The sequence below is a fragment of the Vidua macroura genome (assembly GCF_024509145.1).
Source record: "Vidua macroura isolate BioBank_ID:100142 chromosome W unlocalized genomic scaffold, ASM2450914v1 whyW_random_scaffold_67, whole genome shotgun sequence".
Taxonomy (NCBI): domain Eukaryota; kingdom Metazoa; phylum Chordata; class Aves; order Passeriformes; family Viduidae; genus Vidua; species Vidua macroura.
In genome coordinates, this window is record NW_026530537.1 from 749,210 (window position 1) to 888,898 (window position 139,689).

A 139,689-nucleotide genomic window follows, 5' to 3' on the forward strand; every position below is an offset into this window, starting at 1 on the left:
GGGCAGCACAGGTTGGAGGTGGGGGCAGCTTGGGTCTGCGACACATCCTCCATCGTTTGGATTTTTGGAGGTCTCCGGACACTGAGGGTCACCGGCCCCTGGAGACAAAGATCAACCTTTTTCCTTGGGAAAGAAAAGTGGCCAGCCCAGGTTCCTGATGTCAGTTTGTAGGGTTCCCCTGGGACAGTCAGGACAGCACAGGCTTGAGGTGGGGGCAGCTTTGATCGGTGGCACATCCTCGATAGCTTGGATTTTTGGAGGTCTACGGACACTCAGGGTCACAGGTCCGTGAAGGCAAAGATCAGCCTTTTTCCCTGGGAAAGAAAAGTGGCCAGCCCAGGTTCCTGAAGTCAGTTTTTCGGATTCCCTTGGGACTGTAAGGGCAGAACAGGTTTGAGGTGGGGGCAGCTTGGATCTGCGGCACATCCTCGATCGTTTGGATTTTTGAAGGTGTCCGGCCAATCAGGGGCACAGGCCCCTGGAGACAAAGATCAGCCATTTTCCCTGGGAAAGAAAAGTGGCCAGCCCAGGTTCCTGATGTCAGTTTGTAGGGTTCCCTTGGGACTGTCAGGGCAGCACAGGTTGGAGGTGGGTCAGCTTGGGTCTGCGACACATCCTCAATCGTTTGGATTTTTGGAGGTCTCCGGACACTGAGGGACACAGGCCCCTGGAGACAAAGATCAGCCTTTTTCCCTGGGAAAGAAAAGTGGCCAGCCCCGGTTCCTGATGTCAGTTTGTACGGTTCCCTTGGGACTGTCAGGGCAGCACAGGTTTGAGGTGGGGGCAGCTTGGGTCTGGGATACATCCTCGATCGTTTGGATTTTTGGAGGTGTCCGGCCTCTCAGGGCCACCGCCCCCTGGAGACAAAGATCAGCCGTTTTCCCTGGGAAAGAAAAGTGGCCAGCCCAGGTTCCTGATGTCAGTTTGTAGGGTTCCCTTGGGAGAGTCAAGGCAGCACAGGTTTGTGGTGGGGGCAGCTTGGATCTGCGGCACATCCTCGATCGTTTCGATTTTTGGAGGTGTCCGGCCACTCAGGGTCACAGGTCCCTGAAGGCAAAGATCAGCCTTTTGCCCTGGGAAAGAAAAGTTGGCAGCCCAGGTTCCTGAAGTCACTTTGTAGGGTTCCCATGGGACAGTGAGGGCAGCACAGGTTGGAGGTGGGGGCAGCTTGGATCTGCGGCACATACTTGATCGTTTCGATTTCTGGAGGTCTACGGACACACTGCGTCACAGGTCCCTGGAGGCAAAGATCAGCCTTTTTCCTTGGGAAAGAAAAGTTGGCAGCCCAGGTTCCTGGTGTCAGTTTGTAGGGTTCCCTTGGGACAGTCAGGGCAGCACAGGTTTGCGGTGGGGGCAGCTTGGATCTGCGGCACATCCTCGATCGTTTCGATTTTTGGACGCGTCCAGCCACTGTGTGCCACAGGTAACTGGAGAGAAAGATCAGCCTTTGTCCTTGGGAAAGAAAAGTGGACAGGCCAGGTTCCTGATGTCAGTTTGTAGGGTTCCCTTGGGACTGTCAGGGCAGCACTGTTTTGAGGTTGGGGTAGCTTGGGTCTGCGACACATCCTCGATCGTTTGGATTGTTGAAGGTGTCCGGCCAATCAGGGGCACAGGCCCCTGGAGACAAAAATCAGCTGTTTTCCCTGGGAAAGAAAAGTGGCCAGCCCAGGTTCCTGATAACAGTTTGTAGGGTTCCCTTGGGAGTGTCAGGGCAACACAGGTTTGAGATGGGGGCAGCTTGGATCTGCGGCACATCCTCGATCGTTTCGATTTTTGGAGGTGTCTGGCCACTCAGGGTCACAGGTCCCTGAAGGCAAAGATCAGCCTTTTTCCCTGGGAAAGAAAAGTGGCCAGCCCAGGTTCCTGAAGTCAGTTTTTCGGATTCCCTTGGGACTGTAAGGGCAGAACAGGTTTGAGGTGGGGGCAGCTTGGATCTGCGGCACATCCTCGATCGTTTGGATTTTTGAAGGTGTCGGGCCAATCAGGGGCACCGGCCCCTGGAGACAAAGATCAGCCATTTTCCCTGGGAAAGAAGAGTGGCCAGCCCAGGTTCCTGATGTCAGTTTGTAGGGTTCCCTTGGGACTGTCAGGGCAGCACAGGTTGGAGGTGGGTCAGCTTGGGTCTGCGACACATCCTCGATCGTTTGGATTTTTGGAGGTCTCCGGACACTGAGGGACACAGGCCCCTGGAGACAAAGATCAGCCTTTTTCCCTGGGAAAGGAAAGTGACAAGCCCCAGTTCCTGATGTCAGTTTGTACGGTTCCCTTGGGACTGTCAGGGCAGCACAGGTTTGAGGTGGGGGCAGCTTGGGTCTGGGATACATCCTCGATCGTTTGGATTTTTGGAGGTGTCCGGCCGCTCAGGGCCACCGCCCCCTGGAGACAAAGATCAGCCGTTTTCCCTGGGAAAGAAAAGTGGCCAGCCCAGGTTCCTGATGTCAGTTTGTAGGGTTCCCTTGGGAGAGTCAAGGCAGCACAGGTTTGTGGTGGGGGCAGCTTGGATCTGCGGCACATCCTCGATCGTTTCGATTTTTGGAGGTGTCCGGCCACTCAGGGTCACAGGTCCCTGAAGGCAAAGATCAGCCTTTTGCCCTGGGAAAGAAAAGTTGGCAGCCCAGGTTCCTGAAGTCACTTTGTAGGGTTCCCATGGGACAGTGAGGGCAGCACAGGTTTGTGGTGGGGGCAGCTTGGATCTGCGGCACATACTTGATCGTTTCGATTTCTGGAGGTCTACGGACACTCTGCGTCACAGGTCCCTGGAGGCAAAGATCAGCCTTTTTCCTTGGGAAAGAAAAGTTGGCAGCCCAGGTTCCTGGTGTCAGTTTGTAGGGTTCCCTTGGGACAGTCAGGGCAGCACAGGTTTGCGGTGGGGGCAGCTTGGATCTGCGGCACATCCTCGATCGTTTCGATTTTTGGACGCGTCCAGCCACTGTGTGCCACAGGTAACTGGAGAGAAAGATCAGCCTTTGTCCTTGGGAAAGAAAAGTGGACAGGCCAGGTTCCTGATGTCAGTTTGTAGGGTTCCCTTGGGACTGTCAGGGCAGCACTGTTTTGAGGTTGGGGTAGCTTGGGTCTGCGACACATCCTCGATCGTTTGGATTGTTGAAGGTGTCCGGCCAATCAGGGGCACAGGCCCCTGGAGACAAAAATCAGCTGTTTTCCCTGGGAAAGAAAAGTGGCCAGCCCAGGTTCCTGATAACAGTTTGTAGGGTTCCCTTGGGAGTGTCAGGGCAACACAGGTTTGAGATGGGGGCAGCTTGGATCTGCGGCACATCCTCGATCGTTTCGATTTTTGGAGGTGTCTGGCCACCCAGGGTCACAGGTCCCTGAAGGCAAAGATCAGCCTTTTGCCCTGGGAAAGAAAAGTTGGCAGCCCAGGTTCCTGAAGTCAGTTTGTAGGGTTCCCATGGGACTGTCAGGGCAGCACAGGTTTGTGGTGGGGGCAGCTTGGATCTGCGGCACATACTTGATCGTTTCGATTTCTGGAGGTCTACGGACACACTGCGTCACAGGTCCCTGGAGGCAAAGATCAGCCTTTTTCCTTGGGAAAGAAAAGTTGGCAGCCCAGGTTCCTGGTGTCAGTTTGTAGGGTTCCCTTGGGACAGTCAGGGCAGCACAGGTTTGCGGTGGGGGCAGCTTGGATCTGCGGCACATCCTCGATCGTTTCGATTTTTGGACGCGTCCAGCCACTGTGTGCCACAGGTAACTGGAGAGAAAGATCAGCCTTTGTCCTTGGGAAAGAAAAGTGGACAGGCCAGGTTCCTGATGTCAGTTTGTAGGGTTCCCTTGGGACTGTCAGGGCAGCACAGTTTTGAGGTTGGGGTAGCTTGGGTCTGCGACACATCCTCGATCGTTTGGATTTTTGAAGGTGACCGGCCAATCAGGGTCACAGGCCCCTGGAGACAAAGATCAGCCGTTTTCCCTGGGAAAGAAAAGTGGCCAGCCCAGGTTCCTGATGTCAGTTTGTAGGGTTCCCTTGGGAGAGTCAGGGCAGCACATGTTTGAGGTGGGGGCAGCTTGGATCTGCGGCACATCCTCGATCGTTTCGATTTTTGGAGGTGTCCGGCCACTCAGGGTCACAGGCCCCTGAAGGCAAAGATCAGCCTTTTGCCCTGGGAAAGAAAAGTTGGCAGCCCAGGTTCCTGAAGTCAGTTTGTAGGATTCTCTTGGGACTGTCAGGGCAGCACAGGTTTGAGGTGGGGGCAGCTTGGGTCTGCGACACATCCTCCATCGTTTGGATTTTTGGAGGTCTCCGGACACTGAGGGGCACCGGCCCCTGGAGACAAAGATCAACCTTTTTCCTTTGGAAAGAAAAGTGGCCAGCCCAGGTTCCTGACGTCAGTTTGTAGGGTTCCCTTGGGAGAGTCAGGGCAGCACAGGTTTGAGGTGGGGGCAGCTTGGATCTGCGGCACATCCTCGATCGTTTCGATTTTTGGAGGTGTCCGGCCACTCAGGGTCACAGGTCCCTGAAGGCAAAGATCAGCCTTTTGCCCTGGGAAAGAAAAGTTGGCAGCCCAGGTTCCTGATGTCAGTTTGTAGGGTTCCCTTGGGACTGTCAGGGCAGCACTGTTTTGAGGTTGGGGTAGCTTGGGTCTGCGACACATCCTCAATCGTTTGGATTTTTGCAGGTCTCCGGACACTGAGGGGCACCGGCCCCTGGAGACAAAGATCAACCTTTTTCCTTGGGAAAGAAAAGTGGCCAGCCCAGGTTCCTGACGTCAGTTTGTAGGGTTCCCTTGGGAGAGTCAGGGCAGCACAGGTTTGAGGTGGGGGCAGCTTGGATCTGCGGCACATCCTCGATCGTTTCGATTTTTGGAGGTGTCCGGCCACTCAGGGTCACAGGTCCCTGAAGGCAAAGATCAGCCTTTTGCCCTGGGAAAGAAAAGTTGGCAGCCCAGGTTCCTGAAGCCAGTTTGTAGGGTTCCCATGGGACAGTAAGGGCAGCACAGGTTTGTGGTGGGGGCAGCTTGGATCTGCGGCACATACTTGATCGTTTCAATTTCTGGAGGTCTACGGACACTCTGCGTCACAGGTCCCTGGAGGTAAAGATCAGCCTTTTTCCTTGGGAAAGAAACGTTGGCAGCCCAGGTTCCTGGTGTCAGTTTGTAGGGTTCCCTTGGGACAGTCAGGGCAGCACAGGTTTGCAGTGGGGGCAGCTTGGATCTGCGGCACATCCTCGATCGTTTCGATTTTTGGACGCGTCCAGCCACTGTGTGCCACAGGTAACTGGAGAGAAAGATCAGCCTTTGTCCTTGGGAAAGAAAAGTGGACAGGCCAGGTTCCTGATGTCAGTTTGTAGGGTTCCCTTGGGACTGTCAGGGCAGCACTGTTTTGAGGTTGGGGTAGCTTGGGTCTGCGACACATCCTCGATCGTTTGGATTGTTGAAGGTGTCCGGCCAATCAGGGGCACAGGCCCCTGGAGACAAAAATCAGCTGTTTTCCCTGGGAAAGAAAAGTGGCCAGCCCAGGTTCCTGATAACAGTTTGTAGGGTTCCCTTGGGAGTGTCAGGGCAACACAGGTTTGAGATGGGGGCAGCTTGGATCTGCGGCACATCCTCGATCGTTTCGATTTTTGGAGGTGTCTGGCCACTCAGGGTCACAGGTCCCTGAAGGCAAAGATCAGCCTTTTGCCCTGGGAAAGAAAAGTTGGCAGCCCAGGTTCCTGAAGTCAGTTTGTAGGGTTCCCATGGGACTGTCAGGGCAGCACAGGTTTGTGGTGGGGGCAGCTTGGATCTGCGGCACATACTTGATCGTTTCGATTTCTGGAGGTCTACGGACACACTGCGTCGCAGGTACCTGGAGGCGAAGATCAGCCTTTTTCCTTGGGAAAGAAAATTTGGCAGCCCAGGTTCCTGATGTCAGTTTGTAGGGTTCCCTTGGGACAGTCAGGGCAGCACAGGTTTGCGGTGGGGGCAATTTGGATCTGCGACACATCCTCGATCGTTTGGATTTTTGGAGGTGTCTAGCCACTGTGTGCCACAGGTAACTGGAGAGAAAGATCAGCCTTTGTCCTTGGGAAAGAAAAGTGGACAGGCCAGGTTCCTGATGTCAGTTTGTACGGTTCCCTTGGGACTGTCAGGGCAGCACAGTTTTGAGGTTGGGGTAGCTTGGGTCTGCGACACATCCTCGATCGTTTGGATTTTTGAAGGTGACCGGCCAATCAGGGTCACAGGCCCCTGGAGAAAAAGATCAGCCGTTTTCCCTGGGAAAGAAAAGTGGCCAGCCCAGGTTCCTGATGTCAGTTTGTAGGGTTCCCTTGGGAGAGTCAGGGCAGCACATGTTTGAGGTGGGGGCAGCTTGGATCTGCGGCACATCCTCGATCGTTTCGATTTTTGGAGGTGTCCGGCCACTCAGGGTCACAGGCCCCTGAAGGCAAAGATCAGCCTTTTGCCCTGGGAAAGAAAAGTTGGCAGCCCAGGTTCCTGAAGTCAGTTTGTAGGATTCTCTTGGGACAGTCAGGGCAGCACAGGTTTGAGGTGGGGGCAGCTTGGGTCTGCGACACATCCTCAATCGTTTGGATTTTTGGAGGTCTCCGGACACTGAGGGGCACCGGCCCCTGGAGACAAAGATCAACCTTTTTCCTTGGGAAAGAAAAGTTGGCAGCCCAGGTTCCTGACGTCAGTTTGCAGGGTTCCCTTGGGAGAGTCAGGGCAGCACAGGTTTGAGGTGGGGGCAGCTTGGATCTGCGACACATCCTCGATCGTTTGGATTTTTGGAGGTGTCCGGACACTAAGGGGCACCGGCCCCTGGAGACAAAGGTCAACCTTTTTCCTTGGGAAAGAAAAGTGGCCAGCCCCGGTTCCTGATGTCAGTTTGTAGGGTTCCCTTGGGACTGTCAGGGCAGCACAGGTTTGAGGTGGGGGCAGCTTGGGTCTGGGATACATTCTCGATCGTTTGGATTTTTGCAGGTGTCCGGCCACTCAGGGGCACAGGCCCCTGGAGACAAAAATCAGCCTTTTGCCCTGGGAAAGAAAAGTTGGCAGCCCAGGTTCCTGAAGTCAGTTTGTAGGGTTCCCATGGGACTGTCAGGGCAGCACATGTTTGTGGTGGGGGCAGCTTGGATCTGCGGCACATACTTGATCGTTTCGATTTCTGGAGGTCTACGGACACACTGCGTCACAGGTCCCTGGAGGCAAATATCAGCCTTTTTCCTTGGGAAAGAAAATTTGGCAGCCCAGGTTCCTGATGTCAGTTTGTAGGGTTCCCTTGGGACAGTCAGGGCAGCACAGGTTTGCGGTGGGGGCAATTTGGATCTGCGGCACATCCTCGATCGTTTCGATTTTTGGACGCGTCCAGCCACTGTGTGCCACAGGTAACTGGAGAGAAAGATCAGCCTTTGTCCTTGGGAAAGAAAAGTGGCCAGCCCAGGTTCCTGAAGTCAGTTTGTAGGGTTCCGTTGGGACTGTCAGGGCAGAACAGGTTTGAGGTTGGGGCAGCTTGGATCTGCGACACATCCTCAATCGTTTGGATTTTTGGAAGTCTCCGGACACTGTGGGCCAGTGGTCCCTGGAGGCAAAGATCAGCCTTTTTCCCTGGGAAAGAAAAGTAGTCAGACCCGGTTCCTGATGTCAGTTTGTAGGGTTCCCTTGGGACTGTCAGGGCAGCACAGGTTTGAGGTGGGGGCAGCTTGGGTCTGGGATACATCCTCGATCGTTTGGATTGTTGAAGGTGTCCGGCCAATCAGGGGCACAGGCCCCTGGAGACAAAAATCAGCTGTTTTCCCTGGGAAAGAAAAGTGGCCAGCCCAGGTTCCTGATAAGAGTTTGTAGGGTTCCCTTGGGAGTGTCAGGGCAACACAGGTTTGAGATGGGGGCAGCTTGGATCTGCGGCACATCCTCGATCGTTTCGATTTTTGGAGGTCTCTGGCCACTCAGGGTCACAGGTCCCTGAAGGCAAAGATCAGCCTTTTGCCCTGGGAAAGAAAAGTTGGCAGCCCAGGTTCCTGAAGTCAGTTTGTAGGGTTCCCATGGGACTGTCAGGGCAGCACAGGTTTGTGGTGGGGGCAGCTTGGATCTGCGGCACATACTTGATCGTTTCGATTTCTGGAGGTCTACGGACACACTGCGTCACAGGTACATGGAGGCGAAGATCAGCCTTTTTCCTTGGGAAGGAAAATTTGGCAGCCCAGGTTCCTGATGTCAGTTTGTAGGGTTCCCTTGGGAGTGTCAGGGCAGCACAGGTTTGAGGTGGAGGCAGCTTGGGTCTGCGACACAACCTCGATCGTTTCTATTTTTGGAGGTGCCCGGACACCAACGGGCACAGGCCGCTGGAGACAAAGATCAGCCTTTTTCCCTGGGAAAGGAAAGTTGGCAGCCCAGGTTCCTGAAGTCAGTTTGTAGGATTCTCTTGGGACTGTCAGGGCAGCACAGGTTTGAGGTGGGGGCAGCTTGGATCTGCGACTCATCCTCGATCCTTTGGATTTTTGGAGGTGTCCGGACACTAAGGGGCACCGGCCCCTGGAGACAAAGATCAACCTTTTTCCTTGGGAAAGAAAAGTGGCCAGCCCCGGTTCCTGATGTCAGTTTGTAGGGTTCCCTTGGGACTGTCAGGGCAGCACAGGTTTGAGGTGGGGGCAGCTTGGGTCTGGGATACATTCTCGATCGTTTGGATTTTTGGAGGTGTCCGGCCACTCAGGGCCACCGCCCCCTGGAGACAAAGATCAGCATTTTCCTTGGGAAAGAAAAGAGGCCAGGCCAGGTTCCTGATGTCAGTTTGTAGGGTTCCCTTGGGAGAGTTAGGGCAGCACATGTTTGTGGTGGGGGCAGCTTGGATCTGCGGCACATCCTCGATCGTTTCGATTTTGGAGGTGTCCGGCCACTCAGGCTGACAGGTCCCTGGAGGCAAAGATCAGCCTTTTATCCTGGGAAAGAAAAGTTTCCAGGCCAGGTTCCTGAAGTCAGTTTGTAGGGTTCCCTTGGGACTGTCAGGGCAGCACAGGCTTGAGGTGGGGGCAGCTTTGATCGGTGGCACATCCTCGATAGCTTGGATTTTTGGAGGTCTACGGACACTCAGGGTCACAGGTCCGTGAAGGCAAAGATCAGCCTTTTTCCCTGGGAAAGAAAAGTGGCCAGCCCAGGTTCCTGAAGTCCGTTTTTCGGATTCCCTTGGGACTGTAAGGGCAGAACAGGTTTGAGGTGGGGGCAGCTTGGGTCTGCGACACATCCTCGATCGTTTGGATTGTTGAAGGTGTCCGGCCAATCAGGGGCACAGGCCCCTGGAGACAAAAATCAGCTGTTTTCCCTGGGAAAGAAAAGTGGCCAGCCCAGGTTCCTGATAACAGTTTGTAGGGTTCCCTTGGGAGTGTCAGGGCAACACAGGTTTGAGATGGGGGCAGCTTGGATCTGCGGCACATCCTCGATCGTTTCGATTTTTGGAGGTGTCTGGCCACTCAGGGTCACAGGTCCCTGAAGGCAAAGATCAGCCTTTTTCCCTGGGAAAGAAAAGTGGCCAGCCCAGGTTCCTGAAGTCAGTTTTTCGGATTCCCTTGGGACTGTAAGGGCAGAACAGGTTTGAGGTGGGGGCAGCTTGGATCTGCGGCACATCCTCGATCGTTTGGATTTTTGAAGGTGTCGGGCCAATCAGGGGCACCGGCCCCTGGAGACAAAGATCAGCCATTTTCCCTGGGAAAGAAAAGTGGCCAGCCCAGGTTCCTGATGTCAGTTTGTAGGGTTCCCTTGGGACTGTCAGGGCAGCACAGGTTGGAGGTGGGTCAGCTTGGGTCTGCGACACATCCTCAATCGTTTGGATTTTTGGAGGTCTCCGGACACTGAGGGACACAGGCCCCTGGAGACAAAGATCAGCCTTTTTCCCTGGGAAAGAAAAGTGACAAGCCCCGGTTCCTGATGTCAGTTTGTACGGTTCCCTTGGGACTGTCAGGGCAGCACAGGTTTGAGGTGGGGGCAGCTTGGGTCTGGGATACATCCTCGATCGTTTGGATTTTTGGAGGTGTCCGGCCGCTCAGGGCCACCGCCCCCTGGAGACAAAGATCAGCCGTTTTCCCTGGGAAAGAAAAGTGGCCAGCCCAGGTTCCTGATGTCAGTTTGTAGGGTTCCCTTGGGAGAGTCAAGGCAGCACAGGTTTGTGGTGGGGGCAGCTTGGATCTGCGGCACATCCTCGATCGTTTCGATTTTTGGAGGTGTCCGGCCACTCAGGGTCACAGGTCCCTGAAGGCAAAGATCAGCCTTTTGCCCTGGGAAAGAAAAGTTGGCAGCCCAGGTTCCTGAAGTCACTTTGTAGGGTTCCCATGGGACAGTGAGGGCAGCACAGGTTTGTGGTGGGGGCAGCTTGGATCTGCGGCACATACTTGATCGTTTCGATTTCTGGAGGTCTACGGACACTCTGCGTCACAGGTCCCTGGAGGCAAAGATCAGCCTTTTTCCTTGGGAAAGAAAAGTTGGCAGCCCAGGTTCCTGGTGTCAGTTTGTAGGGTTCCCTTGGGACAGTCAGGGCAGCACAGGTTTGCGGTGGGGGCAGCTTGGATCTGCGGCACATCCTCGATCGTTTCGATTTTTGGACGCGTCCAGCCACTGTGTGCCACAGGTAACTGGAGAGAAAGATCAGCCTTTGTCCTTGGGAAAGAAAAGTGGACAGGCCAGGTTCCTGATGTCAGTTTGTAGGGTTCCCTTGGGACTGTCAGGGCAGCACTGTTTTGAGGTTGGGGTAGCTTGGGTCTGCGACACATCCTCGATCGTTTGGATTGTTGAAGGTGTCCGGCCAATCAGGGGCACAGGCCCCTGGAGACAAAAATCAGCTGTTTTCCCTGGGAAAGAAAAGTGGCCAGCCCAGGTTCCTGATAACAGTTTGTAGGGTTCCCTTGGGAGTGTCAGGGCAACACAGGTTTGAGATGGGGGCAGCTTGGATCTGCGGCACATCCTCGATCGTTTCGATTTTTGGAGGTGTCTGGCCACCCAGGGTCACAGGTCCCTGAAGGCAAAGATCAGCCTTTTGCCCTGGGAAAGAAAAGTTGGCAGCCCAGGTTCCTGAAGTCAGTTTGTAGGGTTCCCATGGGACTGTCAGGGCAGCACAGGTTTGTGGTGGGGGCAGCTTGGATCTGCGGCACATACTTGATCGTTTCGATTTCTGGAGGTCTACGGACACACTGCGTCACAGGTCCCTGGAGGCAAAGATCAGCCTTTTTCCTTGGGAAAGAAAAGTTGGCAGCCCAGGTTCCTGGTGTCAGTTTGTAGGGTTCCCTTGGGACAGTCAGGGCAGCACAGGTTTGCGGTGGGGGCAGCTTGGATCTGCGGCACATCCTCGATCGTTTCGATTTTTGGACGCGTCCAGCCACTGTGTGCCACAGGTAACTGGAGAGAAAGATCAGCCTTTGTCCTTGGGAAAGAAAAGTGGACAGGCCAGGTTCCTGATGTCAGTTTGTAGGGTTCCCTTGGGACTGTCAGGGCAGCACAGTTTTGAGGTTGGGGTAGCTTGGGTCTGCGACACATCCTCGATCGTTTGGATTTTTGAAGGTGACCGGCCAATCAGGGTCACAGGCCCCTGGAGACAAAGATCAGCCGTTTTCCCTGGGAAAGAAAAGTGGCCAGCCCAGGTTCCTGATGTCAGTTTGTAGGGTTCCCTTGGGAGAGTCAGGGCAGCACATGTTTGAGGTGGGGGCAGCTTGGATCTGCGGCACATCCTCGATCGTTTCGATTTTTGGAGGTGTCCGGCCACTCAGGGTCACAGGCCCCTGAAGGCAAAGATCAGCCTTTTGCCCTGGGAAAGAAAAGTTGGCAGCCCAGGTTCCTGAAGTCAGTTTGTAGGATTCTCTTGGGACTGTCAGGGCAGCACAGGTTTGAGGTGGGGGCAGCTTGGGTCTGCGACACATCCTCCATCGTTTGGATTTTTGGAGGTCTCCGGACACTGAGGGGCACCGGCCCCTGGAGACAAAGATCAACCTTTTTCCTTGGGAAAGAAAAGTGGCCAGCCCAGGTTCCTGACGTCAGTTTGTAGGGTTCCCTTGGGAGAGTCAGGGCAGCACAGGTTTGAGGTGGGGGCAGCTTGGATCTGCGGCACATCCTCGATCGTTTCGATTTTTGGAGGTGTCCGGCCACTCAGGGTCACAGGTCCCTGAAGGCAAAGATCAGCCTTTTGCCCTGGGAAAGAAAAGTTGGCAGCCCAGGTTCCTGATGTCAGTTTGTAGGGTTCCCTTGGGACTGTCAGGGCAGCACTGTTTTGAGGTTGGGGTAGCTTGGGTCTGCGACACATCCTCAATCGTTTGGATTTTTGGAGGTCTCCGGACACTGAGGGGCACCGGCCCCTGGAGACAAAGATCAACCTTTTTCCTTGGGAAAGAAAAGTGGCCAGCCCAGGTTCCTGACGTCAGTTTGTAGGGTTCCCTTGGGAGAGTCAGGGCAGCACAGGTTTGAGGTGGGGGCAGCTTGGATCTGCGGCACATCCTCGATCGTTTCGATTTTTGGAGGTGTCCGGCCACTCAGGGTCACAGGTCCCTGAAGGCAAAGATCAGCCTTTTGCCCTGGGAAAGAAAAGTTGGCAGCCCAGGTTCCTGAAGCCAGTTTGTAGGGTTCCCATGGGACAGTAAGGGCAGCACAGGTTTGTGGTGGGGGCAGCTTGGATCTGCGGCACATACTTGATCGTTTCAATTTCTGGAGGTCTACGGACACTCTGCGTCACAGGTCCCTGGAGGTAAAGATCAGCCTTTTTCCTTGGGAAAGAAAAGTTGGCAGCCCAGGTTCCTGGTGTCAGTTTGTAGGGTTCCCTTGGGACAGTCAGGGCAGCACAGGTTTGCAGTGGGGGCAGCTTGGATCTGCGGCACATCCTCGATCGTTTCGATTTTTGGACGCGTCCAGCCACTGTGTGCCACAGGTAACTGGAGAGAAAGATCAGCCTTTGTCCTTGGGAAAGAAAAGTGGACAGGCCAGGTTCCTGATGTCAGTTTGTAGGGTTCCCTTGGGACTGTCAGGGCAGCACTGTTTTGAGGTTGGGGTAGCTTGGGTCTGCGACACATCCTCGATCGTTTGGATTGTTGAAGGTGTCCGGCCAATCAGGGGCACAGGCCCCTGGAGACAAAAATCAGCTGTTTTCCCTGGGAAAGAAAAGTGGCCAGCCCAGGTTCCTGATAACAGTTTGTAGGGTTCCCTTGGGAGTGTCAGGGCAACACAGGTTTGAGATGGGGGCAGCTTGGATCTGCGGCACATCCTCGATCGTTTCGATTTTTGGAGGTGTCTGGCCACTCAGGGTCACAGGTCCCTGAAGGCAAAGATCAGCCTTTTGCCCTGGGAAAGAAAAGTTGGCAGCCCAGGTTCCTGAAGTCAGTTTGTAGGGTTCCCATGGGACTGTCAGGGCAGCACAGGTTTGTGGTGGGGGCAGCTTGGATCTGCGGCACATACTTGATCGTTTCGATTTCTGGAGGTCTACGGACACACTGCGTCGCAGGTACCTGGAGGCGAAGATCAGCCTTTTTCCTTGGGAAAGAAAATTTGGCAGCCCAGGTTCCTGATGTCAGTTTGTAGGGTTCCCTTGGGACAGTCAGGGCAGCACAGGTTTGCGGTGGGGGCAATTTGGATCTGCGACACATCCTCGATCGTTTGGATTTTTGGAGGTGTCCAGCCACTGTGTGCCACAGGTAACTGGAGAGAAAGATCAGCCTTTGTCCTTGGGAAAGAAAAGTGGACAGGCCAGGTTCCTGATGTCAGTTTGTACGGTTCCCTTGGGACTGTCAGGGCAGCACAGTTTTGAGGTTGGGGTAGCTTGGGTCTGCGACACATCCTCGATCGTTTGGATTTTTGAAGGTGACCGGCCAATCAGGGTCACAGGCCCCTGGAGAAAAAGATCAGCCGTTTTCCCTGGGAAAGAAAAGTGGCCAGCCCAGGTTCCTGATGTCAGTTTGTAGGGTTCCCTTGGGAGAGTCAGGGCAGCACATGTTTGAGGTGGGGGCAGCTTGGATCTGCGGCACATCCTCGATCGTTTCGATTTTTGGAGGTGTCCGGCCACTCAGGGTCACAGGCCCCTGAAGGCAAAGATCAGCCTTTTGCCCTGGGAAAGAAAAGTTGGCAGCCCAGGTTCCTGAAGTCAGTTTGTAGGATTCTCTTGGGACAGTCAGGGCAGCACAGGTTTGAGGTGGGGGCAGCTTGGGTCTGCGACACATCCTCAATCGTTTGGATTTTTGGAGGTCTCCGGACACTGAGGGGCACCGGCCCCTGGAGACAAAGATCAACCTTTTTCCTTGGGAAAGAAAAGTTGGCAGCCCAGGTTCCTGACGTCAGTTTGCAGGGTTCCCTTGGGAGAGTCAGGGCAGCACAGGTTTGAGGTGGGGGCAGCTTGGATCTGCGGCACATCCTCGATCGTTTCGATTTTTGGAGGTGTCCGGCCACTCAGGGTCACAGGTCCCTGAAGGCAAAGATCAGCCTTTTGCCCTGGGAAAGAAAAGTTGGCAGCCCAGGTTCCTGAAGCCAGTTTGTAGGGTTCCCATGGGACAGTAAGGGCAGCACAGGTTTGTGGTGGGGGCAGCTGGGATCTGCGGCACATACTTGATCGTTTCAATTTCTGGAGGTCTACGGACACTCTGCGTCACAGGTCCCTGGACGTAAAGATCAGCCTTTTTCCTTGGGAAAGAAAAGTTGGCAGCCCAGGTTCCTGATGTCAGTTTGTAGGGTTCCCTTGGGACAGTCAGGGCAGCACAGGTTTGCGGTGGGGGCAGCTTGGATCTGCGGCACATCCTCGATCGTTTCGATTTTTGGACGCTTCCAGCCACTGTGTGCCACAGGTAACTGGAGAGAAAGATCAGCCTTTGTCCTTGGGAAAGAAAAGTGGACAGGCCAGGTTCCTGATGTCAGTTTGTAGGGTTCCCTTGGGACTGTCAGGGCAGCACAGTTTTGAGGTTGGGGTAGCTTGGGTCTGCGACACATCCTCGATCGTTTGGATTGTTGAAGGTGTCCGGCCAATCAGGAGCACAGGCCCCTGGAGACAAAAATCAGCTGTTTTCCCTGGGAAAGAAAAGTGGCCAGCCCAGGTTCCTGATAACAGTTTGTAGGGTTCCCTTGGGAGTGTCAGGGCAACACAGGTTTTAGGTGGGGGCAGCTTGGATCTGCGGCACATCCTCGATCGTTTCGATTTTTGGAGGTGCCCGGACACTCAGGGGCACCGGCCGCTGGAGACAAAGATCAGCCTTTTTCCCTGGGAAAGGAAAGTTGGCAGCCCAGGTTCCTGAAGTCAGTTTGTAGGATTCTCTTGGGACTGTCAGGGCAGCACAGGTTTGAGGTGGGGGCAGCTTGGATCTGCGACACATCCTCGATCGTTTGGATTTTTGGAGGTGTCCGGACACTAAGGGGCACCGGCCCCTGGAGACAAAGATCAACCTTTTTCCTTGGGAAAGAAAAGTGGCCAGCCCAGGTTCCTGATGTCAGTTTGTAGGGTTCCCTTGGGACTGTCAGGGCAGCACAGGTTTGAGGTGGGGGCAGCTTGGGTCTGGGATACATCCTCGATCGTTTGGATTTTTGGAGGTGTCCGGCCTCTCAGGGCCACCGCCCCCTGGAGACAAAGATCAGCCGTTTTCCCTGGGAAAGAAAAGTGGCCAGCCCAGGTTCCTGATGTCAGTTTGTAGGGTTCCCTTGGGAGAGTCAAGGCAGCACAGGTTTGTGGTGGGGGCAGCTTGGATCTGCGGCACATCCTCGATCGTTTCGATTTTTGGAGGTGTCCGGCCACTCAGGGTCACAGGTCCCTGAAGGCAAAGATCAGCCTTTTGCCCTGGGAAAGAAAAGTTGTCAGCCCAGGTTCCTGAAGTCACTTTGTAGGGTTCCCATGGGACAGTGAGGGCAGCACAGGTTGGAGGTGGGGGCAGCTTGGATCTGCGGCACATACTTGATCGTTTCGATTTCTGGAGGTCTACGGACACACTGCGTCACAGGTCCCTGGAGGCAAAGATCAGCCTTTTTCCTTGGGAAAGAAAAGTTGGCAGCCCAGGTTCCTGGTGTCAGTTTGTAGGGTTCCCTTGGGACAGTCAGGGCAGCACAGGTTTGCGGTGGGGGCAGCTTGGATCTGCGGCACATCCTCGATCGTTTCGATTTTTGGACGCGTCCAGCCACTGTGTGCCACAGGTAACTGGAGAGAAAGATCAGCCTTTGTCCTTGGGAAAGAAAAGTGGACAGGCCAGGTTCCTGATGTCAGTTTGTAGGGTTCCCTTGGGACTGTCAGGGCAGCACTGTTTTGAGGTTGGGGTAGCTTGGGTCTGCGACACATCCTCGATCGTTTGGATTGTTGAAGGTGTCCGGCCAATCAGGGGCACAGGCCCCTGGAGACAAAAATCAGCTGTTTTCCCTGGGAAAGAAAAGTGGCCAGCCCAGGTTCCTGATAACAGTTTGTAGGGTTCCCTTGGGAGTGTCAGGGCAACACAGGTTTGAGATGGGGGCAGCTTGGATCTGCGGCACATCCTCGATCGTTTCGATTTTTGGAGGTGTCTGGCCACTCAGGGTCACAGGTCCCTGAAGGCAAAGATCAGCCTTTTTCCCTGGGAAAGAAAAGTGGCCAGCCCAGGTTCCTGAAGTCAGTTTTTCGGATTCCCTTGGGGCTGTAAGGGCAGAACAGGTTTGAGGTGGGGGCAGCTTGGATCTGCGGCACATCCTCGATCGTTTGGATTTTTGAAGGTGTCGGGCCAATCAGGGGCACCGGCCCCTGGAGACAAAGATCAGCCATTTTCCCTGGGAAAGAAAAGTGGCCAGCCCAGGTTCCTGATGTCAGTTTGTAGGGTTCCCTTGGGACTGTCAGGGCAGCACAGGTTGGAGGTGGGTCAGCTTGGGTCTGCGACACATCCTCAATCGTTTGGATTTTTGGAGGTCTCTGGACACTGAGGGACACAGGCCCCTGGAGACAAAGATCAGCCTTTTTCCCTGGGAAAGGAAAGTGACAAGCCCCGGTTGCTGATGTCAGTTTGTACGGTTCCCTTGGGACTGTCAGGGCAGCACAGGTTTGAGATGGGGGCAGCTTGGATCTGCGGCACATCCTCGATCGTTTCGATTTTTGGAGGTGTCTGGCCACCCAGGGTCACAGGTCCCTGAAGGCAAAGATCAGCCTTTTGCCCTGGGAAAGAAAAGTTGGCAGCCCAGGTTCCTGAAGTCAGTTTGTAGGGTTCCCATGGGACTGTCAGGGCAGCACAGGTTTGTGGTGGGGGCAGCTTGGATCTGCGGCACATACTTGATCGTTTCGATTTCTGGAGGTCTACGGACACACTGCGTCACAGGTCCCTGGAGGCAAAGATCAGCCTTTTTCCTTGGGAAAGAAAAGTTGGCAGCCCAGGTTCCTGGTGTCAGTTTGTAGGGTTCCCTTGGGACAGTCAGGGCAGCACAGGTTTGCGGTGGGGGCAGCTTGGATCTGCGGCACATCCTCGATCGTTTCGATTTTTGGACGCGTCCAGCCACTGTGTGCCACAGGTAACTGGAGAGAAAGATCAGCCTTTGTCCTTGGGAAAGAAAAGTGGACAGGCCAGGTTCCTGATGTCAGTTTGTAGGGTTCCCTTGGGACTGTCAGGGCAGCACAGTTTTGAGGTTGGGGTAGCTTGGGTCTGCGACACATCCTCGATCGTTTGGATTTTTGAAGGTGACCGGCCAATCAGGGTCACAGGCCCCTGGAGACAAAGATCAGCCGTTTTCCCTGGGAAAGAAAAGTGGCCAGCCCAGGTTCCTGATGTCAGTTTGTAGGGTTCCCTTGGGAGAGTCAGGGCAGCACATGTTTGAGGTGGGGGCAGCTTGGATCTGCGGCACATCCTCGATCGTTTCGATTTTTGGAGGTGTCCGGCCACTCAGGGTCACAGGCCCCTGAAGGCAAAGATCAGCCTTTTGCCCTGGGAAAGAAAAGTTGGCAGCCCAGGTTCCTGAAGTCAGTTTGTAGGATTCTCTTGGGACTGTCAGGGCAGCACAGGTATGAGGTGGGGGCAGCTTGGGTCTGCGACACATCCTCCATCGTTTGGATTTTTGGAGGTCTCCGGACACTGAGGGGCACCGGCCCCTGGAGACAAAGATCAACCTTTTTCCTTGGGAAAGAAAAGTGGCCAGCCCAGGTTCCTGACGTCAGTTTGTAGGGTTCCCTTGGGAGAGTCAGGGCAGCACAGGTTTGAGGTGGGGGCAGCTTGGATCTGCGGCACATCCTCGATCGTTTCGATTTTTGGAGGTGTCCGGCCACTCAGGGTCACAGGTCCCTGAAGGCAAAGATCAGCCTTTTGCCCTGGGAAAGAAAAGTTGGCAGCCCAGGTTCCTGATGTCAGTTTGTAGGGTTCCCTTGGGACTGTCAGGGCAGCACTGTTTTGAGGTTGGGGTAGCTTGGGTCTGCGACACATCCTCAATCGTTTGGATTTTTGGAGGTCTCCGGACACTGAGGGGCACCGGCCCCTGGAGACAAAGATCAACCTTTTTCCTTGGGAAAGAAAAGTGGCCAGCCCAGGTTCCTGACGTCAGTTTGTAGGGTTCCCTTGGGAGAGTCAGGGCAGCACAGGTTTGAGGTGGGGGCAGCTTGGATCTGCGGCACATCCTCGATCGTTTCGATTTTTGGAGGTGTCCGGCCACTCAGGGTCACAGGTCCCTGAAGGCAAAGATCAGCCTTTTGCCCTGGGAAAGAAAAGTTGGCAGCCCAGGTTCCTGAAGCCAGTTTGTAGGGTTCCCATGGGACAGTAAGGGCAGCACAGGTTTGTGGTGGGGGCAGCTTGGATCTGCGGCACATACTTGATCGTTTCAATTTCTGGAGGTCTACGGACACTCTGCGTCACAGGTCCCTGGAGGTAAAGATCAGCCTTTTTCCTTGGGAAAGAAAAGTTGGCAGCCCAGGTTCCTGGTGTCAGTTTGTAGGGTTCCCTTGGGACAGTCAGGGCAGCACAGGTTTGCAGTGGGGGCAGCTTGGATCTGCGGCACATCCTCGATCGTTTCGATTTTTGGACGCGTCCAGCCACTGTGTGCCACAGGTAACTGGAGAGAAAGATCAGCCTTTGTCCTTGGGAAAGAAAAGTGGACAGGCCAGGTTCCTGATGTCAGTTTGTAGGGTTCCCTTGGGACTGTCAGGGCAGCACTGTTTTGAGGTTGGGGTAGCTTGGGTCTGCGACACATCCTCGATCGTTTGGATTGTTGAAGGTGTCCGGCCAATCAGGGGCACAGGCCCCTGGAGACAAAAATCAGCTGTTTTCCCTGGGAAAGAAAAGTGGCCAGCCCAGGTTCCTGATAACAGTTTGTAGGGTTCCCTTGGGAGTGTCAGGGCAACACAGGTTTGAGATGGGGGCAGCTTGGATCTGCGGCACATCCTCGATCGTTTCGATTTTTGGAGGTGTCTGGCCACTCAGGGTCACAGGTCCCTGAAGGCAAAGATCAGCCTTTTGCCCTGGGAAAGAAAAGTTGGCAGCCCAGGTTCCTGAAGTCAGTTTGTAGGGTTCCCATGGGACTGTCAGGGCAGCACAGGTTTGTGGTGGGGGCAGCTTGGATCTGCGGCACATACTTGATCGTTTCGATTTCTGGAGGTCTACGGACACACTGCGTCGCAGGTACCTGGAGGCGAAGATCAGCCTTTTTCCTTGGGAAAGAAAATTTGGCAGCCCAGGTTCCTGATGTCAGTTTGTAGGGTTCCCTTGGGACAGTCAGGGCAGCACAGGTTTGCGGTGGGGGCAATTTGGATCTGCGACACATCCTCGATCGTTTGGATTTTTGGAGGTGTCCAGCCACTGTGTGCCACAGGTAACTGGAGAGAAAGATCAGCCTTTGTCCTTGGGAAAGAAAAGTGGACAGGCCAGGTTCCTGATGTCAGTTTGTACGGTTCCCTTGGGACTGTCAGGGCAGCACAGTTTTGAGGTTGGGGTAGCTTGGGTCTGCGACACATCCTCGATCGTTTGGATTTTTGAAGGTGACCGGCCAATCAGGGTCACAGGCCCCTGGAGAAAAAGATCAGCCGTTTTCCCTGGGAAAGAAAAGTGGCCAGCCCAGGTTCCTGATGTCAGTTTGTAGGGTTCCCTTGGGAGAGTCAGGGCAGCACATGTTTGAGGTGGGGGCAGCTTGGATCTGCGGCACATCCTCGATCGTTTCGATTTTTGGAGGTGTCCGGCCACTCAGGGTCACAGGCCCCTGAAGGCAAAGATCAGCCTTTTGCCCTGGGAAAGAAAAGTTGGCAGCCCAGGTTCCTGAAGTCAGTTTGTAGGATTCTCTTGGGACAGTCAGGGCAGCACAGGTTTGAGGTGGGGGCAGCTTGGGTCTGCGACACATCCTCAATCGTTTGGATTTTTGGAGGTCTCCGGACACTGAGGGGCACCGGCCCCTGGAGACAAAGATCAACCTTTTTCCTTGGGAAAGAAAAGTTGGCAGCCCAGGTTCCTGACGTCAGTTTGCAGGGTTCCCTTGGGAGAGTCAGGGCAGCACAGGTTTGAGGTGGGGGCAGCTTGGATCTGCGGCACATCCTCGATCGTTTCGATTTTTGGAGGTGTCCGGCCACTCAGGGTCACAGGTCCCTGAAGGCAAAGATCAGCCTTTTGCCCTGGGAAAGAAAAGTTGGCAGCCCAGGTTCCTGAAGCCAGTTTGTAGGGTTCCCATGGGACAGTAAGGGCAGCACAGGTTTGTGGTGGGGGCAGCTGGGATCTGCGGCACATACTTGATCGTTTCAATTTCTGGAGGTCTACGGACACTCTGCGTCACAGGTCCCTGGACGTAAAGATCAGCCTTTTTCCTTGGGAAAGAAAAGTTGGCAGCCCAGGTTCCTGATGTCAGTTTGTAGGGTTCCCTTGGGACAGTCAGGGCAGCACAGGTTTGCGGTGGGGGCAATTTGGATCTGCGGCACATCCTCGATCGTTTCGATTTTTGGACGCTTCCAGCCACTGTGTGCCACAGGTAACTGGAGAGAAAGATCAGCCTTTGTCCTTGGGAAAGAAAAGTGGACAGGCCAGGTTCCTGATGTCAGTTTGTAGGGTTCCCTTGGGACTGTCAGGGCAGCACAGTTTTGAGGTTGGGGTAGCTTGGGTCTGCGACACATCCTCGATCGTTTGGATTGTTGAAGGTGTCCGGCCAATCAGGAGCACAGGCCCCTGGAGACAAAAATCAGCTGTTTTCCCTGGGAAAGAAAAGTGGCCAGCCCAGGTTCCTGATAACAGTTTGTAGGGTTCCCTTGGGAGTGTCAGGGCAACACAGGTTTTAGGTGGGGGCAGCTTGGATCTGCGGCACATCCTCGATCGTTTCGATTTTTGGAGGTGCCCGGACACTCAGGGGCACCGGCCGCTGGAGACAAAGATCAGCCTTTTTCCCTGGGAAAGGAAAGTTGGCAGCCCAGGTTCCTGAAGTCAGTTTGTAGGATTCTCTTGGGACAGTCAGGGCAGCACAGGTTTGAGGTGGGGGCAGCTTGGATCTGCGACACATCCTCGATCGTTTGGATTTTTGGAGGTGTCCGGACACTAAGGGGCACCGGCCCCTGGAGACAAAGATCAACCTTTTTCCTTGGGAAAGAAAAGTGGCCAGCCCAGGTTCCTGATGTCAGTTTGTAGGGTTCCCTTGGGACTGTCAGGGCAGCACAGGTTTGAGGTGGGGGCAGCTTGGGTCTGGGATACATTCTCGATCGTTTCGATTTCTGGAGGTCTACGGACACACTGCGTCACAGGTACCTGGAGGCAAAGATCAGCCTTTTTCCTTGGGAAAGAAAATTTGGCAGCCCAGGTTCCTGATGTCAGTTTGTAGGGTTCCCTTGGGAGTGTCAGGGCAACACAGGTTTGAGGTGGAGGCAGCTTGGGTCTGCGACACAACCTCGATCGTTTCTATTTTTGGAGGTGCCCGGACACCAAAGGGGCACAGGCCGCTGGAGACAAAGATCAGCCTTTTTCCCTGGGAAAGGAAAATTGGCAGCCCAGGTTCCTGAAGTCAGTTTGTAGGATTCTCTTGGGACTGTCAGGGCAGCACAGGTTTGAGGTGGGGGCAGCTTGGATCTGCGACACATCCTCGATCGTTTGGATTTTTGGAGGTGTCCGGACACTAAGGGGCACCGGCCCCTGGAGACAAAGATCAACCTTTTTCCTTGGGAAAGAAAAGTGGCCAGCCCAGGTTCCTGATGTCAGTTTGTAGGGTTCCCTTGGGACTGTCAGGGCAGCACAGGTTTGAGGTGGGGGCAGCTTGGGTCTGGGATACATTCTCGATCGTTTGGATTTTTGGAGGTGTCTGGCCACTCAGGGTCACAGGTCCCTGAAGGCAAAGATCAGCCTTTTGCCCTGGGCAAGAAAAGTTGGCAGCCCAGGTTCCTGAAGTCACTTTGTAGGGTTCCCATGGGACTGTCAGGGCAGCACAGGTTTGTGGTGGGGGCAGCTTGGATCTGCGGCACATACTTGATCGTTTCGATTTCTGGAGGTCTACGGACACACTGCGTCACAGGTACCTGGAGGCGAAGATCAGCCTTTTTCCTTGGGAAAGAAAATTTGGCAGCCCAGGTTCCTGATGTCAGTTTGTAGGGTTCCCTTTGGACAGTCAAGGCAGCACAGGTTTGAGGTGGGGGCAGCTTGGATCTGCGGCACATCCTCGATCGTTTCGATTTTTGGAGGTGTCCGGCCACTCAGGCTGACAGGTCCCTGGAGGCAAAGATCAGCCTTTTATCCTGGGAAAGAAAAGTTTCCAGGCCAGGTTCCTGAAGTCAGTTTGTAGGGTTCCCTTGGGACTGTCAGGGCAGCACAGGTTGGAGGTTGGGGCAGCTTGGGTCTGCGACACATCCTCGATCGTTTCGATTTTTGGAGGTGCCCGGACACAAAGGGGCACAGGCCGCTGGAGACAAAGATCAGCCTTTTTCGCTGGGAAAGGTAAGCTGGCAGCGCAGGTTCCTGAAGTCAGTTTGTAGGATTCTCTTGGGACAGTCAGGGCAGCACAGGTTTGAGGTGGGGGCAGCTTGGGTCTGCGACACATCCTCAATCGTTTGGATTTTTGGAGGTCTCCGGACACTGAGGGGCACCGGCCCCTGGAGACAAAGATCAACCTTTTTCCTTGGGAAAGAAAAGTGGCCAGCCCAGGTTCCTGACGTCAGTTTGCAGGGTTCCCTTGGGAGAGTCAGGGCAGCACAGGTTTGAGGTGGGGGCAGCTTGGATCTGCGGCACATCCTCGATCGTTTCGATTTTTGGAGGTGTCCGGCCACTCAGGGTCACAGGTCCCTGAAGGCAAAGATCAGCCTTTTGCCCTGGGAAAGAAAAGTTGGCAGCCCAGGTTCCTGAAGCCAGTTTGTAGGGTTCCCTTGGGAGAGTCAAGGCAGCACAGGTTTGTGGTGGGGGCAGCTTGGATCTGCGGCACATCCTCGATCGTTTCGATTTTTGGAGGTGTCCGGCCACTCAGGGTCACAGGTCCCTGAAGGCAAAGATCAGCCTTTTGCCCTGGGAAAGAAAAGTTGGCAGCCCAGGTTCCTGAAGTCACTTTGTAGGGTTCCCATGGGACAGTGAGGGCAGCACAGGTTTGTGGTGGGGGCAGCTTGGATCTGCGGCACATACTTGATCGTTTCGATTTCTGGAGGTCTACGGACACACTGCGTCACAGGTCCCTGGAGGCAAAGATCAGCCTTTTTCCTTGGGAAAGAAAAGTTGGCAGCCCAGGTTCCTGGTGTCAGTTTGTAGGGTTCCCTTGGGACAGTCAGGGCAGCACAGGTTTGCGGTGGGGGCAGCTTGGATCTGCGGCACATCCTCGATCGTTTCGATTTTTGGACGCGTCCAGCCACTGTGTGCCACAGGTAACTGGAGAGAAAGATCAGCCTTTGTCCTTGGGAAAGAAAAGTGGACAGGCCAGGTTCCTGATGTCAGTTTGTAGGGTTCCCTTGGGACTGTCAGGGCAGCACTGTTTTGAGGTTGGGGTAGCTTGGGTCTGCGACACATCCTCGATCGTTTGGATTGTTGAAGGTGTCCGGCCAATCAGGGGCACAGGCCCCTGGAGACAAAAATCAGCTGTTTTCCCTGGGAAAGAAAAGTGGCCAGCCCAGGTTCCTGATAACAGTTTGTAGGGTTCCCTTGGGAGTGTCAGGGCAACACAGGTTTGAGATGGGGGCAGCTTGGATCTGCGGCACATCCTCGATCGTTTCGATTTTTGGAGGTGTCTGGCCACTCAGGGTCACAGGTCCCTGAAGGCAAAGATCAGCCTTTTGCCCTGGGAAAGAAAAGTTGGCAGCCCAGGTTCCTGAAGTCAGTTTGTAGGGTTCCCATGGGACTGTCAGGGCAGCACAGGTTTGTGGTGGGGGCAGCTTGGATCTGCGGCACATACTTGATCGTTTCGATTTCTGGAGGTCTACGGACACACTGCGTCGCAGGTACCTGGAGGCGAAGATCAGCCTTTTTCCTTGGGAAAGAAAATTTGGCAGCCCAGGTTCCTGATGTCAGTTTGTAGGGTTCCCTTGGGACAGTCAGGGCAGCACAGGTTTGCGGTGGGGGCAATTTGGATCTGCGACACATCCTCGATCGTTTGGATTTTTGGAGGTGTCCAGCCACTGTGTGCCACAGGTAACTGGAGAGAAAGATCAGCCTTTGTCCTTGGGAAAGAAAAGTGGACAGGCCAGGTTCCTGATGTCAGTTTGTACGGTTCCCTTGGGACTGTCAGGGCAGCACAGTTTTGAGGTTGGGGTAGCTTGGGTCTGCGACACATCCTCGATCGTTTGGATTTTTGAAGGTGACCGGCCAATCAGGGTCACAGGCCCCTGGAGAAAAAGATCAGCCGTTTTCCCTGGGAAAGAAAAGTGGCCAGCCCAGGTTCCTGATGTCAGTTTGTAGGGTTCCCTTGGGAGAGTCAGGGCAGCACATGTTTGAGGTGGGGGCAGCTTGGATCTGCGGCACATCCTCGATCGTTTCGATTTTTGGAGGTGTCCGGCCACTCAGGGTCACAGGCCCCTGAAGGCAAAGATCAGCCTTTTGCCCTGGGAAAGAAAAGTTGGCAGCCCAGGTTCCTGAAGTCAGTTTGTAGGATTCTCTTGGGACAGTCAGGGCAGCACAGGTTTGAGGTGGGGGCAGCTTGGGTCTGCGACACATCCTCAATCGTTTGGATTTTTGGAGGTCTCCGGACACTGAGGGGCACCGGCCCCTGGAGACAAAGATCAACCTTTTTCCTTGGGAAAGAAAAGTTGGCAGCCCAGGTTCCTGACGTCAGTTTGCAGGGTTCCCTTGGGAGAGTCAGGGCAGCACAGGTTTGAGGTGGGGGCAGCTTGGATCTGCGGCACATCCTCGATCGTTTCGATTTTTGGAGGTGTCCGGCCACTCAGGGTCACAGGTCCCTGAAGGCAAAGATCAGCCTTTTGCCCTGGGAAAGAAAAGTTGGCAGCCCAGGTTCCTGAAGCCAGTTTGTAGGGTTCCCATGGGACAGTAAGGGCAGCACAGGTTTGTGGTGGGGGCAGCTGGGATCTGCGGCACATACTTGATCGTTTCAATTTCTGGAGGTCTACGGACACTCTGCGTCACAGGTCCCTGGACGTAAAGATCAGCCTTTTTCCTTGGGAAAGAAAAGTTGGCAGCCCAGGTTCCTGATGTCAGTTTGTAGGGTTCCCTTGGGACAGTCAGGGCAGCACAGGTTTGCGGTGGGGGCAATTTGGATCTGCGGCACATCCTCGATCGTTTCGATTTTTGGACGCTTCCAGCCACTGTGTGCCACAGGTAACTGGAGAGAAAGATCAGCCTTTGTCCTTGGGAAAGAAAAGTGGACAGGCCAGGTTCCTGATGTCAGTTTGTAGGGTTCCCTTGGGACTGTCAGGGCAGCACAGTTTTGAGGTTGGGGTAGCTTGGGTCTGCGACACATCCTCGATCGTTTGGATTGTTGAAGGTGTCCGGCCAATCAGGAGCACAGGCCCCTGGAGACAAAAATCAGCTGTTTTCCCTGGGAAAGAAAAGTGGCCAGCCCAGGTTCCTGATAACAGTTTGTAGGGTTCCCTTGGGAGTGTCAGGGCAACACAGGTTTTAGGTGGGGGCAGCTTGGATCTGCGGCACATCCTCGATCGTTTCGATTTTTGGAGGTGCCCGGACACTCAGGGGCACCGGCCGCTGGAGACAAAGATCAGCCTTTTTCCCTGGGAAAGGAAAGTTGGCAGCCCAGGTTCCTGAAGTCAGTTTGTAGGATTCTCTTGGGACAGTCAGGGCAGCACAGGTTTGAGGTGGGGGCAGCTTGGATCTGCGACACATCCTCGATCGTTTGGATTTTTGGAGGTGTCCGGACACTAAGGGGCACCGGCCCCTGGAGACAAAGATCAACCTTTTTCCTTGGGAAAGAAAAGTGGCCAGCCCAGGTTCCTGATGTCAGTTTGTAGGGTTCCCTTGGGACTGTCAGGGCAGCACAGGTTTGAGGTGGGGGCAGCTTGGGTCTGGGATACATTCTCGATCGTTTCGATTTCTGGAGGTCTACGGACACACTGCGTCACAGGTACCTGGAGGCAAAGATCAGCCTTTTTCCTTGGGAAAGAAAATTTGGCAGCCCAGGTTCCTGATGTCAGTTTGTAGGGTTCCCTTGGGAGTGTCAGGGCAACACAGGTTTGAGGTGGAGGCAGCTTGGGTCTGCGACACAACCTCGATCGTTTCTATTTTTGGAGGTGCCCGGACACCAAAGGGGCACAGGCCGCTGGAGACAAAGATCAGCCTTTTTCCCTGGGAAAGGAAAATTGGCAGCCCAGGTTCCTGAAGTCAGTTTGTAGGATTCTCTTGGGACTGTCAGGGCAGCACAGGTTTGAGGTGGGGGCAGCTTGGATCTGCGACACATCCTCGATCGTTTGGATTTTTGGAGGTGTCCGGACACTAAGGGGCACCGGCCCCTGGAGACAAAGATCAACCTTTTTCCTTGGGAAAGAAAAGTGGCCAGCCCAGGTTCCTGATGTCAGTTTGTAGGGTTCCCTTGGGACTGTCAGGGCAGCACAGGTTTGAGGTGGGGGCAGCTTGGGTCTGGGATACATTCTCGATCGTTTGGATTTTTGGAGGTGTCTGGCCACTCAGGGTCACAGGTCCCTGAAGGCGAAGATCAGCCTTTTGCCCTGGGCAAGAAAAGTTGGCAGCCCAGGTTCCTGAAGTCACTTTGTAGGGTTCCCATGGGACTGTCAGGGCAGCACAGGTTTGTGGTGGGGGCAGCTTGGATCTGCGGCACATACTTGATCGTTTCGATTTCTGGAGGTCTACGGACACACTGCGTCACAGGTACCTGGAGGCGAAGATCAGCCTTTTTCCTTGGGAAAGAAAATTTGGCAGCCCAGGTTCCTGATGTCAGTTTGTAGGGTTCCCTTTGGACAGTCAAGGCAGCACAGGTTTGAGGTGGGGGCAGCTTGGATCTGCGGCACATCCTCGATCGTTTCGATTTTTGGAGGTGTCCGGCCACTCAGGCTGACAGGTCCCTGGAGGCAAAGATCAGCCTTTTATCCTGGGAAAGAAAAGTTTCCAGGCCAGGTTCCTGAAGTCAGTTTGTAGGGTTCCCTTGGGACTGTCAGGGCAGCACAGGTTGGAGGTTGGGGCAGCTTGGGTCTGCGACACATCCTCGATCGTTTCGATTTTTGGAGGTGCCCGGACACAAAGGGGCACAGGCCGCTGGAGACAAAGATCAGCCTTTTTCGCTGGGAAAGGTAAGCTGGCAGCGCAGGTTCCTGAAGTCAGTTTGTAGGATTCTCTTGGGACAGTCAGGGCAGCACAGGTTTGAGGTGGGGGCAGCTTGGGTCTGCGACACATCCTCAATCGTTTGGATTTTTGGAGGTCTCCGGACACTGAGGGGCACCGGTCCCTGGAGACAAAGATCAACCTTTTTCCTTGGGAAAGAAAAGTGGCCAGCCCAGGTTCCTGACGTCAGTTTGCAGGGTTCCCTTGGGAGAGTCAGGGCAGCACAGGTTTGAGGTGGGGGCAGCTTGGATCTGCGGCACATCCTCGATCGTTTCGATTTTTGGAGGTGTCCGGCCACTCAGGGTCACAGGTCCCTGAAGGCAAAGATCAGCCTTTTGCCCTGGGAAAGAAAAGTTGGCAGCCCAGGTTCCTGAAGCCAGTTTGTAGGGTTCCCTTGGGAGAGTCAAGGCAGCACAGGTTTGTGGTGGGGGCAGCTTGGATCTGCGGCACATCCTCGATCGTTTCGATTTTTGGAGGTGTCCGGCCACTCAGGGTCACAGGTCCCTGAAGGCAAAGATCAGCCTTTTGCCCTGGGAAAGAAAAGTTGGCAGCCCAGGTTCCTGAAGTCACTTTGTAGGGTTCCCATGGGACAGTGAGGGCAGCACAGGTTTGTGGTGGGGGCAGCTTGGATCTGCGGCACATACTTGATCGTTTCGATTTCTGGAGGTCTACGGACACACTGCGTCACAGGTCCCTGGAGGCAAAGATCAGCCTTTTTCCTTGGGAAAGAAAAGTTGGCAGCCCAGGTTCCTGGTGTCAGTTTGTAGGGTTCCCTTGGGACAGTCAGGGCAGCACAGGTTTGCGGTGGGGGCAGCTTGGATCTGCGGCACATCCTCGATCGTTTCGATTTTTGGACGCGTCCAGCCACTGTGTGCCACAGGTAACTGGAGAGAAAGATCAGCCTTTGTCCTTGGGAAAGAAAAGTGGACAGGCCAGGTTCCTGATGTCAGTTTGTAGGGTTCCCTTGGGACTGTCAGGGCAGCACAGTTTTGAGGTTGGGGTAGCTTGGGTCTGCGACACATCCTCGATCGTTTGGATTTTTGAAGGTGACCGGCCAATCAGGGTCACAGGCCCCTGGAGACAAAGATCAGCCGTTTTCCCTGGGAAAGAAAAGTGGCCAGCCCAGGTTCCTGATGTCAGTTTGTAGGGTTCCCTTGGGAGAGTCAGGGCAGCACATGTTTGAGGTGGGGGCAGCTTGGATCTGCGGCACATCCTCGATCGTTTCGATTTTTGGAGGTGTCCGGCCACTCAGGGTCACAGGCCCCTGAAGGCAAAGATCAGCCTTTTTCCCTGGGAAAGGAAAGTTGGCAGCCCAGGTTCCTGAAGTCAGTTTGTAGGATTCTCTTGGGACTGTCAGGGCAGCACAGGTTTGAGGTGGGGGCAGCTTGGGTCTGCGACACATCCTCCATCGTTTGGATTTTTGGAGGTCTCCGGACACTGAGGGGCACCGGCCCCTGGAGACAAAGATCAACCTTTTTCCTTGGGAAAGAAAAGTGGCCAGCCCAGGTTCCTGACGTCAGTTTGTAGGGTTCCCTTGGGAGAGTCAGGGCAGCACAGGTTTGAGGTGGGGGCAGCTTGGATCTGCGGCACATCCTCGATCGTTTCGATTTTTGGAGGTGTCCGGCCACTCAGGGTCACAGGTCCCTGAAGGCAAAGATCAGCCTTTTGCCCTGGGAAAGAAAAGTTGGCAGCCCAGGTTCCTGAAGTCAGTTTGTAGGGTTCCCATGGGACTGTCAGGGCAGCACAGGTTTGTGGTGGGGGCAGCTTGGATCTGCGGCACATACTTGATCGTTTCGATTTCTGGAGGTCTACGGACACACTGCGTCACAGGTACCTGGAGGCGAAGATCAGCCTTTTTCCTTGGGAAAGAAAATTTGGCAGCCCAGGTTCCTGATGTCAGTTTGTAGGGTTCCCTTGGGACAGTCAGGGCAGCACAGGTTTTTCGGTGGGGGCAGCTTGGATCTGCGGCACATCCTCGATCGTTTCGATTTTTGGAGGTGTCCAGCCACTGTGTGCCACAGGTAACTGGAGAGAAAGATCAGCCTTTGTCCTTGGGAAAGAAAAGTGGACAGGCCAGGTTCCTGATGTCAGTTTGTAGGGTTCCCTTGGGACTGTCAGGGCAGCACAGTTTTGAGGTTGGGGTAGCTTGGGTCTGCGACACATCCTCGATCGTTTGGATTTTTGAAGGTGACCGGCCAATCAGGGTCACAGGCCCCTGGAGACAAAGATCAGCCGTTTTCCCTGGGAAAGAAAAGTGGCCAGCCCAGGTTCCTGATGTCAGTTTGTAGGGTTCCCTTGGGAGAGTCAGGGCAGCACATGTTTGAGGTGGGGGCAGCTTGGATCTGCGGCACATCCTCGATCGTTTCGATTTTTGGAGGTGTCCGGCCACTCAGGGTCACAGGCCCCTGAAGGCAAAGATCAGCCTTTTGCCCTGGGAAAGAAAAGTTGGCAGCCCAGGTTCCTGAAGTCAGTTTGTAGGATTCTCTTGGGACAGTCAGGGCAGCACAGGTTTGAGGTGGGGGCAGCTTGGGTCTGCGACACATCCTCAATCGTTTGGATTTTTGGAGGTCTCCGGACACTGAGGGGCACCGGCCCCTGGAGACAAAGATCAACCTTTTTCCTTGGGAAAGAAAAGTGGCCAGCCCAGGTTCCTGACGTCAGTTTGCAGGGTTCCCTTGGGAGAGTCAGGGCAGCACAGGTTTGAGGTGGGGGCAGCTTGGATCTGCGGCACATCCTCGATCGTTTCGATTTTTGGAGGTGTCCGGCCACTCAGGGTCACAGGTCCCTGAAGGCAAAGATCAGCCTTTTGCCCTGGGAAAGAAAAGTTGGCAGCCCAGGTTCCTGAAGCCAGTTTGTAGGGTTCCCTTGGGAGAGTCAAGGCAGCACAGGTTTGTGGTGGGGGCAGCTTGGATCTGCGGCACATCCTCGATCGTTTCGATTTTTGGAGGTGTCCGGCCACTCAGGGTCACAGGTCCCTGAAGGCAAAGATCAGCCTTTTTCCCTGGGAAAGAAAAGTTGGCAGCCCAGGTTCCTGAAGTCACTTTGTAGGGTTCCCATGGGACAGTGAGGGCAGCACAGGTTTGTGGTGGGGGCAGCTTGGATCTGCGGCACATACTTGATCGTTTCGATTTCTGGAGGTCTACGGACACACTGCGTCACAGGCCCCTGGAGGCAAAGATCAGCCTTTTTCCTTGGGAAAGAAAAGTTGGCAGCCCAGGTTCCTGGTGTCAGTTTGTAGGGTTCCCTTGGGACAGTCAGGGCAGCACAGGTTTGCGGTGGGGGCAGCTTGGATCTGCGGCACATCCTCGATCGTTTCGATTTTTGGACGCGTCCAGCCACTGTGTGCCACAGGTAACTGGAGAGAAAGATCAGCCTTTGTCCTTGGGAAAGAAAAGTGGACAGGCCAGGTTCCTGATGTCAGTTTGTAGGGTGCCCTTGGGACTGTCAGGGCAGCACAGTTTTGAGGTTGGGGTAGCTTGGGTCTGCGACACATCCTCGATCGTTTGGATTTTTGAAGGTGACCGGCCAATCAGGGTCACAGGCCCCTGGAGACAAAGATCAGCCGTTTTCCCTGGGAAAGAAAAGTGGCCAGCCCAGGTTCCTGATGTCAGTTTGTAGGGTTCCCTTGGGAGAGTCAGGGCAGCACATGTTTGAGGTGGGGGCAGCTTGGATCTGCGGCACATCCTCGATCGTTTCGATTTTTGGAGGTGTCCGGCCACTCAGGGTCACAGGCCCCTGAAGGCAAAGATCAGCCTTTTTCCCTGGGAAAGGAAAGTTGGCAGCCCAGGTTCCTGAAGTCAGTTTGTAGGATTCTCTTGGGACTGTCAGGGCAGCACAGGTTTGAGGTGGGGGCAGCTTGGGTCTGCGACACATCCTCCATCGTTTGGATTTTTGGAGGTCTCCGGACACTGAGGGGCACCGGCCCCTGGAGACAAAGATCAACCTTTTTCCTTGGGAAAGAAAAGTGGCCAGCCCAGGTTCCTGACGTCAGTTTGTAGGGTTCCCTTGGGAGAGTCAGGGCAGCACAGGTTTGAGGTGGGGGCAGCTTGGATCTGCGGCACATCCTCGATTGTTTCGATTTTTGGAGGTGTCCGGCCACTCAGGGTCACAGGTCCCTGAAGGCAAAGATCAGCCTTTTGCCCTGGGAAAGAAAAGTTGGCAGCCCAGGTTCCTGATGTCAGTTTGTAGGGTTCCCTTGGGACTGTCAGGGCAGCACTGTTTTGAGGTTGGGGTAGCTTGGGTCTGCGACACATCCTCGATCGTTTGGATTGTTGAAGGTGTCCGGCCAATCAGGGGCACAGGCCCCTGGAGACAAAAATCAGCTGTTTTCCCTGGGAAAGAAAAGTGGCCAGCCCAGGTTCCTGATAACAGTTTGTAGGGTTCCCTTGGGAGTGTCAGGGCAACACAGGTTTGAGATGGGGGCAGCTTGGATCTGCGGCACATCCTCGATCGTTTCGATTTTTGGAGATGTCTGGCCACTCAGGGTCACAGGTCCCTGAAGGCAAAGATCAGCCTTTTGCCCTGGGAAAGAAAAGTTGGCAGCCCAGGTTCCTGAAGTCAGTTTGTAGGGCTCCCATGGGACTGTCAGGGCAGCACAGGTTTGTGGTGGGGGCAGCTTGGATCTGCGGCACATACTTGATCGTTTCGATTTCTGGAGGTCTACGGACACACTGCGTCGCAGGTACCTGGAGGCGAAGATCAGCCTTTTTCCTTGGGAAAGAAAATTTGGCAGCCCAGGTTCCTGATGTCAGTTTGTAGGGTTCCCTTGGGACAGTCAGGGCAGCACAGGTTTGCGGTGGGGGCAGCTTGGATCTGCGGCACATCCTCGATCGTTTCGATTTTTGGACGCTTCCAGCCACTGTGTGCCACAGGTAACTGGAGAGAAAGATCAGCCTTTGTCCTTGGGAAAGAAAAGTGGACAGGCCAGGTTCCTGATGTCAGTTTGTAGGGTTCCCTTGGGACTGTCAGGGCAGCACAGTTTTGAGGTTGGGGTAGCTTGGGTCTGCGACACATCCTCGATCGTTTGGATTGTTGAAGGTGTCCGGCCAATCAGGAGCACAGGCCCCTGGAGACAAAAATCAGCTGTTTTCCCTGGGAAAGAAAAGTGGCCAGCCCAGGTTCCTGATAACAGTTTGTAGGGTTCCCTTGGGAGTGTCAGGGCAACACAGGTTTTAGGTGGGGGCAGCTTGGATCTGCGGCACATCCTCGATCGTTTCGATTTTTGGAGGTGCCCGGACACTCAGGGGCACCGGCCGCTGGAGACAAAGATCAGCCTTTTTCCCTGGGAAAGGAAAGTTGGCAGCCCAGGTTCCTGAAGTCAGTTTGTAGGATTCTCTTGGGACTGTCAGGGCAGCACAGGTTTGAGGTGGGGGCAGCTTGGATCTGCGACACATCCTCGATCGTTTGGATTTTTGGAGGTGTCCGGACACTAAGGGGCACCGGCCCCTGGAGACAAAGATCAACCTTTTTCCTTGGGAAAGAAAAGTGGCCAGCCCAGGTTCCTGATGTCAGTTTGTAGGGTTCCCTTGGGACTGTCAGGGCAGCACAGGTTTGAGTTGGGGGCAGCTTGGGTCTGGGATACATTCTCGATCGTTTGGATTTTTGGAGGTGTCTGGCCACTCAGGGTCACAGGTCCCTGAAGGCAAAGATCAGCCTTTTGCCCTGGGCAAGAAAAATTGGCAGCCCAGGTTCCTGAAGTCACTTTGTAGGGTTCCCATGGGACTGTCAGGGCAGCACAGGTTTGTGGTGGGGGCAGCTTGGATCTGCGGCACATACTTGATCGTTTCGATTTCTGGAGGTCTACGGACACACTGCGTCGCAGGTACCTGGAGGCGAAGATCAGCCTTTTTCCTTGGGAAAGAAAATTTGGCAGCCCAGGTTCCTGATGTCAGTTTGTAGGGTTCCCTTGGGAGTGTCAGGGCAACACAGGTTTGAGGTGGAGGCAGCTTGGGTCTGCGACACAACCTCGATCGTTTCTATTTTTGGAGGTGCCCGGACACCAAGGGGCACAGGCCGCTGGAGACAAAGATCAGCCTTTTTCCCTGGGAAAGGAAAATTGGCAGCCCAGGTTCCTGAAGTCAGTTTGTAGGATTCTCTTGGGACTGTCAGGGCAGCACAGGTTTGAGGTGGGGGCAGCTTGGATCTGCGACACATCCTCGATCCTTTGGATTTTTGGAGGTGTCCGGACACTAAGGGGCACCGGCCCCTGGAGACAAAGATCAACCTTTTTCCTTGGGAAAGAAAAGTGGCCAGCCCAGGTTCCTGATGTCAGTTTGTAGGGTTCCCTTGGGACTGTCAGGGCAGCACAGGTTTGAGGTGGGGGCAGCTTGGGTCTGGGATACATTCTCGATCGTTTGGATTTTTGGAGGTGTCTGGCCACTCAGGGTCACAGGTCCCTGAAGGCAAAGATCAGCCTTTTGCCCTGGGCAAGAAAAGTTGTCAGCCCAGGTTCCTGAAGTCACTTTGTAGGGTTCCCATGGGACTGTCAGGGCAGCACAGGTTTGTGGTGGGGGCAGCTTGGATCTGCGGCACATACTTGATCGTTTCGATTTCTGGAGGTCTACGGACACACTGCGTCACAGGTACCTGGAGGCGAAGATCAGCCTTTTTCCTTGGGAAAGAAAATTTGGCAGCCCAGGTTCCTGATGTCAGTTTGTAGGGTTCCCTTTGGACAGTCAAGGCAGCACAGGTTTGAGGTGGGGGCAGCTTGGATCTGGGGCACATCCTCGATAGCTTGGATTTTTGCAGATCTACGGACACTCAGGCTGACAGGTCCCTGGAGGCAAAGATCAGCCTTTTATCCTGGGAAAGAAAAGTTTCCAGGCCAGGTTCCTGAAGTCAGTTTGTAGGGTTCCCTTGGGACTGTCAGGGCAGCACAGGTTGGAGGTTGGGGCAGCTTGGGTCTGCGACACATCCTCGATCGTTTCGATTTTTGGAGGTGCCCGGACACAAAGGGGCACAGGCCGCTGGAGACAAAGATCAGCCTTTTTCCCTGGGAAAGGAAACTTGGCAGCCCAGGTTCCTGAAGTCAGTTTGTAGGATTCTTTTGGGACAGTCAGGGCAGCACAGGTTTGATGTGGGGGCAGCTTGGATCTGCGACACATCCTCGATCGTTTGGATTTTTGGAGGTGTCCGGACACTAAGGGGCACCGGCCCCTGGAGACAAAGATCAACCTTTTTCCTTGGGAAAGAAAAGTTGGCAGCCCAGGTTCCTGATGTCAGTTTGTAGGGTTCTCTTGGGACTGTCAGGGCAGCACAGGTTTGAGGTTGGGGCAGCTTGGGTCTGCGACACATCCTCAATCGTTTGGATTTTTGGAGGTCTCCGGACACTGTGGGCCAGTGGCCCCTGGAGGCAAAGATCAGCCTTTTTCCTAGGGAAAGAAAAGTGGCCAGCCCCGGTTCCTGATGTCAGTTTGTAGGGTTCCCTTGGGACTGTCAGGGCAGCACAGGTTGGAGGTGGGGGCAGCTTGGGTCTGTGACACATTTTCGATCGTTTGGATTTTTGGAGGTGTCCGGACATACAGGGGCACAGGCCCCTGGAGACAAAGATCAGCCTTTTTCGCTGGGAAAGGTAAGTTGGCAGCGCAGGTTCCTGAAGTCAGTTTGTAGGATTCCCTTGGGACAGTCAGGGCAGCACAGGTTGGAGGTGGGGGCAGCTTGGATCTGCGGCACATCCTCGATCGTTTCGATTTTTGGAGGTGTCCGGACACTAAGGGGCACCCGCCCCTGGAGACAAAGATCAACCTTTTTCCTTGGGAAAGAAAAGTGGCCAGCCCAGGTTCCTGATGTCAGTTTGTAGGGTTCCCTTGGGACTGTCAGGGCAGCACAGGTTTGAGGTGGGGGCAGCTTGGGTCTGGGATACATCCTCGATCGTTTGGATTTTTGGAGGTGTCTGGCCACTCAGGATCACAGGTCCCTGAAGGCAAAGATCAGCCTTTTGCCCTGGGCAAGAAAAGTTGGCAGCCCAGGTTCCTGAAGTCACTTTGTAGGGTTCCCATGGGACTGTCAGGGCAGCACAGGTTTGTGGTGGGGGCAGCTTGGATCTGTGGCACATACTTGATCGTTTCGATTTCTGGAGGTCTACGGACACACTGCGTCACAGGTACCTGGAGGCGAAGATCAGCCTTTTTCCTTGGGAAAGAAAATTTGGCAGCCCAGGTTCCTGATGTCAGTTTGTAGGGTTCCCTTGGGAGTGTCAGGGCAACACAGGTTTGAGGTGGAGGCAGCTTGGGTCTGCGACACAACCTCGATCGTTTCTATTTTTGGAGGTGCCCGGACACCAAGGGGCACAGGCCGCTGGAGACAAAGATCAGCCTTTTTCCCTGGGAAAGGAAAATTGGCAGCCCAGGTTCCTGAAGTCAGTTTGTAGGATTCTCTTGGGACTGTCAGGGCAGCACAGGTTTGAGGTGGGGGCAGCTTGGATCTGCGACACATCCTCGATCCTTTGGATTTTTGGAGGTGTCCGGACACTAAGGGGCACCGGCCCCTGGAGACAAAGATCAACCTTTTTCCTTGGGAAAGAAAAGTGGCCAGCCCAGGTTCCTGATGTCAGTTTGTAGGGTTCCCTTGGGACTGTCAGGGCAGCACAGGTTTGAGGTGGGGGCAGCTTGGGTCTGGGATACATTCTCGATCGTTTGGATTTTTGGAGGTGTCTGGCCACTCAGGGTCACAGGTCCCTGAAGGCAAAGATCAGCCTTTTGCCCTGGGCAAGAAAAGTTGGCAGCCCAGGTTCCTGAAGTCACTTTGTAGGGTTCCCATGGGACTGTCAGGGCAGCACAGGTTTGTGGTGGGGGCAGCTTGGATCTGCGGCACATACTTGATCGTTTCGATTTCTGGAGGTCTACGGACACACTGCGTCACAGGTACCTGGAGGCGAAGATCAGCCTTTTTCCTTGGGAAAGAAAATTTGGCAGCCCAGGTTCCTGATGTCAGTTTGTAGGGTTCCCTTTGGACAGTCAAGGCAGCACAGGTTTGAGGTGGGGGCAGCTTGGATCTGGGGCACATCCTCGATAGCTTGGATTTTTGCAGATCTACGGACACTCAGGCTGACAGGTCCCTGGAGGCAAAGATCAGCCTTTTATCCTGGGAAAGAAAAGTTTCCAGGCCAGGTTCCTGATGTCAGTTTGTAGGGTTCCCTTGGGACTGTCAGGGCAGCACAGGTTGGAGGTTGGGGCAGCTTGGGTCTGCGACACATCCTCGATCGTTTCGATTTTTGGAGGTGCCCGGACACAAAGGGGCACAGGCCGCTGGAGACAAAGATCAGCCTTTTTCCCTGGGAAAGGAAACTTGGCAGCCCAGGTTCCTGAAGTCAGTTTGTAGGATTCTTTTGGGACAGTCAGGGCAGCACAGGTTTGATGTGGGGGCAGCTTGGATCTGCGACACATCCTCGATCGTTTGGATTTTTGGAGGTGTCCGGACACTAAGGGGCACCGGCCCCTGGAGACAAAGATCAACCTTTTTCCTTGGGAAAGAAAAGTTGGCAGCCCAGGTTCCTGATGTCAGTTTGTAGGGTTCTCTTGGGACTGTCAGGGCAGCACAGGTTTGAGGTTGGGGCAGCTTGGGTCTGCGACACATCCTCAATCGTTTGGATTTTTGGAGGTCTCCGGACACTGTGGGCCAGTGGCCCCTGGAGGCAAAGATCAGCCTTTTTCCTAGGGAAAGAAAAGTGGCCAGCCCCGGTTCCTGATGTCAGTTTGTAGGGTTCCCTTGGGACTGTCAGGGCAGCACAGGTTGGAGGTGGGGGCAGCTTGGGTCTGTGACACATTTTCGATCGTTTGGATTTTTGGAGGTGTCCGGACATACAGGGGCACAGGCCCCTGGAGACAAAGATCAGCCTTTTTCGCTGGGAAAGGTAAGTTGGCAGCGCAGGTTCCTGAAGTCAGTTTGTAGGATTCCCTTGGGACAGTCAGGGCAGCACAGGTTGGAGGTGGGGGCAGCTTGGATCTGCGGCACATCCTCGATCGTTTCGATTTTTGGAGGTGTCCGGCCACTCAGGGTCACAGGCCCCTGAAGGCAAAGATCAGCCTTTTGCCCTGGGAAAGAAAAGTTGGCAGCCCAGGTTCCTGAAGTCAGTTTGTAGGGTTCTCTTGGGACAGTCAGGGCAGCACAGGTTTGAGGTGGGGGCAGCTTGGGTCTGCGACACATCCTCAATCGTTTGGATTTTTGGAGGTCTCCGGACACTGAGGGGCACCGGCCCCTGGAGACAAAGATCAACCTTTTTCCTTGGGAAAGAAAAGTGGCCAGCCCAGGTTCCTGACGTCAGTTTGTAGGGTTCCCTTGGGAGAGTCAGGGCAGCACAGGTTTGAGGTGGGGGCAGCTTGGATCTGCGGCACATCCTCGATCGTTTCGATTTTTGGAGGTGTCCGGCCACTCAGGGTCACAGGCCCCTGAAGGCAAAGATCAGCCTTTTGCCCTGGGAAAGAAAAGTTGGCAGCCCAGGTTCCTGAAGCCAGTTTGTAGGGTTCCCATGGGACAGTAAGGGCAGCACAGGTTTGTGGTGGGGGCAGCGTGGATCTGCGGCACATACTTGATCGTTTCAATTTCTGGAGGTCTACGGACACTCTGCGTCACAGGTCCCTGGAGGTAAAGATCAGCCTTTTTCCTTGGGAAAGAAAAGTTGGCAGCCCAGGTTCCTGGTGTCAGTTTGTAGGGTTCCCTTGGGACTGTCAGGGCAGCACAGGTTTGCGGTGGGGGCAGCTTGGATCTGCGGCACATCCTCGATCGTTTCGATTTTTGGACGCGTCCAGCCACTGTGTGCCACAGGTAACTGGAGAGAAAGATCAGCCTTTGTCCTTGGGAAAGAAAAGTGGACAGGCCAGGTTCCTGATGTCAGTTTGTAGGGTTCCCTTGGGACTGTCAGGGCAGCACAGTTTTGAGGTTGGGGTAGCTTGGGTCTGCGACACATCCTCGATCGTTTGGATTGTTGAAGGTGTCCGGCCAATCAGGGGCACAGGCCCCTGGAGACAAAAATCAGCTGTTTTCCCTGGGAAAGAAAAGTGGCCAGCCCAGGTTCCTGATAACAGTTTGTAGGGTTCCCTTGGGAGTGTCAGGGCAACACAGGTTTGAGATGGGGGCAGCTTGGATCTGCGGCACATCCTCGATCGTTTCGATTTTTGGAGGTGTCTGGCCACTCAGGGTCACAGGTCCCTGAAGGCAAAGATCAGCCTTTTGCCCTGGGAAAGAAAAGTTGGCAGCCCAGGTTCCTGAAGTCAGTTTGTAGGGTTCCCATGGGACTGTCAGGGCAGCACAGGTTTGTGGTGGGGGCAGCTTGGATCTGCGGCACATACTTGATCGTTTCGATTTCTGGAGGTCTACGGACACACTGCGTCACAGGTACCTGGAGGCGAAGATCAGCCTTTTTCCTTGGGAAAGAAAATTTGGCAGCCCAGGTTCCTGATGTCAGTTTGTAGGGTTCCCTTGGGACAGTCAGGGCAGCACAGGTTTGCGGTGGGGGCAGCTTGGATCTGCGACACATCCTCGATCGTTTGGATTTTTGGAGGTGTCCAGCCACTGTGTGCCACAGGTAACTGGAGAGAAAGATCAGCCTTTGTCCTTGGGAAAGAAAAGTGGACAGGCCAGGTTCCTGATGTCAGTTTGTAGGGTTCCCTTGGGACTGTCAGGGCAGCACAGTTTTGAGGTTGGGGTAGCTTGGGTCTGCGACACATCCTCGATCGTTTGGATTTTTGAAGGTGACCGGCCAATCAGGGTCACAGGCCCCTGGAGACAAAGATCAGCCGTTTTCCCTGGGAAAGAAAAGTGGCCAACCCAGGTTCCTGATGTCAGTTTGTAGGGTTCCCTTGGGAGAGTCAGGGCAGCACATGTTTGAGGTGGGGGCAGCTTGGATCTGCGGCACATCCTCGATCGTTTCGATTTTTGGAGGTGTCCGGCCACTCAGGGTCACAGGCCCCTGAAGGCAAAGATCAGCCTTTTGCCCTGGGAAAGAAAAGTTGGCAGCCCAGGTTCCTGAAGTCAGTTTGTAGGATTCTCTTGGGACAGTCAGGGCAGCACAGGCTTGAGGTGGGGGCAGCTTGGGTCTGCGACACATCCTCAATCGTTTGGATTTTTGGAGGTCTCCGGACGCTGAGGGGCACCGGCCCCTGGAGACAAAGATCAACCTTTTTCCTTGGGAAAGAAAAGTGGCCAGCCCAGGTTCCTGACGTCAGTTTGCAGGGTTCCCTTGGGAGAGTCAGGGCAGCACAGGTTTGCGGTGGGGGCAGCTTGGATCTGCGGCACATCCTCGATCGTTTCGATTTTTGGAGGTGTCCGGCCACCCAGGGTCACAGGTCCCTGAAGGCAAAGATCAGCCTTTTGCCCTGGGAAAGAAAAGTTGGCAGCCCAGGTTCCTGAAGCCAGTTTGTAGGGTTCCCATGGGACAGTAAGGGCAGCACAGGTTTGTGGTGGGGGCAGCTTGGATCTGCGGCACATACTTGATCGTTTCAATTTCTGGAGGTCTACGGACACTCTGCGTCACAGGTCCCTGGACGTAAAGATCAGCCTTTTTCCTTGGGAAAGAAAAGTTGGCAGCCCAGGTTCCTGACGTCAGTTTGTAGGGTTCCCTTGGGACAGTCAGGGCAGCACAGGTTTGCGGTGGGGGCAGCTTGGATCTGCGGCACATCCTCGATCGTTTCGATTTTTGGACGCTTCCAGCCACTGTGTGCCACAGGTAACTGGAGAGAAAGATCAGCCTTTGTCCTTGGGAAAGAAAAGTGGACAGGCCAGGTTCCTGATGTCAGTTTGTAGGGTTCCCTTGGGACTGTCAGGGCATCACAGTTTTGAGGTTGGGGTAGCTTGGGTCTGCGACACATCCTCGATCGTTTGGATTGTTGAAGGTGTCCGGCTAATCAGGGGCACAGGCCCCTGGAGACAAAAATCAGCTGTTTTCCCTGGGAAAGAAAAGTGGCCAGCCCAGGTTCCTGATGTCAGTTTGTAGGGTTCCCTTGGGAGTGTCAGGGCAACACAGGTTTGAGGTGGGGGCAGCTTGGATCTGCGGCACATCCTCGATCGTTTCGATTTTTGGAGGTGCCCGGACACCAAGGGGCACCGGCCGCTGGAGACAAAGATCAGCCTTTTTCCCTGGGAAAGGAAAGTTGGCAGCCCAGGTTCCTGAAGTCAGTTTGTAGGATTCTCTTGGGACTGTCAGGGCAGCACAGGTTTGAGGTGGGGGCAGCTTGGATCTGCGACACATCCTCGATCGTTTGGATTTTTGGAGGTGTCCGGACACTAAGGGGCACCGGCCCCTGGAGACAAAGATCAACCTTTTTCCTTGGGAAAGAAAAGTGGCCAGCCCAGGTTCCTGATGTCAGTTTGTAGGGTTCCCTTTGGACAGTCAAGGCAGCACAGGTTTGAGGTGGGGGCAGCTTGGATCTGGGGCACATCCTCGATAGCTTGGATTTTTGCAGATCTACGGACACTCAGGCTGACAGGTCCCTGGAGGCAAAGATCAGCCTTTTATCCTGGGAAAGAAAAGTTTCCAGGCCAGGTTCCTGAAGTCAGTTTGTAGGGTTCCCTTGGGACTGTCAGGGCAGCACAGGTTGGAGGTTGGGGCAGCTTGGGTCTGCGACACATCCTCGATCGTTTCGATTTTTGGAGGTGCCCGGACACAAAGGGGCACAGGCCGCTGGAGACAAAGATCAGCCTTTTTCCCTGGGAAAGGAAACTTGGCAGCCCAGGTTCCTGAAGTCAGTTTGTAGGATTCTCTTGGGACAGTCAGGGCAGCACAGGTTTGATGTGGGGGCAGCTTGGATCTGCGACACATCCTCGATCGTTTGGATTTTTGGAGGTGTCCGGACACTGTGGGCCAGTGGCCCCTGGAGGCAAAGATCAGCCTTTTTCCTAGGGAAAGAAAAGTGGCCAGCCCCGGTTCCTGATGTCAGTTTGTAGGGTTCCCTTGGGACTGTCAGGGCAGCACAGGTTGGAGGTGGGGGCAGCTTGGGTCTGTGACACATTTTCGATCGTTTGGATTTTTGGAGGTGTCCGGACATACAGGGGCACAGGCCCCTGGAGACAAAGATCAGCCTTTTTCGCTGGGAAAGGTAAGTTGGCAGCGCAGGTTCCTGAAGTCAATTTGTAGGATTCCCTTGGGACAGTCAGGGCAGCACAGGTTGGAGGTGGGGGCAGCTTGGGTCTGCGACACATCCTCACTCGTTTGGATTTTTGGAGGTCTCCGGACACTGAGGGGCACCGGCCCCTGGAGACAAAGATCAACCTTTTTCCTTGGGAAAGAAAAGTGGCCAGCCCCGGTTCCTGATGTCAGTTTGTAGGGTTCCCTTGGGACTGTCAGGGCAGCACAGGTTTGAGGTGGGGGCAGCTTGGGTCTGGGATACATTCTCGATCGTTTGGATTTTTGGAGGTGTCCGGCCACTCAGGGCCACGGCCCCCTGGAGACAAAGATCAGCATTTTCCTTGGGAAAGAAAAGAGGCCAGCCCAGGTTCCTGATGTCAGTTTGTAGGGTTCCCTTGGGAGAGTCAGGGCAGCACAGGGTTGAGGTGGGCTCAGCTTGGATCTGCGGCACATCCTCGATCGTTTCGATCTTTGGAGGTGTCCGGCCACTCAGGGTCACAGGTCCCTGAAGGCAAAGATCAGCCTTTTGCCCTGGGAAAGAAAAGTGGACAGCCCAGGTTCCTGAAGTCAGTTTGTAGGGTTCCCATGAGACTGTCAGGGCGGCACAGGTTTGTGGTGGGGGCAGCTTGGATCTGCGGCACATACTTGATCGTTTCGATTTCGGGTGGTCTACGGACACACTGCGCCACAGGTCCCTGGAGGCAAAGATCAGCCTTTTTCCTTGGGAAAGAAAATTTGGCAGCCCAGGTTCCTGATGTCAGTTTGTAGGGTTCCCTTGGGACAGTCAGGGCAGCACAGGTTTGCGGTGGGGGCAGCTTGGATCTGCGGCACATCCTCGATCGTTTCGATTTTTGGACGCATCCAGCCACTGTGTGCCACAGGTAACTGGAGAGAAAGATCAGCCTTTGTCCTTGGGAAAGAAAAGTGGACAGGCCAGGTTCCTGATGTCAGTTTGTAGGATTCTCTTGGGACTGTCAGGGCAGCACAGTTTTGAGGTTGGGGTAGCTTGGGTCTGCGATACATCCTCGATCGTTTGGATTTTTGAAGGTGACCGGCCAATCAGGGGCACAGGCCCCTGGAGACAAAGATCAGCCGTTTTCCCTGGGAAAGAAAAGTGGCCAGCCCAGGTTCCTGATGTCAGTTTGTAGGGTTCCCTTGGGAGTGTCAGGGCAGCGCAGGTTTGAGGTGGGGGCAGCTTGGGTCTGCGACACATCCTCGATCGTTTGGATTTTTCGAGGTGACCGGACACTAAGGGGCACCGGCCCCTGGAGACAAAGATCCACCTTTTTCCTTGGGAAAGAAAAGTGGGCAGCCCCGGTTCCTGATGTCAGTTTGTAGGGTTCCCTTGGGAGTGTCAGGGCAGCACAGTTTTGAGGTTGGGGCAGCTTGGGTCTGGGATACATTCTCGATCGTTTGGATTTTTGGAGGTGTCCGGCCACTCAGGGCCACCGCCCCCTGGAGACAAAGATCAGCATTTTCCTGGGGAAAGAAAAGAGGCCAGCCCAGGTTCTTGATGTCAGTTTGTAGGGTTCCCTTGGGAGAGTCAGGGCAGCAAATGTTTGAGGTGGGGGCAGCTTGGATCTGCGGCACATACTTGATCGTTTCGATTTCTGGAGGTCTACGGACACTCTGCGTCACAGGCCCCTGGAGACAAAGATCAGCCTTCTCCCTTGGGAAATAAAAGTGGCCAGCCCAGGTTCCTGACGTCAGTTTGTAGGGTTCCCTTGGGACTGTCAGGGCAGCACAGGTTTGAGGTGGGGGCAGCGTGGATCTGCGACACATCCTCGATCGTTTGGATTTTTGGAGGTGTCCGGACACTAAGGGGCACCGGCCCCTGGAGACAAAAATCAACCTTTTTCCTTGGGAAAGAAAAGCGGCCAGCCCAGGTTCCTGATGTCAGTTTGTAGGGTTCCCTTGGGACAGTCAGGGCAGCACAGGTTTGAGGTCGGGGCAGGTTGGATCTGCGGCACATCCTCGATAGCTTGGATTTTTGGAGATCGACGGACACTCAGGGTCACAGGTCCCTGGAGGCCAAAGATCAGCCTTTTTCCCTGGGAAAGAAAAGTTGCCAGGCCAAGTTCCTGAAGTCAGTTTGTAGGGTTCCCTTGGGACTGTCAGGGCAGCACAGGTTTGTGGTTGGGGCAGATTGGATCTGCGACACATCCTCGATCGTTTGGACTTTTGGAGTTGTCCAGCCACTGCGGGCCAGTGGTCCCTGGAGGCAAAGATCAGCCTTTTTCCCTGCGAAAGAAAAGTGGACAGCCCAGGTTCCTGAAGTCAGTTTGTAGGGTTCCCTTGGGACTGTCAGGGCAGCACAGGTTGGAGGTGGGGGCAGCTTGGGTCTGCGGCACATCCTCGATAGCTTGGATTTTTGGAGATCTACAGACACTCAGGGTCACAGGTCCCTGGAGGCAAAGATCAGCCTTTTTCCCTGGGAAAGAATAGTTGCCAACCCAGCTTCCTGAAGTCAGTTTGTAGGGTTCCCTTGGGACAGTCAGGGCAGCACAGTTTTGAGGTTGGGGCAGCTTGGGTCTGCGACACATCCTCAATCGTTTGGATTTTTGGAGGTCTCCGGACACAAAGGGACACAGGCCCCTGGAGACAAAGATCAGCCTTTTTCCTTGGGAAAGAAAAGTTGGCAGCCCAGGTTCCTGATGTCAGTTTGTAGGGTTCCCTTGGGACAGTCAGGGCAGCACAGGTTTGAGGTGATGGAAGCTTGGGTCTCCGGCACATGCTCAATCGTTTGGATTTTTGGAGGCGTCCAGCCACTGTGGGCCGCAGGTCACTGGAGACAAAGATTAGCCTTTTTCCCTGGGAAAGAAAAGTGGCCAGCCCAGGTTCCTGATGTCAGTTTGTAGGGTTCCCTTGGGACTGTCATGGCAGCACAGGTTTGAGGTGGGGGCAGCTTGGATCTGCGGCACATCCTTGATAGTTTGGATTTTTGGAGGTCTACGGACACTCAGGGTCACAGGTCACTGAAGGCAAAGATCGGCCTTTTTCCCTGGGAAAGAAAAGAGGGCAGCCCAGGTTCCTGATGTCAGTTTGTAGGGTTCCCTTGGGACTGTCAGGGCAGCACAGGTTTGAGGTGGGCGCAGCTTGGATCTGCGGTACATCCTCGATCGTTTTGATTTTTGGAGGTGTCCGGCCACTCATGGTCACAGGTCCCTGGAGGCAAAGATCAGCCTTTTTCCCTGGGAAAGAAAAGTTGCCAACCCAGGTTCCTGATGTCAGTTTGTAGGGGTCCCTTGGGACTGTCAGGGCAGCACAGGTTTGAGGTGGGGGCAGCTTGGGTCTGTGACACATCTTCGATCTCTTGGATTTTTGGAGGTGTCCGGACACCCAGGGGCACAGGCCGCTGAAGACAAAGATCAGCCTTTTTCGCTGGGAAAGGAAAGTTGGCAGCCCAGGTCCCTGATAACAGTTTGTAGGATTCCTTTGGGACAGTCAGGGCAGCACAGGTTTGAGGTGGGGGCAGCTTGGATCTGCGACACATCCTCAATCGTTTGGATTTTTGGAGGTCTCCGGACACTGAGGGACACAGGCCCCTGGAGGCAAAGATCAACCTTTTTCCTTGGGAAAGAATAGTGGCCAGCCCAGGTTCCTGATGTCAGTTTGTAGGATTCTCTTGGGACTGTCAGGGCCACACAGGTTTGAGGTGGGGGCAGCTTGGATCTGCGACACATCCTCGATCGTTTGGATTTTTGCAGGTGTCCGACCAGTCAGGGGCACCGGCCCCTGGAGACAATGATCAGCCTTTTTCCTTGGGAAAGAAAAGTGGCCAGCCCAGGTTCCTCATGTCAGTTAGTAGGGTTCCCTTGGGAGAGTCAGGGCAGCACAGGGTTGAGGTGGGGGCAGGTTGGATCTGCGGCACATCCTCGATAGCTTGGATTTTTGAAGATCTACGGACACTCAGGGTCACAGGTTCCTGGAGGCAAAGATCAGCCTCTTTCCTTGGGAAAGAAAAGTTGGCAGCCCAGGTTCCTGAAGTCAGTTTGTAGGGTTCCCTTGGGACAATCAGGGCAGCACAGGTTTGAGGTGGGGGCAGCTTGGATCTGCGGCACATCGTCAATCGTTTCGATTTTTGGACGCGTCCAGCCACTGTGTGCCACAGGTAACTGGAGACAAAGATCAGCCTTTGTCCTTGGGAAAGAAAAGCGGACAGACCAGGTTCCTGATGTCAGTTTGTAGTGTTCCCTTGGGACTGTCATGGCAGCACAGTTTTGAGGTTGGGGTAGCTTGGGTCTGCGACACATCCTCGATCGTTTGGATTTTTGGAGCTGTCCAGACACCCAGGGGCCACAGGCCCCTGGAGACAAAGATCAGCCTTTTTCCCTGGGAAAGAAAAGTTGGCAGCGCAGGTTCCTGATGTCAGTTTGTAGGGTTCCCTTGGGACTGTCAGGGCAGCACAGTTTGGATGTTGGGGCAGCTTGGGTCTGCGGCACATCCTCGATCGCTTGGATTTTTGGAGGTTTCCGGCCACTCAGGGTCACAGGTCCCTGGAGGCAAAGATCAGCCTTGTTCCCTTGGAAAGAAAGGTGGCCAGCCCAGGTTCCTTTTGTCAATTTCTAGGGTTCCCTTGGGACTGTCAGGGCAGCACAGGTTTGAGGTGGGGGCAGCTTCGATCTGCGGCACATCCTTGATAGTTTGGATTTTTGGAGGTCTACGGACACTCAGGGTCACAGGTCCCTGGAGGCAAAGATCAGCTTTTTCCCTTGGGGAAAAAAAGTTGGCAGCCCAGGTTCCTGATGTCAGTTTGTAGGGTTCCCTTGGGACAGTCAGGGCAGCACAGGTTTGCGGTGGGGGCAGCTTGGATCTGCGGCACATCCTCGATCGTTTCGATTTTTGGACGCGTCTAGCCACTGTGTGCCACAGGTAACTGGAGACAAAGATCAGCCTTTTTCCCTGGGAAAGAAAAGTGGCCAGCCCCGGTTCCTGATAACAGTTTGTAGGGTTCCCTTGGGACTGTCAGGGCAGCACAGGTTTGAGGTGGGGGCATGTCGTGGTTTGACATAGAAGTAAATTTTTTCCAAGAAGTTGGTTCAAACCAATCAGTAGTCAGGTTTAAATATTAGCACCTAGAGTGACCACTGAAAGTATAGACACGCCTCTGAGAACACAGGGGGTTAAAAGCAAGAACGCCCAGGAGAACTCTCTCTTTTAGTTCCAGTCGTCAGAGAGTGCAGACTCTCCCCCTACCCAGCCTTAGGCTGGGTAGGGGAGGGGAAGCCACGCAGCCTTGTCCAGGTAGGCCGAAGAGGGCTGAGGGTCTAGAACCGAGCCAGCTCCTGTAGACAGAAAAGTAGAGAGAAGCAGAGATGCCTTTGCCCCCCCACCCAAGAGGGAAAGAGACAGAGAGCCTGGCGGCACCTGGAAATTTACCGGCAGAAGAGAAAGAGAGGTGGGGGGGATGCCCACGGTAAGAAGCAGAATGCTAGACTAAGATATCAGCCGTCCAGAAAGTCTGAACTTTTAACCCTTTCCAGGAAATGAGGGCTTTTTAAAAGTATTACTCCTCCTTGATTTGTAAGGGAAGAGAGATAGTCCGGGAACTGAGATGTTAGAAAAAAAAATATTTAATTGGGAAGAGATAATGAAGTAGCTTTAGCTAAACTTTTCTTGTTAACCATGGACTGAACCAAACTCTCCTGCAATAGAGACTGCATTTTAAGGAGATGCAGTAGTGACCCAAAGAGACCTGTTTCAGCTTCGAGCAGCACAAGAATAGCGAGAAACGAAGAAAGCTGAAAAAAGAATAGTAATACCCTCTGTCTTCGAGAAGAAGATGAGTCCTATTTTTAGACCCCTCAGCCCCAAGGGAAAATGGGGGGGACTGTAGTCCCAAGATAAGAAACTAAACTGTTATATCTTTAAGTCCGTAGCAAAGCATCCTTAAAAGAGCCCTATGAGCAGTCTGTCCATACACAGTAGTAAGAGCACTGTGACATAAAATAGAGAGTGTCACACTAGCAGATTTTTTCCAGGCAGTTGGATGTGTGACAGGGAAACACAGAGGAGCAGCTGTGTTTCCTAGGAGTCTGTGGTACAAGAGAGACTTCTCTCTCCCTTAATAGTTTGAGTATAAATTACCTGAAAAGTAGTAATTTAATCAAGAATCCCGAGTAATGTTTCATAGCTAAGTGTTTTTAGAATTAAGAAGAAGAAGAGTAGTTTAAAAAGTCTTCATCCTAGATTTAGTTTATGTGTTTTCTGTATTAGTAGTAGTTTAATAAAGTTTTTTTCCTTTGTTATTAAGCTTAAGCCTGCTCTACTCTGTTCCTGATAACATCTCACAGCATTTATTTAAAAAAAGTACATTTTCATAAAGACGCTGGCATTGCGCCAGTGTCCAACCATGACAGGGCAGCTTGGGTCTGGGATACATCCTCGATCGTTTGGATTTTTGGAGGTGTCCGGCCACTCAGGGTCACAGGTCCCTGGAGGCAAAGATCAGCCTTGTTCCCTTGGAAAGAAAGTTGGCAGCCCAGGTTCCTTATGTCAATTTGTAGGGTTCCCTTGGGAGTGTCAGGGCAGCACAGGTTTGAGGTGGGGGCAGCTTGGGTCTGCGACACATGCTCAGTCGTTTGGATATTTGGAGGCGTCCCGCCACTGTGTGCCGCAGGTCACTGGAGACAAATATCAGCCTTTTTCCTTGGGAAAGAAAAGTTGGCAGCCCCGGCTCCTGATGTCAGTTTGTAGGGTTCCCTTGGGACTGTCAGGGCAGCACAGGTTTGAGGTGGGGGCGGCTTGGATCTGCGGCACATCCTCGATCGTTTGGATTTTTGGAGGTGTCCGGCCACTCAGGGTCACAGGTCCCTGGAGGCAAAGATCAGCCTTTTTCCCTGGGAAAGAAAAGTTGCCAGCCCAGCTTCCTGAAGTCAATTTGTAGGGTTCCTTTGGGACTGTCAGGGCAGCACAGGTTGGAGGTTGGGGCAGCTTGGGTCTGCGACACATCCTCAATCGTTCGGATTTTTGGAGGTTGCCGGACACTGTGGGCCACAGGTCACTGGAGACAAAGATTAGCCTTTTTCCCTGGGAAAGAAAAGTGGCCAGCCCAGGTTCCTGATGTCAGTTTGTATGGTTCCCTTAGGACTGTCAGGGCAGCACAGGTTGGAGGTGGGGGCAGCTTGGGTCTGTGAAACAACCTCGATCGTTTGGATTTTTGGAGGTGTCCGGCCACTCAGGGTCACAGGCCCCTGGAGGCTAATATCAACCTTTTTCCCTGGGAAAGAAAAGTTGGCAGCCCAGGTTCCTGAAGTCAGTTTGTAGGGTTCCCATGGGACTGTCAGGGCAGCACAGGTTTGAGGTGGGGGCAGCTTGGATCTGCGGCACATCCTTGATCGTTTGGATTTTTGCAGGTCTACGGACACTCTGGGTCACAGGTGCCTGGAGGCAAAGATCAGCTTTTTTCCTTGGGGAAGAAAAGTGGCCAGCCCAGATTCCTGATGTCAGTTTGTAGGGTTCCCTTGGGAGTGTCAGGGAAGCACAGGTTTGAGGTGGGGGCAGCTTGGGTCTGCGACACATCCTCGATTGTTTCGATTTTTGGAGGTGCCCGGACACCAAGGGGCGCGGGCCGCTGTAGACAAAGATTACTCTTTTTCCCTGGGAAAGAAAAGTGGCCAGCCCAGGTTCCTGATTTCAGTTTGTAGGGTTCCCTAGGGACTGTCAGGGCAGCACAGGTTGGAGGTGGGGGCAGCTTTGGTCTGCGACACATCCTCAATCGTTTGGATATTTGGAAGTGTCCGGCCAGTCGGGGGCACAGGCCCCTGGAGACAAAGCTCAGCCTTTTTCCTTGGGAAAGAAAGGTTGGCAGCCCAGGTTCCTGATGTCAGTTTGTAGGGTTCCCTTGGGACAGACAGGGCAGCACAGGTTTGAGGTGGGGGCAGCTTGGATCTGCAGCACATCCTCGATCGTTTGGATTTTTGGAGGTCTCCGGACACTGAGGGACACAGGCCCCTGGAGACAAAGAACAGCCTTTTTCTTTGGGAAAGAAAAGTTGACAGCCCAGGTTCATGATGTCAGTTTGTAGGGTTCCCTTGGGACTATCAGGGCAGCACACGTTGGAGGTGGGGGCAGCTTGGATCTGCGGCACATCCTCGATCGTTTGGATTTTTGGAGGTGTCCGGCCACCCAGGGTCACAGGTCCCTGGAGGCAAAGATCAGCCTTTTTCCCTGGGAAAGAAAAGTGGACAGCCCAGGTTCCTGAAGTCAGTTTCTAGGGTTCCCTTGGGACAGTCAGGGCAGCACAGGTTTGAGGTGGGGGCAGCTTGGATATGCATCACATCCTCTATCATTTGGATTTTTGCATGCGTCCGGCCATTGAGGAGCACCGGCCCCTGGAGGCAAAGATCAGCCTTTTTCCTTGGGAAAGAAAAGTTGGCAGCCCAGGTTCCTGATGTCAGTTTGCAGGGTTCCCTTGGGACAGTCAGGGCAGCACAGGTTTGAGGTGGGGGCAGCTTGGGTCTGCGACACATCCTCAATCGTTTGGATTTTTGCAGGTGTCCGGCCAGTCAGGGACACAGGCCCCTGGAGACAAATATCAGCCTTTTTCCCTGTGAAAAGAAAAGTGGCCAGCCCAGGCTCCTGATGTCAGTTTGTAGGGTTCCCTTGGGACTGTCAGGGCAGCACAGTTTTGAGGTTGGGGTAGCTTGGGTCTGCGACATATCCTCTATCGTTTGGATTTTTGGAGGTGTCCGGCCATTCAGGGGCACCGGCCGCTGGAGAAAAAGATTACTCTTTTTCCCTGGGAAAGAAAAGTGGACCGCCCAGGTTCCTGATGTCAGTTTGTAGGGTTCCCTTGGGACTGTCAGGGCAGCACAGTTTTGAGGTTGGGGTAGCTTGGGTCTGGGATACATCCTCGATCATTTGGATTTTTGGAGGTGTCCAGCCACTATGGGCCACAGGTCACTGGAGACAAAGATCAGACTTTTTCCTTGGGAATGAAAAGTGGCCAGCCCAGGTTCCTGATGTCAGTTTGTAGGGTTACCTCGGGACTGTCAGGGCAGCACAGGTTTGAGGTGGGGCAGCTTGGATCTGCGGCACATCCTCGATCGTTTCGATTTTTGGAGGTGTCCGGCCATTTAGGAGCACCGGCCCCTGGAGACAAAGATTACTCTTTTTCCCTGGGAAAGAAAAGTGGTCAGCCCAGGTTCCTGATGTCAGTTTGTAGGGTTCCCTTGGGACTGTCAGGGCAGCACAGGTTGGAGGTGGGGGAAGCATCTTCAATCGTTTGGATTTTTGGAGGTCTCCGGACACTGAGGGACACAGGCCCCTGGAGACAAAGATCAGCCTTTTTCCTTGGGAAAGAAAGGTTGGCAGCCCAGGTTCCTGATGTCAGTTTGTAGGGTTCCCTTGGGACAGTCAGGGCAGCACAGGTTTGAGGTGGGACGGCTTGGATCTGCGGCACATCCTCGATCGTTTGGATTTCTGCAGGTGTCCGGCCAGTCAGGGGCACTGGCCCCTGGAGACAAAGATCAGCCTTTATCCTTGGGAAAGAAAAGTTGGCAGCCCAGGTTCCTGATGTCAGTTTGCAGGGTTCCCTTGGGACAGTCAGGGCAGCACAGGTTTGAGGTGGGGGCTGGTTGGGTCTGCGACACATCCTCAATCGTTTGGATTTTTGCAGGTGTCATGCAAGCCAGGGCCGCAGGTCACTGGAGACAAAGATCAGCCTTTATCCTTGGGAAAGAAAAGTTGGCAGCCCAGGTTCCTGATGTCAGTTGGCAGGGTTCCCTTGGGACAGTCAGGGCAGCACAGGTTTCAGGTGGGGGCAGCTTGGGTCTGCGACACATCCTCAATCGTTTGGATTTTTGCAGGTGTCATGCAAGCCAGGGACATAGGCCACTGGAGACAAAGATCATACGTTTTCCCTGAGAAAGAAAAGTGGCCAGCCCAGGTTCCTGATGTCAGTTTGTAGGGTTCCCTTGGGAAAGTCAGGGCAGCACAGGTTTGAGGTGGGGGCAGCTTGGATATGCGGCACATCCTCAATCGTTTGGGTTTTGCATGTGTCCGGCCATTGAGGAGCACCGGCCCCTGGAGGCAAAGATCAGCCTTTATCCTTGGGAAAGAAAAGTTGGCAGCCCAGGTTCCTGATGTCAGTTTGCAGGGTTCCCTTGGGACAGTCAGGGCAGCACAGGTTTGAGGTGGGGGCAGCTTGGGTCTGCGACACATCCTCAATCGTTTGGATTTTTGCAGGTGTCTGGCCCGCCAGGGACACAGGCCGCTGGAGACAAAGATCCGCCGTTTTCCCTGGGAAAGAAAAGTGGCCAGCCCAGGTTCCTGATGTCAGTTTGTAGGGTTCCCTTGGGACTGTCAGGGCAGCACAGGTTTGAGGTGGGGGCAACTTGGATCTGCGGCACATCCTCGATCGTTTCGATTTTTGGAGGTGTCCAGCCACTGTGGGGCGCAGGTCACTGGAGACAAAGATTAGCCTTTTTCCCTGGGAAAGAAAAGTTGGCAGCCCAGGTTCCTGATGTCAGTTTGTAGGGTTCCCTTGGGACAGTCAGGGCAGCACAGGTTGGAGGTGGGGGCAGCTTGGGTCTGCGACACATCCTCAATCGTTTCGATTTTTGGAGGTCTCCGGACACTGAGGGACACAGGCCCCTGGAGACAAAGATCAGCCTTTTCCCCTGGGAAAGAAAAGTTGGCAGCCCAGGTTCCTGATGTCAGTTTGTAGGGTTCCCTTGGGAATGTCAGGGCAGCACAGGTTTGAGGTGGGGGCAGCTTGGGTCTGTGAAACATCCTCGATCGTTTGGCTTTTTGCAGGTGTCTGGCCACTCAGGGTCACAGGCCCCTGGAGACAGAGATCAGCCTTTTTCCCTGGGAAAGAAAAGTTGGCAGTCAGGTTCCTGAAGTCAGTTTCTAGGGTTCCCTTGGGACTGTCATGGCAGCACAGGTTTGAGGTGGGGGCAGCTTGGATCTGCGACACATCCTCGATCGTTTGGATTTTTGGAGGTGTCCAGCCACTCAGCGGCACCGGCCCCTGGAGACAAAGATCAACCTTTTTCCTGGGGAAAGAAAAGTTGGCAGCCCAGGTTCCTGAAGTCAGTTTGTAAGGTTCCCTTGGGACAGTCAGGGCAGCACAGGTTTGAGGTGGGGGCAGCTTGGGTCTGCGACACATCCTCAATCGTTTGGATTTTTGGAGGCGTCCAGCCACTGTGGGCCGCAGGTCACTCGAGAAAAAGATTAGCCTTTTTCCCTGGGAAAGAAAAGTGGCCAGGCCAGGTTCCTGATGTCAGTTTGTAGGGTTCCCTTGGGACCGTCATGGCAGCAGAGGTTTGAGGTGGGGGCAGCTTGGGTCTGCGACACATCCACGATCGTTTGGATTTTTGGAGGTGTCCGGCCACTCAGGGGCACCGGCCCCTGGAGACAAAGATCAACCTTTTTCCTTGGGGAAGAAAAGTGGCCAGCCCAGGTTCTTGATGTCAGTTTGTAGGGTTCCCTTGGGACCGTCAGGGCAGCACAGGTTTGAGGTGGGGGCAGCTTGGGTCTGCGGCACATCCTCGATAGCTTGGATTTTTGGAGATCTACGGGCACTCTGGGTCACAGGTCCCTGGAGACAAAGATCAGCCTTTTTCCCTTGGGAAGAAAAGTTTCCAGGCCAGGTTCCTGAAGTCAGTTTGTAGGGTTCCGATGGGACTGTCAGGGCAGCACAGGTTTGAGGTGGGGGCAACTTGGATCTGCGGCACATCCTCGATCGTTTCGATTTTTGGAGGTGTCCAGCCACTGTGGGGCGCAGGTCACTGGAGACAAAGATTAGCCTTTTTCCCTGGGAAAGAAAAGTTGGCAGCCCAGGTTCCTGAAGTCAGTTTGTAGGGTTCCCTTGGGACTGTCATGGCAGCACAGGTTTGAGGTGGGGGCAGCTTGGATCTGCGACACATCCTCGATCGTTTGGATTTTTGGAGGTGCCCAGCCACTCAGCGGCACTGGCCCCTGGAGACAAAGATCAGCCTTTTTCCTTGTGAAAGAAAAGTTGGGAGGCCAGGTTCCTGAAGTCAGTTTGTAGGGTTCCCTTGGGACTGTCAGGGCAGCACAGGTTTGAGGTGGGACAGCTTGGATCTGCGGCACATCCTCGATCGTTTGGATTTTTGCAGGTGTCCGGCCACTCAGGGGCACTGTCCCCTGGAGACAAAGATCAGCCTTTATCCTTGGGAAAGAAAAGTTGGCAGCCCCGGTTCCTGATGTCAGTTTGTAGGGTTCCCTTGGGACAGTCAGGGCAGCACAGGTTCGAGGTGGGGGCAACTTGGGTCTGCGACACATCCTCAATCGTTTGGATTTTTGCAGTTTTCATGCCAGCCAGAGACACAGGCCACTGGAGACAAAGATCAGCCGTTTTCCCCGGGAAAGAAAAGCGGCCAGCCCAGGTTCCTGATGTCAGTTTGTAGGATACCCGTGGGACAGTCAGGGCAGCACAGGTTTGAGGTGGGACAGCTTGGACCTGCGGCACATCCTGAATCGTTTGGATTTTTGGAGGTGTCTGGCCACTGAGGGGCACTGGCCCCTGGAGACAAAGATCAGCCTTTTTCCTTGTGAAAGAAAAGTTGGGAGGCCAGGTTCCTGAAGTCAGTTTGTAGGGTTCCCTTGGGACTGTCAGGGCAGCACAGGTTTGAGGTGGGGGCAGCTTGGATATGCGGCACATCCTCAATCGTTTGGATTTTGCATGTGTCCGGCCATTGAGGAGCACCGGCCCCTGGAGGCCAAGTTCAGCCTTTATCCTTGGGAAAGAAAAGTTGGCAGCCCAGGTTCCTGATGTCAGTTTGCAGGGTTCCCTTGGGACAGTTAGGGCAGCACAGGTTTGAGGTGGGGACAGCATGGGTCTGCGAGACAGCCTCGATCGTTTGGATTTTTGCAGGTGTCGACCAGTCAGGGGCACAGGCCCCTGGCGAAAAGATGAGCATTTTCCTTGGGAAAGAAAAGTTGCCAGCCCAGGTTCCTGATGTCAGTTTGTAGGGTTCCCTTGGGACAGTCAGGGCAGCACAGGTTTGAGGTGGGGGCGGTTTGGGTCTGCGGCACATCCTCGATCGTTTGGATTTTTGGAGGTGTCCGGCCACTCAGGGTCACATGTCCCTGGAGGCAAAGATCAGCCTTTTACCCTGGGAAAGAAAAGTTCACAGCCCAAGTTCCTGAAGTCAGTTTGTAGAGTTCCGATGGGACTGTCAGTGCAGCACAGGTTTGAGGTGGGGCAGCTTGGATCTGCAGCATATCCTCGATAGCTTGCATTTTTGGAGGTCTACGGACACTCCAGGTCACAGGTCCCTGGAGGCAAAGATCAGCCTTGTTCCTCGGGAAAGAAAAGTTGGCAGCCAAGGTTCCTGATGTCAGTTTGTAGGGTTCCCTTGGGACAGTCAGGGCAGCACAGGTTTGAGGTGGGGGCAGCTTGGGTCTGTGAAACATCCTCGATCGTTTGGCTTTTTGCAGGTGTCCGGCCACTCAGGGTCACAGGCCCCTGGAGACAGAGATCAGCCTTTTTCCCTGGGAAAGAAAAGTTGGCAGTCAGGTTCCTGATGTCACTTTGTAGGGTTCCCTTGGGACTGTCAGGGCAGCACAGGTTTGAGGTGGGGGCAGCTTGGATCTGCGGCACATCCTCGATCGTTTCGATTTTTGGAGGTGTCCGGCCATTCAGGGTCACAGTTCCCTGGAGGCAAAGAACAACCTCTTTCCCTGGGAAAGAAAAGTTGGCAGCCCAGGTTCCTGAAGTCAGTTTGTAGGGTTCCCATGGGACAGTCAGGGCAGCACAGGTTTGAGGTGGGGGCAGCTTGGATCTGCAGCATATCCTCGATAGCTTGCATTTTTGGAGGTCTACGGACACTCTGGGTGACAGGTCCCTGGAGGCAAAGATCAGCCTTTTTCCTTGGGAAAGAAAAGTTCGCAGCCCAAGTTCCTGATGTCAGTTTGTAGGGTTCCCTTGGGACTGTCAGGGCAGCACAGGTTTGAGGTGGGGGCAGCTTGGGTCTGCGGCACATCCTCGATCGCTTGGATTTTTGGACACTTCCAGCCACTGTGGGCCACAGGCAACTGGAGACAAAGATCAGCCTTTGTCCTTGGGAAAGAAAAGTGGACAGCCCAGGTTCCTGAAGTCAGTTTGTAGGGTTCCCTTGGGACTGTCAGGGCAGCACAGCTTGGAGGTTGGGGCAGTTTGGGTCTGCGACACATCCTCAATCGTTTGGATTTTTGGAGGTGTCCAGCCACTGTGGGCCACAGGTAACTGAAGACAAAGATCAGCCTTTGTCCTTGGGAAAGAAATGTTGGCAGCCCAGGTTCCTGATGTCAGTTTGTCGGGTTCCCTTGGGACTGTCAGGGCAGCACAGCTTTGAGGTGGGGGCAGCATGGGTCTGGGATACATCCTCGATCATTTGGATTTTTGGAGGTCTCCAGACACAAAGGGACACAGGCCCCTGGAGACAAAGATCAGCATTTTTCCTTGGGAAAGAAATGTTGGCAGCCCAGGTTTCTGATGTCAGTTTGTAGGGTTCCCTTGGGACTGTCAGGGCAGCACAGGTTGGAGGTGGGGGCAGCTTGGATCTGCGGCACATCCTCGATCGTTTGGATTTTTGGAGGTGTCCAGCCACTCAGGGGCACCGGCCCCTGGAGACAAAGATCAACCTTTTTCCTGGGGAAAGAAAAGTTGGCAGCCCAGGTTCCTGAAGTCAGTTTGTAGGGTTCCCTTGGGACAGTCAGGGCAGCACAGGTTTGAGGTGGGGGCAGCTTGGGTCTGCGACACATCCTCAATCGTTTGGATTTTTGGAGGCGTCCAGCCACTGTGGGCTGCAGGTCACTCGAGACAAAGATTAGCCTTTTTCCCTGGGAAAGAAAAGTGGCCAGGTCAGGTTCCTGATGTCAGTTTGTAGGGTTCCCTTGGGACCGTGATGGCAGCACAGGTTTGAGGTGGGGGCAGCTTGGGTCTGCGACACATCCTCCATCGTTTGGATTTTTGGAAGTGTCCGGACACAAAGGGACACAGGTCCCTGGAGGCAAAGATCAACCTTTTTTTCTTGGGAAAGAAAAGTTGGCAGCCCAGGTTCCTGAAGTCAGTTTGTAGGGTTCCCTTGGGACAGTCAGGGCAGCACAGGTTTGAGGTGGGGGCAGCTTGGGTCTGCAGCACATCCTCGATAGCTTGGATTTTTGGAGGTCTACGGACACTCTGGGTCACAGGTCCCTGGAGGCAATGATCAGCCTTGTTCCTTGGGAAAGAAAAGTTGGCAGCCGAGGTTCCTGATGTCAGTTTGTAGGGTTCCCTTGGGACAGTCAGGGCAGCACAGGTTTGAGGTGGGGGCAGCTTGGATCTGCGGCACATCCTCGATCGCTTGGATTTTTGGAGGTGTCCAGCCACTGTGGGCCACAGGTAACTGACGACAAAGATCAGCCTTTGTCCTTGGGAAAGAAAAGTGGCCAGCCCAGGTTCCTGATGTCAGTTTGTAGGGTTCCCTTGGGACCGCCATGGCAGCACAGGTTTGAGGTGGGGGCAGTTTGGGTCTGTGACACATCCACGATCGTTTGGATTTTTGGAGGTGTCCGGACACTAAGGGACAAAGGCCCCTGGAGACAAAGATCAGCCTTTTTCCCTGGGAAAGAAAAGCGGCCAGCCCAGGTTCCTGATGTCAGTCTGTAGGGTTCCCATGGGACAGTCAGGGCAGCACAGGTTTGAGGTGGGGGCAGCATGGGTGTTCGACTCATCCTCAATCGTTTGGATTTTTGCAGGTGTCCGGCCAATCAGGGACACAGGCCCCTGGAGACGAAGATTAGCCTTTTTCCCTGGGAAAGAAATGTGGCCAACCCAGGTTCCTGAAGTCAGTTTGTAGGATTCCCATGGGACTGTCAGGGCAGCACAGGTTTGAGGTGGGGGCAGCTTGGGACTGCGACACATCCTCAATCGTTTGGATTTTTGGAGGCGTCCAGCCACTGTGGGGCGCAGGTCAATGGAGACAAAGATTAGCCTTTTTCCCTGGGAAATAAAAGTGGCCAGCCCAGGTTCCTGATGTCAGTTTGTAGGGTTCCCTTGGGACCGTCATGGCAGCACAGGTTTGAGGTGGGGGCAGCTTGGGTCTGTGACACATCCACGATCGTTTGGATTTTTGGAGGTGTCCGGCCACTCAGGGGCACCGGCCCCTGGAGACAAAGATCAACCTTTTTCATTGGGAAAGAAAAGCTGGCAGCCCAGGTTCCTGATGTCAGTTTGTATGGTTCCCTTGGGACAGTCAGGGCAGCACAGGTTTGAGGTGGGGGCAGCTTGGGTCTGCGGCAACTCCTCGATAGCTTGGATTTTTGGAGATCTACGGACACTCTGGGTCACAGGTCCCTGGAGGCAAAGATCAGCCTTTTTCCCTGGGAAAGAAAAGTTTCCAGGCCAGGTTCCTGATGTCAGTTTGTAGGGTTCCCTTGGGACTGTCAGGGCAGCACAGGTTTGAGGTGGGGGCAGCTTGGATCTGCGGCACATCTTCGATCGTTTCGATTTTTGGAGGTGTCCAGCCATTCAGGGTCACAGTTCCCTGGAGGCAAAGATCAACCTTTTTCTCTGGGAAAGAAAAGTGGACAGACCACGTTCCTGATGTCAGTTTGTAGGGTTCCCTTGGGACTGTCAGGGCAGCACAGGTTGGAGGTGGGGGCAGCTTGGGTCTGCGGCACATCCTCAATCGTTTGGATTTTGGAGGTCTCCGGACACTAAGGGACACAGGCCACTGGAGACAAAGATCAGCCTTTTTCCTTGGGAAAGAAAAGTTGCCAGCCCAGGTACCTGAAGTCAGTTTGTAGGGTTCCCTTGGGACTGTCAGAGCAGCACAGTTTGGAGGTTGGGGCAGCTTGGGTCTGCGACACATCCTCCATCGTTTGGATTTTTGGAGGTCTCCGGCCACTGTGGGCCGCAGGTCACTGGAGACAAAGATCAGCCTTTTTCCCTGGGAAAGAAAAGTGGCCAGCCCAGGTTCCTGATGTCAGTTTGTAGGGTTCCCTTGGGACTGTCAGGCAGCACAGGTTTGAGGTGGGGGCAGCATGGGTGTTCGACTCATCCTCAATCGTTTGGATTTTTGCAGGTGTCCGGACAGTCAGGGACACAGGCCCCTGGTGAAAAGATGAGCATTTTCCTTGGGAAAGAAAAGTTGCCAGCCCAGGTTCCTGATGTCAGTTTGTAGGGTTCCCTTGGGACAGTCAGGGCAGCACAGGTTTGAGGTGGGGGCGGTTTGGGTCTGCGGCACATCCTCGATCGTTTGGATTTTTGGAGGTGTCCGGCCACTCAGGGTCACATGTCCCTGGAGGCAAAGATCAGCCTTTTACCCTGGGAAAGAAAAGTTCACAGCCCAAGTTCCTGAAGTCAGTTTGTAGAGTTCCGATGGGATTGTCAGTGCAGCACAGGTTTGAGGTGGGGCAGCTTGGATCTGCAGCATATCCTCGATAGCTTGCATTTTTGGAGGTCTACGGACACTCCAGGTCACAGGTCCCTGGAGGCAAAGATCAGCCTTGTTCCTCGGGAAAGAAAAGTTGGCAGCCAAGGTTCCTGATGTCAGTTTGTAGGGTTCCCTTGGGACTGTCAGGGCAGCACAGGTTTGAGGTGGAGGCAGCTTGGATCTGCAGCACATTCTGGATAGCTTGGATTTTTGGAGGTGTCCAGCGACTGTGGGCCACAGGTAACTGGAGACAAAGATCAGCCTTTGTCCTTGGGAAAGAAATGTTACCAGCCCAGGTTCCTGATGTCAGTTTGCAGGGTTCCCTTGGGAATGTCAGGGCAGCACAGGTTTGAGGTGGGGGCAGCTTGGGTCTGTGAAACATCCTCGATCGTTTGGCTTTTTGCAGGTGTCCGGCCACTCAGGGTCACAGGCCCCTGGAGACAGAGATCAGCCTTTTTCCCTGGGAAAGAAAAGTTGGCAGTCAGGTTCCTGATGTCACTTTGTAGGGTTCCCTTGGGACTGTCAGGGCAGCACAGGTTTGAGGTGGGGGCAGCTTGGATCTGCGGCACATCCTCGATCGTTTCGATTTTTGGAGGTGTCCGGCCATTCAGGGTCACAGTTCCCTGGAGGCAAAGATCAACCTTTTTCCCTGGGAAAGAAAAGTTGGCAGCCCAGGTTCCTGAAGTCAGTTTGTAGGGTTCCCATGGGACAGTCAGGGCAGCACAGGTTTGAGGTGGGGGCAGCTTGGATCTGCAGCATATCCTCGATAGCTTGCATTTTTGGAGGTCTACGGACACTCTGGGTGACAGGTCCCTGGAGGCAAAGATCAGCCTTTTTCCTTGGGAAAGAAAAGTTCGCAGCCCAAGTTCCTGATGTCAGTTTGTAGGGTTCCCTTGGGACTGTCAGGGCAGCACAGGTTTGAGGTGGGGGCAGCTTGGGTCTGCGGCACATCCTCGATCGCTTGGATTTTTGGACACTTCCAGCCACTGTGGGCCACAGGCAACTGGAGACAAAGATCAGCCTTTGTCCTTGGGAAAGAAAAGTGGACAGCCCAGGTTCCTGAAGTCAGTTTGTAGGGTTCCCTTGGGACTGTCAGGGCAGCACAGCTTGGAGGTTGGGGCAGTTTGGGTCTGCGACACATCCTCAATCGTTTGGATTTTTGGAGGTGTCCAGCCACTGTGGGCCACAGGTAACTGAAGACAAAGATCAGCCTTTGTCCTTGGGAAAGAAATGTTGGCAGCCCAGGTTCCTGATGTCAGTTTGTCGGGTTCCCTTGGGACTGTCAGGGCAGCACAGGTTTGAGGTGGGGGCAGCATGGGTCTGGGATACATCCTCGATCATTTGGATTTTTGGAGGTCTCCAGACACAAAGGGACACAGGCCCCTGGAGACAAAGATCAGCATTTTTCCTTGGGAAAGAAATGTTGGCAGCCCAGGTTCCTGATGTCAGTTTGTAGGGTTCCCTTGGGACTGTCAGGGCAGCACAGGTTGGAGGTGGGGGCAGCTTGGATCTGCGGCACATCCTCGATCGTTTGGATTTTTGGAGGTGTCCAGCCACTCAGGGGCACCGGCCCCTGGAGACAAAGATCAACCTTTTTCCTGGGGAAAGAAAAGTTGGCAGCCCAGGTTCCTGAAGTCAGTTTGTAGGGTTCCCTTGGGACAGTCAGGGCAGCACAGGTTTGAGGTGGGGGCAGCTTGGGTCTGCGACACATCCTCAATCGTTTGGATTTTTGGAGGCGTCCAGCCACTGTGGGCTGCAGGTCACTCGAGACAAAGATTAGCCTTTTTCCCTGGGAAAGAAAAGTGGCCAGGTCAGGTTCCTGATGTCAGTTTGTAGGGTTCCCTTGGGACCGTGATGGCAGCACAGGTTTGAGGTGGGGGCAGCTTGGGTCTGCGACACATCCTCCATCGTTTGGATTTTTGGAAGTGTCCGGACACAAAGGGACACAGGTCCCTGGAGGCAAAGATCAACCTTTTTTTCTTGGGAAAGAAAAGTTGGCAGCCCAGGTTCCTGAAGTCAGTTTGTAGGGTTCCCTTGGGACAGTCAGGGCAGCACAGGTTTGAGGTGGGGGCAGCTTGGGTCTGCAGCACATCCTCGATAGCTTGGATTTTTGGAGGTCTACGGACACTCTGGGTCACAGGTCCCTGGAGGCAATGATCAGCCTTGTTCCTTGGGAAAGAAAAGTTGGCAGCCGAGGTTCCTGATGTCAGTTTGTAGGGTTCCCTTGGGACAGTCAGGGCAGCACAGGTTTGAGGTGGGGGCAGCTTGGATCTGCGGCACATCCTCGATCGCTTGGATTTTTGGAGGTGTCCAACCACTGTGGGCCACAGGTAACTGAAGACAAAGATCAGCCTTTGTCCTTGGGAAAGAAAAGTGGCCAGCCCAGGTTCCTGATGTCAGTTTGTAGGGTTCCCTTGGGACCGCCATGGCAGCACAGGTTTGAGGTGGGGGCAGTTTGGGTCTGTGACACATCCACGATCGTTTGGATTTTTGGAGGTGTCCGGACACTAAGGGACAAAGGCCCCTGGAGACAAAGATCAGCCTTTTTCCCTGGGAAAGAAAAGCGGCCAGCCCAGGTTCCTGATGTCAGTCTGTAGGGTTCCCATGGGACAGTCAGGGCAGCACAGGTTTGAGGTGGGGGCAGCATGGGTGTTCGACTCATCCTCAATCGTTTGGATTTTTGCAGGTGTCCGGCCAATCAGGGACACAGGCCCCTGGAGACGAAGATTAGCCTTTTTCCCTGGGAAAGAAATGTGGCCAACCCAGGTTCCTGAAGTCAGTTTGTAGGATTCCCATGGGACTGTCAGGGCAGCACAGGTTTGAGGTGGGGGCAGCTTGGGACTGCGACACATCCTCAATCGTTTGGATTTTTGGAGGCGTCCAGCCACTGTGGGGCGCAGGTCAATGGAGACAAAGATTAGCCTTTTTCCCTGGGAAATAAAAGTGGCCAGCCCAGGTTCCTGATGTCAGTTTGTATGGTTCCCTTGGGACAGTCAGGGCAGCACAGGTTTGAGGTGGGGGCAGCTTGGGTCTGCGGCAACTCCTCGATAGCTTGGATTTTTGGAGATCTACGGACACTCTGGGTCACAGGTCCCTGGAGGCAAAGATCAGCCTTTTTCCCTGGGAAAGAAAAGTTTCCAGGCCAGGTTCCTGATGTCAGTTTGTAGGGTTCCCTTGGGACTGTCAGGGCAGCACAGGTTTGAGGTGGGGGCAGCTTGGATCTGCGGCACATCTTCGATCGTTTCGATTTTTGGAGGTGTCCAGCCATTCAGGGTCACAGTTCCCTGGAGGCAAAGATCAACCTTTTTCTCTGGGAAAGAAAAGTGGACAGACCACGTTCCTGATGTCAGTTTGTAGGGTTCCCTTGGGACTGTCAGGGCAGCACAGGTTGGAGGTGGGGGCAGCTTGGGTCTGCGGCACATCCTCAATCGTTTGGATTTTGGAGGTCTCCGGACACTAAGGGACACAGGCCACTGGAGACAAAGATCAGCCTTTTTCCTTGGGAAAGAAAAGTTGCCAGCCCAGGTACCTGAAGTCAGTTTGTAGGGTTCCCTTGGGACTGTCAGAGCAGCACAGTTTGGAGGTTGGGGCAGCTTGGGACTGCGACACATCCTCAATCGTTTGGATTTTTGGAGGCGTCCAGCCACTGTGGGGCGCAGGTCACTGGAGACAAAGATTAGCCTTTTTCCCTGGGAAATAAAAGTGGCCAGCCCAGGTTCCTGATGTCAATTTGTAGGGTTCCCTTGGGACAGTCAGGGCAGCACAGGTTTGAGGTGGGGGCAGCTTGGGTCTGCGACACATCCTCCATCGTTTGGATTTTTGCAGGTGTCAGGCCAGCCAGGGACACAGGCCCCTGGAGACAAAGATCCGCCGTTTTCCCTGGGAAAGAAAAGTGGCCGGCCCAGGTTCCTGATGTCAGTTTGTAGGGTTCCCTTGGGACTGTCAGGGCAGCACAGGTTTGAGGTGGGGGCAGCTTGGATCTGTGGCACATCCTCGATCGTTTTGGATTTTTGGAGGTGTCCAGACACCCAGGGGCACAGGCCCCTGGAGACAAAGATCAGCCGTTTTCCCTGGGAAAGAAACGTGGCCAACCCAGGTTCCTGAAGTCAGTTTGTGGGATTCCCTTGGGACAGTCAGGGCAGCACAGGTTTGAGGTGGGGGCAGCTTGGGTCTGCGACACATCCTCAATCGTTTGGATTTTTGGAGGCGTCCAGCCACTGTGGGGCGCAGGTCACTGGAGACAAAGATTAGCCTTTTTCCCTGGGAAAGAAAAGTGGCCAGCCCAGGTTCCTGATGTCAGTTTGTAGGGTTACCTTGGGACAGTCAGGGCAGCACAGGTTTGAGGTGGGGGCAACTTGGATCTGCGGCACATCCTCGATAGCTTGGATTTTTGGAGGTGTCCGGCCACTCAGAGTCACAGGTCCCTGGAGGCAAAGATCAGCCTTTTTCCCTGGGAAAGAAAAGTGGCCAGCCCAGGTTCCTGATGTCAGTTTGTAGGGTTCCCTTGGGACTGTCAGGCAGCACAGGTTTGAGGTGGGGGCAGCATGGGTGTTCGACTCATCCTCAATCGTTTGGATTTTTGCAGGTGTCCGGACAGTCAGGGACACAGGCCCCTGGAGACGAAGATTAGCCTTTTTCCCTGGGAAAGAAATGTGGCCAACCCAGGTTCCTGAAGTCAGTTTGTAGGATTCCCATGGGACTGTCAGGGCAGCACAGGTTTGAGGTGGGGGCAGCTTGGGACTGCGACACATCCTCAATCGTTTGGATTTTTGGAGGCGTCAAGCCACTGTGGGGCGCAGGTCACTGGAGACAAAGATTAGCCTTTTTCCCTGGGAAATAAAAGTGGCCAGCCCAGGTTCCTGATGTCAGTTTGTAGGGTTCCCTTGGGACAGTCAGGGCAGCACAGGTTTGAGGTGGGGGCAGCTTGGGTCTGCGACACATCCTCCATCGTTTGGATTTTTGCAGGTGTCAGGCCAGCCAGGGACACAGGCCCCTGGAGACAAAGATCCGCCGTTTTCCCTGGGAAAGAAAAGTGGCCGGCCCAGGTTCCTGATGTCAGTTTGTAGGGTTCCCTTGGGACTGTCAGGGCAGCACAGGTTTGAGGTGGGGGCAGCTTGGATCTGTGGCACATCCTCGATCGTTTTGGATTTTTGGAGGTGTCCAGACACCCAGGGGCACAGGCCCCTGGAGACAAAGATCAGCCGTTTTCCCTGGGAAAGAAACGTGGCCAACCCAGGTTCCTGAAGTCAGTTTGTGGGATTCCCTTGGGACAGTCAGGGCAGCACAGGTTTGAGGTGGGGGCAGCTTGGGTCTGCGACACATCCTCAATCGTTTGGATTTTTGGAGGCGTCCAGCCACTGTGGGGCGCAGGTCACTGGAGACAAAGATTAGCCTTTTTCCCTGGGAAAGAAAAGTGGCCAGCCCAGGTTCCTGATGTCAGTTTGTAGGGTTACCTTGGGACAGTCAGGGCAGCACAGGTTTGAGGTGGGGGCAACTTGGATCTGCGGCACATCCTCGATAGCTTGGATTTTTGGAGGTGTCCGGCCACTCAGAGTCACAGGTCCCTGGAGGCAAAGATCAGCCTTTTTCCCTGGGAAAGAAAAGTGGCCAGCCCAGGTTCCTGATGTCAGTTTGTAGGGTTCCCTTGGGACTGTCAGGCAGCACAGGTTTGAGGTGGGGGCAGCATGGGTGTTCGACTCATCCTCAATCGTTTGGATTTTTGCAGGTGTCCGGACAGTCAGGGACACAGGCCCCTGGAGACGAAGATTAGCCTTTTTCCCTGGGAAAGAAATGTGGCCAACCCAGGTTCCTGAAGTCAGTTTGTAGGATTCCCATGGGACTGTCAGGGCAGCACAGGTTTGAGGTGGGGGCAGCTTGGGACTGCGACACATCCTCAATCGTTTGGATTTTTGGAGGCGTCAAGCCACTGTGGGGCGCAGGTCACTGGAGACAAAGATTAGCCTTTTTCCCTGGGAAATAAAAGTGGCCAGCCCAGGTTCCTGATGTCAGTTTGTAGGGTTCCCTTGGGACAGTCAGGGCAGCACAGGTTTGAGGTGGGGGCAGCTTGGGTCTGCGACACATCCTCCATCGTTTGGATTTTTGCAGGTGTCAGGCCAGCCAGGGACACAGGCCCCTGGAGACAAAGATCCGCCGTTTTCCCTGGGAAAGAAAAGTGGCCGGCCCAGGTTCCTGATGTCAGTTTGTAGGGTTCCCTTGGGACTGTCAGGGCAGCACAGGTTTGAGGTGGGGGCAGCTTGGATCTGTGGCACATCCTCGATCGTTTTGGATTTTTGGAGGTGTCCAGACACCCAGGGGCACAGGCCCCTGGAGACAAAGATCAGCCGTTTTCCCTGGGAAAGAAACGTGGCCAACCCAGGTTCCTGAAGTCAGTTTGTGGGATTCCCTTGGGACAGTCAGGGCAGCACAGGTTTGAGGTGGGGGCAGCTTGGGTCTGCGACACATCCTCAATCGTTTGGATTTTTGGAGGCGTCCAGCCACTGTGGGGCGCAGGTCACTGGAGACAAAGATTAGCCTTTTTCCCTGGGAAAGAAAAGTGGCCAGCCCAGGTTCCTGATGTCAGTTTGTAGGGTTACCTTGGGACAGTCAGGGCAGCACAGGTTTGAGGTGGGGGCAGCTAGGATCTGCGGCACATCCTCGATAGCTTGCATTTTTGGAGGTCTACGGACACTCCGGGTCACAGGTCCCTGGAGGCAAAGATCAGCCTTTTTCCTCGGGAAAGAAAAGTTGGCAGCCCAGGTTCCTGATGTCAGTTTGTAGGGTTCCCTTGGGACAGTCAGGGCAGCACAGGTTTGAGGTGGGGGCAGCTTGGGTCTGCGGCACATCCTCGATCGCTTGGATTTTTGGACACTTCCAGCCACGGTGGGCCACAGGTAACTGGCGACAAAGATCAGCCTTTGCCCTTGGGAAAGAAAAGTGGACAGCCCAGGTTCCTGATGTCAGTTTGTAGGATTCCCTTGGGACAGTCAGGGCAGCACAGGTTTGAGGTGGGGGCAGCTTGGGTCTGCGACACATCCTCAATCGTTTGGATTTTTGGAGGCGTCAAGCCACTGTGGGGCGCAGGTCACTGGAGACAAAGATCAGCCTTTATCCTTGGGAAAGAAAAGTTGGCAGCCCAGGTTCCTGATGTCAGTTTGCAGGGTTCCCTTGGGACAGTCAGGGCAGCACATGTTTGAGGTGGGGGCAGCTTGGATCTGCGGCACATCCTCGATCGTTTTGGATTTTTGGAGGTGTCCGGACACCCAGGGGCACGGGGCCCTGGAGACAAAGATCAGCCTTTTTCCCTGGGAAAGAAAAGTGGCCAACCCAGGTTCCTGATGTCAGTTGTTAGGGTTCCCATGGGACTGTCAGGGCAGCACAGGTTTGAGTTGGGGGCAGCTTGGGTCTGCGACACATCCTCAATCGTTTGGATTTTTGGAGGCGTCCAGCCACTGTGGGGCGCAGGTCACTGGAGACAAAGATTAGCCTTCTTCCCTGGGACATAAAAGTGGCCAGCCCAGGTTCCTGATGTCAGTTTGTAGGGTTCCCTTGGGACAGTCAGGGCAGCACAGGTTTGAGGTGGGGGCAGCTTGGGTCTGCGGCACATCCTCGATCGCTTGGATTTTTGGACACTTCCAGCCACTGTGGGCCACAGGTAACTGGAGACAAAGATCAGCCTTTGTCCTTGGGAAAGAAAAGTGGACAGCCCAGGTTCCGGAAGTCAGTTTGTAGGGTTCCCTTGGGACTGTCAGGGCAGCACAGGTTTGAGGTTGGGGCAGTTTGGGTCTGCGACACATCCCCAATCGTTTGGATTTTTGGAGGTGTCTGGCCACTCAGGGTCACAGGTCACTGGAGGGAAAGTTCAGACTTTTTCCTTGGGAAAGAAAAGTGGCCAGCCCAGATTCCTGATGTCAGTTTGTAGGGTTCCCTTGGGACTGTCAGGGCAGCACAGGTTGGAGGTGGGGGCAGCTTGGCTCTGCGACACATCCTCAATCGTTTGGATTTTTGGAGGTCTCCGGACACAAAGGGACACAGGCTCCTGGAGACAAAGATCAGCCTTTTTCCTTGGGAAAGAAAAGTTGGCAACCTAGGTTCCTGATGTCAGTTTGTAGGGTTCCCTTGGGACAGTCAGGGCAGCACAGGTTTGAGGTGGGGGCAGCATGGGTGTTCGACTCATCCTCAATCGTTTGGATTTTTGCAGGTGTCCGGACAGTCAGGGACACAGGCCCCAGGAGACAAAGATTAGCCTTTTTCCCTGGGAAAGAAATGTGGCCAACCCAGGTTCCTGAAGTCAGTTTGTAGGATTCCCATGGGACTGTCAGGGCAGCACAGGTTTGAGGTGGGGGCAGCTTGGGACTGCGACACATCCTCAATCGTTTGGATTTTTGGAGGCGTCCAGCCACTGTGGGGTGCAGGTCACTGGAGACAAAGATTAGCCTTTTTCCCTGGGAAATAAAAGTGGCCAGCCCAGGTTCCTGATGTCAGTTTGTAGGGTTCCCTTGGGACAGTCAGGGCAGCACAGGTTTGAGGTGGGGGCAGCTTGGGTCTGCGGCACATCCTCCATCGTTTGGATTTTTGCAGGTGTCAGGCCAGCCAGGGACACAGGCCCCTGGAGACAAAGATCCGCCGTTTTCCCTGGGAAAGAAAAGTGGCCGGCCCAGGTTCCTGATGTCAGTTTGTAGGGTTCCCTTGGGACTGTCAGGGCAGCACAGCTTGGAGGTTGGGGCAGTTTGGGTCTGCGACACATCCTCAATCGTTTCGATTTTTGGAGGTGTCCAGCCACTGTGGGCCACAGGTCACTGGAGGGAAAGTTCAGACTTTTTCCTTGGGAAAGAAAGTTGGCAGCCCAGGTTCCTGATGTCAGTTTGTAGGGTTCCCTTGGGACAGTTAGGGCAGCACAGGTTTGAGGTGGGGGCAGCATGGGTCTGTGACACATCCTCGATCGTTTGGATTTTTGCAGGTGTCCGACCAGTCAGGGGCACAGGCCCCTGGAGAAAAGATCAGCATTTTCCTTGGGAAAGAAAAGTTGGCAGCCCAGGTTCCTGATGTCAGTTTGTAGGGTTCCCTTGGGACAGTCAGGGCAGCACAGGTTTGAGGTGGGGGCGGCTTGGATCTGCGGCACATCCTCGATCGTTTGGATTTTTGGAGGTGTCCGGCCATTCAGGGTCACAGGTCCCTGGAGGCAAAGATCAGCCTTTTACCCTGGGAAAGAAAAGTTGACAGCCCAGGTTCCTGATGTCAGTTTGTAGGGTTCCCTTGGGACTGTCAGGGCAGCACAGGTTTGAGGTGGGGGCAGCTTGGATCTGCGACACATCCTCGATCGTTTGGATTTTTGGAGGTGTCCAGCCACTCAGGGGCACCGGCCCCTGGAGACAAAGATCAACATTTTTCCTGGGGAAAGAAAAGTTGGCAGCCCAGGTTCCTGAAGTCAGTTTGTAGGGTTCCCTTGGGACAGTCAGGGCAGCACAGGTTTGAGGTGGGGGCAGCTTGCGTCTGCGACACATCCTCAATCGTTTGGATTTTTGGAGGCGTCCAGCCACTGTGGGCCGCAGGTCACTCGAGACAAAGATTAGCCTTTTTCCCTGGGAAAGAAAAGTTGGCAGCCCAGGTTCCTGATGTCAGTTTGTAGGGTTCCCTTGGGACCGTCATGGCAGCACAGGTTTGAGGTGGGGGCAGCTTGGATCTGCGGCACATCCTCGATCGTTTCGATTTTTGGAGGTGTCCGGCCATTCAGAGTCACAGTTCCCTGGAGGCAAAGATCAACCTTTTTCCCTGGGAAAGAAAAGTGGACAGACCACGTTCCTGATGTCAGTTTGTAGGGTTCCCTTGGGACAGTCAGGGCAGCACAGGTTTGAGGTGGGGGCAGCTTGGGTCTGCGACACATCCTCCATCGTTTGGATTTTTGCAGGTGTCCGGACACCCAGGGGCACGGGGCCCTGGAGACAAATATCCGCAGTTTTCCCTGGGAAAGAAAAGTGGCCGGCCCAGGTTCCTGATGTCAGTTTGTAGGGTTCCCTTGGGACTGTCAGGGCAGCACGGCTTGGAGGTTGGGGCAGTTTGGGTCTGCGACACATCCTCAATCGTTTCGATTTTTGGAGGTGTCCAGCCACTGTGGGCCACAGGTCACTGGAGGGAAAGTTCAGACTTTTTCCTTGGGAAAGAAAGTTGGCAGCCCAGGTTCCTGATGTCAGTTTGTAGGGTTCCCTTGGGACAGTCAGGGCAGCACAGGTTTGAGGTGGGGGCAGCATGGGTCTGTGACACATCCTCGATCGTTTGGATTTTTGCAGGTGTCCGACCAGTCAGGGGCACAGGCCCCTGGAGAAAAGATCAGCATTTTCCTTGGGAAAGAAAGTTGGCAGCCCAGGTTCCTGATGTCAGTTTGTAGGGTTCCCTTGGGACTGTCAGGGCAGCACAGGTTTGAGGTGGGGGCAGCTTGGATCCGCGGCACATCCTCGATAGCTTGGATTTTCGGAGATCTACGGACACTCAGGGTCACAGGTCCCTGGAGGCAAAGATCAGCCTTTTTCCCTGGGAAAAAAAAGTGGCCAGCCCAGGTTCCTGATGTCAGTTTGTAGGGTTCCCTTGGGACTGTCAGGGCAGCACAGGTTTGAGGTGGGGGCGGCTTGGATCTGCGGCACATCCTCGATCGTTTGGATTTTTGGAGGTGTCCGGCCACTCAGGGTCACAGGTCCCTGGAGGCAAAGATCAGCCTTTTACCCTGGGAAAGAAAAGTTGACAGCCCAGGTTCCTTATGTCAGTTTGTAGGGTTCCCTTGGGACAGTCAGGGCAGCACAGGTTTGAGGTGGGGGCAGCTTGGATCTGCGACACATCCTCGATCATTTGGATTTTTGGAGGTCTCCAGACACAAAGGGACACAGGCCCCGGGAGACAAAGATCAGCCTTTTTCCTTGGGAAGGAAATGTTACCAGCCCAGGTTCCTGATGTCAGTTTGTAGGGTTCCCTTGGGACTGTCAGGGCAGCACAGGTTTGTGGTGGGGGCAGCTTGGGTCTGTGAAACATCTTCGATCGTTTGGATTTTTGCAGGTGTCCGGCCACTCAGGGTCACAGGCCCCTGGAGACAGAGATCAGCCTTTTTCCCTGGGAAAGAAAAGTTGGCAGCCCAGGTTCCTGATGTCAGTTTGTAGGGTTCCCTTGGGACTGTCAGGGCAGCACAGGTTTGAGGTGGGGGCAGCTTGGATCTGCGACACATCCTCGATCGTTTGGATTTTTGGAGGTGTCCAGCCACTCAGGGGCACCGGCCCCTGGAGACAAAGATCAACATTTTTCCTGGGGAAAGAAAAGTTGGCAGCCCAGGTTCCTGATGTCAGTTTGTAGGGTTCCCTTGGGACTGTCAGGGCAGCACAGGTTTGAGGTGGGGGCAGCTTGCGTCTGCGACACATCCTCAATCGTTTGGATTTTTGGAGGCGTCCAGCCACTGTGGGCCGCAGGTCACTCGAGACAAAGATTAGCCTTTTTCCCTGGGAAAGAAAAGTTGGCAGCCCAGGTTCCTGATGTCAGTTTGTAGGGTTCCCTTGGGACCGTCATGGCAGCACAGGTTTGAGGTGGGGGCAGCTTGGATCTGCGGCACATCCTCGATTGTTTCGATTTTTGGAGGTGTCCGGCCATTCAGGGTCACAGTTCCCTGGAGGCAAAGATCAACCTTTTTCCCTGGGAAAGAAAAGTGGACAGACCACGTTCCTGATGTCAGTTTGTAGGGTTCCCTTGGGACTGTCAGGGCAGCACAGGTTTGAGGTGGGGGCAGCTTGGGTCTGGGACACATCCTCGATCATTTGGATTTTTGGAGGTCTCCGGACACTGTGGGTCACAGGCCCATGGAGACAAAGATCAGCCTTTTTCCTTGGGAAAGAAATGTTGGCAGCCCAGGTTCCTGATGTCAGTTTGTAGGGTTCCCTTGGGACTGTCAGGGCAGCACAGGTTTGAGGTGGGGGCAGCTTGGATCTGCGGCACATCCTCGATAGCTTGGATTTTTGGAGATCTACGGACACTCAGGGTCACAGTTCCCTGGAGGCAAAGATCAGCCTTTTTCCCTGGGAAAAAAAAGTGGCCAGCCCAGGTTCCTGATGTCAGTTTGTAGGGTTCCCTTGGGACTGTCAGGGCAGCACAGGTTTGAGGTGGAGGCAGCTTGGGTCTGGGACACATCCTCGATAGTTTGGATTTTTGGAGGTGTCCGGCCACTCAGGGTCACAGGCCCCTGGAGGCAAAGATCAGCCTTTTTCCCTGGGAAAGAAAAGTTGGCAGCCCAGGTTCCTGATGTCAGTTTGTAGGGTTCCCATGGGACTGTCAGGGCAGGACAGGTTTGAGGTGGGGGCAGCTTGGATCTGCGGCACATCCACGATCGTTTGGATTTTTGGAGGTCTACGGACAGTCAGGGTCACAGGTCCCTGGAGGCAAAGATCAGCCTTTTTCCTTGGGAAAGAAAAGTTGGCAGCCCAGGTTCCTGAAGTCAGTTTGTAGGGTTCCCTCGGGACAGTCAGGGCAGCACAGGTTTGAGGTGGGGGCGGCTTGGGTCTGCGGCACATCCTCGATAGCTTGGATTTTTGGAGATCTATGGCGAGTCAGGGTCACAGGTCCCTGGAGGCAAAGATCAGCCTTTTACCCTGGGAAAGAAAAGTTGGCAGCCCAGGTTCCTGAAGTCAGTTTGTAGGGTTCCCTTGGGAGTGTCAGGGCAGCACCTGTTGGAGGTGGGGGCAGCTTGGGTCTGCGACACATCCTCGATCGTTTGGATTTTTGGAGGTGTCCAGCCACTCAGGGGCACCGGCCCCTGGAGACAAAGATCAACATTTTTCCTGGGGAAAGAAAAGTTGGCAGCCCAGGTTCCTGATGTCAGTTTGTAGGGTTCCCTTGGGACCGTCATGGCAGCACAGGTTTGAGGAGGGGGCAGCTTGGGTCTGCGACACATCCACGATCGTTTGGATTTTTGGAGGTGTCCGGCCACTCAGGGGCACCGGCCCCTGGAGACAAAGATCAGCCTTTTTCCCTGGGAAAGAAAAGTTTCCAGGCCAGGTTCCTGAAGTCAGTTTGTAGGGTTCCCTTGGGACTGTCAGGGCAGCGCAGGTTTGAGGTGGGGGCAGCTTGGATCTGCGGCACATCCTCGATCGTTTCGATTTTTGGAGGTGTCCGGCCATTCAGGGTCACAGTTCCCTGGAGGCAAAGATCAGCCTTTTTCCCTGGGAAAAAAAAGTGGCCAGCCCAGGTTCCTGATGTCAGTTTGTAGGGTTCCCTTGGGACTGTCAGGGCAGCACAGGTTTGAGGTGGGGGCAGCTTGGGTCTGGGACACATCCTCGGTAGTTTGGATTTTTGGAGGTGTCCGGCCACTCAGGGTCACAGGCCCCTGGAGGCAAAGATCAGCCTTTTTCCCTGGGAAAGAAAAGTTGGCAGCCCAGGTTCCTGATGTCAGTTTGTAGGGTTCCCATGGGACTGTCAGGGCAGCACAGGTTTGAGGTGGGGGCAGCTTGGATCTGCGGCACATCCACGATCGTTTGGATTTTTGGAGGTCTACGGACAGTCAGGGTCACAGGTCCCTGGAGGCAAAGATCAGCCTTTTTCCTTGGGAAAGAAAAGTTGGCAGCCCAGGTTCCTGAAGTCAGTTTGTAGGGTTCCCTTGGGACAGTCAGGGCAGCACAGGTTTGAGGTGGGGGCGGCTTGGGTCTGCGGCACATCCTCGATAGCTTGGATTTTTGGAGATCTACGGCCACTCAGGGTCACAGGTCCCTGGAGGCAAAGATCAGCCTTTTACCCTGGGAAAGAAAAGTTGGCAGCCCAGGTTCCTGAAGTCAGTTTGTAGGGTTCCCTTGGGACTGTCAGGGCAGCACCTGTTGGAGGTGGGGGCAGCTTGGGTCTGCGACACATCCTCGATCATTTGGATTTTTGGAGGTGTCCAGCCACTCAGGGGCACCGGCCCCTGGAGACAAAGATCAACATTTTTCCTGGGGAAAGAAAAGTTGGCAGCCCAGATTCCTGAAGTCAGTTTGTAGGGTTCCCTTGGGACAGTCAGGGCAGCACAGGTTTGAGGTGGGGGCAGCTTGGGTCTGCGACACATCCTCAATCGTTTGGATTTTTGGAGGCGTCCAGCCACTGTGGGCCGCAGGTCACTCGAGACAAAGATTAGCCTTTTTCCCTGGGAAAGAAAAGTTGGCAGCCCAGGTTCCTGATGTCAGTTTGTAGGGTTCCCTTGGGACCGTCATGGCAGCACAGGTTTGAGGTGGGGGCAGCTTGGGTCTGCGACACATCCACGATCGTTTGGATTTTTGGAGGTGTCCGGCCACTCTGGGTCACAGGTCCCTGGAGACACAGATCAACCTTTTTCCCTGGGAAAGAAAAGTGGACAGACCCTGTTCCTGATGTCAGTTTGTAGGGTTCCCTTGGGACTGTCAGAGCAGCACAGGTTCGAGGTGGGGGCAGCTTGGGTCTGCGGCACATCCTCAATCGTTTGGATTTTTGGAGGTGTCCGGCCACTCAGGGGCACCGGCCCCTGGAGACAAAGATAAGACATTTTCCCTGGGAAAGAAAAGTTTCCAGGCCAGGTTCCTGAAGTCAGTTTGTAGGGTTCCCTTGGGACTGTCAGGGCAGCGCAGGTTTGAGGTGGGGGCAGCTTGGATCTGCGGCACATCCTCGATCGTTTCGATTTTTGGAGGTGTCCGGCCATTCAGGATCACAGTTCCCTGGAGGCAAAGATCAGCCTTTTTCCCTGGGAAAAAAAAGTGGCCAGCCCAAGTTCCTGATGTCAGTTTGTAGGGTTCCCTTGGGACTGTCAGGACAGCACAGGTTTGAGGTGGGGGCAGCTTGGGTCTGCGACACATCCTTGGTAGTTTGGATTTTTGGAGGTGTCCGGCCACTCAGGGTCACAGGCCCCTGGAGGCAAAGATCAGCCTTTTTCCCTGGGAAAGAAAAGTTGGCAGCCCAGGTTCCTGATGTCAGTTTGTAGGGTTCCCATGGGACTGTCAGGGCAGCACAGGTTTGAGGTGGGGGCAGCTTGGATCTGCGGCACATCCACGATCGTTTGGATTTTTGGAGGTCTACGGACAGTCAGGGTCACAGGTCCCTGGAGGCAAAGATCAGCCTTTTTCCTTGGGAAAGAAAAGTGGCCAGCCCAGGTTCCTGAAGTCAGTTTGTAGGGTTCCCTTGGGACAGTCAGGGCAGCACAGGTTTGAGGTGGGGGCGGCTTGGGTCTGCGGCACATCCTCGATTGCTCGGATTTTTGGAGATCAACGGCCACTCAGGGTCACAGGTCCCTGGAGGCAAAGATCAGCCTTTTACCCTGGGAAAGAAAAGTTGGCAGCCCAGGTTCCTGAAGTCAGTTTGTAGGGTTCCCTTGGGAGTGTCAGGGCAGCACCTGTTGGAGGTGGGGGCAGCTTGGGTCTGCGACACATCCTCGATCATTTGGATTTTTGGAGGTGTCCAGCCACTCAGGGGCACCGGCCCCTGGAGACAAAGATCAACATTTTTCCTGGGGAAAGAAAAGTTGGCAGCCCAGGTTCCTGAAGTCAGTTTGTAGGGTTCCCTTGGGACAGTCAGGGCAGCACAGGTTTGAGGTGGGGGCAGCTTGGGTCTGCGACACATCCTCAATCGTTTGGATTTTTGGAGGCGTCCAGCCACTGTGGGCCGCAGGTCACCCGAGACAAAGATTAGCCTTTTTCCCTGGGAAAGAAAAGTTGGCAGCCCAGGTTCCTGATGTCAGTTTGTAGGGTTCCCTTGGGACCGTCATGGCAGCACAGGTTTGAGGTGGGGGCAGCTTGGGTCTGCGGCACATCCTCAATCGTTTGGATTTTTGGAGGTGTCCGGCCACTCTGGGTCACAGGTCCCTGGAGACAAAGATCAACCTTTTTCCCTGGGAAAGAAAAGTGGACAGACCCCGTTCCTGATGTCAGTTTGTAGGGTTCCCTTGGGACTGTCAGAGCAGCACAGGTTCGAGGTGGGGGCAGCTTGGGTCTGCGGCACATCCTCAATCGTTTGGATTTTTGGAGGTGTACGGCCACTCAGGGGCACCGGCCCCTGGAGACAAAGATCAGACATTTTCCCTGGGAAAGAAAAGTTTCCAGGCCAGGTTCCTGAAGTCAGTTTGTAGGGTTCCCTTGGGACTGTCAGGGCAGCGCAGGTTTGAGGTGGGGGCAGCTTGGATCTGCGGCACATCCTCGATCGTTTCGATTTTTGGAGGTGTCTGGCCATTCAGGGTCACAGTTCCCTGGAGGCAAAGATCAGCCTTTTTCCCTGGGAAAAAAAAGTGGCCAGCCCAGGTTCCGGATGTCAGTTTGTAGGGTTCCCTTGGGACTGTCAGGGCAGCACAGGTTTGAGGTGGGGGCAGCTTGGGTCTGCGACACATCCTCCATCGTTTGGATTTTTGGAGGTGTCCGGCCACTCAGGGTCACAGGCCCCTGGAGGCAAAGATCAGCCTTTTTCCCTGGGAAAGAAAAGTTGGCAGGCCAGGTTCCTGATGTCAGTTTGTAGGGTTCCCATGGGACTGTCAGGGCAGCACAGGTTTGAGGTGGGGGCAGCTTGGATCTGCGGCACATCCACGATCGTTTGGATTTTTGGAGGTCTACGGACAGTCAGGGTCACAGGTCCCTGGAGGCAAAGATCAGCCGTTTTCCTTGGGAAAGAAAAGTTGGCAGCCCAGGTTCCTGAAGTCAGTTTGTAGGGTTCCCTTGGGACAGTCAGGGCAGCACAGGTTTGAGGTGGGGGCGGCTTGGGTCTGCGGCACATCCTCGATAGCTTGGATTTTTGGAGATCTACGGCCACTCAGGGTCACAGGTCCCTGGAGGCAAAGATCAGCCTTTTACCCTGGGAAAGAAAAGTTGACAGCCCGGGTTCCTGAAGTCAGTTTGTAGGGTTCCCTTGGGACCGTCATGGCAGCACAGGTTTGAGGTGGGGGTAGCTTGGGTCTGCGACACATCCACGATCGTTTGGATTTTTGGAGGTGTCCGGCCACTCTGGGTCACAGGCCCCTGGAGATCAACCTTTTTCCCTGGGAAAGAAAAGTGGACAGACCCCGTTCCTGATGTCAGGTTGTAGGGTTCCCTTGGGACTGTCAGAGCAGCACAGGTTGGAGGTGGGGGCAGCTAGGGTCTACGGCACATCCTCAATCGTTTGGATTTTTGGAGGTGTCCGGCCATTCAGGGTCACAGTTCCCTGGAGGCAAAGATCAGCCTTTTTCCCTGGGAAAAAAAAGTGGCCAGCCCAGGTTCCTGATGTCAGTTTGTAGGGTTCCCTTGGGACTGTCAGGGCAGCACAGGTTTGAGGTGGGGGCAGCTTGCGTCTGGGACACATCCTCGATAGTTTTAATTTTTGGAGGTGTCCGGACACTAAGGGACACAGGCCACTGGAGACAAAGATCAGCCTTTTTCCTTGGGAAAGAAAAGTTGCCAGGCCAGGAACCTGAAGTCAGTTTGTAGGGTTCCCTTGGGACTGTCAGAGCAGCACAGTTTGGAGGTTGGGGCAGCTTGGGTCTGCGACACATCCTCCATCGTTTGGATTTTTGGAGGTCTCCGGGCCCTGTGGGCCACAGGCCCATGGAGACAAAGATCAGCCATTTTCCTTTGGAAAGAAATGTTGGCAGCCCAGTTTCCTGATGTCAGTTTGTAGGGTTCCCTTGGGACTGTCAGGGCAGCACAGGTTTGAGGTGGGGGCAGCTTGGATCTGCGGCACATCCTCGATAGCTTGGATTTTTGGAGATCTACGGACACTCAGGGTCACAGGTCCCTGGAGGCAAAGATCAGCCTTTTTCCCTGGGAAAAAAAAGTGGCCAGCCCAGGTTCCTGATGTCAGTTTGTAGGATTCCCTTGGGACAGTCAGGGCAGCACAGGTTTGAGGTGGGGGCAGCTTGGGTCTGCGGCACATCCTCAATTGTTTGGATTTTTGGAGGTGTCTGGCCACTCAGGGGCACCGGCCCCTGGAGACAAAGATCAACCTTTTTCCCTGGGAAAGAAAAGTTTCCAGGCCAGGTTCCTGAAGTCAGTTTGTAGGGTTCCCTTGGGACTGTCAGGGCAGCACAGGTTTGAGGTGGGGGCAGCTTGGGTCTGCGACACATCCTCAATCGTTTGGATTTTTGGAGGTCTCCGGACACTAAGGGACACAGGCCCCTGGAGACAAAGATCAGGCTTTTTCCCTGGGAAAGAAAAGCGGCCAGCCCAGGTTCCTGATGTCAGTCTGTAGTGTTCCCTTGGGACAGTCAGGGCAGCACAGGTTTCAGGTGGGGGCAGCATGGGTCTGCGACACATCCTCTATCGTTTGGATTTTTGGAGATCTACGGACACTCAGGGTCACAGTTCCCTGGAGGCAAATATCAGCCTTTTTCCTTGGGAATGAAAAGCGGCCAGCCCAGGTTCCTGATGTCAGTCTGTAGGGTTCCCTTGGGTCAGTCAGGGCAGCACAGGTTTGAAGTGGCGGCAGCATGGGTCTGGGACACATCCTCGATCGTTTGGATTTTTGGAGGTGTCCGGGCAGTCGGGGGCACAGGCCCCTGGAGGCAAAGATCAGCCTTTTTCCTTGTGAAAGAAAAGTTGGCAGCCCAGTTTCCTGATGTCAGTTTGTAGGGTTCCCTTGGGACTGTCAGGGCAGCACAGGTTTGAGGTGGGGGCAGCTTGGGTCTGGGACACATCCTCGATCGTTTGGATTTTTGGAGGTCTCCGGACACTGTGGGTCACAGGCCCATGGAGACAAAGATCAGCCTTTTTCCTTGGGAAAGAAATGTTGGCAGGCCAGGTTCCTGATGTCAGTTTGTAGGGTTCCCTTGGGACTGTCAGGGCAGCACAGGTTGGAGGTGGGGGCAGCATGGGTGTTCGACTCATCCTCAATCGTTTGGATTTTTGCAGGTGTCCGGACAGTCAGGGACACAGGCCCCTGGAGGCAAAGATCAGCCTTTTTCCCTGGGAAATAAAAGTTGGCAGGCCAGGTTCCTGAAGTCAGTTTGTAGGGTTCCCTTGGGACTGTCAGGGCAGCACAGGTTTGAGGTGGGGGCAGCTTGGATCTGCGGCACATCCTCGATAGCTTGGATTTTTGGAGATCTACGGACACTGAGGGTCACAGGTCCCTGGAGGCAAAGATCAGCCTTTTTCCCTGGGAAAGAAAAGTGGCCAGCCCAGGGTCCTGATGTCAGTTTGTAGGGTTCCCTTGGGACTGTCAGGGCAGCACAGGTTTGAGGTTGGGGCAGCTTGGGTCTGCGACACATCCTCGATCGTTTGGATTTTTGGAGGTGTCCGGCCACTCAGGGTCACAGGACCCTGGAGGCAAAGATCAGCCTGTTTCCCTGGGAAAGAAAAGTTGGCAGCCCAGGTTCCTGATGTCAGTTTGTAGGGTTCCCATGGGACTGTCAGGGCAGCACAGGTTTGAGGTGGGGGCAGCTTGGACCTGCAGCACATCCACGATCGTTTGGAATTTTGGAGGTCTCCGGACACTGTGGGTCACAGGCCCATGGAGACAAAGATCAGCCTTTTTCCTTGGGAAAGAAATGTTGGCAGCCCAGTTTCCTGATGTCAGTTTGTAGGGTTCCCTTGGGACTGTCAGGGCAGCACAGGTTTGAGGTGGGGGCAGGTTGGGTCTGGGACACATCCTCGATCGTTTGGATTTTTGGAGGTCTCCGGACACTGTGGGTCACAGGCCCATGGAGACAAAGATCAGCCTTTTTCCTTGGGAAAGAAATGTTGGCAGCCCAGGTTCCTGATGTCAGTTTGTAGGGTTCCCTTGGGACTGTCAGGGCAGCACAGGTTGGAGGTGGGGGCAGCATGGGTGTTCGACTCATCCTCAATCGTTTGGATTTTTGCAGGTGTCCGGACAGTCAGGGACACAGGCCCCTGGAGGCAAAGATCAGCCTTTTTCCCTGGGAAAGAAAAGTTGGCAGGCCAGGTTCCTGAAGTCAGTTTGTAGGGTTCCCTTGGGACTGTCAGGGCAGCACAGGTTTGAGGTGGGGGCAGCTTGGATCTGCGGCACATCCTCGATAGCTTGGATTTTTGGAGATCTACGGACACTCAGGGTCACAGGTCCCTGGAGGCAAAGATCAGCCTTTTTCCCTGGGAAAAAACAGTGGCCAGCCCAGGTTCCTGATGTCAGTTTGTAGGGTTCCCTTGGGACTGTCAGGGCAGCACAGGTTTGAGGTGGGGGCAGCTTGGGTCGGGGACACATCCTCGATCGTTTGGATTTTTGGAGGTGTCCGGCCATTCAGGGTCACAGGCCCCTGGAGAAAAAGATCAGCCTTTTTCCCTGGGAAAGAAAAGTGGACAGACCACGTTCCTGATGTCAGTTTGTAGGGTTCCCTTGGGACTGTCAGGGCAGCAGAGGTTGGAGGTGGGGGCAGCTTGGGTCTGCGGCACATCCTCAATCGTTTGGATTTTGGAGGTCTCCGGACACTAAGGGACACAGGCCACTGGAGACAAAGATCAGCCTTTTTCCTTGGAAAAGAAAAGTTGCCAGGCCAGGTACCTGAAGTCAGTTTGTAGGGTTCCCTTGGGACTGTCATAGCAGCACAGTTTGGAGTTCGGGGCAGCTTGGGTCTGCGACACATCCTCCATCTTTTGGATTTTTGGAGGTCTCCGGGCACTGTGGACCACAGGTCACCGGAGACAAAAATCAGACTTTTTCCCTGGGAAAGAAAAGTGGCCAGCCCAGGTTCCTGATGTCAGTTTGTAGGGTTCCCTTGGGACTGTCAGGGCAGCACAGGTTTGAGGTGGGGGCAGCTTGGGTCTGGGACACATCCACGATCGTTTGGATTTTTGGAGGTCTCCGGACACTGTGGGTCACAGGCCCATGGAGACAAAGATCAGCCTTTTTCCTTGGGAAAGAAATGTTGGCAGGCCAGGTTCCTGATGTCAGTTTGTAGGGTTCCCTTGGGACTGTCAGGGCAGCACAGCTTGGAGGTTGGGGCAGTTTGGGTGTTCGACTCATCCTCAATCGTTTGGATTTTTGCAGGTGTCCGGACAGTCAGGGACACAGGCCCCTGGAGGCAAAGATCAGCCTTTTTCCCTGGGAAATAAAAGTTGGCAGGCCAGGTTCCTGAAGTCAGTTTGTAGGGTTCCCTTGGGACTGTCAGGGCAGCACAGGTTTGAGGTGGGGGCAGCTTGGATCTGCGGCACATCCTCGATAGCTTGGATTTTTGGAGATCTACGGACACTGAGGGTCACAGGTCCCTGGAGGCAAAGATCAGCCTTTTTCCCTGGGAAAGAAAAGTTTCCAGGCCAGGTTCCTGAAGTCAGTTTGTAGGGTTCCCTTGGGACTGTCAGGGCAGCACAGGTTTGAGGTGGGGGCAGCTTGGGTCTGCGACACATCCTCGATCGTTTGGATTTTTGGAGGTGTCCGGCCACTCAGGGTCACAGGCCCCTGGAGGCAAAGATCAGCCTGTTTCCCTGGGAAAGAAAAGTTGGCAGCCCAGGTTCCTGATGTCAGTTTGTAGGGTTCCCATGGGACTGTCAGGGCAGCACAGGTTTGAGGTGGGGGCAGCTTGGACCTGCGGCACATCCACGATCGTTTGGAATTTTGGAGGTCTACGGACAGTCAGGGTCACAGGTCCCTGGAGGCAAAGATCAGCCTTTTTCCCTGGGAAAGAAAAGTGTCCAGGCCAGGTTCCTGATGTCAGTTTGTAGGGTTCCCTTGGGACTGTCAGGGCAGCACAGGTTTGAGGTGGGGGCAGCTTGGGTCTGGGACACATCCTCGATCATTTGGATTTTTGGAGGTCTCCGGACACTGTGGGTCACAGGCCCATGGAGACAAAGATCAGCCTTTTTCCTTGGGAAAGAAATGTTGGCAGCCCAGTTTCCTGATGTCAGTTTGTAGGGTTCCCTTGGGACTGTCAGGGCAGCACAGGTTTGAGGGGGGGGCAGGTTGGGTCTGGGACACATCCTCGATCGTTTGGATTTTTGGAGGTCTCCGGACACTGTGGGTCACAGGCCCATGGAGACAAAGATCAGCCTTTTTCCTTGGGAAAGAAATGTTGGCAGCCCAGGTTCCTGATGTCAGTTTGTAAGGTTCCCTTGGGACTGTCAGGGCAGCACAGGTTGGAGGTGGGGGCAGCATGGGTGTTCGACTCATCCTCAATCGTTTGGATTTTTGCAGGTGTCCGGACAGTCAGGGACACAGGCCCCTGGAGGCAAAGATCAGCCTTTTTCCCTGGGAAAGAAAAGTTGGCAGGCCAGGTTCCTGATGTCAGTTTGTAGGGTTCCCATGGGACTGTCAGGGCAGCACAGGTTTGAGGTGGGGGCAGCTTGGATCTGCGGCACATCCTCGATAGCTTGGATTTTTGGAGATCTACGGACACTCAGGGTCACAGGTCCCTGGAGGCAAAGATCAGCCTTTTTCCCTGGGAAAAAACAGTGGCCAGCCCAGGTTCCTGATGTCAGTTTGTAGGGTTCCCTTGGGACTGTCAGGGCAGCACAGGTTTGAGGTGGGGGCAGCTTGGGTCGGGGACACATCCTCGATCGTTTGGATTTTTGGAGGTGTCCGGCCACTCAGGGTCACAGGCCCCTGGAGAAAAAGATCAGCCTTTTTCCCTGGGAAAGAAAAGTGGACAGACCACGTTCCTGATGTCAGTTTGTAGGGTTCCCTTGGGACTGTCAGGGCAGCACAGGTTGGAGGTGGGGGCAGCTTGGGTCTGCGGCACATCCTCAATCGTTTGGATTTTGGAGGTCTCCGGACACTAAGGGACACAGGCCACTGGAGACAAAGATCAGCCTTTTTCCTTGGGAAAGAAAAGTTGCCAGGCCAGGTACCTGAAGTCAGTTTGTAGGGTTCCCTTGGGACTGTCATAGCAGCACAGTTTGGAGTTCGGGGCAGCTTGGGTCTGCGACACATCCTCCATCTTTTGGATTTTTGGAGGTCTCCGGGCACTGTGGACCACAGGTCACCGGAGACAAAAATCAGACTTTTTCCCTGGGAAAGAAAAGTGGCCAGCCCAGGTTCCTGATGTCAGTTTGTAGGGTTCCCTTGGGACTGTCAGGGCAGCACAGGTTTGAGGTGGGGGCAGCTTGGGTCTGCGACACATCCTCGATCGTTTGGATTTTTGGAGGTGTCCGGCCACTCAGGGTCACAGGCCCCTGGAGGCAAAGATCAGCCTGTTTCCCTGGGAAAGAAAAGTTGGCAGCCCAGGTTCCTGATGTCAGTTTGTAGGGTTCCCATGGGACTGTCAGGGCAGCACAGGTTTGAGGTGGGGGCAGCTTGGACCTGCGGCACATCCACGATCGTTTGGAATTTTGGAGGTCTACGGACAGTCAGGGTCACAGGTCCCTGGAGGCAAAGATCAGCCTTTTTCCCTGGGAAAGAAAAGTGTCCAGGCCAGGTTCCTGATGTCAGTTTGTAGGGTTCCCTTGGGACTGTCAGGGCAGCACAGGTTGGAGGTGGGGGCAGCTTGGGTCTGGGACACATCCTCGATCGTTTGGATTTTTGGAGGTCTCCGGACACTGTGGGTCACAGGCCCATGGAGACAAAGATCAGCCTTTTTCCTTGGGAAAGAAATGTTGGCAGCCCAGTTTCCTGATGTCAGTTTGTAGGGTTCCCTTGGGACTGTCAGGGCAGTACAGGTTTGAGATGGGGGCAGGTTGGGTCTGGGACACATCCTCGATCGTTTGGATTTTTGGAGGTCTCCGGACACTGTGGGTCGCAGGCCCATGGAGACAAAGATCAGCCTTTTTCCTTGGGAAAGAAATGTTGGCAGCCCAGGTTCCTGATGTCAGTTTGTAGGGTTCCCTTGGGACTGTCAGGGCAGCACAGGTTGGAGGTGGGGGCAGCATGGGTGTTCGACTCATCCTCAATCGTTTGGATTTTTGCAGGTGTCCGGACAGTCAGGGACACAGGCCCCTGGAGGCAAAGATCAGCCTTTTTCCCTGGGAAAGAAAAGTTGGCAGGCCAGGTTCCTGAAGTCAGTTTGTAGGGTTCCCTTGGGACTGTCAGGGCAGCACAGATTTGAGGTGGGGGCAGCTTGGATCTGCGGCACATCCTCGATAGCTTGGATTTTTGGAGATCTACGGACACTCAGGGTCACAGGTCCCTGGAGGCAAAGATCAGCCTTTTTCCCTGGGAAAAAACAGTGGCCAGCCCAGGTTCCTGATGTCAGTTTGTAGGGTTCCCTTGGGACTGTCAGGGCAGCACAGGTTTGAGGTGGGGGCAGCTTGGGTCGGGGACACATCCTCGATCGTTTGGATTTTTGGAGGTGTCCGGCCACTCAGGGTCACAGGCCCCTGGAGAAAAAGATCAGCCTTTTTCCCTGGGAAAGAAAAGTGGACAGACCATGTTCCTGATGTCAGTTTGTAGGGTTCCCTTGGGACTGTCAGGGCAGCACAGGTTGGAGGTGGGGGCAGCTTGGGTCTGCGGCACATCCTCAATCGTTTGGATTTTGGAGGTCTCCGGACACTAAGGGACACAGGCCACTGGAGACAAAGATCAGCCTTTTTCCTTGGGAAAGAAAAGTTGCCAGGCCAGGTACCTGAAGTCAGTTTGTAGGGTTCCCTTGGGACTGTCATAGCAGCACAGTTTGGAGTTCGGGGCAGCTTGGGTCTGCGACACATCCTCCATCTTTTGGATTTTTGGAGGTCTCCCGGCACTGTGGACCACAGGTCACCGGAGACAAAAATCAGACTTTTTCCCTGGGAAAGAAAAGTGGCCAGCCCAGGTTCCTGATGTCAGTTTGTAGGGTTCCCTTGGGACTGTCAGGGCAGCACAGGTTTGAGGTGGGGGCAGCTTGGGTCTGGGACACATCCTCGATCATTTGGATTTTTGGAGGTCTCCGGACACTGTGGGTCACAGGCCCATGGAGACAAAGATCAGCCTTTTTCCTTGGGAAAGAAATGTTGGCAGCCCAGTTTCCTGATGTCAGTTTGTAGGGTTCCCTTGGGACTGTCAGGGCAGCACAGGTTTGAGGTGGGGGCAGCTTGGGTCTGGGACACATCCTCGATCGTTTGGATTTTTGGAGGTCTCCGGACACTGTGGGTCACAGGCCCATGGAGACAAAGATCAGCCTTTTTCCTTGGGAAAGAAATGTTGGCAGCCCAGGTTCCTGATGTCAGTTTGTAGGGTTCCCTTGGGACTGTCAGGGCAGCACATGTTGGAGGTGGGGGCAGCTTGGGTCTGTGAAACATCCTCGATCGTTTGGATTTTTGCAGGTCTCTGGCCACTCAGGGTCACAGGCCCCTGGAGGCAAAGATCAGCCTTTTTCCCTGGGAAAGAAAAGTTGCCAGCCCAGGTTCCTGATGTCAGTTTGTAGGGTTCCCTTGGGACTGTCAGGGCAGCACAGGTTTGAGGTGGGGGCAGCTTGGGTCTGCGGCACATCCTCAATCGTTTGGATTTTGGAGGTCTCCGGACACTAAGGGACACAGGCCACTGGAGACAAAGATCAGCCTTTTTCCTTGGAAAAGAAAAGTTGCCAGGCCAGGTGCCTGAAGTCAGTTTGTAGGGTTCCCTTGGGACTGTCATAGCAGCACAGTTTGGAGTTCGGGGCAGCTTGGGTCTGCGACACATCCTCCATCTTTTGGATTTTTGGAGGTCTCCGGGCACTGTGGACCACAGGTCACCGGAGACAAAAATCAGACTTTTTCCCTGGGAAAGAAAAGTGGCAAGCCCAGGTTCCTGATGTCAGTTTGTAGGGTTCCCTTGGGACTGTCAGGGCAGCACAGGTTTGAGGTGGGGGCAGCTTGGGTCTGGGACACATCCTCGATCGTTTGGATTTTTGGAGGTCTCCGGACACTGTGGGTCACAGGCCCATGGAGACAAAGATCAGCCTTTTTCCTTGGGAAAGAAATGTTGGCAGGCCAGGTTCCTGATGTCAGTTTGTAGGGTTCCCTTGGGACTGTCAGGGCAGCACAGGTTGGAGGTGGGGGCAGCATGGGTGTTCGACTCATCCTCAATCGTTTGGATTTTTGCAGGTGTCCGGACAGTCAGGGACACAGGCCCCTGGAGGCAAAGATCAGCCTTTTTCCCTGGGAAATAAAAGTTGGCAGGCCAGGTTCCTGAAGTCAGTTTGTAGGGTTCCCTTGGGACTGTCAGGGCAGCACAGGTTTGAGGTGGGGGCAGCTTGGATCTGCGGCACATCCTCGATAGCTTGGATTTTTGGAGATCTACGGACACTGAGGGTCACAGGTCCCTGGAGGCAAAGATCAGCCTTTTTCCCTGGGAAAGAAAAGTGGCCAGCCCAGGTTCCTGATGTCAGTTTGTAGGGTTCCCTTGGGACTGTCAGGGCAGCACAGGTTTGAGGTGGGGGCAGCTTGGGTCTGCGACACATCCTCGATCGTTTGGATTTTTGGAGGTCTACGGACAGTCAGGGTCACAGGTCCCTGGAGGCAAAGATCAGCCTTTTTCCCTGGGAAAGAAAAGTGTCCAGGCCAGGTTCCTGATGTCAGTTTGTAGGGTTCCCTTGGGACTGTCAGGGCAGCACAGGTTGGAGGTGGGGGCAGCTTGGGTCTGGGACACATCCTCGATCGTTTGGATTTTTGGAGGTCTCCGGACACTGTGGGTCACAGGCCCATGGAGACAAAGATCAGCCTTTTTCCTTGGGAAAGAAATGTTGGCAGCCCAGTTTCCTGATGTCAGTTTGTAGGGTTCCCTTGGGACTGTCAGGGCAGTACAGGTTTGAGATGGGGGCAGGTTGGGTCTGGGACACATCCTCGATCGTTTGGATTTTTGGAGGTCTCCGGACACTGTGGGTCACAGGCCCATGGAGACAAAGATCAGCCTTTTTCCTTGGGAAAGAAATGTTGGCAGCCCAGGTTCCTGATGTCAGTTTGTAGGGTTCCCTTGGGACTGTCAGGGCAGCACAGGTTGGAGGTGGGGGCAGCATGGGTGTTCGACTCATCCTCAATCGTTTGGATTTTTGCAGGTGTCCGGACAGTCAGGGACACAGGCCCCTGGAGGCAAAGATCAGCCTTTTTCCCTGGGAAAGAAAAGTTGGCAGGCCAGGTTCCTGAAGTCAGTTTGTAGGGTTCCCTTGGGACTGTCAGGGCAGCACAGGTTTGAGGTGGGGGCAGCTTGGATCTGCGGCACATCCTCGATAGCTTGGATTTTTGGAGGTCTACGGACAGTCAGGGTCACAGGTCCCTGGAGGCAAAGATCAGCCTTTTTCCCTGGGAAAAAACAGTGGCCAGCCCAGGTTCCTGATGTCAGTTTGTAGGGTTCCCTTGGGACTGTCAGGGCAGCACAGGTTTGAGGTGGGGGCAGCTTGGGTCGGGGACACATCCTCCATCGTTTGGATTTTTGGAGGTGTCCGGCCACTCAGGGTCACAGGTCCCTGGAGAAAAAGATCAGCCTTTTTCCCTGGGAAAGAAAAGTGGACAGACCATGTTCCTGATGTCAGTTTGTAGGGTTCCCTTGGGACTGTCAGGGCAGCACAGGTTGGAGGTGGGGGCAGCTTGGGTCTGCGGCACATCCTCAATCGTTTGGATTTTGGAGGTCTCCGGACACTAAGGGACACAGGCCACTGGAGACAAAGATCAGCCTTTTTCCTTGGGAAAGAAAAGTTGCCAGGCCAGGTACCTGAAGTCAGTTTGTAGGGTTCCCTTGGGACTGTCATAGCAGCACAGTTTGGAGTTCGGGGCAGCTTGGGTCTGCGACACATCCTCCATCTTTTGGATTTTTGGAGGTCTCCCGGCACTGTGGACCACAGGTCACCGGAGACAAAAATCAGACTTTTTCCCTGGGAAAGAAAAGTGGCCAGCCCAGGTTCCTGATGTCAGTTTGTAGGGTTCCCTTGGGACTGTCAGGGCAGCACAGGTTTGAGGTGGGGGCAGCTTGGGTCTGGGACACATCCTCGATCATTTGGATTTTCGGAGGTCTCCGGACACTGTGGGTCACAGGCCCATGGAGACAAAGATCAGCCTTTTTCCTTGGGAAAGAAATGTTGGCAGCCCAGTTTCCTGATGTCAGTTTGTAGGGTTCCCTTGGGACTGTCAGGGCAGCACAGGTTTGAGGTGGGGGCAGCTTGGGTCTGGGACACATCCTCGATCGTTTGGATTTTTGGAGGTCTCCGGACACTGTGGGTCACAGGCCCATGGAGACAAAGATCAGCCTTTTTCCTTGGGAAAGAAATGTTGGCAGCCCAGGTTCCTGATGTCAGTTTGTAGGGTTCCCTTGGGACTGTCAGGGCAGCACAGGTTGGAGGTGGGGGCAGCTTGGGTCTGTGAAACATCCTCGATCGTTTGGATTTTTGCAGGTCTCCGGCCACTCAGGGTCACAGGCCCCTGGAGGCAAAGATCAGCCTTTTTCCCTGGGAAAGAAAAGTTGCCAGCCCAGGTTCCTGATGTCAGTTTGTAGGGTTCCCTTGGGACTGTCAGGGCAGCACAGGTTTGAGGTGGGGGCAGCTTGGGTCTGCGACACATCCTCAATCGTTTGGATTTTTGGAGGTCTCCGGACACTGTGGGCCACAGGTCACTGGAGACAAAGATTAGCCTTTTTCCCTGGGAAAGAAAAGTGGCCAGCCCAGGTTCCTGATGTCAGTTTGTAGGGTTCGCTTGGGACTGTCAGGACAGCACAGGTTTGAGGTGGGGGCAGCTTGGGTCTGCGACACATCCTCGATCGTTTGGATTTTTGGAGGTGTCCGGCCACTCAGGGTCACAGGCCCCTGGAGGCAAAGATCAGCCTTTTTCCCTGGGAAAGAAAAGTTGGCAGCCCAGGTTCCTGATGTCAGTTTGTAGGGTTCCCATGGGACAGTCAGGGCAGCACAGGTTTGAGGTGGGGGCAGCTTGGATCTGCGGCACATCCACGATCGTTTGGATTTTTGGAGGTCTACAGACAGTCAGGGTCACAGGTCCATGGAGGCAAAGATCAGCCTTGTTCCCTGGGAAAGAAAAGTGGACAGACCACGTTCCTGATGTCAGTTTGTAGGGTTCCCTTGGGACTGTCAGGGCAGCACAGGTTGGAGGTGGGGGCAGCTTGGGTCTGCGGCACATCCTCAATCGTTTGGATTTTTGGAGGTGTCCGGCCACTCAGGGTCACCGGCCCCTGGAGAAAAAGATCAGCCTTTTTCCCTGGGAAAGAAAAGTGGACAGACCACGTTCCTGATGTCAGTTTGTAGGGTTCCCTTGGGACTGTCAGGGCAGCACAGGTTGGAGGTGGGGGCAGCTTGGGTCTGCGGCACATCCTCAATCGTTTGGATTTTGGAGGTCTCCGGACACTAAGGGACACAGGCCACTGGAGACAAAGATCAGCCTTTTTCCTTGGGAAAGAAAAGTTGCCAGGCCAGGTACCTGAAGTCAGTTTGTAGGGTTCCCTTGGGACTGTCAGAGCAGCGCAGTTTGGAGGTTGGGGTAGCTTGGGCCTGCGACACATCCTCGATCGTTTGGATTTTTTGGAGGTGTCCAGCCACTGTTGGCCTCAGGTCAGTGGAGACAAAGATCAGACTTTTTCCTTGGGAAAGAAAAGTGGCCAGCCCAGGTTCCTGAAGTCAGTTTGTAGGGTTCCCTTAGGACAGTCAGGGCAGCACAGGTTTGAGGTGGGGGCAGCTTGGGTCTGCGACACATCCACGATTGTTTGGATTTTTGGAAGTGTCCGGCCATTAAGGGTCACAGTTCCCTGGAGGCAAAGATCAGCCTTTTTCCCTGGGAAAGAAAAGTTGGCAGCCCAGGTTCCTGAAGTCAGTTTGTAGGGTTCCCTTGGGAGTGTCAGGGCAGCACCTGTTGGAGGTGGGGGCAGCTTGGGTCTGCGGCACATCTTCGATAGCTTGGATTTTTGGAGATCTACGGACACTCTGGGTCACAGGTCCCTGGAGGCAAAGATCAAACTTTTTCCCTGGGAAAGAAAAGTGGACAGACCACGTTCCTGATGTCAGTTTGTAGGGTTCCCTTGGGACTGTCAGGGCAGCACAGGTTGGAGGTGGGGGCAGCTTGGGTCTGCGGCACATCCTCAATCGTTTGGATTTTTGGAGGTGTCCGGCCACTCAGGGCCACCGCCCCCTGGAGACAAAGATCAGCCTTTTTCCCTGGGAAAGAAAAGTGGACAGACCACGTTCCTGATGTCAGTTTGTAGGGTTCCCTTGGGACTGTCAGGGCAGCACAGGTTTGAGGTGGGGGCAGCTTGGGTCTGGGACACATCCTCGATCATTTGGATTTTTGGAGGTCTCCGGACACTGTGGGTCACAGGCCCATGGAGACAAAGATCAGCCTTTTTCCTTGGGAAAGAAATGTTGGCAGCCCAGTTTCCTGATGTCAGTTTGTAGGGTTCCCTTGGGACTGTCAGGGCAGCACAGGTTTGAGGTGGGGGCAGCTTGGGTCTGGGACACATCCTCGATCGTTTGGATTTTTGGAGGTCTCCGGACACTGTGGGTCACAGGCCCATGGAGACAAAGATCAGCCTTTTTCCTTGGGAAAGAAATGTTGGCAGCCCAGTTTCCTGATGTCAGTTTGTAGGGTTCCCTTGGGATTGTCAGGGCAGCACAGGTTGGAGGTGGGGGCAGCTTGGGTCTGTGAAACATCCTCGATCGTTTGGATTTTTGCAGGTCTCTGCCCACTCAGGGTCACAGGCCCCTGGAGGCAAAGATCAGCCTTTTTCCCTGGGAAAGAAAAGTGGCCAGCCCAGGTTCCTGATGTCAGTTTGTAGGGTTCGCTTGGGACTGTCAGGACAGCACAGGTTTGAGGTGGGGGCAGCTTGGGTCTGCGACACATCCTCGATCGTTTGGATTTTTGGAGGTGTCCGGCCACTCAGGGTCACAGGCCCCTGGAGGCAAAGATCAGCCTTTTTCCCTGGGAAAGAAAAGTTGGCAGCCCAGGTTCCTGATGTCAGTTTGTAGGGTTCCCATGGGACTGTCAGGGCAGCACAGTTTTGAGGTGGGGGCAGCTTGGATCTGCGGCACATCCACGATCGTTTGGATTTTTGGAGGTCTACGGACAGTCAGGGTCACAGGCCCCTGGAGGCAAAGATCAGCCTTTTTCCCTGGGAAAGAAAAGTTGGCAGCCAGGGTTCCTGATGTCAGTTTGTAGGGTTCCCTTGGGATCGTCAGGGCAGCACAGTTTTGAGATGGGGGTAGCTTGGGTCTGCGACACATCCTCGTGCGTTTCGATTTTTGGAGGTGTCCAGCCACTGTTGGCCTCAGGTCACTGGAGACAAAGATCAGCCTTTTTCCCTGGGAAAGAAAAGTTGGCAGCCCAGGTTCCTGATGTCAGTTTGTAGGGTTCCCATGGGACTGTCAGGGCAGCACAGGTTTGAGGTGGGGGCAGCTTGGATCTGCGGCACATCCACGATCGTTTGGATTTTTGGAGGTCTACGGACAGTCAGGGTCACAGGTCCCTGGAGGCAAAGATCAGCCTTGTTCCCTGGGAAAGAAAAGTGGCCAGCCCAGGTTCCTGATGTCAGTTTGTAGGGTTCCCTTGGGAGTGTCAGGGCAGCACCTGTTGGAGGTGGGGGCAGCTTGGGTCTGCGGCACATCCTCGATAGCTTGGATTTTTGGAGATCTACGGACACTCTGGGTCACAGGTCCCTGGAGGCAAAGATCAACCTTTTTCCCTGGTAAAGAAAAGTGGACAGACCACGTTCCTGATGTCAGTTTGTAGGGTTCCCTTGGGAGTGTCAGGGCAGCACCTGTTGGAGGTGGGGGCAGCTTGGGTCTGCGGCACATCCTCTATAGCTTGGATTTTTGGAGATCTACGGACACTCTGGGTCACAGGTCCCTGGAGGCAAAGATCAACCTTTTTCCCAGGGAAAGAAAAGTGGACAGACCACGTTCCTGATGTCAGTTTGTAGGGTTCCCTTGGGACTGTCAGGGCAGCACAGGTTTGAGGTGGGGGCAGCTTGGGTCTGCGACACATCCTCCATCTTTTGGATTTTTGGAGGTCTCCGGGCACTGTGGGCCACAGGACACTGGAGACAAAGATCAGCCTTTTTCCTTGGGAAAGAAATGTTGACAGCCCAGTTTCCTGATGTCAGTTTGTAGGGTTCCCTTGGGACTGTCAGGGCAGCAGAGGTTGGAGGTGGGGGCAGCTTGGGTCTGCGGCACATGCTCAATCGTTTGGATTTTGGAGGTCTCCGGACTCTAAGGGACACAGGCCCCTGGAGAAAAAGATCAGCCTTTTTCCTTGGGAAAGAAAAGTTGCCAGGCCAGGTACCTGAAGTCAGTTTGTCGGGTTCCCTTGGGACTGTCATAGCAGCACAGTTTGGAGTTCGGGGCAGCTTGGGTCTGCGACACATCCTCCATCTTTTGGATTTTTGGAGGTCTCCGGGCACTGTGGGCCACAGGTCACTGGAGACAAAGATCAGCCTTTTTCCTTGGGAAAGAAATGTTGGCAGCCCAGTTTCCTGATGTCAGTTTGTAGGGTTCCCTTGGGACTATCAGGGCAGCACAGGTTTGAGGTGGGGGCTGCTTGGGTCTGGGACACATCCTCGATCGTTTGGATTTTTGGAGGTCTCCGGACACTGTGGGTCACAGGCCCATGGAGACAAAGATCAGCCTTTTTCCTTGGGAAGGAAATGTTGGCAGCCCAGGTTCCTGATGTCAGTTTGTAGGGTTCCCTTGGGACTGTCAGGGCAGCACAGGTTGGAGGTGGGGGCAGCTTGGGTCTGGGACACACCCTCCATCGTTTGGATTTTTGGAGGTCTCCGGACACTGTGGGTCACAGGCCCATGGAGACAAAGATCAGCCTTTTTCCTTGGGAAAGAAATGTTGGCAGCCCAGGTTCCTGATGTCAGTTTGTAGGGTTCCCTTGAGACTGTCAGGGCAGCACAGGTTGGAGGTGGGGGCAGCTTGGGTCTGTGAAACATCCTCGATCGTTTGGATTTTTGCAGGTCTCTGGCCACTCAGGGTCACAGGCCCCTGGAGGCAAAGATCAGCCTTTTTCCCTGGGAAAGAAAAGTTGCCAGCCCAGGTTCCTGATGTCAGTTTGTAGGGTTCCCTTGGGACTGTCAGGGCAGCACAGGTTTGAGGTGGGGGCAGCTTGGGTCGGCGGCACATCCTCAATCGTTTGGATTTTGGAGGTCTCCGGACTCTAAGGGACACAGGCCCCTGGAGACAAAGATCAGCCTTTTTCCTTGGGAAAGAAAAGTTGCCAGGACAGGTACCTGAAGTCAGTTTGTAGGGTTCCCTTGGGACTGTCAGGGCAGCACAGGTTGGAGGTGGGGGCAGCTTGGGTCTGCGACACATCCTCAATCGTTTGGATTTTTGGAGGCGTCCAGCCACTGTGGGCCGCAGGTCACTCGAGACAAAGATTAGCCTTTTTCCCTGGGAAAGAAAAGTTGGCAGCCCAGGTTCCTGATGTCAGTTTGTAGGGTTCCCTTGGGACCGTCTTGGCAGCACAGGTTTGAGGTGGGGGCAGCTTGGGTCTGCGACACATCCACGATCGTTTGGATTTTTGGAGGTGTCCGGCCACTCTGGGTCACAGGTCCCTGGAGACAAAGATCAACCTTTTTCGCTGGGAAAGAAAAGTGGACAGACCCCGTTCCTTATGTCAGTTTGTAGGGTTCCCTTGGGACTGTCAGAGCAGCACAGGTTGGAGGTTGGGGTAGCTTGGGTCTGCGACACATCCTCGATCGTTTGGATTTTTGGAGGTGTCCAGCCACTGTTGGCCTCAGGTCACTGGAGACAAAGATCAGCCTTTTTCCCTGGGAAAGAAAAGTTGGTAGCCCGGGTTCCTGATGTCAGTTTGTAGGGTTCCCTTGCGACAGTCAGGGCAGCACAGGTTTGAGGTGGGGGCAGCTTGGGTCTGCGACACATCCACGATCGTTTGGATCTTTGGAGGTGTCCGGCCACTCTGGGTCACAGGTCCCTGGAGACAAAGATCAACCTTTTTCGCTGGGAAAGAAAAGTGGACAGACCCCGTTCCTTATGTCAGTTTGTAGGGTTCCCTTGGGACTGTCAGAGCAGCACAGGTTGGAGGTGGGGGCAGCTTGGGTCTGCGGCACATCCTCAATCGTTTGGATTTTTGGAGGTGTCCGGCCACTCAGGGGCACCGGCCCATGGAGACAAAGATCAGCCTTTTTCCTTGGGAAAGAAATGTTGGCAGCCCAGGTTCCTGATGTCAGTTGGTAGGGTTCCCTTGGGACTGTCAGGGCAGCACAGGTTTGAGGTGGGGGCAGCTTGGATCTGCGGCACATCCTCGATCATTTGAATTTTTGGAGATCTACGGACACTCAGGGTCACAGGTCGCTGGAGGCAAAGGTCAGCCTTTTTCCCTGGGAAAAAAAAGTGGCCAGCCCAGGTTCCTGATGTCAGTTTGTAGGGTTCCCTTGGGACTGTCAGGGCAGCACAGGTTTGAGGTGGGGGCAGCTTGGGTCTGGGACACATCCTCGATAGTTTGGATTTTTGGAGGTGTCCGGCCACTCAGGGTCACAGGCCCCTGGAGGCAAAGATCAGCCTTTTTCCCTGGGAAAGAAAAGTTGGCAGCCCAGGTTCCTGATGTCAGTTTGTAGGGTTCCCATGGGACTGTCAGGGCAGCACAGGTTTGAGGTGGGGGCAGCTTGGATGTGCGGCACATCCACGATCGTTTGGATTTTTGGAGGTCTACGGACAGTCAGGGTCACAGGTCCCTGGAGGCAAAGATCAGCCTTTTTCCTTGGGAAAGAAAAGTTGGCAGCCCAGGTTCCTGAAGTCCGTTTGTAGGGTTCCCTTGGGACAGTCAGGGCAGCACAGGTTTGAGGTGGGGGCGGCTTGGGTCTGCGGCACATCCTCGATAGCTTGGATTTTTGGAGGCGTCCAGCCACTCAGGGGCACCAGCCCCTGGAGACAAAGATCAACATTTTTCCTGGGGAAAGGAAAGTTGGCAGCCCAGGTTCCTGAAGTCAGTTTGTAGGGTTCCCATGGGACTGTCAGGGCAGCACAGGTTTGAGGTGGGGGCAGCTTGGATCTGCGGCACATCCACGATCGTTTGGATTTTTGGAGGTCTACGGACAGTCAGGGTCACAGGTCCCTGGAGGCAAAGATCAGCCTTGTTCCCTGGGAAAGAAAAGTGGCCAGCCCAGGTTCCTGATGTCAGTTTGTAGGGTTCCCTTGGGAGTGTCAGGGCAGCACAGGTTGGAGGTGGGGGCAGCTTGGGTCTGCGGCACATCCTCGATAGCTTGGATTTTTGGAGATCTACGGACACTCTGGGTCACAGGTCCCTGGAGACAAAGATCAGCCTTTTTCCCTGGGAAAGAAAAGTTGCCAGCCCAGGTTCCTGATGTCAGTTTGTAGGGTTCCCTTGGGACTGTCAGGGCAGCACAGGTTTGAGGTGGGGGCAGCTTGGGTCTGCGACACATCCTCAATCGTTTGGATTTTTGGAGGTGTCCGGCCACTCTGGGTCACCGGCCCCTGGAGAAAAAGATCAGCCTTTTTCCCTGGGAAAGAAAAGTGGACAGACCACGTTCCTGATGTCAGTTTGTAGGGTTCCCTTGGGACTGTCAGGGCAGCACAGGTTGGAGGTGGGGGCAGCTTGGGTCTGCGGCACATCCTCAATCGTTTGGATTTTGGAGGTCTCCGGACACTAAGGGACACAGGCCACTGGAGAAAAAGATCAGCCTTTTTCCTTGGGAAAGAAAAGTTGCCAGGCCAGGTACCTGAAGTCAGTTTGTAGGGTTCCCTTGGGACTGTCATAGCAGCACAGTTTTGAGGGTGGGGTAGCTTGGGTCTGCGACACATCCTCGATCGTTTGGATTTTTGGAGGTGTCCAGCCACTGTTGGCCTCAGGTCACTGGAGACAAAGATCACCCTTTTTCCCTGGGAAAGAAAAGTTGGCAACCCGGGTTCCTGATGTCAGTTTGTAGGGTTCCCATGGGACTGTCAGGGCAGCACAGGTTTGAGGTGGGGGCAGCTTGGATCTGTGGCACATCCACGATCGTTTGGATTTTTGGAGGTCTACGGACAGTCAGGGTCACAGGTCCCTGGAGGCAAAGATCAGCCTTGTTCCCTGGGAAAGAAAAGTGGCCAGCCCAGGTTCCTGATGTCAGTTTGTAGGGTTCCCTTGGGAGTGTCAGGGCAGCACCTGTTCGAGGTGGGGGCAGCTTGGGTCTGCGGCACATCCTCGATAGCTTGGATTTTTGGAGATCTACGGACACTCTGGGTCACAGGTCCCTGGAGGCAAAGATCAGCCTTTTTCCCTGGGAAAGAAAAGTTGCCAGCCCAGGTTCCTGATGTCAGTTTGTAGGGCTCCCTTGGGACTGTCAGGGCAGCACAGGTTTGAGGTGGGGGCAGCTTGGGTCTGCGGCACATCCTCAATCGTTTGGATTTTTGGAGGTGTCCGGCCACTCTGGGTCACCGGCCCCTGGAGAAAAAGAACAGCCTTTTTCCCTGGGAAAGAAAAGTGGACAGACCACGTTCCTGATGTCAGTTTGTAGGGTTCCCTTGGGACTGTCAGGGCAGCACAGGTTGGAGGTGGGGGCAGCTTGGGTCTGCGGCACATCCTCAATCGTTTGGATTTTGGAGGTCTCCGGACACTAAGGGTCACAGGCCACTGGAGACAAAGATCAGCCTTTTTCCTTGGGAAAGAAAAGTTGCCACGGCAGGTACCTGAAGTCAGTTTGTAGGGTTCCCTTGGGACTGTCATAGCAGCACAGTTTGGAGTTCGGGGCAGCTTGGGTCTGGGACACATCCTCGATCATTTGGATTTTTGGAGGTCTCCGGACACTGTGGGTCACAGGCCCATGGAGACAAAGATCAGCCTTTTTCCTTGGGAAAGAAATGTTGGCAGCCCAGGTTCCTGATGTCAGTTGGTAGGGTTCCCTTGGGACTGTCAGGGCAGCACAGGTTTGAGGTGGGGGCAGCTTGGATCTGCGGCACATCCTCGATCGTTTGGATTTTTGGAGATCTACGGACACTCAGGGTCACAGGTCCCTGGAGGCAAAGATCAGCCTTTTTCCCTGGGAAAAAAAAGTGGCCAGCCCAGGTTCCTGATGTCAGTTTGTAGGGTTCCCTTGGGACTGTCAGGGCAGCACAGGTTGGAGGTGGGGGCAGCTTGGGTCTGGGACACATCCTCGATAGTTTGGATTTTTGGAGGTGTCCGGCCAGTCAGGGTCACAGGCCCCTGGAGGCAAAGATCAGCCTTTTTCCCTGGGAAAGAAAAGTTGGCAGCCCAGGTTCCTGATGTCAGTTTGTAGGGTTCCCATGGGACTGTCAGGGCAGCACAAGTTTGAGGTGGGGGCAGCTTGGATGTGCGGCACATCCACGATCGTTTGGATTTTTGGAGGTCTACGGACAGTCAGGGTCACAGGTCCCTGGAGGCAAAGATCAGCCTTTTTCCTTGGGAAAGAAAAGTTGGCAGCCCAGGTTCCTGAAGTCAGTTTGTAGGGTTCCCTTGGGACTGTCAGGGCAGCACAGGTTTGAGGTGGGGGCGGCTTGGGTCTGCGGCACATCCTCGATAGCTTGGATTTTTGGAGATCTACGGCCACTCAGGGTCACAGGTCCCTGGAGGCAAAGATCAGCCTTTTACCCTGGGAAAGAAAAGTTGACAGCCCAGGTTCCTGAAGTCTGTTTGTAGGGTTCCCTTGGGACTGTCAGGGCAGCACAGGTTTGAGGTGGGGGCAGCTTGGATCTGCGACACATCCTCGATCGTTTGGATTTTTGGAGGTGTCCAGCCACGCAGGGGCACCGGCCCCTGGAGACAAAGATCAACATTTTCCCTGGGAAAGAAAAGTGGCCAGCCCAGGTTCCTGATGTCAGATTGTAGGGTTCCCATGGGACTGTCAGGGCAGCACAGTTTTGAGGTGGGGGTATCTTGGGTCTGGGACACATCCTCGTTCGTTTGGATTTTTGGAGGTGTCCGGCCACTCAGCGACACAGGTCCCTGGAGGCAAAGATCAGCCTGTTTCCCTGGTAAAGAAAAGTTGCCAGCCCAGGTTCCTGATGTCAGTTTGTAGGGTTCCCTTGGGAGTGTCAGGGCAGCACATGTTGGAGGTGGGGGCAGCTTGGGTCTGCGACACATCCTCAATCGTTTGGATTTTTGGAGGCGTCCAGCCACTGTGGGCCACAGGTCACTGGAGACAAAGATTAACCTTTTTCCCTGGGAAAGAAAAGTGGCCAGCCCAGGTTCCTGAAGTCAGTTTGGAGTGTTCCCTTGGGACCGTCAGGGCAGCACAGTTTTGAGGTGGGGGCAGCTTGGGTCTGCGACACATCCTCAATCGTTTGGATTTTTGGAGGTGTCCAGCCACTCAGGGGCACCGCCCCCTGGAGACAAAGATTACTCTTTTTCCCTGGGAAAGAAAAGTGGACAGCCCAGTTTCCTGATGTCAGTATGTAGGGTTCCCTTGGGACTGTCAGGGCAGCACAGTTTTGAGGTTGGGGTAGCTTGGGTCTGCGACACATCCACGATTGTTTGGATTTTTGGAAGTGTCCGGCCATTAAGGGTCACAGTTCCCTGGGGGCAAAGATCAGCCTTTTTCCCTGGGAAAGAAAAGTTGGCAGCCCAGGTTCCTGAAGTCAGTTGATAGGGTTCCCTTGGGACTGTCAGGGCAGCACAGGTTTGAGGTGGGGGCAGCTTGGATCTGCGGCACATCCTCGATAGCTTGGATTTTTGGAGATCTACGGACACTCAGGGTCACAGGTCCCTGGAGGCAAATATCAGCCTTTTTCCCTGGGAAAGAAAAGTGGCCAGCCCAGGTTCCTGATGTCAGTTTGTAGGGTTCCCTTGGGACTGTCAGGGCAGCACAGATTGGAGGTGGGGGCAGCTTGGGTCTGTGAAACATCCTCGATCGTTGGGATTTTTGGAGGTGTCCGGCCATTAAGGGGCACAGGCCCCTGGAGACAAAGATCAGCCTTTTTCCTTCGGAAAGAAAAGTTGGCAATTGAGATTTTTGAATTCAGTTTGTAGGGTTCCCTTGGGACAGTCAGGCTAGCACAGGTTTGAGGTGGGGGCAGCTTGGGTCTGCGACACATCCTCCAAGATTTGGATTTTTGGATGTGTCCGGCCACTAGGGGGCACAGTCCCCTGGAGACAAAGATCAGCCTTTTTCCTTGGGAAAGAAATGCGGCCAGCCCAGGTTCCTGATGTCAGTTTGTAAGGTTCCCTTGGGACTGTCAGGGCAGAACAGGTTTGAGGCGGGGACATCTTGGGTCTGCGACACATCCTCGATCATTTGGATTTTTGGAGGTGTCCGGCCACTAAGGGGCACAGGCCACTGGAGAAAAAGATTAGCCTTTTTTCCTTGGGAAAGAAATGTGGCCAGCCCAGGTTCCTGATGTCAGTATGTAGGGTTCCCTTGGGACTGCCAGGGCAGCACAGGTTTGAGGTGGGGGCAGCTTGGGTCTGGGACACATCCTCCTTCGTTTGGATTTTTGGAGGTGTCCGGCCACTCAGGGGCACAGGTCCTTGGAGGCAAAGATCAGCCTTTTTCCTAGGGAAAGAAAAGTTGGCAATTGAGATTCCTGAATTCAGTTTGTAGGGTTCCCTTGGGACAGTCCGGCTAGCACAGGTTTGAGGTGGGGGCAGCTTGGGTCTGCGGCACATCCTCTATTATTTGGATTTTTGGAGGTGTCCGGCCACTAAGGGACACAGGTCCCTGGAGACAACGACCGTACCTTTTCCGTGGGAAAGAACAGTGGCCAGCCCAGGTTCCTGATGTCAGTTTGTAGGGTTCCCTTGGGACAGTCAGGGCAGCACAGGTTTGAGGTGGGGGCAGCTTGGGTCTGCGACACACCCTCGATTATTTGGATTTTTGGAGGTGTCCGGCCACTAAGGGACACAGTCCCCTGGAGACAAAGATTAGCCTTTTTTCCTTGGGAAAGAAATGTGGCCAGCCCAGTTTCCTGATGTCAGTTTGTAGGGTTCCCTCGGGACTGTCAGGGCAGAACAGGTTTGAGGTGGGGGCAGCTTGGGTCTGCGACACATCCTCGATCATTTGGATTTTTGGAGGTGTCCGGACACTAAACGACACAGGCCTCTGGAGACGAAGATCAGTCTTTTTCCTTTGGAAAAAAAGTGGCCATCCCAGGTTCCTGATGCGAATTTGTCGGGTTCCCTTGGGAGAGTCAGGGCAGCACAGGTTTGAGGTGCGGGCAGCTTGGGTCTGCGACACACCCTCCATCGTTTGGATTTTTGGAGGTGTCCAGCCACTCAGGGGCACAGGTCCTTGGAGGCAAAGATCAGCCTTTTTCCTTGGGAAAGAAAAGTTGGCAATTGGGATTTCTGAATTCAGTTTGTACGGTTACCTTGGGACAGTCAGGCTAGCACACGTTTGAGGTGGGGGCAGCTTGGGTCGGCGACACATCCTCGATCATTTGGATTTTTGGAGGTGTCCGTCAACTAAGGGGCACAGGCCCCTGGAGACAATGATCAGCCTTTTTCCCTGGGAAAGGAAAGTGGGCAGCCCAGGTTCCTGATGTCAGTTTGTAGGGTTCCCTTGGGACTGTCAGGGCAGCACAGGTCTGAGGTGGGGGCAGCTTGGGTCTGCGACACATTCTCAATCGTTTGGATTTTTGCAGGTGTCCGGCAACTCAGGGCCGCAGGCCGCAGGAGAAAACGACCAGCCCTTTTCCTTGGGAAAGAAAAGTTAGCGACCCAGATTCCTGATGTCAGTTTGTAGGGTTCCCTTGGGAATTTCAGGGCAGCACAAGTTTGAGGTGGGGGCAGCTTGGGTCTGCGACACACCCTCCATCGTTTGGATTTTTGGAGGCGTCCGGACACTAAGGGGCAAAGGCCCCTGGAGACAAAGATCAGCCTTTTTCCTTGGTAAAGAAATGTGGCCAGCCCAGGTTCCTGAAGTCATTTTGTAGGGTTCCCATGGGACTGTCAGGGCAGCGCAGGTTTGAGGTGGGGGCGACTTGTGTCTGCGAAACATCCTCGATCCTTTGGATTTTTGGAGGTGTCCGGCCACTAAGGGACACAGGACCCTTGAGACAAAGACCGGCCCTTTTCCTTGGGTAAGAAAAGTGGGCAGCCCAGGTACCTGATGTCAGTTTGTAGGGTTCCCTTGGGACTGTCAGGGCAGCACAGGTTGGAGGTGGGGGCAGCTTGGGTCTGGGCCACATGCTTGATCATTCCGATTTTTTGGAGGCAGCCGGCCACTCAGGGCCACAGGCCCCTGGAGTCAAAGACCGGCCCTTGTGGCTGGGAAAGAAAAGTCGCCAGCCCAGGTTCCTGATGTCAGTTTGTAGGGTTCCCTTGGGACTGTGAGGGCAGCACAAGTTTCATCTGGGGGCAGCGTGGGTCTGGCACACATCCTTGATCATTCTGATTTTTTGGAGGCGGCCAGCCACTCAGGGCCACAGGCCCCTGGAGACAAAGAGCGACCCTTTTCCCTGGGATAGAAAAGTGGCCAGCCCATGTTCCTGACATCAATTTTTAGGCTTCCCTTGGGATTGTGAGGGCAGCACAGGTTTGAGGTGGGGGCAGCTTGGGTCTGGGCCACATCCTTGATCGTTCGGATTTTTTGGAGTCGGCCAGCCACTCAGGGCCACAGGCCCTTGTAGACAATGACCGGCCCTTGACGCTGGGTACGAAAAGTGGCCAGCCCAGGTTCCTGATGTCAGTTTGTAGGGTTCCCTTGGGACTGTCAGGGCAGCACAGGTTTGAGGTGGGGCAGCTTGGGTCTTGGCCACATCCTTCACCGTTCTGATTTTTTGGAGGAGGCCAGCCACTCAGGGCCACAAGCCCCTGGAGAAAATGGCCAGGCCTTTTCCCTGGGAAGGAAAAGTGGCCAGCCCAGATTCCTGATGTCAATTTGTAGGGTTCCCGTGGGACAGTCAGGCAAGCATAGGTTTGAGCGGGGGGCAGCTTGGGTCTGGGCCACATCCTTGATCATTCCGATTTTTTGGAGGCAGCCGGCCACTCAAAGCCACAGGCCCCTGTAGTCAAAGACCGGCCCTTGTGGCTGGGAAAGAAAAGTCGCCAACCCAGGTTCCTGATGTCAGTTTCTAGGGTTCCCTTGGGACTGTCAGGGCAGCACAGGTTTGAGGTGGGGGCAGCTTGGGTCTGGGCCACATCCTTGATCGTTTGGATTTTTTGGAGGCGACCAGCCACTCAGGGCCACAGGCCCCGGGAGAAATATGTTGGCCTTTTTCCCTGGGAAGGAAAAGTAGCCAGCCCTAGTTCCTGATGTCAGTTTGTAGGATTCCCTTGGGACTGTCAGGGCAGCGCAGGCTTGAGCAAGCGGCAACTTGAGTGTGGGCCCCACCCTTGATCGTTCGGATTTTTTGGAGGCGGCCTGCCACTAAGGGCCTCAGTCCCATGGAGACAAAGACGGGTCTTTTTCCCTGGGAAGAAAAAGTGGCCAGCCCAGGTTCCTGATGTCAGTTTGTAGGGTTCCCTTGGGAGTGTCATGCAAGCACAGGTCTGAGGTGGGGCAGCTTGGGTCTGCGACACATCCTCGATCGCTTGGAGTTTTGGAGGTGTCCGGCCACTGAGGGCCTCAGGTGCCTGGAGGAAAAAATCGGCATTTTTCCCTGGGAGGGAAAAGGGGGCAGCCCAGGTTCCTGATGCCAGTTTGTAGGGTTCCCTTGGGACTGTGAGGGCAGCAAAAATTCATCTGGGGGCAGCTTGGGTCCGGCACGCATCCTTGACCATTCTGATTTTTTGGCGGCGGCCAGCCACTCAGGGCCACAGGCCCCTGGAGACAAAGAGCGTCCCTTTTCCCTGGGATAGAAAAGTGGCCATCCCAGGCTCCTGATGTGAATTTTTTGGGTTCCCTTGGGACTGTCAGGGCAGCACAGGTTTGAGGTGGCGGCAGCTTGGATTTGGGCCACATCCTTGATAGTTCGGATTTTTCGGAGGCGACCAGCCACTCAGGGCCTCATGCCCCTTGTGAAAAAGACCGGCCCTTTTCCCTGGGAAGGAAAAGTGGCCAGCTCAGGTTCCTGATGTCAGTTTGTACGGTTCCGTTGGGACTGTCGGGGCAGCACAAGTTTCATGTGGGGGCAGTTTGGGTCTGGGCCACATCCTTGATCCCTTATCCCTTGGACAGAAAAGTGGCGAGCTAAGGTTCCTGATGTCAGTTTGTACGGTTCCCTTGTGACTGCCAGGGCAGCACAATTTTGAGGTGGGGGCAGCTTGGGTCTGGGCCACATCCTTGATGGTTTGGATTTTTTGGAGGAGGCCGCCCACACATGGCCTCAGGCCCCTTGAGAAAAAGACTGGCCCTTTTCCCTGGGAAGGAACAGTGGCGACCCGTAGATCCTTATGTCAGTTTGTAGGGTTCCCTTGGGATTGTGAGGGCAGCACAGGTTTGAGGTGGGGGCAGCTTGGGTCTGGGCCACATCCTTGATCGTTCTGATTTTTTGGAGGCAGCCGGCCACTCAGGGTCACAAGTCCCTGGAGGAAACTGCCGGGCCTCTTCCCTGCGAAGGAGAAGTGGCCAGGCCAGGTTCCTGATGTCAGTTTGTAGGGTTACCTTGTGACTGTCAGGCAAGCACAGGTTTGAGGTGGGGGCAGCTTTGGTCTGGGCCACATCCGTGATCATTCCGATATTTTGGAGGCAGCTGGCCACTCAGGGCCACAGGCCCCTGGAGAGAACGACCGGCCCTTTTCCATGGGAAGGAAAAGTGGCCAGCCCTAGTTCCTGATGTCAGTTTGTACGGTTCCCTTGGGACTGTCAGGGCTGCCAGGTTTGAGTTGGGGGCAGCTTGGGTCTGCGACACATCCTTTGTCATTCTGATTTTTTGGAGGCGGCCAGCCACGCAGGGCCACAGGCCCCTGGAGACAAAGACCGGCCCTTTTCCCGGGGATAGAAAAGTAGCCAGCCAAGGTTCCTAATGTCAGTTTGTAGGGTTCCCTTGGGACAGTCAGGAAAGCACAGGCTTGAGCTTGCTACAGCTTGAGTCTGGGCCACATCCTTGATCGTTCCGATTTTTTGGAGGTGACCAGACACTCAGGGCCTCAGGCCCCTGGAGAAAAAGGCCGGCCCTGGTTGCTGGGAAAGGAAAGTGGCCAGCCCAGGTTCCTGACGTCAGTTTGTAGGGTTCCCTTGGGACTGTCAGGGCAAGCGCAGGTTCGAGGTAGGGGCAGCTTGGGTCTGGGACACAACCTTGATAGTTCGGATTTTTTGGAGGCAGCCTGCCACTCAGCGCCACAAGTCCCTGGAGAAAACGGCCTGCCCTTTTCCCTGGGAAGGAAAAGTGGCCAACCCAGGTTCCTGATGTCAGCTTGTAGGGTTCCCTTGGGACTGGCAGACAAGCACAGGTTTGAGCCGGACGCAGCTTGGGTCTGGGCCCCATGCTTGATCATTCGGATTTTTTGGAGGCAGCCGGCCATTCTGGGCCACAGGCCCCGGGAGAAATATGTTGGCCTTTTTCCCTGGGAAGGAAAAGTGGCCAGCCCTAGTTCCTGATGTCAGTTTGTAGGCTTCCCTTGGGACTGTCAGGGCAGCACAGGTTTGAGGTGGGGGCAACTTGGGTCTGGGCCACATCCTTCATCGTTCTGATTTTTTGGAGGCGGCCAGCCACTCAGGGCCTCAGGCCCCCGGAGACAACGACCAGCCCTTTTCCCTGGGATAGAAAAGTGGCCAGCCCAGGTTCCTGATGTCAGTTTGTACGGTTCCCTCGGGACTGTGAGGGCAGCACAAGTTTGATGTGGGGGCAGCTTGGGTCTGGCACACATCTTTGATCATTCTGATTTTTTGGAGGCGGCCAGCCACTCAGGGCCACAGGCCCCTCGAGAAAACGGCCGTGCCTATACCCTGGGTACGAAAAGTGGCAAGCCCAGGTGTAAGAGCCCGTCTGAAGCCCCTCATTTTCCATTCTGCCTTCCGATTGCCACGAGAAAGAATCCCTTCCTCCACTGCAGTTCCGGCTTAGAACAGGACACAGTGCAGGTGCAACCACTGAACCGTCACGCTAGCTGTTCCGAACAAGGCCTGGCAAGAACTTGGCAAGGAGTTGGCAAGGACTTGGCAAAGCCCTGACATGGACCCAGCACGGGACAGCCTGATGCGCAGCCTGCTTCTAATCTCCATTCTTAAGCCAAATGAACTTTTGGGGTGACTCCCGTGGTCCTTCATTGAAGACCCCTCATCTGCCTCGTTACCACTGTGACAAACAATGAATGAGAACCCTCCTCCCAAGGACTGAGACTGAGACCCCTGCTGTGGGGAGGGGGGGAAGTTGGTGGTCTGACCACTAATGACATGACCTGTTTCCCTTCAGTGATTCAAATGGACTTATTCTTCATTGTATTCGTCTTCCTTTGGTGGTTTCTGTGGACTCACCTGTTCCCTCGGGGCGATTACAATGGGACTTTCATTATTACACTTGTTCCCCCCTCTCTCCTCTGTGGACTATAATTGGACCCCCGAGTCGACCAGAACTTCGGAGACTCCCCCGACACAACAGACGGATCCCCATCGTCCGGACCACTGAGGATCTCGCCTGTGTTGGTAGCTATTCCCATACCCCTCTTCTCTCTCTCTCTATCCTTTTATCTCCTTTCCGATCCCCACTATCGCATTTACTGTTTTGGCCCCTAATAAAGGTGCATTTGTTGTGATTAACTGATAGTCCCTTGTTGTTTGCCTTTTTGCACTTTTGGGATCGGTGAAAAGAACCATCACGACACCCCACAATAAGCGGATCGTGACATTAAATTGGCCTCACGGACAGGATTTCTGTCTAGACAGAAGGGTTGCAGCTGAAAAGGCACCCATACTGTCTTTGGAAATTTATAAAGGATCCCTTAGTGCAAAAGGCGGGACACTGTTGTTTTGTTGTTGTTGTGTGTATCTGGTCTGGGAAGGAAGGGACAACTTGAAGAAACTAAGCAGAGCCTCCCCGGCAGATTATTGTCCTTTCACCCACCCAGGGAAGCGAAGGGCAACACAGCGAGGGCTGTGTAATTTTGTGGAACTTAAGTTGTACCTCCCTGTCATGGTTTTGGTCCCTTCACAAAATGAGTGATAACCTTAATGATAAAGCCAAAGTTGGGCTTTATGCTCTACTAGCTAAATACAATGCCAAACCTTCTCCGGGAGGAGAGGAATGGGCACAAAATAATTGGTTTAATTTGGATAATGTGGTTGATAGAGTGTGTTCTTTACAACATGATACAAAGTTCAAACTGGGCAAGAATAAAACTATCTTATGCTCAGTTTTGGGAGCTTGTCTTACGGCAGCCGTAGAAACTCGCTCACAACGAAGAAGTGAACAAGAAATAATAATAGACTCCCTTCAAAATTTAGTAGAAATTTTACAAAAACAGTTATATGAAGCAAGAAATGTAACTTATGCATTGCGAGCTGCCTTAACAGAAGAACATGTTAACAAATCACACAATGCTGATTCCCCTACAGAAACAGAGGAGAAGGAAACTCCTCACATTAAACAAATTTACCCCCAAAAGGAACTAGAAGCAGCAAGGAATTGTGGGGAACATTGCTGCCATCACTTGAGACCCCTAATTAAAACAGAGTATAATTATCTCAGTGAGGATGATTTTGAACCTCACATCACAACCAAACACATACCATACACTGCCACTGAGTTAGCTAAACTTAAAAGGGAATACGGACGCCTTCCACACGAATCAGAAGCAGAATATGTTTTCCGGGTGTCCCTCACTGGTGGTGATCAAATTAAATTAACTGAACAAGAAGCCAGTGGGTATTCGGGACATGGTGTCTTCCTAACAACGGGAGATAAACGTGACACATGGTCCCTGACACAGCGTGCGGCTTTTTGGGCTGGGGGAACAAGCCCCTTAGAAAGGGGAGACCCCATAGCTATAATTAGTACCCCTGACCAACTTTTAGAAAGTGTGCATAAAGCCGCTTGCCTGCAAATGATTCATGAGAAGAAATTAATTCCTGGCTTTGAATCCCCAATGCAATTACCTGTGAAGCCCGAAATAATGACTACTTTAATTCGTGGGCTTCCAGAAACACTTAAACCTACTGCTATTACCTTACAAAAAACTATTATGACACTAAGCCCTGTGGAAAGACTGGACAGATTCCTGGGTAATCCCACTGATCGCACGGAATCTACTGATCCCAACTTTACTCCATCCCATTCATCCTTACAAACCACAGCTTCCAAATGCAGCTCGCCTGCCAGTAGCCGTAAAGTCTGGACATGGGGTGAAGTTGCAGAAGATTTGATCAATTACTGTAGAAAATATGGACCAGTAAAAACCCTAGAAGAAAAACCAGAAAAAACAAAAAGAGTTCGGTCCATTGAGATCCCTCACGGTAAAAACTCAGAAAAGGGAAAACAAAACCCTAACCGCCAGCGTTGGTGGTCATTGGGGGTCCAAAAAGGAGTCCCCAGAGATGTAATGGATGGTTTGCCCCTTGATAAATTACAAAAATTAATAACTAATTGGCGCCATCGGAAATCAAATCCGCCAATCCAACCCACTCCACCCACGCCTCCTCAAAATATGGGCAAGCAGTCAACTCTTCCTCCGCCTCTCCTTCCCCTCCCTCCTCAGAACACGGGCAAGGAACCAACCCTCCCCCAACATCTCCTCCGAAACACAGAAACAGTACCTTTTTCCCAACTCCTCTCTCAAAATCCAGTCAGCAGATCATTTCTCTCTCAACCGTCTCCCCAAAATTTGGGAAGTGAGCTGACACAGTTTCAGGGAAACTAATTTCTCCGTCCTTTACAGGTGAGCGAAGGGACGGAGCATGGGTATATTTGTGAATGCTCACTAAAAATAAATTAGGAGATATTTTAATTACAGCTATTACAGGCCCCAAACGTGCTTTTGTAACGTTTTTGATTGACACTGGGGCACAAATCTCTGCATTAACAGAAAAAGATGCTCAGAGGAGTCGAGTTGTTCCAACTAAGAGACAATACTGTGTTCTAAATGCCCTAGGAAACTCAGAATCCATGAATGTAGCCTTGGTTAAACTCACACTTCCTGGAGATGAGAATCAATTAGTTGTCAAAATGGTAATTGGAAACATTCCAAACAATTTACTAGGGATGGATGTCCTTGCTGGGAGACAATGGGAGGACTCAGAGGGATCTTTGTGGTGTTTTGGCACTACACCTTTAAATATTAGTCTGCTTCAAACTGCACCTTCTCTACCATATAGTAAAATAACAAATGTAAAACAATACCCTCTACCTTCAGGTGCCAGAGAAGGTATCAAACCAGTTATACAGGATTTGAGAGACCAGGGAGTAATAATTAACACACATTCTGCTTTCAACTCACCTGTCTGGCCAGTGCGTAAAGCCAATGGGAAATGGAGGCTAACAGTTGATTTCCGCAGGCTTAATGCCAACACTGGCCCTCTCACGGCAGCAGTCCCGAATTTAGCTGAGTTGATAATATCTATTCAAGAAAAGGCTCATCCAATTATGGCAACTATAGATGTCAAGGACATGTTTTTTATGATACCTATACAACCAGAAGACAGGGACCGTTTCGCCTTTACGTGGGAGGGACAGCAATACACTTTCACTAGGCTTCCCCAGGGATACAAGCATTCCCCCACTCTAGCCCACCATGCACTAGGTAAAGAAATAGAAAAGATATCCAAACCTGATGATGTAGATGTTTACCAATACATTGATGACATTTTGGTGGGAGGAGATGAAATTAAAGCAGTAGGAGAGACTCAACAGAAAATAATCTCCCATTTAGAGAGTCTCGATTTACAGATTCCCCCAGAAAAAATTCAAAACCCCTCCCAAGAAGTAAAGTTCTTGGGAATTTGGTGGAAAGGAGGCATGACATGTATTCCACCAGACACCTTGACTTCTTTAGATCAGATCAAAATGCCTCACACTAGGAAGGATCTCCAACAGGCTCTGGGACTATTAGTGTTCTGGAGAAAACACATTCCAGATTTTTCAATAATTGCTAGGCCCCTTTATGACTTGTTAAGGAAAGGGGTAAAATGGGATTGGACTCCTTCCCAGGAAGAAGCACTGCAATTACTGATTTTTGAGGCGACAGCTCATCAAGCATTGGGTCCTATCCATCCTACAGATCCCTTTCAGGTGGAATGGGGATTTGCCTCCTCAGGGCTGTCAGTACACATATGGCAGCGGGGACCTGAGGGTCCAACAAGGCCTGTGGGTTTCTACTCTCGTGGTTTCAGAGACGCTGAGAAAAGATACACTACCTGGGAAAAGGGACTGTTTGTGGTTAGTCTGGCTCTCATTGAAGTGGAAAAAATAGCACGTCAACAACCTATTGTGCTAAGGGGGCCCTTCAAGGTTATTAAAACAGTCACTAGTGGAACCCCCCCTCCTGACGGGGTGGCTCAGAGGGCCTCAGTGAGAAAGTGCTATGCTCAAATTGAACATTACTGTAATATTTTTACAATAACAGAAGGAGCTGTAAAAAATTTAGCAATCCAAGAAACTGAGGAGCTGGATAGTGGCCAAGATAAACCAACTTCTGTAATTAAAGTAGCCCCTCCTTTCTCTCCTGAACAATCAGCAAATTCTTGGTTTACTGATGCTTCTGCTAAAAGGGAAGGTAAAATGTGGAAGTATAAAGCAGCAGCCCTTCACATTTCCTCTGGTGAGCAAATAATTACAGAAGGAGAAGGCAGTGCGCAGGTTGGGGAGCTGGTAGCTGTTTGGAGTGTTTTCCAACGAGAAGCACAGAATTCCTCTCTGGTCTGCATTTACACTGACTCTTATGCTGTATACAAAGGTTGTACTGAATGGCTTCCTTTTTTGGCAGCAAAACGACTGGGAGGTCAACAGAATCCCCATATGGCAAAAGGAGAAATGGCAAGAAATATTAAGTATTGCAAGTCAGGGGAATTTTGCAGTAGGCTGGGTGGCCTCTCATCAAACAGATGGGAATCCAGCAGGAGAATGGAATAATAAAGCTGATGAGCTAGCAAGGCTTAGCCCCCTGAAGAAGGAGCAAATTACAGAGGAATGGAATCAATTGTTAGAATGGCTGCATGTAAAAAGACAGCACACAGGTGCAAAAGACTTATACCAGGAAGCTCATGCCCGGGGCTGGCCCGTTACTAGGGAAATGTGTAAAACATGCATATCAGCCTGTGAGCAATGTCGCAAGCGACTGGAAAGACACCCTTTAGAAGATGACCCTTTGCATTTAAGGAAAGGCAAAGGCTTGTGGGACGCATGGCAGGTAGATTATATTGGTCCCTTTAAGAAATCAGGAGGAAAACATTTTGTGTTGGTAGGAGTAGAGATTGTGTCTGGGTTAGTTCAAGCTGATGCTTTTAAAAGAGCTACTGGGGACAATACTGTCAAGGCTTTGCAAGGGTGGTTTGGAACTTTCCCGAAGCCACAGGAAATTCAATCTGATAACGGGTCTCATTTCACTGCCAGAGTTGTACAGGACTGGGCAAAAGGTGAAGGAATCAAATGGATTTTTCACACCCCTTACTATCCTCAAGCTAACGGGATTGTAGAAAGGACTAACGGTCTTTTAAAGCGACTGTTAAAACCACAGGAAGGAAATTGGGACCTCCGATTATGGGAAGCTGTCAAAGGTGTAAATGACAGATGGGGAGTAAATGGGTGTCCCAAGATCACAGCCTTTTGTCCAACAGCTCCCAGTATCATTCCCGCGCTGAAAGGACCTGACGATTCCATAAACCCTGCTCATTATCCTGGACAACCCGTTTTAGTAGACCTTCCTACAGTAGGGGAGGTACCACTTGTGTTGAAAACTCCTCTGAATAAATATGCATGGATAGCTTCTGATGCTCTGGGAAAGGAGCACAGGATAAATACGCGCTGGATAATTCCATCATTCTAACCTTTTCTGCCATATAGTGGCAGAACTTTTTCTGTTGTGTTTACCTTTACAGAAGAACCTCGAGGGATGACATCATCTGAGCCATGATAAAATTGGTGATACTTTTCTGCATCTTACCACAACTCTCTGGCCAGAACCCTGCTGAGTGGCCGTGGTCTGAAGCTACCATCGAGCACACTAATGTTCTAGGATCATATCCTAAAGGTCGTCACCCGAATCTGGCAACTCTTGTGCTACATAACTCTAAGGTATATCGTCCAAGTGAGTGGGGATGGGATCAGAAGGAATGGACCAGAACCCTAACTGGAACGATTGGTGAGACTATTGTGGTAGCATGCAGAAAAGTGGAAGGATCTCTACATGAGAAAGCTTCCTCTATCACAATTGCTGGAAATTTTATGAAACCAGGAGGAGAAAATTATTTTAAAATCCCTTCAGCAAAAATATGCCCTACCAAGAAATGGGAATGTGCCAAAATATTTCCCCTTACCCTATGTTGCCATCAAGAATATATTGGTAATTATACCGCAGCTCGTCGAACTAACAATATTGCTATTACAAAAGATTGTAAAAATGAATCTGTTGATTGCTGGTATAGCTTTACTTTAACTAAAACCACTTATGTGACATGTAGCTGGCAAAACAACTTGACTAACCCATTTAGTTTCCAAGGCCTGGTTCACAAATTTAAGATTAATGCCACAACCAATAATAACAAAATAGTCGTATCCCAGTGGACGGAAAGCCCCTTCACTGAAGGACCTTGGTCCCAAGCTTTTGTTTATTTTTCCGGATATATGGGAGATGTAAAAGATTTAAACCTAATGACTCTTGTCATGCATAATAACCAGATATACGCCAGGCAAGAATGGAAAGAATACAAAATCTGGCAACTTCAAGGGGTAATGGGGGAGAAAATTAGCATAGGATGCCAAATGGTTAACAAAACTGCTTATAGTAAGGCAACCTCAATCAGTGTTCAAATAGGTCAAACAGACAAGCAGGAGAGAGTCTGCACGCACCCAAGCGTACAGGATTGTTGGCACAATTTTACACTAACACAGACTGCAGAAGTGGTTTGCTTATGGGGAAAAAACACCAAAGGGCTTTCTTTCAAGTTTATAATAAATGCTGTAGCCCAATCTACTACGGTTTATACCACCACCACTACCACCACTCGAGCTCAACCACCAGTTATGCTTACCCCGAAAATTTTTGAAGTTGGACCATATATAATCAGGAAAACTGGCCAACAACAGATATTATTTAATCCGGCATGGTCTCTTAAACAAGTCAAATTGCTGATGCAAAACAATGTCTCAGAAATACAACCAGCTTGTTCACCCTTTTTGCAAACTTCTTTTCAGGGTTGGACAACCTGGCTGCGACAGTGGAACCCTCCTAAAAACCGGGTGCAAAGAGACATAACTGGTGTCGTGGGAACGGGACTGGGAATCCTAAATAGTATTGATTCAGAAGTATTAATGAATAAATTGTCCTCCACGACTAAAGATTTAACCAAAATACAGCAGCCACTGCAATCGTCCTTATCGGCCTTGGGAACACATCAGTGGTTGCTATCAAACATTCTACCAAATTGGGAAAAGATAAATGTAAATGATAGCAAATTGATAATTGATGCACTTAATGCCACACAAAGCAACGTTTCCTTAGCTCTTAGCTGTATCCAGGCCCAATTATGGATGCAGTCAGTTGCTGCCTCAATTATAAGAGAAGGTGAAGAAGGCACTTTTCCTACTGAAATTAGGAAAATAGTCTGGGACAGTGCCACTGACTTTGAAAGAGATTTCCAATCCTGGTGGAATTTGGTGAATTTTACCTATGACCCTAACACAAACACAGCCACAGCATTTGTGTTGACCATAAGAAATGCCTCGGTGCATTTGATATTCCCTATCATTGCACTAGGATTAAATCATGACGGAGCCATTTTCTATCCCTCTGAACATAGAGAATGGGCCCGTCAAATTAATGACAAATGGCAAACTGTCAATTTAGAGTCCTGTACTATCCGAGAACAACTAGGGTTTATCTGTGAAGGTAATGCAATTATAGCTCAAGATATCTGTTTAGACACAGAACAAAATATCTGTCATTTCGACATCCATCCTAACGAGACTTCTGAAACAGTCCTTGTATATACAGGCAATGGGTGTGCCTGCTTCAGAACCGCTTGTGATACTGTATTTATAGAAAGTACAGTAGTAGATACTAAAAATCATTCAAATTTCTGTGCTTGAAACTTTACTAAAATTGCAGGATGTGATTTTTCTTTTGTAGCTCCAGTTACTTCACATGAACTTTTAGAATCCAATCTCACGTTGATTCACAAGCTACTGCCTACTCCCATTGGGATGAACCTTACTCTGGTAAAGCAATTATTACTTCATCAAGATCTAAGAGAGATCCTAGGAAAAATCAAGGGGAATGGACAGAAAACTCTGGTAACTGTTCATCATGATGTGCAAGAAATACATCGTGTTGTAGAAAGGGTGAAAAGTGATGCCGAGCACAAGTGGTGGGATACCCTTTTCGGGTGGTCACCCACCGCCACCGGTATCCTGAACAAATTGTGCCATCCCATCGTTGTCCTTCTGATTTTAGTTATGATTGGTTTTGTTTTATCAGTAATCTTGCTTATTGTAAATTGGAGAATGATGAAACGATTAACAAAATTAACATCTATAATTAATGCACACCACTTGGCCGACATCCTTTACACTATAGATGTTCCCAGAACTGTAGACACAAGAAGATTATAAGGTTAGAAGATATGTTTTATATAATTTTCTTTTATGATTTGTTTTAATAATTGTTTTAATTATTTTTTGTTTATTGATTATAAAATTGTACTGAGTAATATAGATTATTGATTAATGCTGATTATACTGGTTTATTATTTGATCAATTTATTGTTTAATTGATGAATATCGATTATTATTTAAGCAATTTATTGTTTAACTATTACTGATTTAATTAATATTGATTGCATTTTGCTTATTGATTAATTATAATTTGTTTACTAATTTGTTGTGATTGTTTTAGTTTTCCTGTTTCTTCTTCTTTCCCTTTTCCTCTTCTCTTTTCCCTGGGACGTGCTGCCAACACTTGACGAGTCCTGAAGACTCCACGACGACACAATGGAACCCTGCTGATGAAGATCTTTCGAGGGCAATCGTCAGTCACGGGGTGGTGTAAGAGCCCGTCTGAAGCCCCTCATTTTCCATTCTGCCTTCCGATTGCCACGAGAAAGAATCCCTTCCTCCACTGTTCCGGCTTAGAACAGGACACAGTGCAGGTGCAACCACTGAACCGTCACGCTAGCTGTTCCGAACAAGGCCTGGCAAGAACTTGGCAAGGAGTTGGCAAGGACTTGGCAAAGCCCTGACATGGACCCACCACGGGACAGCCTGATGCTCAGCCTGCTTCTAATCTCCGTTCTTAAGCCAAATGAACTTTTGGGGTGACTCCCGTGGTCCTTCATTGAAGACCCCTCATCTGCCTCGTTACCACTGTGACAAACAATGAATGAGAACCCTCCTCCCAAGGACTGAGACTGAGACCCCTGCTGTGGGGAGGGGGGGAAGTTGGTGGTCTGACCACTAATGACATGACCTGTTTCCCTTCAGTGATTCAAATGGACTTATTCTTCATTGTATTCGTCTTGCTTGGGTGGTTTCTGTGGACTCACCTGTTCCCTCGGGGCGATTACAATGGGACTTTCATTATTACACTTGTTCCCCCCTCTCTCCTCTGTGGACTATAATTGGACCCCCGAGTCGACCAGAACTTCGGAGACTCCCCCGACACAACAGATGGATCCCCATCGTCCGGACCACTGAGGATCTCGCCTGTGTTGGCAGCTATTCCCATACCCCTCTTCTCTCTCTCTCTATTCTTTTATCTCCTTTCCGATCCCCACTATCGCATTTACTGTTTTGGCCCCTAATAAAGGTGCATTTGTTGTGATTAACTGATAGTCCCTTGTTGTTTGCCTTTTTGCACTTTTGGGATCGGTGAAAAGAACCACCATGACACCCCGCAATAAGCGGATCGTGACACCAGGTTCCTGATGTCAGTTTGTAGGGTTCCCTTGGGACTGGAAGGCAAGCACAGGTTTGAGGTGGGGGCAACATGGGTCTGGGCCACATGCTTGATCGTTCGGATTTTTTGGAGGCAGCTGGCCACTCAGGGCCACAGGCACCAGGAGAAATAGGTCGGCCCTTTTCCCTGGGATAGAAAAGTGGCCAGCCCAGGTTCCTGATGTCAGTTTGTAGGGTTCCCTTGGGACGGGCAGGCAAGCACAGGTTTGAGCTAGGGGCAGCTTGGGTCTGGGCCACATCCTTGATCGTTCCGATTTTTTGGAGGCAGCCAGCCACTAAGGGGCGCAGGCCCCTTGAGAAAAAAACCGGCCCTTTTCCCTGGGATAGAAAAGTGGCCAGCCCAGGTTCCTGATTTCAGTTTCTATGGTTCCCTTGGAACTGTCAGGGCAGTGCAGGTTTGAGCTGTGGGCAGCTTGGGTCTGGGCCACATCCTTCATCGTTCTGATTTTTTGGAGGCGGCCAGCCACTCAGGGCCACAAGCCCCTGGAGTGTGGTAGATCGGCACAGGCGAACGGAAAATCTCGGGATGTGACGGAAAGCAAGACTCTTCCCCCCTCATCCTGCTATAGATGATCAATCACCCCTGAAGCATGCAGCCCCTCCTGACTCCAGTAGTTTTCCACTCCTTACTAACCCTAGCCAGACCCACCGTCCCCCTTTGACGTAGTAAAGCCCCCTTGACTATTTAACCTCACGAGATGAGATAATAAACGCCATTTGACCATCCACCACATTGGTGTCTGTGCATGTCAGAGCACCGAGTGACCCGGGCGAGGCCGGTTCACCGTGCTTTGTCTTGATACCAGGTTGCCGCCTTCTCAGCAGAAGGCGACATAGTGGTGCTGAAACCCGGGAAAAGAGAAACTCTCGGGTAACGGGTATCGCCTGGACAGGAGCAGCGGCCGGAGCGGCTGGACCGACTCTCGGTGGGGGAGGCGTCCCTGGACCAGCGATTGACATGGAAGCCATCGCGAAGGTCGTGAGTTCAGTTTATAAGCAGTGGGGAATTAAATGCAACCTCAAGGATTTTTATCTCGCTATTTCGAGACTCTTAGAGCTTGGGGCGATTGAACGTCCCATGGAAATATTACACCTGGAGGTGTGGGAGAAATGCACGGCCGCGCTAGCTGAGGATACTGAATCCTCAGGCAGCGGCAAAAGCCTCAAGGCGTGGGGAAAGGTCGAACAAGCCCTACGCAGGGCGCTAGAGGAACAGGAAACATGGGGCGCCGCGCGCACATGTTTATTAGCTACACCCAAGCTGGGGGTAGGAGCGGCAACGCAAACCGCCCCCGAAAGGGATCTTCCCGGGAGCGGGGACCCGGGGGGGCCGGGCGCGTCCCCCCCCTCCCCGAGCCCGAGCCCAACCCCCCCCACGGAACCTCCCGAAAAACCCCCGAATTCCCCATCCGTCCCTTCACCGCCGATCAGTGATCCGCAGTCCTTTTGGGAGGAACTGGCGAGGGAAGCCAGGGACACGGAGAACGCGGCTCAGAAGGAGACGCAGGCGGCGCCACCGCCCTACCCAGCTGAACATGGCGCCGACGACCAAGGGGATGGGCGGGGCGTGGAGGCTCTCGGCGGGAAGAGCCCGGGGTCACGAGTTCTTGCTAGTGCGCATCCACGAGGAAAAGAGGATGAGGGGAGCGGCAGAGAGCGCATGCCTAATCGGGAGCCGCGCTCAGCGCTGCTATAATTTAAGGGAGAGACCTCCCCCTGCGGGCGACAGGGCAAGCCCAGGGGGCGGGAGCGGCACCAGCCCCGAAGGGAGGGATGGGGCCGGAGCCGCACAAAAAGGCACCGAAGCCTGGAAGTGCGCTGGCATTCGACTTCCGGCTCTGAGTCCGGCGACAGCAGCTCCACCAGCTCGGGAGAGCTGACGGAAGCCGACTGGGACTCAGAAACGGAAAAAGCGGAGCTAACGCGGTTTAAAACAAAAACGAATAAAGCCTTAAGCCACATCGAAAGGCAATCACAATGCGAACCAGCCCAGTTTACCGACAGGGGAAAAATAAAAATAGCCTGTGCTGAATGGACCCCTTCAGCCGTGGTCCAAGCCTTCCCGGTGAGGATCACCGGACCAGAGGGGAATCAGCAAAGGATATATAATCCGGTAAACCCCAAAGACATACAGGCAATTGTCAAAGCGATCTCAGAGAAAGAGATCAACTCAGCTATGGTCTCCACCCTCGTGGACGGCCTTTTTGGCAATGACGACTTGCTCCCCTTTGATATCAAACAAATAGGTCGCATGATACTCGGTGGTGTGTGAATGATCGTGTTTAAGCAGGAATGGGAAGATAATTGCACAAAAGCGCTAGCCCAGGCTTCTGGGGCGGGGCAGCCACTGCACGGGTCGAGCCTATCCAGGCTGCTGGGGAAACATGATGAGATGGTTACACTTCAGCAACAAGCCGCACAGATGCAGGCTGAAGAAGTCAGGGCCACCACTCGAGCTGCTAGGGAGGCTATTCGGGCTGCCTCTCTGGTTGTGGCCAAGCCATCACCGTGGTCCACCATAAGACAGGCAGAGAGCGGAAGCTTCACGCAGTTCATAGACCGCCTGCAGGCGGCAGTAGACTCCTCTACCCTGCCTGCGGAGGCAAAGGGCCCCGTGGTGGCGGACTGCTTGCGCCAGCAATGCAACTCCGTCACCAAGGACATCCTGCGCTCCCTGCCGGCCGGAGCCAGCCTAGCCGACATGATCAGGCACGTCGTAAGAGAGGAGCACCTAACACCAAAACGTCGGACAGCACCCAAGAGTTCTACACCGGTGAGACCCAGACAGCAACGGTGGTTTTGTGCGATCTTGCTATTAGGGCTCATCGCCGGAGGGCGAGCTAACCCAGACTATTACCCCCATCAGCCATTCAGGTGGGTCATGCAACATCTTTCAAGTGACAAGGTATTCAAAGAAATCATCACGGCAGGCACCCCATCCTTCGTGTTCCACATCGCCGACCTGTTTCCAGGACGACCAAAAATACGACCCCAGCACCCACACATCATGTACATGTACCTATCCTACTGGTGTCCAGCCTCCAACCTGGGGAAGAAGTACTGTAACTACCCGGGGTGGGGATATTGCGGGCACTGGGGCTGTGAAACCATTGTCACAGATGCCAGACCATCAGGAGAAGGGTGGGAACCGCAGGAGCCCGATAGATTTTTACAGTTCGCCTGGGCACCTACCGGCTGCAAAAAGCCCGCCATCGCGAAAGGGGTCTATAGCAACCATTATACACGGCCCAAATATCGGAAGTGCACAGACTATAACATGACGGTTCTGCAGCCAGAACACCCTAGTTGGGCCACAGGCAGAACGTGGACTGTAGTCCTCAAAGGGCCAAAAGAGTGGGTAAATGTGCGAATTATCAGGCTCCAACCACCGGCACCCCGACCGGTAGGACCAAATAAGGTTATTAAGGACGTGCTGAAAGAGAGAAACATAACCCATCCCAAAACCTTACCCACAAAGGCCACTGACATCCCGACCGGCCATGCAGATGCCTTCCAAATAGGCCGCTTAGCCGAGTCAGACTCAGACCCAATCTTCCGCATGCTAGAGGCTACCTTTCTATCCTTGAACGAATCCAACCCGAACCTAACCAATTCCTGCTGGCTTTGCTACTATGTTAAACCTCCTTTCTACGAAGGAGTTGCTCTAAACACCCCCTTCAGTTACTCCACAGCCGAAGCCCCCCACCAGTGCAGATGGGACACTCCCCGTAGAGGAATCACCCTGAGTCAAGTCACAGGCCAGGACAAATGCTTTGGCAATGCAGCCTTGGCAAAGCAGAAAGGCAACTTCTGCACCGAAGTCGTCAAGCCCAACAGAAAGATCAACAAGTGGGCGGTCCCATCCGCATCTGGGATGTGGGTTTGTCAGAGATCTGGGGTGAGTCCTTGCGTGTTCCTTGCCAAGTTCAATGACGCTATCGACTTCTGTGTCCAAGTTCTGATTGTTCCTAGGGTCCTGTACCACTCAGACGAAGAGGTATACCACCTCTTTGAGGAGCCCGGCCGACTCCACAAAAGAGAAATAATAACGGGAGTGACTATTGCAATGCTGCTCGGCCTGGGAGCAGCTGGCACAGCCACGGGTGTCTCAGCCCTCGCGACCCGACACCAAGGGCTTGCTCAGCTGCAAATGACCATCGATGAGGACCTGCAGAGGATCGAGAAATCCATCTCCTTTCTAGAGAAATCAGTCTCCTCGCTTTCGGAAGTAGTCTTACAGAACAGGCGAGGACTGGACCTCTTGTTCATGCAACAAGGAGGACTGTGTGCCGCCTTGAAGGAGGAATGCTGCTTCTATGCGGACCACACAGGAGTCGTTAAAGACTCCATGGCAGAACTCCGAGATAGACTAGCTCAAAGAAAGAAAGACAGGGAAACCCAACAGAGCTGGTTCGAATCCTGGTTCAATCAATCACCATGGCTCACCACTCTGATTTCCACCCTGACAGGTCCGCTAGCGATACTGCTTTTAACCCTTACATTCGGACCATGCCTGCTAAACAAGCTGGTCTCATTTGTTCAAGCTCGCCTAGAACAGGCCAACTTCCTGTTTATAGGCCAACAACAAATGCTGTGAACCAAAAACCGAGAACACTGCCAGTCGCAAAGGTTCTCTAAACTTCCCTTGCGAAGATTACTCAGGTTTAGCAAAACCCCTTTTCCCTCATCAAATTATAACTTTGTACCTCACCTTAGTGCCTATGTTTATAACTACCTCATTCATTAGTAAAAAAGGGGGGGAGATGTGGTAGATAGGGACAGGCGAACAGAAAATCTCGGGATGTGACGGAAAGCAAGACCCTTCCCCCCTCATCCTGCTATAGATGATCAATCACCCCTGAAGCATGCAGCCCCACCTAACTCCAGTAGTTTTCCACTCCTTACTAACCCTAGCCAGACCCACCGTCCCCCTTTGACGTAGTAAAGCCCCCATTACTATTTAACCTCACGAGATGAGATAATAAACGCCATTTGACCATCCACCACATTGGTGTCTGTGCATGTCAGAGCACTGAGTGACCCGGGCGAGGCCGGGTCGCCGTGCTGTGTCTTGATACCAGGTCGCCCGCCTTCTCAGCAGAAGGCGACGCTGGAGAAAATGGCCGAGCCTTTTCCCTGGAATAGAAAAGTGGCCAGCCCAGGTTCCTGGTGTCACTTGGTAGGGTTCCTTTGGGACAGTCTGGCAAGCACAGGTTTGCGGTGGGGGCAGCTTGGGTCTGGGCCACATCCTAGATCATTCCGATTTTTTGGAGGTGACCCGCCACTCAGGGCCACATGCCCCTGGAGACAAAGACCGGCCCTTTTCCCTGGGATAGAAAAGTGGCCAGCCCAGGTTCCTGATTTCAGTTTCTACGGTTCCCTTGGGACTGCCAGGGCAGCACAGGTTTGATGCGGGGGCAGCTTGGGTCTGGGCCACATCCTTGATCGTTCTGATTTTTTTCGAGGCAGCCGGCCACTAAGGGCCACAGGCCCCTGGAGAAAGAGACCGGCCCTTTTCCCTGGGTACAAAAAGTGGCCAGCCCAGGTTCCTGATGTCAGTTTGTAGGGTTCCTTTGGGACTGTCAGGGCAGCACAGGTTAGAGGTAGGGGCAACTTGGGTCTGGGCCACATCCTTGATAGTTCGGATTTTTTGGAGGCGGCCAGCTCGTCATGGCCACAGGCAGCGGGAGACAAACGGCGGCCTTTTTCCCTTGGAAAGAAAAGTGGCCAGCACACGTTCCTGATGTCAGTGTGTAGGGTTCCCTTGGAACTGTCAGGGCAGCACAGGTTTGAGGTGGGGGCAGCTTGGGTCTGGGCCACATCCTTGATCGTTCGGATTTTTTGGAGGCAGCCGGCAAGTCATGGCCACAGGACCCTGGAGACAAAGGGAGGCCCTCATCCCTGGGATAGAAAAGTGGCCAGCCAGGGTTCCTGATGTCACTTTGTAGGGTTCCCTTGGGACTGTCAGGGCAGCACAGGTTTGAGGTGGGGACAGCTTGGGTCTGTGCCACATCCTTCATCGTCCTGATTTTTTGCAGGCGGCCAACCTCTCAGGGCCTCAGGCCCCTGGGGTAAAAGGCCTGCCCTTGTCCCTGGGAAAGAAAAGTGGCCAGCCCAGGGTTCCGGATGTCAGTTTGTACGGATCCCGTGGGACTGTCAGGGCAGCACAGGTTAGAGGTGGGGGCAGCTTGGGTCTGGGCCACATCCTTGATCGTTCGGATTTTTTGGAGTCGACCGGCCACTCAGGTACGCAAGCCCCTGGAGACAAAGGCCGACACTTTACCCTCGGTCAGGAAAGTGGCCAGCCACGGTTCCTGATGTCATTCGGCAGGGCTCCCTTGGGACTGTCACGGCAGCACAGGTGTGAGCTGGCGGCAGCTTGAGTCTGGGCCACATCCTTGATCGTTCTGATTTTTTGGAGGCTGCCGGCCAGTCAGGGCCACAGGACCCTGGAGACAAAGGGCGGCCTGCGTCCCTGGGATAGAAAAGTGGCCAGCCAAGGTTCCTGATGTCAGTTTGTAGGATTCCCGTGGGACTGTCAGGCAAGCACAGGTTTGAGGTGGGGGCAGCTTGGGTCTGGGCCACATCCTTGATCGGTCCGATTTTTTGGAGGCGGCCGGCCAATCATGGCCGCAGGCACCGGGAGACAAAGGGCGGCCCTTTTCCCTGGGAAAGAAAATTGGCCAGCCCAGGTTCCTGATGTCAACTTTTAGGGCTCCCTTGGAACTGTGAGGGCAGCATAGGTTTGAGGTGGGGGCAGCTTGGGTCTGGGCCACATCCTTGTTCGTCCCGATTTCTTGGAGGCGACCGGCCACTCAGGGCCACAAGCCCCTGGAGACGAAGACCGGCCTTTTTCCCTGGGATAGAAAAGAGGCCAGCCAAGGTTCCTGATGTCAGTTTGTACAGATCCCGTGAACTGTAAGGGCAGCGCAGGTTAGAGGTTGGGGCAGCTTGGATCTACGACACATCCTTGATTGTTTCGATTTTTTGGAGGCGGCCGGCCACTCATGGCCACAGGCAATGGTAGACAAAGGGCGGCCCTTTTCCCTGGGATAGAAAGGTGGCCAGCCCTTGTTCCTGATGTCAGTTTGTAGGGTTGCCTAGGGACTGCCAGGGCAGCACAGGTTTGAGGTGAGGGCAGCTTGGGTCTGGGCCACATCCTTGTTCGTTCGGATTTTTTTTGGAGGCGGCCGGCCACTAAGGGCTGCAGGCCCCAGGAGATAAAGACCGATCCTTTTCCCTGGGAGAGAAAAGTGGCCAGCACAGGTTCCTGATGTCAGTTTGTAGGGTTCCCTTGGGACTGTCCGGAAAGCACTGATTTGAGCTGGGGGTCGCTTGGGTCTGGCCCCATCCTTGATCATTCCGAAGTTTTCGGAGGCGGCCAGCCACTAAAGGATGCAGCCCCCTGGAGACAAAGACCGGCCTTTTTTCCTGGGAAAGAAAAGAGGCCAGCCCAGGTTCCTGATGTCAGTTTGTAGGGTTCCCTTGGAACTGTGAGGGCAGCACAGGTTTGAGGTGGGGGCAGCTTGGGTCTGGGCCACATCCTTGATCATTCCAAAGTTTTTGGAGGCGGCCGCCCACTAAGGGCCGCAGGCCCCTGGTGACGAAGACCGGCCTTTTTTCCTGGGAAAGAAAAGTGGCCAGCCCAGGTTCCTGATGTCAGTTTGTACGGATCCCGTGGGACACTCAGGGCAGTGCAGGTTAGAGGTGGGGGCAACATGGGTCTGGGCCACATCCTTGATTGTTCGGATTTTTTGGAGGCAGCCGGCCAGTCAGGGCCACAAGCCCCTGGAGACAAAGACCGGCCCTTTTCCCTGGGAAAGAATAGTGGCCAGGCCAGGTTCCTGATGTCAGTTTGTAGGGTTCCCTTGGGACTGTCAGGCAAGCAGAGGTTTGAGGTGGGGGCAGCTTGGGTCTGGGCAACATACTTGATCATTCTGATTTTTTAGAAGCAGCCAGCCACTCACGGCCACAGGCCCCTGGAGACAAGGACCGGCTGTCAGCCCTGGGAAAGAAAAATGGCCAGCCCAGGTTCCTGAGGTCAGTTTGTAGGGTTCCCTTGGGACTGTCAGGGCAGCACAGGTTTGAGGTGGGGGCAGCTTGGGTCTGGGCCACGTCCTTGATTGTTCGGACTTTTTGGCGGCGGCCGGCCACTCAGGGACACAGGCACTGTGAGAAAAAGGGCGGCCCTTTCCCCTGGGATAGAAAAGTGGCCAGCCCAGGTTCCTGATGTCAGTTTGTAGGGTTGCCTAGGGACTGTGAGGGCAGCGCGGGTTTGAGGTGGGGGCAGCTTGGGTCTGGGACACATGCTTGATCGTTCGGATTTTTCGGAGGCGGCCAGCCACTCATGGCCACAGGTACCTGGAGAAAAAGACCGGCCCTTTTCCCTGGGTACAAAAACTGGCCAGCCCAGGTTCCTCATGTCAGTTGGTAGGGTTCCCTTGGGACTGTCAGGCAAGCGCAGGTTTGAGCTGGGGGCAGCTTGGGTCTGGGCCAAACCCTTGTTGGTTCGGTTTTTTTGGAAGCAGCCGGCCACTCAGGGCCACAGGACCCTGGTGAAAAAGAGCGGCCTTTTTCCCCAGGAAGGAAAAGTAGTCAGCCGTTGTCCCTGATGTCAGTTTGTAGGGTTCCCTTGGGACTGTCAGAGCAGCACAGGTTTGAGGTGGGGGCAGCTTGGGTTTGGGCCACATCCTTGTTCGTTTGGAAGTTTTTGGAGGCGGCCGGCCACTAAGGGCCGCAGGCCCCTGGAGACAAAGACCGGCCTTTTTTCCTGGGATAGAAAATTGGCCACCCCAGGTTCCTGATGTCAGTTTGTAGGGTTCCCTTGGAACTGTGAGGGCAGCACAGGTTTGAGCTGGGGGCAGCTTGGGTCTGGGCCACATCCTTGTCCGTTCGGAAGTTTTTGGAGGCAGCCGGCCACTCAGGGACACAGGCCCCTGGAGACAAAGACCGACCCTTTTCCCTGGGAAAGAAATTCGCCAGCCCTAGTTCCTGATGTCAGTTTTTAGGGTTGCCTAGGGACTGCAAGGGCAGCACAGGTTTGAGCTGGTGGCAGCTTGGTTCTTGGCCACATCCTTGATCGTTCCTATTTTTAGGAGGCGGCCAGCCACCCAGGGCCACAGGCACCGGGAGACAAAGACCGGTCTTTGAGCCTGGGAAAGAAAAGTGGCCAGCCCAGGTTCCTGATGTCAGTTTGTAGGGTTCCCTTGGGACTGCCAGGGCAGCACAGGTTTGAGGTGGGGGCAGCTTGGGTCTGGGCCACATCCTTGATCATTCCGATTTCTTGTAGGTGACCGGCCTCTCAGGGCCGCAAGCCCCTGGAGACAAAGACCGGCCCTTTTCTCTGGGTACGAAAAGGTGCCAGGCCAGGTTCCTGATGTCAGTTTGTAGGGTTCCCTAGGGACAGTCAGGCAAGCACAGGTTTGAGCTGGGGGCAGCTTGGGTCTGGGCCACATCCTTGTTCGTTCAGAAGTTTTTGGAAGCGGCCGGCCACTTAGGGCCGCAGGCCCATGGAGACGAAGACCGGCCTTTTTCCCTGGGATAGAAAAGTGGCCAGCCCAGGTTCCTGATGTCAGTTTGTAGGGTTCCCTTGGGACTGTCAGGGCAGCACAGATTCGAGCTGGCGGCATCTCGGGTCTGGGAAACATCCTTGATCGTTTGGATTTTTTGGAAGCGGCCGGCAACTCAGGGCCACAGGCCCCTGTAGAAAAAGTCCGACGCTTTCCCCTGGGATAGAAAAGTGGCCAGCCCAGGTTCCTGATGTCAGTTGGTAGGGTTCCCTTGGAACTGTGAGGGCAGCACAGGTTTGAGGTGGGGGCAACTTGGGTCTGGGCCACATACTTGATCGTTTGTATTTGTGGAGGCAGCCGGCCACTCAGGGCCTCAGGCCCCTGGAGACAAAGAGCGGACCTTTTCTCTGGGTACGAAAAGCAGCCAGCCCAGGTTCCTGATGTCAGTTTGTAGGGTTCCCTTGGGACGGGCAGGCAAGCACTGGTTTGAGCTGGGGGCAACTTGGGCCTGGGCCACATCCTTGATCGTTCCAATTTTTTGGAGGCGGCCGGCCACGCATGGCCACAGGCAATGGGAGAAAAATGGGCGGCCCTTTTCCTTGGGATAGAAAGGTGGCCAGCCCTTGTCCCTGATGTCAGTTTGTAGGGTTCCCTTGGGACTGTCAGAGCAGCACAGGTTTGAGGTGGGGGAAGCTTGGGTCTGGGCCACATCCTTGATCGTTCAGAAGTTTTTGGAAGCGGCCGGCCACTTAGGGCCGCAGGCCCATGGAGACGAAGACCGACCCTTTTCCCTGGGAAAGAAAAGTCGCCAGCCCTAGTTCCTGATGTCAGTTTTTAGGGTTGCCTAGGGACTGCAAGGGCAGCACAGGTTTGAGGTGGGGGCAGCTTGGTTCTGGGCCACATCCTTGATCGTTCCTATTTTTAGGAGGCGGCCAGCCTCCCAGGGCCACAGGCACCGGGAGAGAAAGACCGGTCTTTGAGCCTGGGAAAGAAAAGTGGCCAGCCCAGGTTCCTGATGTCAGTTTGTAGGGTTCCCTTGGGACTGCCAGGGCAGCACAGGTTTGAGGTGGGGGCAGCTTGGGTCTGGGCCACATCCTTGATCATTCCGATTTCTTGTAGGTGACCGGCCTCTCAGGGCCGCAAGCCCCTGGAGACAAAGACCGGCCCTTTTCCCTGGGTACGAAAAGGTGCCAGCCCAGGTTCCTGATGTCAGTTTGTAGGGTTCCCTAGGGACTGTCAGGCAACCACAGGTTTGAGCTGGGGGCAGCTTGGGTGTGGGCCACATCCTTGATCGTTCTGATTTTGTGGAAGCGGCCGGCCGCTCAGGGCCTCAGGCCCCTGGAGAAAAAGACAGGGCCTTTTCCCTTGGAAGGAAAAGCGGCCAGCCCTGGTTCTTGATGTCATTTTGAAGGGTTCCCTTGGGACTGTCAGAGCAGCACAGGTTTGAGGTTGGGGCAGCTTGGGTCTGGGCCACATCCTTGTTCGTTTAGAAGTTTTTGGAAGCGGCCGGCCACTTAGGGCCGCAGGCCCATGGAGACGAAGATCGGCCTTTTTCCCTGGGATAGAAAAGTGGCCAGCCCAGGTTCCTGATGTCAGTTTGTAGGGTTCCCTTGGGACTGTCAGGGCAGCACAGATTCGAGCTGGCGGCATCTCGGGTCTGGGAAACATCCTTGATCGTTCCTATTTTTAGGAGGCGGCCAGCCTCCCAGGGCCACAGGCACCGGGAGACAAAGACCGGTCTTTGAGCCTGGGAAAGAAAAGTGGCCAGCCCAGGTTCCTGATGTCAGTTTGTAGGGTTCCCTTGGGACTGCCAGGGCAGCATAGGTTGGAGGTTGGGGCAGCTTGGGTCTGGGCCCTATCCTTGTTTGTTCAGAAGTTTTTGGAGGCGGCCGGCCACTAAGGGCCGCAGGCCCATGGAGATGAAGACCGGCCTTTTTCCCTGGGATAGAAAAGTGGCCAGCCCAGGTTCCTGATGTCAGTTTGTAGGGTTCCCTTGGGACGGGCAGGCAAGCACTGGTTTGAGCTGGCGGCATCTCGGGTCTGGGAAACATCCTTGATCGTTTGGATTTTTTGGAAGCGGCCGGCAACTCTGGGCCACAGGCCCCTGTAGAAAAAGTTCGACCCTTTCCCCTGGGATAGAAAAGTGGCCAGCCCAGGTTCCTGATGTCAGTTGGTAGGGTTCCCTTGGAACTGTGAGGGCAGCACAGGTTTGAGGTGGGGGCAACTTGGGTGTGGGCCACATCCTTGATCGTTTGTATTTTTGGAGGCAGCCGGCCACTCAGGGCCTCAGGCCCCTGGAGACAAAGAGCGGACCTTTTCTCTGGGTACGAAAAGCAGCCAGCCCAGGTTCCTGATGTCAGTTTGTAGGGTTCCCTTGGGACGGGCAGGCAAGCACTGGTTTGAGCTGGGGGTAACTTGGGTCTGGGCCACATCCTTGATCGTTCCAATTTTTTGGAGGCGGCCGGCCACGCATGGCCACAGGCAATGGGAGAAAAATGGGCGGCCCTTTTCCTTGGGATAGAAAGGTGGCCAGCCCTTGTCCCTGATGTCAGTTTGTAGGGTTCCCTTGGAACTGTGAGGGCAGCACAGGTTTGAGGTGGGGGCAGCTTGGGTCTGGGCCACATCCTTGATCGTTCGGATTTTTTGGAGGAGGCCAGCCACTCAGGGCCACAGGCCCCTGTAGAAAAAGTCCAGCCCTTTTCCCTGGGTACAAAAATGGCCAGCCCAGGTCCCTGATGTCATTTTGTAGGGTTCCCTTGGAACTGTGAGGGCAGCACAGGTTTGAGCTGGGGGCAGCTTGGGTCTGTGCCACATCCTTGTCCGTTCGGAAGTTTTTGGAGGTCTCCGGCCACTCAGGGCCACAGGCCCCTGTAGAAAAAGACAAGCCCTTTTTCCTGGGTACAAAAAGTGGCCAGCCCAGGTTCCTGATGTCAGTTTGTAGGGTTCCCTTGGAACTGTGAGGGCAGCACAGGTTTGAGCTGGGGGCAGCTTGGGTCTGGGCCACATCCTTGATCGTTCCTATTTTTAGGAGGCGGCCAGCCTCCCAGGGCCACAGGCACCGGTAGACAAAGACCGGTCTTTGAGCCTGGGAAAGAAAAGTGGCCAGCCCAGGTTCCTGATGTCAGTTTGTAGGGTTCCCTTGGGACTGCCAGGGCAGCACAGGTTTGAGGTGGGGGCAGCTTGGGTTTGGGCCACATCCTTGATCATTCCGATTTCTTGTAGGTGACCGGCCTCTCAGGGCCGCAAGCCCCTGGAGACAAAGACCGGCCCTTTTCCCTGGGTACGAAAAGGTGCCAGCCCAGGTTCCTGATGTCAGTTTGTAGGGTTCCCTAGGGACTGTCAGGCAACCACAGGTTTGAGCTGGGGGAAGCTTGGGTGTGGGCCACATCCTTGATCGTTCTGATTTTGTGGAAGCGGCCGGCCGCTCAGGGCCTCAGGCCCCTGGAGAAAAAGACAGGGCCTTTTCCCTGGGAAGGAAAAGTGGCCAGCCCTGGTTCTTGATGTCAGTTTGAAGGGTTCCCTTGGAACTGTGAGGGCAGCACAGGTTTGAGCTGGGGGCAGCTTGGGTCTGGGCCACATCCTTGATCGTTCCTATTTTTAGGAGGCGACCAGCCTCCCAGGGCCACAGGCACCGGGAGACAAAGACCGGTCTTTGAGCCTGGGAAAGAAAAGTGGCCAGCCCAGGTTCCTGATGTCAGTTTGTAGGGTTCCCTTGGGACTGCCAGGGCAGCACAGGTTTGAGGTTGGGGCAGCTTGGGTCTAGGCCACATCCTTGTTCGTTCAGAAGTTTTTGGAGGCGGCCGGCCACTAAGGGCCGCAGGCCCATGGAGACGAAGGCCGGCCTTTTTCCCTGGGATAGAAAAGTGGCCAGCCCAGGTTCCTGATGTCAGTTTGTAGGGTTCCCTTGGGACTGTCAGGGCAGCACGGATTCGAGCTGGCGGCATCTCGGGTCTGGGAAACATCCTTGATCGTTTGGATTTTTTGGAAGCGGCCGGCAACTCAGGGCCACAGGCCCCTGTAGAAAAAGTCCGACCCTTTCCCCTGGGATAGAAAAGTGGCCAGCCCAGGTTCCTGATGTCAGTTGGTAGGGTTCCCTTGGAACTGTGAGGGCAGCACAGGTTTGAGGTGGGGGCAACTTGGGTCTGGGCCACATTCTTGATCGTTTGTATTTTTGGAGGCAGCCGGCCACTCAGGGCCTCAGGCCCCTGGAGACAAAGAGCGGACCTTTTCTCTGGGTACGAAAAGCAGCCAGCCCAGGTTCCTGATGTCAGTTTGTAGGGTTCCCTTGGGACGGGCAGGCAAGCACTGGTTTGAGGTGGGGGCAATTTGGGTCTGGGCCACATCCTTGATCGTTCCAATTTTTTGGAGGCGGCCGGCCACGCATGGCCACAGGCAATGGGAGAAAAATGGGCGGCCCTTTTCCTTGGGATAGAAAGGTGGCCAGCCCTTGTCCCTGATGTCAGTTTGTAGGGTTCCCTTGGGACTGTCAGAGCAGCACAGGTTTGAGGTGGGGGCAGCTTGGTTTGGGCCACATCCTTGTTCGTTTGGAAGTTTTTGGAGGCGGCCGGCCACTAAGGGCCGCAGGCCCCCGGAGACGAAGACCGGCCTTTTTCCCTGGGATAGAAAATTGGCCAGCCCAGGTTCCTGATGTCAGTTTGTAGGGTTCCCTTGGAACTCTGAGGGCAGCACAGGTTTGAGGTGGGGGCAGCTTGGTTCTGGGCCACATCCTTGATCGTTCGGATTTTTTGGAGGAGGCCAGACACTCAGGGCCACAGGCCCCTGTAGAAAAAGACAAGCCCTTTTTCCTGGGTACAAAAAGTGGCCAGCCCAGGTTCCTGATGTCAGTTTGTAGGGTTCCCTTGGAACTGTGAGGGCAGCACAGGTTTGAGCTGGGGGCAGCTTGGGTCTGGGCCACATCCTTGATCGTTCCTATTTTTAGGAGGCGGCCAGCCTCCCAGGGCCACAGGCACCGGTAGACAAAGACCGGTCTTTGAGCCTGGGAAAGAAAAGTGGCCAGCCCAGGTTCCTGATGTCAGTTTGTAGGGTTCCCTTGGGACTGCCAGGGCAGCACAGGTTTGAGGTGGGGGCAGCCTGCGTCTGGCACACATCCTTGATCGTTCGGATTTTTTGGAGGCAGCCAGCCACTTAGGGCCACAGGCCCCTGGAGACAAAGAGCAGCCTTTTTCCCTGGGAAGGAAACGTGGCCAGCCCTAGTTCCTGATGTCAGTTTGTAGGGTTCCCTTGGGACTGTCAGGGCAGCACAGGTTTGAGGTGGGTGCAACTTGGGTCTGGGACACATCCTTGATTTTTCCAAGTTTTTCGAGGTGGTCGGTCCCTCAGTGCCGCAGGCCCTTGTACACGAATTCTGGCCCTTTTCCTTGTGACACAAAACTCATCACCCTGGGTTTCTGATGTCAATTTGTAGGAGGCACTTTGAACTTCCAGGGCAGTTCAAATTGGAAGTGGCGCAGGTTGGGTTTGGGAGGCATCCTGCAGCATTCAGAATTCCTTCAGGTATCCACCTACTTAAGGCCGTGGGCCCCTAGTCGCGATTGCCAGCCCTCTCCTCTGTGAATCTAAACTCAGCACCTCACGTTCCTGTTGTCAGTTTGCAGGAGGCTCTCCGATACTCCCAGGGTAGCCTGAGTAGCAGGTGGTGGCCGTTTGCCATTTGGAGACATCCTGAGCTGTTTAGAGTTTTAGGAGGCAGCAGCCCACTCAGGGCTGCAGGGCCCTGGGCCCGAACGCTGTCCATTTTCCACGGGCATGAAAACTCACCACCCCAGGTTCCCGATGCCAGTTTGCCGGAGGCGCTTGGCACTGCCAGGGCAGCCCGAGTCGGAGGTGGTGGCAGGTTGGGTATGTGTCATGGTTGGACACTGGCGCAACGCCAGCGTCCCCATGAAAATGCACCTTTTCTAAATAAATGCTGTGAGATGTTATCAGGAACAGAGCAGAGCAGGCCCAAGCTTAATAACAAAGGAAAAAAAACTTTATTAAACTACTACTAATACAGAAAACACATAAACTAAATCCAGGATGAAGACCTTTTAAACCACCCCTCCTCCTCCCAATTCCAAAAACACCCAGCCATGAAACATCACCCGGGATTCTTGATCAAATTACCACCCTTCAGGTAATCTATACTTAAACTATCAAGGGAGAGAGAAGTCTCTCTTGCACCACAGACCCCCCAGGAAACACAGCTGCCCCCCTGTGTTTCCCTGTCACACATGGCAACCGCCCGGAAAAAAAAATCTCCCAGTGTGACACTCTCCATTCCATGTCACAGTGCTCTCACCACTGTGCATGGACAGACTGCTCATAGGGCTCCTTTAAGGATGCTTTGCCACGGACCCAAAAATACAACAGTTCAGTTTCTCATCCTGGGACTACAATCCCCCCCATTTTCCCCTGGGGCCAAGGGGTCCAAAAACAGGACTCATCTTCTTCCCGAAGACAGAGGGTATCACCATTCCCTCTTCAGCTTTCTTCGTTTCTCACCATTCTTGTGCTGTTCGAAGCTGAAACAGGTCTCCCTGGGTCACCACTGCATCCCCCTAAAATGCAGTCTCTATTGCAGGAGATTTTGGTTCAGTCTATGGCTAACAAGAAAAGTCGAGCCAAAAGCTACTTCATCATCTCCTCCCACTTAAATATTTCTTCTTCTAACATCTCAAGTCCCGGACTATATCTCTTCCACTACAAATCAAGGAGGAGTAATACTTTTAAAAAGCCCTCATTTCCTGGAAAGGGTTAAACGTTCAGACTCCTTGGACGGCTGATATCTCAGTCCGGTGTTCCGCCACCTCCCACGCTGGACATCCCCCCCCCTTCTCCTTCTCCTCTGCCGGCAAATTTCCAGGTGCCGCCAGGCTCTCTGTCTCTTTCCCTCTTGGTTGGGGGGGTGGGGGGAACAAAGGCATCTCCGCTCCTCTCCACCCTTCCGTCCACAGGAGCTGGCTCGGTTCCAGACCCTCAGCCCCTCGGCCTACCTGGACAAGGCCGCGTGGCTTCCCCTCCCCCACCCAGCCCGTAGCTGGGCAGGGGAGAGTCTGCACTCTCTGATGACCGGAACCAAAAGAGAGAGTTCTCCTGGGAGTTCTTGCTTTTAACCCCCTGTGTTCTCAGAGGCGTGTCCATACTTTCAGTGGTCACTCCAGGTGCCAATATCCAAACCTGACCACTGATTGGTTTGACCCAACTTCCTGGAAAAAATTCACTTCCATGTCAAACCACGACAGTATGGGAGACATCCTGTGCTGTTCGCAATTTCAGGAGGTGCCTGGCCACTCAGGGTCACTGGCCCCTGAACACGAACGCCAGTGTGTTTCCTTGTGCAACAAAACTCACCACCCTGGGTTCCTGATGTCGGTTTGTAGGCGGTACTTGGCACTGCCAGGGTAGCCTGAGCTGGAGGCAGTACCAGGTTGGGTCTGGGAGACATCCCGTGCCATTTGGAATTTTAGGATGCAGCAGCCCACTCAGGGCCACAGGTCCCTGGACATGAATGCCCTGTGAAACAAAACTTGCCACTCCCGTGTGTTGATATCAGTTTAGAGGAGGCATTTGACACTTCAAGGGCTGCCCGAGTCCTTGGTGCAGGCGGCTTTGCTCTGGGAAAAATCCTGTGCTGTTTGGACTTGGAGGAGGCAGAAGGCCACTTGGGGCCACAGGTCCCTGGACACATCTGCTGCCCCTTTTCCCTGTGAAACCAAAATCACCCTCCCTGTGCATTGTCTGTTCGCAGGAGGCGTGCAGCACTCCAAGGGCATCGAGAGTTCTCAGAGTCGGCAGCTGCAGTGTCTCAGGAATCATTCACTGTCTGCAGTTTTGGAGGCAGAATCCCAGTTTTGGCCACGGTCAGAGAGAAAGGATATACGGTTAATTTCCTTGGAAAGTAAAGTCTAGCACCCCATTGTTTACAGGGTAGACAAAAGGGTTTTGTAGGGGAGGGAACTCCCCACGGGACCTTTCTTCACCTCATCCCCCACTCCACGGTGTAGCAGTTCCCCATGTGACCAGCTGCCTTTAGAGGGTTTCCCAGTGTCACGGTTTAGAATGGGAGGAAATTCAGGGAAGTGATCCAAAGCTTTTTGTGTAACTGACAGCTTGTAAAGGTGCCGGTGTTGGAGTAGCGGTTGCTGCTGCCTAAAATCTGTCCCCCACAAGCCTCTCCTGTGGAAAAGCAAGTTGACATAACCTTCAGGCAACGCAGTCAGACCCTCAGTCAACACTCACTGCAGGCGGCTTAGCGATAAAGGCAAGAAAGGCTCTTTTTGCATTGTTTTATTCCAGCGGAGGATATCACATGCGGCTGAAGGGAACCCAGCAAGGTAAAAAAAGACTGACCACGTGGAGGAGACGGCTTAAGAAGGGTGTGAAAAATGCATATTTTATGATTGGCTTTTCGCAATAGTTACAATTAATGTGTAATGCTGGAAAGTTATGCTGTATTAATTCTCTCAAGTAGTGTGTTGAATGTATTTTTATGTTATAACACATTGTTAAAATAGAAACTATACTATGTAAGATACTTTTAACTAGCTCAAGAAAGAGATGGGATAATCGAGGAATTCTTCGCACAAGGATAACAATTACAAAACCCCCTAAATTTTCCAGAGGAGAGGAATTTATGGCTTTCCTTATCAACAGAAATGAACTTCTTCAAGCCTGACTTAGACTCGAAGGCTCCTAGGAATTAACAGAAACTTTTTGACAAGTACCAGATGAATTTCTTGTTTTAAATAAAATATATGCATAATCATGAAGTGTTTTGTATATGCAACAGGCTATTGCTTTTAAGGTTATTCCTTTGTTCACAAAGCATGCTTGTCATGGCTTAAGTGCCCGAGAGCATCCGGATGTCCGTAATTCTTTGCTTTTTATTGTCTTGTAATTGTCCTAACTCTAAATTTTTATTACTCTAATTGTATTACTATTTTTATAACCATTTTATTTTTATTAAACTTTAAAAATTTTAAAAACCAAGTGATTAGCGTTTTTCACAATTATGGTAGCAGAGGATGGTTTCTAACACCTCTCTTCCGGTGCTTTAGGAGAGTCAGAGTGAGGGAGACGCGTTCTGCCCTGTTAGGCAGCCTCACTGTGCTCCCCTGGTGTGACCGACAGACGCAGGTTCCGATCCGATGGACAAAAGGAGACAATAAAACAAAGAAAAGGGAAGAGATTCCCTAAAAACTGCGGTAATTAGCCCCTAAAACTAAAGTGTACACGAAGAACAAAGACCAAGGACAAAGGATAGGTAAGTATTTGTTGGGACGGGGTGGATAAAGGGGGGATGACTGTGTGTGAATGAGAGGGGGGCTGGTTACCCCAGACCTGCTAAGCGAGAGCGGTAGTCACCCACGGGAAATTGGGACTGGGTCTCAGGGAAAGAGTGGGACCCCTTGGTGGGGGAGGAAAATAAAAAGGTAATTAATTGGAAAAAAATAAATTAATAAAAGGTTAAAAGAGGGTTTCCTTAGCATAATCTATTGGGGAAAAATAAAAGGTATTGGGGAAAATTCGAGAGTACTCAGGATGGAATAAAAATTTTGCCGGTTTGAGGATAAGCCCAAGAGGATCCGGCGTTGGAAAACACAGCTGGATTGAGGGATATCCAAGAGCTCTGGGATTGGCCAGAGAAAGGTACCTTGTTGTCTTGTTGTGTATGCGAGGGTGGGTCCCGCACCAACAAGTCCCCGCGCGTGGGAGCTTAGGCAAAACACCGCAAACCTAGCCTTGTCCCCCCGGGCATGATGGGGAAGCTGTGACTCACACCAGGTGTGAGTCGCATGCAGCCAGCCTCAAAGGGGAATTGACACCAGAGGCAACTAAATTCAGGGCACTTCCCAGAGGCCTGGCGGTACTGAAGGCCAGAGAGGCTGCCCCCAAAGCAAGGATGGCTCAGTATCGTAAGACCTTTTAGCACCGCGGCTGCATAAAGTAGTCGTTTAACCCATTCCCCCGGGGGAGGGGGGGTGGGGAGTCCAGATCGGGCAAGGTGCGGAGGTCCGAACCCCTGACTCTGAGGCTATCTCTAGGGAAGAGGGATAGCCAAACCTCGGGGAGGTGGAAGGAGTCGGGGTGGGGCTTACACGATCCGCGATTCTCTGGTAACAGAAATCCCTTTGTGTAAGTCTAAGAGATTTGCTAACGTTTCCTTCCTCTGTACAATAAAATAAAGGGAAATGTAGAAGTGTGAATGAACAGGTCTGAGGGTGTGAATATGTGTGCGAGAGTGAGTGGAAAATAAAGGTGAGTAAATGGAAATGAGTGGAAGACAAAAATTTTGCCGGTTTGAGGATAAGCCTAAGAGGATCTGGGGTTGGGAACAACACAGCTAGATTGAGGGGTATCCAAGAACACCAGGACTGGCCAGGGAAACCTAAAGGTGAAAAGGTACCTTGTTGTAGTGGTTGTTTTGTTAGCACCCAGATTTAAGCTCACTGGGTTGAGATATTAATATTCGAAAGCACCCAGAATTAAGTTTGCTGAGTCGAGATATTAATACTCAAAAGCACCCAGGATTGAGTATAAGCCTGAGAGGATCTGGGGTTGGGAACAACACAGCTAGATTGAGGGGTATCCAAGAACACCGGGACTGGCCAGTGACCTTGTGGTTGTGGTTGTTTTGTTGTGTATGAGAGTAAGTGAAAAATAATGTTGAGCAAATGTGGACGAATGAAAGTATATGAAATGTAGATTGTTTATTTTAAGCTTTATTATAGTTCCTCAGAGGAAAGTGTATTGTATTGAAAAGTAGTGTGAGAAAAAAGGAGGGGGTTTTTTTTGAGAATATAGTCGAAAGAAAAGTGGTATTGAGGTAGTGAGAAGAAAGTGAAAAACAGAGGCAGGGCGTGAATAGAAAAAAATCTTGAAAAATGGGACAGAAATGCAGTAAAGAGAATACAGGAAAGAAATCCAGGAGTAAGAAATTATCAACAGAGATACCCCAAGATAGTCCCCTGGGAGTTATGCTAGTCAACTGAGAAAACAGCCCTTGTACAAGAAAAAAGGACAAAGTAAAGATGATACAATTTTGTACGGTTGAATGGCCAACAAAGGAAATAAGATCGGGCTACGTTTATTGGTCTAGATATGGTTCTTTTGAAAGATGGATTTGTCAAGCTCTAAATGTATTTGTAAACTCAAAAGAACCGTTTAATCCAGAAGAAAGAGAATATGCCATATGTTGGACAGGGGATTTTAAGAAAATAAAAATCTTTAAAGTAGCAGAAATGCCTGAAACAAAACAAGAAAAGAAAAAAGAGAAGGAGAAGGGAGGGGAGCAAGAGGAAAAAAGAGTATGGGATCCTTTACAAGTTCTACCCCCGCCCTTCCCATTCGCGCCTGCACCACCTGCGGCCCCAGTGCCAGTTTCAGGTCCCAGCGAGCTGCTCCCTTCAGCTCCGCCGGCCCCGGTGTCAGTGCCTGTCCTGGTCCCAGCGCCTACCCCAGGTCCTGGCTTGCCGCGTGTTAATGCCCCAATTTCTGTCCCAGGCGCGAGTTCGCTGCCCGCAGCGGCGGCTCTGCAGATTCCCGCCCCACTGCCCGCAGCAGCCCCCCCACTCTCTCTTTCACCATCCGCCGCTTCGGTGCTGGCCCCTGCCTCGCTGCTCGCGGCTGCCCGACCGGCCCAAAGGGGCAGCACCTCGAAGAAAAAGGCTTTTGAGGCACAGCAAGAGAAAGAAGAGACCCCAACCGAATGGTTAAGCAGACTTAGGAGAAATATGAAACAATATTCCAGAATAGATCCTGAAACTGATGTGGGAAGATGCTATAAATTGAGGCGAATAATTTGTTCAGCCTTTCAAGATTCAATCAGAAATTTATTGATTACAGAAAGCGATGGCAAGCAAACAGCGCTGGGTGCAGCCGGGGAGTCCCTACTCCGCAAACGGCTCACGCCGTTTCCCCCTTCCCGCAGTCTTTTTATACCCTTTTTCTTCCGTGTCTGTGGTATCTCTGGGTGCACTCTGCGCTTGCGCCCTCTGTTGCTAGGGGGTCTTCTTCCACTCTCTGGTGGTCATTTGAGGAAGGCTCCTCTCTTCTTCCCCGGTGAAAGTCCACGGCCCTGTAATGGTCTTTTCCATATAAGGTTATATGTTATATGCGCCTAAGTTCTAATTACACAACCAGCTTAAGTAATCAACATACTAACTAGTTTCTGTCTGGCGGTTTTCTGTTATATACACAAGGCTTCTCCTTTGGTTCTCTGTTTTCTTACACAAGGCTTCTCCTTTGATTTTCTGTTATCTACACAAGGCTTCTCCTCTCTGTCTTGATGAACAAAGACTCTTTTGTAACTTATCACAATCCCCCCTTTTCTTTTTCTTTATTTTGTTCATCAAACCTTTTTAGTTCTTGTAAGCTAAGGGTTAAGGTTTCATTAGTCTCAGGATCCTCCGGTGTGGGTTTTAAAGGGTGTTAAGTCGAGAATCCTCACTAGTGGGTATTATTGTCTGGTTATCAATAGTTGAATTTTCCATTCTTGAGTTACTTTGATTACTGATTATTTCAACATAACCTGGCTCTCTATCTTTGGTTATTACCGGGTTAGGGCCTACTGGCCGGGTATCTGGTGGGATAGGCTCCTTCTTACTGGGTTCCATGTACTGAAAACCCCATGTTCGTCTTACTGTCCATCTTGGATCTGATGGTTTAGTTACATTCAGATACACAAATTGATAATTCCCCTGATTGACTATGCCGCCCGACCAGTCCTTCTGTGGGGCTTTACAGCCGTGGAGTCCCCAAGAAACAGTAAGCCATTGATCTCCTTCTACTGACCAATCTGATGCTATTGTTTCACAGCCCCAATACTCACAGAAGTATTCCTCGGGGTAATTGCAATATCCCTTTTCTGGATTTGATGCTGAACACATCGATGGGGGCCAATGTGCATAATGACGATGTAAAACTAGGAGATCTGGACAATATCTGAGTTTGAATTTCCTTCCTATCTACTCGGGTTAATATCTATTTAAAGGGTTGATGTGAAAATTGAGAATATCTTCCTGGTAATAACATAATCAGAATTACAATAATGATAACTTGCCAAGGAGGATGGAGTCCAGCTTTTGCACTTAACTCATAATTTCCTACTATTTCCCTTTTAGCTTGTTGCCCTTTTTGTTTACCCAGGGTGGTTGAGTTGGTACCCTTGGGGAGATTATCAATACCCAGTCGGTAATATTTGGAGTATCTTTGCATTATTCCACTTGGGATTGGGAAGAGCCTGGTTCTTTCCCCTCTGCCTCGTCCGCCGACTCGGGTGCTTCGAGCCGCGGGGATTACCGTCTTCTCGGCAGCAGTGGTACTCTCCAGCGCATCCATTCCCTTTTCCCCTTCTAGCCTCATACTGCTCCCAGTTCTTATCCTTGACCGGGGATGAGTCACACGGGATTTCTTTCAGCTTTTTCCGACAACACCGGTTTACAATATGGGCAACAAAGGGAGCAGGTTCATTCAGGTGGAAACAAAATTTCTCAGGGTTAACCCCTTTTCTGTAAACCTCCCACCACTCTTCTGATTTGAACCTTACCCACTTATTCTCCAATTCCCCTAACTCTAATATGATTCTTGCTAATCCTTGCTCTAGCTTGTAGCAGCTGGAGCAAATCCCAGTAGGTAGCTTTCCTTTGCGGCAATGGACCCACCACCGTTCTTGGCAAGTTTTACAAACAAAGCACACAAAAGGATAACAATCACAATGTATTCCTTTACACACTACTCCATAATCATCAGCCAAGGGGTAAGTGTATCTTTTCTGTTCCCCTTCTTGGTCTATCTGGATTACCCACACTGAGTCCGACAGTTTTTCTTCAAGGTGACCTTCCGGTTTCCGGGTTGGCTTGTTACTCTCTAATGGTCAGCTGTAGTCCTTTTGTCTATTGGATCGTAACCGGCGTCTGTCGATCACACTAGGGGAGTACAGTGAGGCTGCCTAACAGGGCAGGATGCATACATATACTTTTATTTGTCCACATTCACTTAACTTTATTTTTCACTTACTCTCACGCACAACAAAACAATCACAACAACAAGGTACCTTTTATTTTTCAACACACTTATTACACTTTTAGGTTTCCCTGGCCAGTCCCAGTGTTCTTGGATACCCCTCAATCTAGCTGTGTTGTTCCTAACTCCAGATCCTCTCAGATTTATCTTCAAACCGGCAAAATTTTTATTAAATTCTGGGTGCTCTTGAATATTAATATCTCAACCCAGCAAACTTAATTCTGGGTGCTCTCGGAATGTTAATCCCTCAATCCAGCAGGTTTGAATCAACCCTGGATGCTCTTGGAATATTAATCCCTCAATCCAGCAGAATTTTTAGGGGCCCCTCCTACACATTTTACCTTTTATTTTTCCCCAATACATTATGCCAAGAAAACCTTCTTTTTACCTTTTAATTAATTTTTTTTTTCTAATTAATTGCCTTTTATTCCCCCCCCCCCCCACCAAGGGGTCCCACTCTTTCTCTGAGACCCAGACCCGGGGGGGGTTCTATCACTCTTTTTATCACTCGCTTCATCTCTTTACTGGCCGCTTTTCTCGCGAAAAAGACGGAAACGCAGCATGGGAGACTACTGCTCTCGCTTAGCAGGTCTGGGGTAACCAGCCCGCCTCTCATTCACACACATTCATTCTCTCTTCATCCGCCCCGTCTCACATAAATTTATAAACTCTTAAGGGTTCAATCTAAACTACTGGGGAGGAAAGAAAAGGAGAAAAAAAATTGCCTTAGTTCTTCCTTTTAATGCTAAGGCTGTGCCACTGCTTTATACTTTCTCAATTTTCTTCAAACACGACTCAGGTTTCAGGGACTAGGTGGCTTTTAAATTCACTATTTCACACCTTGCTTGTTCAACCTCTGGGTTATACTATCTCAGCAATTCAGGGGTACATGCACGACACGTGGATCTCCGTCTATATGAAATACAATACTACCTCCTCTGACACTTCAAGCATCGGAGGAGAACCCAAGCTGTGTGCCAGTCTGGCTTCTAGCAAAAGGTTGTCAATCCACACACGAAGCAGGGGATTACCCCTTCCAGGCCCCTCTTCAAGGGGTTCTTAAGCGCCCGTTCAACTGGCAGTTGTTCCCAGTCAAAGGCTAGATAAGAACTTGTTGAACTTTGGTATATCCCAGTTAAGAATATTCTGTCTCTCCCTCCGTCCTCCCGCTCTATGACTACCCAGTCTGTTATGAGCAGTTTCCAGGTGTTCCCCAGAGACGCGGGCAGGGCCTTCCTAGTTCCCATGGCAACACTAAAAGAAAACTACTAACTCTAGTTAAGTACCGATATTGAAATGCTAATTAGCTAATTGCTCTGTTTGTTTTCTCTAAACTACCTGGGGACAACCGGCCCCCCACCCCTCCACGCTGCCACTCTGAGACTAACATGCAAATAAAAACCCCTTAGGATCATGGGAGTATTTTTAGGAGGAAAAAAAGAATATAAATCAAAAACTGAACACAGTAGAGGAGTCTAGGCAAATGCCCTAGCTGAGGAAGAGGGAAACACATCCCCTGATTGACTTTTAACCGTCGCCATCACCTAAGAAGGAACAGACTATATTAGGCTCTAAGAAGCAGGGCGATAGAGAGACAGAGAGCCCTGGTGCTGCCACCACAGAAGGAGCGGGGACAGCTGTTGTTCTGGACTTCAGCAACAGACTCTGCACGCCACGCCTCCTCATCCTCGGGCCACCGGTGTGCCACAAGGAAAGGAGAAAGGACGGCTGCTGCTCGGGACTCCAGTGACCGACTCTGCACGCCTCCTTCCTTTTGGCTGCCTGGGAAAGCTACGACCGCGGGGGCGAGCTCTGCGTCGAGCCCCCTGCCCAGCTGATCTTTTTAATAAAGAGCTGAACAGTAATAAAGGCATTAGCCCTGTTCATTTCACAGTCCCCTGATGGATGAAGAGACTGACTTGGTTCAAGCTGAAACCACCTGTGGAGAGCCTGTCTGGGAGGCCGGGCTTCCTCGGCCCGGGCTTGGAGTTCTGCAGCCACTGTGGGCAGATTGCCTCTCACTTGCAACAAGAACTGAACAGCCAACCCCGTAATGCAAAGGATCTCCCAGTGACAGCTTTTAACACTAAAGGGCAGTGCTATCGCACAACAAACACTTAACTCTTAGCCCAGCCGGGTTCGCTGGCTACTTTTGCAAGCCCTTTACTAACTCGCGATGCTTTTAAGCGGTGCTTGTAACTCCCAACTTGTACCACGCTCCCACTAGCTGCACTATCAGCTAGCGGCGTTCAAAGCGGCTCCTCAAACCGCGACTTGTGCCCGCGCGCCCGCTGCGCTATCAGCTAGGCTGCGCCTAAAGCACTTTCGCAATCCCCGATTTAAGCCCCGCGCCGCACTCCCCCAGCTCGCCAGGGACAGCCTGTACTACGCATGCGCACTACCCGCTCCATCAGGTAGAGTGGCTGACTGCCCCACGCATGCGCTCTTCGGCACCGCCGCGCCGCGTCTCTGTATCTTAGTAACGCCGCACCGCGCTTCACACACACACACACACACACACAAGCACGCACGTCCGGATGTAACAGACACGCCACACCGAAACTGGGACGCACCACACTGCAATC

At 53.3% G+C, this 139,689-nt stretch overlaps 1 protein-coding gene across 3 annotated transcripts; it reads left to right on the plus strand.

Moving 5' to 3' along the window:
- Positions 1 to 110,640: 110,640 nt before the first annotated feature.
- On the plus strand, positions 110,641 to 112,740 carry LOC128822755 (uncharacterized). 3 transcript variants are annotated; one of them, XM_054004564.1, is made up of 2 exons: positions 110,641 to 111,836; positions 112,513 to 112,740. In XM_054004564.1, the coding sequence occupies exon 1, from the start codon at positions 110,643 to 110,645 to the stop codon at positions 111,705 to 111,707; it is 1,065 nt and encodes a 354-aa protein (XP_053860539.1). In that variant the 5' UTR covers positions 110,641 to 110,642; the 3' UTR covers positions 111,708 to 111,836; positions 112,513 to 112,740. The 3 variants fall into 3 exon arrangements, with proteins under 3 accessions (XP_053860539.1, XP_053860538.1, XP_053860537.1); XM_054004563.1 differs by lacking the exon at positions 112,513 to 112,740 and adding an exon at positions 112,195 to 112,340; XM_054004562.1 differs by lacking the exon at positions 112,513 to 112,740 and adding an exon at positions 112,096 to 112,339.
- Positions 112,741 to 139,689: the final 26,949 nt, after the last annotated feature.

Excerpts from the sequence above, each read along its gene's own strand:
- LOC128822755 (XM_054004564.1), top strand. The coding sequence starts at position 110,643 with ATGCTTACCCCGAAAATTTTTGAAGTTGGACCATATATAATCAGGAAA.